The following is a 144179-nucleotide window of genomic DNA, read 5'->3' as shown; positions in this document are numbered from 1 at the left end:
AAAGGGTACAATTGAGAAAACATGACTGAAATGTCTAGATAGCTTTATAAGTATTTACGGTGTTACAGCACTTTCCTCTTCTTTTATCGTACAGCCCTTAATTAAAATAGTCTATCAGAAATGGTAGCTTGTGATATAGCCTTTGCCTTAACAGACATAACATCTCATTTATCAATCAGTAATAACTAAAGGTATCCTCCACAAATTTCATACAAGAAAATGCAGTGAACTGCACATCACTCTTATCTGCAGATTACCCTTTCAATCAAATGCTTTCCAGAAATAAAGTCACAATGACAGGTCTTTGTTCCAAATCCTCAACTCTGATTGAGGTTTTACATGCGTGACTTTAATTTGAAAGGAAAAGCAAACAAAAACTCTAACAATTCTCTGAAGCTACAATAAAGTGTCAATATTTGGCAGAAATAAACACATAATATTATTAGGAATAGAGAGAGCTTATTCAGTAAAATCCAAGTATGTAATTAAATCACTGCCTCCAAATTAGATGTGTTGTATTTAAGCATTGAACCAAAGCACAGACATATATAACTTTCTACTTTACATGATGCCAGTAATTCCATGGAAGCCGTAATGCATCTGCTACTAACTGCTGTTAGAAAGGTAACCCAGATGTTCCGTAGTGTGAACGTTTTGGGAAGCTAAACAGCAGAAATGTTTGGCAAGACTGAAGATTAACCACTCACAATGTTATGCCACTGAAACACAATGTACTATTTTATGGAGTAAACTTTCAGGGGGAAAGCAGATGTTGAAAACATGTTGATGTGTTACATTTTATCATGTGTTCAAGTAGATTTTTGTAAAAATAGAAAGTTCCTGTCTTAAATCCTACAACTACATTGAATTTTTTATTTGCATAGATAAACCAATTCTGGTTTGCTGAAGTCAGGCTGCTTCTACCAAATGCCATAGCTGAAAGCCTTTAAATAGATTTGATAGGCTTTAACAAGCCCTGCAGGCCTCACAGCTCAGTCAATAAGGATGGGATCTATGATGATATATAGCGAGTTACAGAGCCTAGGCTAGGAAAATTACATTTTGAAATCAGATCTTGCCAGAAGATTTCTACAATTGATTATTGTTTAACTTTGTTATCTTCCTATATATAAAAATGATACCTTACTGGCTACACTCAGGAGTTAATATTACTTTCAGAAGTGCAATTTCAAAGGTGGTTTGAGTGTTCTTTGGAAGATGTGGAGTTTTCACTGTCAAAGCATTTTTGAAACATTCAGCACTGAAGAGATTCCAAGACCTAGTCTGGGGGAATTCACTAAGTGCTATTTAATGCCCTTATAACTGCAATCTGCATGGGATTGAAAGAGATAGAGTAGGAAAAATAGGAATACCAGCTCTGCACTGGTCTATTTGTGAATGGAAACCAAACAGTTGATTGGAACATCAGTGCTCATCTTCTTGCTGCAGGATCTTACGTGAATACCACAGAGAGTCTGGGCAGCTATTATTTCTCTCTGCATTGCAGTCTCACATCTGGCAAGTGAATTTCAAGGCGCGAAGCATAAAGCCACTCACTTGTACAGCCCAAAGCAACCCCTCTTTACTCAGCTGCTCTAGGTTTTCTAAGATCTCTTTCATGGAATATAACAAACAATAGGTACATCACATACAAAATAGCTTAGGAACTTATCTCCTGACTTTCAAGTATCAAACTCTGTGGGTTTTTTGTTTGTTTGTTTTTTTCTTGAATTCATACAGATTTAGCACATTCTGAAGCACATTTCTTAACGTTCAGAATTCAAAAGATAAAATTTTCTTTTAGGATTATTCATTCTTATTGACCTTGTTCTTCATTCAAAGTGAGCCAGCCCATTCCTTCTCCTGATCTATCTCCCATCCTGATATTGAGAAGATCTGAACGTTCAAGACAAAACAACCGTAACATGGTACACGTTTATAAATGAATTGCAAAATTTAGAAGTAAATCACAATTTCAATGTCTGGCAACTATCATTTGCTACATCCACCCTTCCGTGTGAACTGTTAAAACAAACATATGGCTTTGTTAATCCACTGGAGTAGCTCCTCTGCAGAGAGTAGCTCTCTCATCAGTGATACTAAGGTACTTTTCAAACTTCTGCAGGATTACTAAGTACATAATAGCTACTGCCCTTAAATCTCTCCACTATCACTTTAGGATACTTTAAATACAAATACACTGAATAAAACAGGATACTTGAAATTTAAGATCCCTCAAAGAAAGGAACTATATGAATGCAAAGCACTGTTATTAAACAGTAACAGCTGAGTTGCAGACCATTAACCTAGTCAGTCACTAATCCTGGAGAAATCCCCTGTGCTGAACTTCTCATTTCAAGTACAATACTAAAGCAAAGGATAAATCCTGTAGCTATATTGACTTTTTAGTGGATGATAATACTGATGTTATATTGGATACAATGATTACAGTGTACATTAGTTAGTCCATCTCACTGTAATACTAGTAACAGACTAAAGGAGGGGGAGAAACATCTCGTAAGTGTTAAATCCAAACATGACAAACATTTTTAGCCCCCATGCTCAAAGAGAAGCTACTTGAAACAAGACTCTCTTCCCAAGAGATACTTCATCTGGAAAGCTATTCCCTATTAGGAAAGAAATGGCCTCAAAGGAGGTCTTGGAACGTTAGCAAAATCTTACAATTTTGTTGCCAGAAAAGGATGAAGGAAGAACTTTTCACCTGCTAATTCCCACTTGCATAAAAAGGAGCTCAATTCAAAACCATTCTGTGCATTAGTGACAGCAAGAGCTTTTAAATTAGTTCAGCCTTTTAATAAATGTTTTGACAGGACCTCTTCTAGAGTTTCTCATTGACAGCAGGGAATTTTTTTTCCTGGCCATGTGCTTGACCTAAATACAGTTCAACTGAGAAATTGTATGTTTTTTTTCCAATAAGAGTCCCCTTACATGCACTTTTTTTTTTTTAAAGTTTAGCACTCACAAAGGCTCAGGGAGCTTTACGGAAGAGTTCACACAGGGAGTTGGTCACTGTACTTACTGCATACATGCACAGGGTAACTTCCCAAGTAAAATGCAGAAAGAGATGCCTATTGAAAAGGCAATAAAATCCAGAAGTTACTCAGCCGCATGCATTGAAGTATATAATTTGTATTAGTAAAACCTTGTTTCCAGCTAAAGTAGATGAGGCAAACATAGTAATTTGTATTGCAACTTAAAAATATTTCAGCAGAGGCAGTTTTATGAAGAAACATCACATCCAGGGAAAATCTTGGTACCATTGTATTGAGCAGTTTCAAGGATTACTTTTAGTGTAACTAAGTAAGTGTGTAATTTGTGTTAGGTATCAAAGAATAGCCACATTAATCCCAGTAAACTTTATTACTTTTCAAGTTTGACTGACAAATGAAGCTTTCATTATTTAAAGTCAACACAAAATTCAATAGCATAGATTATAGAATATGATACTTCATTATGAGCTTGTTGACTATAATAATTGCTGCATTTTCTGCTGAGATTTATGTTTTTTCAAGATCATTCTTGGGAGTCCCATTGATAACGTTTTGAGGCCAGCGGTGTCAACAGTGATGGGACACAGTAAGTTTCAATTTAATGTATTCCTTTTGTTAACTCCCTTGATACTTTACGCTTGAGCAGATATGACAGATCTTCTGGCAACATTTATGTGAATAGAAGATATATTAAATAATACGTAACATTTCAAACCTCCTTGGGTCAGTTTCCATGGAGACCAAAGGAATCTACCAGAAATTAAAATACAGAGATCTGAATTTACGGGATGAAAATATTTGATACAGTATTTTGAAGTCTTGTTTCAGGAGTTAGGAATTCATCTGCTTGGTTAATTAGGGCAACATGCATGCCATATACACATCTTTATGAAGAATTAAGTAAATAAAATAAACACTTTTTTAAAGGAATAATATATTTTTTAAGCTATTTGCTAGAAAGATTAAATTCCCTGAACAATGACCAAATAATTAGGCTTAATGTAGGGACTCCTGTAGGAAACCAGAAGGGATGAGATCCAGTTTTCACAGGCAGCTTAGCTGGTACGGTACAGGAGCACCACTGCATAGCTGCACAGACTACAGCTGAGGCATTAGTAATGGCAGCTCTCCATTAGTGGGCCTTAGCTGCTGAATATATTTAGATGTATAAAGTCCATCTCCTGGTCCTTCATTTGTTCTGGACACTTTGCACCTATCATAGGGCAATATCTTCTGTTATGGCAGGACAACTCTGTTCCACTTATATACTGCAGCAATTTAAGGCACGATCCCCTGAAAGCCCAGGCACGATGCCATAAAAATGAAATGAGAGGAAAAAAAGGCACTGCCTGACACTCATGAAACAGTGGTATTAACTACTGAGACGAATACGCTTTTACACCCAGTGTTCTTTGTTTAGAATTGATGAATGCATGATTAGACTGCTGTGCAGGGAATTGCCTAGAGTGGGAAATAGTTCCCATGAGTAGATTCCCAATTTGTTGGCCAGCTTCTGAAAATACAAATATCCAGCATAAACTCTGATATTAAGTCTGTGTTTGTATTACTTTAAGTCATATGTAGCTGTCAGAAATTGCACATCACCAGCAGCAGAGCTGCTTATATCAATATTTAAACACTTCTAAACCATTTTAAGTAATAAATACAGGATTGCCCAAAAGATATGCAAGGAAAATAACAACAAAAAAAAGAAGCAATAAAAATGAAATGTTTCTTCTGCCATGAATTAATAGTTTACTTTGGGGGCAAAATGTACCTTCTACTTTCTTATCATGATTAATAGATATAATAGCTGGTCCACAGCGTAGTCATCAGCATTTGGAATTATGGTAAAGAGATTAAATAAAGGCAAACTGATAACACTAATTACAGCCATTTGTTTCATTTTTGAGAGATTCCAGCAAAAAAAAAGAAAAAGCTAGTTAACTATAAAAACAGATGGCAAAAAGACCTTTGTAAAGGTTAACATTATAAAAATCTTAGCTCTGACTTATCTAAGTAGATCAGAGACATGTACTTTATCTGAGAGAATTAAAAAATATAAATAAAAGCACTTGATATTCAGAACAAGATAATGAACAACGCTGCTAAAAGGAAGCAAACTGTACTAATAGCTGGAGATGAGAGATCACTCAGCTTAGCCTCTAATTAAATTCCAGGCCAATTAAAAAAGTGGATATGTGTATAGGAACCATTTTATGGCAATATAACATTGATATAATCTGCATTTGATTTACTAGGAATAAATTATATTTGACTCTTCCACCTTCTGCAAGTTGCTTTTTAGATTATAAAAGCTTGGGCTCAGTTGAAGAGTTCTAGATCAAAGCAGCTAGCATTTGGTCTCCTCCAGCCAGAATTCAGTTCCTTCTTCAGTCTACACAGACCATCATGTATCTTCTTCGCATATCTTTTTAGAAATTATGTGCTTTCTTCTGAACAGAATTTTAAAAATCATGAATTTAGGTGGGTTTTGGATTATCTACCACCCCTAATGCATTAAATAATTTTACGTCAGTGTCAGGAAAAAAAGAAAAACTGGCACTGCTATAGTGTACTCAACTAAAATATTTTATTGAAAATCACATGCGGTAAGTTGAAATCTTTAGTGAGTCAAAAAATATCTTCTGAGGTGTATCCAAAAGAAGAAAAATAAATACTGATTTCTGAGTGCAATCTTGAGATTTTAAAAAATTCATAGAGCCTTCATGTTACGTTTATATATTTTCAAGCTCTTCTCTGCTATTGAGACTGGAAACTCATACCTCTTCAGCTTGATTTTATTTAAAGAAATGACAGTTGACTTATCTGATCTTTTGTCTGAAAATGCCACCAGAGGCCATGAGGAAAAAGGAAGCGAATATTGGAAAAGTTTTGACAAGTATTGTTAGCGATGTTACCTAAGTCTTTTTCAGTGAAGCCAAAATGCACTATGAGAAACTTCAACAGGCTGCATGCAAGTCCAGCTAATTGCTATTTTTCCTTTCTTAAGATTGTTTTCTTCCCTGTTCATTAGAATATTAAAACATAGTCAACATGTAAGTATCAACAAGTATGTTTCATTGCAGCCTGAAGATTAAGCATCATCTTGCTCCTTTGTAATGGTGAGGAATTCTTGTAGTAAATGTTACTTTTCTTCATAAAGCTATGGGCTTTCTCCACCAAGAAAGTTCTCTTGTCCAGGAAATGATCCTAGAATTTTGAAGAAATGGTTAGCTATGGAGCTGTTTGCCTGATAATGTAAAAAAATTCCAGATGGGTCTGATTTTCTGATATTCCAGATGTTAGAGAAATTACAGGAGGGGCAGCTCAAGGATAATCTGATGCTTTTATAGTTAGAATGGAGTTTCCATTTTTTTATTTCTTCATAGAAAAACACTGTGTAGCTTTCTAGTATCTAACATGAAAGCTTATTTTAAACTGTTTTTAATTATAAGGCATGCTTAAAACAGACTATATTTCTATTTAGTAGGTGCATGGGCAGCAGGGAAAAAAATGATCAAATATCAAAAGGAGAACTTGTTCTAGTCTAGCAAAACATTTGGTAAGTTCAGAGCCCTTGTCTGCCTTACACAAAACAACCGCTCCCCCACTGAAAAGCGTCTGGTTCCAGATGACATTAAAGATAGTTTGTTTTTAATTGAACAGTTCTCCATCAAGAAGTGCTGCTTTGTTGCAGTTGAAGGATGCCACAGAAATATGTTTTTGTAAATGTGATACAGAAATAAAGTACATTAGTTTCAAGTGTACTGAGCTTGAAATATCTTGCAGTGTTTAAACCACTGTTCCCTAGTCATCTTGTGAAGGAAATTTCTATTGCATAAAACAGTTTCTCCTTGTCTGGGGACAAAATTTATGTTAAAACGTCAGTCTTTTCTACAAGTATTAATCTGATAGTCAACTCTTTCCAAAATGAAATTCAAACCAGTTCCATTTGCACTGGCAAAGTCTCTGATCTTGCTTTCATTGCTTTATGCATAGGAGACTTGAAGCTCTATGCTTTTCTTTGTACTAATAACAAAGCTGTTCTTATCCTTACCCTTCCCCATCAACTGGGAATGATATTACTGGATATTAACCCACTGCATATGCTTTCCAGAAAGGGAACTAATAGATGACCCTGAGCCAGTAGATATCTATGATTTTATCACACCCTCAAAAGAGGGCAAATTGCTGATTCAGGCTGCTAAAGCTCTTCCATTCCATAACTACACGTGCCATCCTTAAGATAATAACATATTTCCTTTGTTTTGAGAGACAGAGAGATCTTCCTAGATGAGTGATATGAAACTAATATGAACATCATTCTTCCTCAAAACCTTCATAAACATCTCACTTTTGATGATGAATATATCATTAACATGCCTTTCACCATAAAAAAAACAGCAAATGAAATGAACCTGAGAGTACAATACAATAGTGAGTAAAGATGGCAGCACCTGAATACCCAGATAACAAAAGCAGGAGATAGAGTTGAGCTGTGTATAAGATCACTGGACAATCTGTGATGCCACCTCACGTGGTCATTTGTTTTTCATTTTTATGTTGGTTTTATGTCTGCATTGGGAAGATAGGAGTCTTTAGAAGACACTGACAAAGAGTAATATTGTCTGGATTTTTGTTTTGTCATATGCTAAAGGATTCACATGGAAAATGAGGACAAATTTTGTGTTTGGTAGTGTCAAAAAGGCGGCAATAATGGAGAGTCTGAAGGAGAAAATCATACTGTACAAGAGACAAGCTAAGCAGCTTGTCTTGTCAGAACCCTTTTAAAATGCTCTTCAAAAAGAGTTGAGAGGCATCAAGACCAGGATCAAATTATGGACAAAAAAATATATACACATATTCTGATATTTATGAGTTGGGATCATGTGTTCATATGTCTTAGTGAGAGACTGGAAGTTGGAGAATTAAATCATGCTGTCTCTTTGCAACAGGCAACTGAAGTTTCGGACAAGTAGCAACACAGCACATAGACATTTTTCTGTATCTGTCCCATACCTCTTTTAAATCCCATTTGTCTCTTTTAGTTTCATTTCATGTTCCTCCTCTTTGAAATACACCATTTCCATAGTAACCAATGTCATCAGTTCAGGCAACAATAGGCTACCCTGTGACAAGAGTACTAAGAAGCCAGCTTGTTGAATGGATTTTAAGTACATGAAGTGTCTTGCGAATTTAGCATGAAGCTAACATGTGAAGCATTTTTAATATTAAAATGCTTCACTAATGTGAGAAGCATCATTAAAGAGTACCTTAATGTAAAAACTCAATATAATACTGTGCTCTGTAGAAGAAGGTTTTGGAAACTATGAACATCCTGCAAAGGTTTTTAAATAAACCAAGAATCAAAGCAAAGGATCAAGGATGTAAGTGTAATTCTTAATGAAGACAAACACTGAAGAAAAATTGTCAACTTTTGTTAGTTTATCAATAATTGGTCCTTCCTCTTCAAAAGTTCTGAATCCGCTCTACGTTTGTCTATTTCTAAAAAGCATACATAGCAAACAAATAATCCAGCTACTTTTTAATTGTCACGGTGTTATCCAAGGATCTGCATCCGTGACAAAGGGGACAGGCCCGAAAAAAGAGGAAAAAGAAGGGAAAAAAATTGTCGGCAGGTAGGGGCTGGCCCCGAGCGGTCCAGCAGCTAAAGCAGCAGGAAAGCCACAGACCCACACCCCGGGGAAAAGAAAGGGAAGAGGGGAAAGGCAGGGAACTCGTAGGCAGATCTAAAACAAAACAGCTGCACCAATCTGAGGAGGAACAGCTAGTTTTACTAAATATATTGAAAATGAGGCCAGTAAAATCAGAACAGAGAGTTTACAAGCTGAGAGTCTTACACAGTAAACTGCAGGAAGACCACGTGCTTCTCCGCCGGGCAGGGAGGAACAGACCCTGTGTCTCCCAGGCAGCTTCACCACCCTCTCTAACCCAAAGACCCCTGGGGAGTGCACCTCCTCCCCTCCCCCTTGGAGGACCACACACCAAAAAAGGCAGTTTGCAGTAACCAGGGAATTAACTCTTTAACCGCCAGTGCTTTACATGATGTTATGATGTGGAATACCGACAACAACAAAAAAATCACAAAACCATGACATTAATCCACTTAAATACAAAGGATTTTGCCATTTATTTTTACCATTTATTATGATGAGCCCTGGTATCTCTTGGGCTAATATTCTATATGACTTAAATATTATAAATTTGTTAGTAAAAACTGCAAAGAATATTTAGTTGGATAATGCAATGTATTTATTATTCCTCTGTAGCTATTAAAATACTTTCTAAAAGTAACAGCGAGCTAGTTCTACATGTGCATAAGAATCCTGAAATAACTAGATTCAGCATATGTTGCATTGTACTGTGTAGCTACAGTACACAAAATTCTTTCTTGGCACTCATCTTTCATTACCACTAGAAATTACAGGCACTGATTCATCTATAGGGCTGACGGAGCTTCAGTATCTAACAACACACTGACATGCACTACACCACATGGTGAGAGAAAATGTTTCAGCACCGTGGTTTTCTAGTGAACAGCCAGCAAAAGGTTCCTGTTACGCACATGATTTTATTTTGCTTCCATCCCAACTGTTTTCTCCTTTCCACCCACTCCCATCTGCACCTGAATTTAAAATGCTGTAGTTCTGTCTGTTCTAGTGGTTAATATTTAGATATGATCAGCTAAATCTGAAGGGAAAAGCATCCCAATGTATTCTGTCACCGCTACTACTGGTACTGGTGTCTGAGAATAGTTTCTGGAAATGCCAAGTACTAATAGGGATGCTAAAGGAACTATGAGATCCTCTTCTTTTATACATGCATTTAGGTATACTTGCAAAGATTTTATAGGTCTTAGAATACTTCTGTGGCATAGGGAATAATATTCCAGTACAGTTTTACGCATGAAGAACCCGAAGTACAATCATAGCTAATGATGCTCCAGATCATTCTGCAACTAAGGGACAGAACAGGGAATTGTTACCATGAAAGCAGATTGTTTGCTATGAATGTTCTACCGTCACTGATGGAATAACAAACTTCTTACAGTAAATGCCATAATAAGATGCTAAAGACTGGATGCCTTTTTTTACAAAGCGATTCATAAGTCTGCACTAGCATTCTCAGCATGAGTGTTTTAAAGACTCTGATTCACGTACTAACAGTAGTGTAGTGAAAACTACACCGAGTTTAGAGAGCTTAGAGTGATTTCACATCAACTACTGAGACATCATTGTATGCTATGAGTACTTGGTGATTATAATTACATGCATCTGAGTTACAAGTTTAAATCTGCACTGGTATGTCTCTCAAAATTGAAAATCCCTTTAAGTGTACAAACTTCTCTTCAGGGTCTCTGGACATGGAAAGTTTTATTAAGAATTTAAATGTATTAATCTAATTAAGTTCTATCATCTTCACCCTTCAACTTCTAATTAACTTTCCAGACATTAAAATACATATTTGTCTCCTGCACCACCTAAAACACAAGTTTTAGTCCTCCAAACTGCAAGACAGTTTGGAATGCCAAGACTTCATGGGAAGTTAATCAGGCCTTCTGAAATTTTGCTCTGGGTAGCCTGAATATTTGATCACACTAAAACCAGAATTGTGCCAGTCACTAGTCTTGGCAGAACCAACAGTTTACATCTTTCTTACCTTAGTCACACAAGGCAACTAAATCTGTGGACTTGCTCAGAGCGTGAGTTATGGACAAGCTTGTGCAAAATGCAAGGAGATAGAGAAAATACTGTCTTGCTTAGTACCTTGAGTATTCACTTATGATTAGAAGAGCTGTATTCTAGTTCCTCCTCAAGTATTTATTTCAGTAAAAATAAAGCTTCTGTAAGTGTCTAAATTCAGGAAATCAAACTGCAACATTAATCTAAGAAACCATAGGCAATAAAAGGTTAAGTGGTGCTTATAAAGTTTAACCCAATGTATTTAGCAGCATTAATCAATTTAGTCTTCAGACAGGCAATATTGGTAAGTCTGATTTGCATATGTGGCAGGGTGGTGGGTCTCTAATTACGGAGAAGTCCTAACACTACAAAGCCAGTAGAATTCTTTGGATCGTTTGTGTTAGTCTTAACATAGCTGCCCTACTAACAAAGAAGCAAAATCACTTCTGACAGGTTATTGGCAATAGCAGACAAAATATTTGCAGGTAGACTGATAGTCACATGCAGAAGGAAAAGTTGAACTCACCCACATGGTGAAGAGACTCTCTGGCTATACAGCACACCCTCCCAAGAAACACTCCAGATCCAAGAGACGCTTATTCTACCAGCTGGCCCTTATATGAGCCCAGGGGGAACTCGACCCTGGGTCCACCCCTTCTGGTCACATGGGGAACACAGGTGCAAACAATTTGCCTCTGCTCCCTGGGCCAGACGTGCCACTTCACCAGGTGCTCAATCAGCAGTTCAAACCCTGACCTAACAGTTCCCCTGCAACAGCCCAGCTACTTCTACTCAAACAGGATTATTAAAAGTGTTTTGGAAGAGGACATCTAAATTCAATTACCTGTGGAACAATTAGATTTCCTAAAAACTCATTGTGTCTCCTCTTTTGTATCTCTGTTGATTGTATGTCAAGCCACAAGTAAGCTAAGATAATGATGCTATCATATCTGAATTAAATAGAGGAGTTATTTATGTCTGGGTACTATTAATATATTTGGATGAGAAAATGAAAGCTGCATTTGCCAGATCAATGATGGCTTTTGTTTCAGTGAGGATTTCTGGTTTAATTGTATGTACTGAGACCCTGTATTCACTAAGAATACCTAGCACCGCAAACATAGAAATTATCTGGAAAGCAATAGGCTCTCCTGAAACTGAATTACTTGCATGTAATAATGAAGAAATTGGCTCACTATACAATGACTGCGGTGTTTCCAAAAATCAAACCTACGAATGAGTATATTCGGTATCCCTCTGTAGAATTTTCATACAAATTCCAGTGCTTTAACATGGAAAGATACTTTTGGTTACCAGGGCAGTAGTGGGAATACTTCAGAGTTGAGTCCACAGCTGTTTCCGTGTTTTCGAATTCACACCACAAGTAATGAATATTATACAACACTCTTCTTGCCATTCATTTATGATGGAAGTTAATTATATTGCTTAATTCACAAGTAAGAAAAGCTTAGATAATCTGGTAATAACAGCATGGTACAAAACAATTCAGTACAGCGTGATATTAATATTTTAATACTATGGTCTTCATTATGCAGTGGGGGTTTTGATAGCTAACTCATGATCAGACTTGTTTTCCACCTTTTTGACAATCACAACTGGAAAGTGCTCTGTGGCACTACTGTCATTTGGGAAGACGTTGTACGTATCTCTGCAGCATCTCCTCAGTTAGGGTACTGACCTATCAGTTGTGCTCCAAGGAACTGCTGTAATATAAACAGTCCACAGTTTGTTCAGTCTGAGAAAAGACCTGTCCAAATGCTCATCTACAGTTGGCTGTTGAATTTAAGCAGGACTGCAGTGCTTTGAGCTGGCAATCCAAATGTCTTCATTGAGAAAGAAAACACTACATGGTGTAATCAACAAACCACAGTAATCCACAGTAATTTTCTTCACTGCAGTATCATTAAAGAAGTACTGTAGTATAAGGAGGAGACTAAAATACATTGTTTGGCAAATGAGAATTCTAACTGCCTTCTGCAGTTGATGCTATTTTTAGTTATTTTGCTACTGCAGTGTCTGAATTCCTCACAGTCTTATACATTCTCTTAACACATCCATGTCTGACTTTACATTTTGAGCAGGATCTGAGTTACAGAGATTCAAGTCTGAAGAATCAACCATCTCAGAGAGGTTTACTGTCTTATCACTGTCTCAAAGCACTGCCTAACTGTCCAGCAGCACACGAGTCTCGTGAGAGGCTGGAAACCGAGCCTGGCAATTCTGATTGAGTTCAGAAAGCCAGCGGATTGCAATCCCTGCTGTGGGGTGTCTTTTTGCTCTGTGGCTCTATTTTACTTCTCCTCATGCTGAGATTCAGACAGGAACTAATGACAAAGTGTAAAGTAGATAGACTATGTAGCAGATACCTTTAATTTAGGCTTAAACTTTGAAGAAATATCATTCGGTAATTAATTATTATTAGTGCTCCTTACTTGGGACTTCTTCCTTTAAAGAAAAATCTGAAAGGTGGAAGGAGGTGAAACAATTCTTTTTGTGACTTGTTGCTATTCAATATGTTAAACAAGCTGAGGATGTAATAGTCCTTAAAAGTTCATGCTCAGGATTCCGAATATATATAATTTTGTCTTTGTCTTGTATGAAATGCTAACAAAACAACACAGAAGAGTCTCAGGAGATATGTCCTTTGTAGATTGGTTGATACAAACCAGCACAACCAACACTGAAATTATTTGGCAAAAGATGCTGTTTTATATGTATAGATGAGTCCAAAGGTTCTTTGTTCTTTTCTTTTTTCAGCAATACTGTAAATCAGCTGTAGTCATGAGTGGTTCTTTTTTTTTTAACACTTTAAGCCAATGTACAAAAAAAAGTGCACAAAACTGATGTATGGTATTAATATGCCTTTGAACTAAGCTGTTCCCTACTGAGACAGGAATACAGTAATGCTAGAAGAGAAGAAAACAGAATGGTATTTCTACTTTGGGAAACCCAGCTGAGATTCTGTTAAACAGAAGGCAAAGAAAAGTGTTTTTGAGAGAATTCCATGCTTGTGAATAGCCTGACAGCTAAATTATTAGGTCAGTTCTATCAACCTGCCCATTACAATTCTAATTTATATTTCCTGCAGGACACAGTACAGACAAAGAGAAAACAATCAGTTATTCTCACTGGTGCTAGACTGTGCTGGCCTTTTCATTAATTGTTTTTCAAGACTGGGCATGTCACTGCTGCAGTTAGGGCCAAACAGAAAAATAAGCACAGAATTGAGATGGAAAACCCTTTTTATTTGTTTTCTGTTCATTTAGTTTTGGCATCTTTAGTGAGATGAAAGCAGCTAAAAAGAACAAACATGCGTAACTGACAGCCTATGAGTGAATGCTGCAAGACAAGTTGAAAATAACTTTGATGCAATGGTGTGTTTATTAGTGAAGCTCTGTAGCACTTTCTTGCTTAAAAGTATGTGGGTCATTCCAAAAGTAATGCCTCCTACTTATTTCCATGGAAAATACAACAGATACAACAGATACAAAGAGCACAATAACACTGTTTGATAGAGCAAATTCTCAGAACAAAACACTGTTTTTCAGCTCAGTCAGCACCATCAGCTGTGCATGTTCACCAGCAATGAAAAGGAGCCGGCATGCCACGCTCATACAACTCTGCACCAGCGGAGGTGACCACTGCTGCTGTCACCACTGCTGAAACGCAGCACCCACCGCCTCACTGTGCTCACATCCACTGTCTGGTCTCCAAAAATGTTCAGCAAGAGCATCAGTGGGTGCATGGAGGAATTCAATTCTACACCTTTGCTTCATACACACTTCCCTTTGATAACTGAAAGGCCACTCTCAGGTCTCCCTGGAGCCTTCTCTTCCCCAGGCTGCACAGCCCCAGCTCTCAGCCTGTCCTCGCAGGGGAGGTGTTCCAGCCCTTGGAGCAGGGGGAAACATATGTATAGGTTTTAATCCTCAAAATGCTACTGAAATGTTTGCAATGAAAAATCCAAGCTCATTATATGAACCAGAATTGGGAAAGAGTGAAGAAACAAGGCAGATTTGTTGCCAGTGTTTTGGGTTTGTATTTTATTTTTTTTTCCCCGGGGAATGAAAAGGGAGCAGAGATTATTCTGAATGCTTTAGTCACTGAATTTGAATTTGAAATTTGAATGATTTTTGTAAATGAATAGTATTGGAAGTCACTAGTTCCCCGTTCATATCAAGCACTCAGAAAATAATGACTGACAAAGAAAATATAAATCAAGCATTTCCTATATGCGATATGTATAATGAGATATTAAAAATAACCTGTGAATATTTGAAATGACAAAACAATGTGCATTCAGCAAATAGAAAGGGAATTTGCTTTTGCATTCCAGATACTGATGAAAGAAAGAAAGAAATGCAGTGATATATTAGGAAGAAATGTAGTTCATATCATGTATTTTTAAGGCTACAATTAGGCTGTAGTTGTGAGACTTCACAGACATCTCACAAGAGCTGTGAAATTAATTTTCATGGGAATAAGTGACTGTGTGACGTTGAACCACTATTACCTTTGTCTCTGAATCTAAGCTGATGGTTTGTGTTTCTTTGGCTGATCCCTGAGAATACACCAGCAGCGTGGGAGGGCCAAAGATACCAAGAAATTGAAGTTCTCTCTCTGGGATTGCAGTCACACCAAAAAATTGAATGTGTATTATTTTTACTTTTATACAAATCCTGAACAAATATGACCTGAATTTTACAGCAATGTATACCCATTCTAAAACCAGCAGGAGGCTTTTGAAGCCCATTTGTTCAAAATGTATTTTGTAGCGTGCCAAGGGAGAAGAACAGGGAGGAAAACAGGTGGGGAGAATTTTTCTGCTCCTCCTGTCAGTTTGGTGAATCTATTCTGCTTTTCTAACTTGCAAAACATTCTTCCCCATAACGGCTCTGTGTTCTCTCTTCTTGAAAACATAAAATTTGTCTCTGCTTTATTGATTTATCTTAAGATATCAGGTGTGAATTTATAATAAATTCATTATGTAAAACCAATACCAAATAAATATCACTAATGTATTTCTGAAGATATTTTCCATGATGTATTTCCTTCTAACAAAATAACATCCCTTTCATTTCATTTTGTGCGGAGCTAGGATTAGGACTCAGTGATCCCTGTGGGTCTCTTCCATCTTGGGTACTCTACGATCTAATGAAATGTTCCTTTGCAATTATTTACTGATACACACTCAGAATGTGGGCATTCAAACTCGATTCTCAAAGCTTTGCTTATGGGTCAGCTTTGCACTGAAATGAGAAACAGATACAGAATGTCAGAGTAAAGTTATTATTATAAAACTATTTCTTCAAGGTTTAGTACAGATATGAAAACTCTGAGAATGTATTCTCAATGATAAAACATCTCCCTGTAATTTGAGAGAGACTTGAAATTAGATATAAAATTTAATTCTGAGATAACATGGGGCAAGTTGCTAAACTGAGGTCTCCTCTTCAGCCATCAAGGAAACTGAAGGGAAGGGAAAATGTTGGGACAAATATTTTTAACTACAGAAAATATTTTCAAGACAATGTCTGTATTACTTTGTGTCAAGGATGACAGTCTTAAGTAATGACCGAAAGGGCATGTAATTTTACATGCAAATGCGTTGAAATGACCATGAGCTACATTCCAATGGGCATTATTTAGGACAGATGCAGTCCTACTGTCATTCACGTTTAAATTTAAAGTATGGCCCATGATCTTCCACTTTTGTATTTGGAACTGCTCTCAGATTCCTTCGTTTTGAAGACAAAAGGATTACGGAGTTCCCAAACTGCACACCTGTAACCAATTAAGTTTTGTATGCCTATCCCTTACAATAGTCAGAAGTAAAAATTACCATTTCAGTGACTAGTCCTGCATAATCCCTGGGTAAAAGAGCTCGGGTTCGTTTTTCTCTTCTCACTCCCTTTTGGAAGAAAGGAGGAAGAGAGAGTCTAGAGACAGAAATGATCCTGGATTAAGGCCTCCAGAGTGGCTCTGCTAAACAAAAGCGGTGACAAGGTTGGTTTGTTCCGGGAAGGCATGCCAGCAAGAGGTACCTGAAGGAAATTCTTCCTTGCCTCCTGACAACGACAGCCTACAAAATTCATATGGATCTTAATATGAAAGGAAGCATGGCTATGAGTAAAAAAATTCTTGTTTGAATGAAACTCAGCAATTCACTAATGATGTGGCATCCCCAGAATGGAAAGCAGTAAAAGCTGTATAGGAAAAATTTAGGCTGTGCTAGAGAAGAGACATAAAATATGGTGACCAGTACACAATCCTCATTCGCAGCTATGTTTCGACAAGAAACAAAGCAGACTGATGAAACAGCTGCTCTCAGACACAAAAACTAAGATCTCCTCCTTACAAATAAAACACTGAGAAATTACTGAATTATTTAATCTATACTTTTCCCCCTTTATTTTGGTATTCTGGACAAATTTAAATGTGGCTCACTGGAGAGCCATGGAAGAGTATGATGCTCACTCACATTGCAGATGTTACATATGCTAGAAATCAGTGAGGTTATTCCATTTATTACAAATATATTTCATTTCTTCTTGGACAGATTTTGCTTACGTGCAGACCCTGAATTATACCAATATAAGAACTTCAGATGCGCACTGAATTTTCTAAATTTTGAGGGCCTTCTGTATGGGGGATTTTAGTCTATTCCATTAAGGGTGCATGTCCTAAACCTACAAGCCTTTAAGTAGATGTATTTGCTTGCTTAAGCAGAATATATAAAATTCCAGTAAATGAAAATAGCTGTTGGCCAGAACTTATTCACTCCCCTTAGTATTTTCTGGTGCTCAAACTCCACATAATACATATTTGGCTATATATTTGTGTACGTTTATTGCTTTACCAAACTGGGAAGCACTGAAACTGAGCCGTCTGGTGTTTTGCTTTGTTTTTGTTTACAGTGGGAAGGAGAAGGAAGCAAGGTAGGAATAAAGACGGAATCCATATGCTGCAGGAGCAGGATACTTGCCAAACCACCAGTTCTTAAAAGAAAATAAATGACATATTTCTGCAAGGGGTGAAAATATCTTCTTTTTTCTAATACTCAGAACTGAATTCTCTTTTCAAAAATACAGAGAAATTATCTTTGTAGTACAGTTGATGACAAAAATCCTATTCCAGTTTCTAAAACACTAGATAAGAAAATACACTAGATGAGAATTAGAGTGCAGCACTGCTTAGGAGTACCAAATCCATAAGAGCTGAAACCTGTTTCTCACCCAGAGATGTTTCATTCTTTCATTTCAAAAAACTCTCTCTTTCATGCAAGTACCTAAATTGGTTATGGGGTGGGAAAAACAAACAAATAAATAAACAAGCAAGGCAGTGGTAAAAGTTCTGTTATTTGTTAGTTAGTGCCAGAGTGGTTAAGCTAGAGATGATCAGGAGTTATGAGGAAGAACTGAATGGAAATTCACTTCCTGATCGTTTTAAAATACAGACATGCAGAAAAGCTAGGAGTGGGTTGGGTGGGTAAGAAAACTATGGCTTTCTTCGTTAATAATGGCCAATATATATGGTCTCTTTTTCCATAATTATATCTCTTCTCTCCAAATTCTTTCTGTATCTATCCATCAGAATGGTTTAACTAACAAATTTAAGTCACTGTAACTATTGTAAGTAAATCCTAGTAAATAAAATGGATATTTTTCCACTGAATTGTCTATTTTAAGTGCATATAAGTTTGAAATGGAAATAATTCCTGGCCTGTTTTCTACTTGCTAGCCATTCAGTACAAGTGGGATATACATCAAATGGTCTGAGTTCAACCAGGTTAAACACTGGTATTCTGTTGCATTAATTGATATACATAACTCAGAATAATTTAGCTTTCTGGCACTGTCTGTTACATGTTTTTAATCTCTAGGATCTGTTTAAAATTACTCCTTCTGCTGGCCTTGCCTGTGCACAGTAACGTCACTTCAGGCTTTGATGGCAGGTGGAATATGACGACATGAAGAATTGGCTGAGGGTAGGAAAATCTAGGTGAATCACTTCTCTAACTGATGCTCTGCCATTGCAGATGTTATAGTCAGTGCATTTTTTCAGATGATACTGCCCTGTGTACCTCACATTAAACTAAAATTATTTCTCAGAATTGTGGAATCTCTCTCGAGTCTGACATCTCATTGATGGGAGCTGGAAGGAGTAGGTGAAGTTAGTGGAAAGACTGAAGATTTCCTCAGCCAACAAAAAATCAGAGAGAATAATTGTGTCTTTTTCCATTAGCCTTGATAAGAAAGTTCATCTGTAGTTTTACTGCTGCAGTGTGGCTGAAGTTGGGATGCTTTCCTGCTGGCTCTGTCTTCATTAGTACAATTATGTCTGTATATTTCCTTTCTCCTTTCACAATTTGCCACTGCATGTATTTGTGTAACATTATCTTTCTTCCACTGCTTCATCTCTAAATTTATGTTTCATTCTTTTTATGGGCATTTATTGACCTCTACTATTGCATACTGTCCTCCTTTGCTTCCAGAATTAAGTCTTTTCCAATCATGAACTAAAAATAGGAAGCTAAATATGAAAAACTATTCAGATACCACAGCTGTCCAGTATTTCTGGCAATATTTTCATCCAGGATAATGCTATTCTAATGTAAGAGGTTAAAGCTACAGCGCTAGAATATCAAAACTTCTGCTCCCTCTGAAATACTGTCAAAATTGAAATACATTTTCTGAATGAAAAAAAATGCAGCCTATACTAGATTGAGTTTGCCCTGCAGAGAGCACTGTATACAGGAAGAAGCAAACCTAAGACAACTGCGGGTGCAGTTTCTAATAGTGCAGATGTTTTGTAGTAGCTCCTAATTTCTCAGTTTTCCAGTAACATATAAATTAGATATTTAAACATGATTAGGACAATTTGCTGCCCAATTTGTTTTCAATTTTCAAATACTGCAAAATTATGATGAAGTAGTTCCACATGAAAAAGTATAGAATCCAACACAATCTTTCATGTGGAAAATATTTCCATACCATTTGTTTGCTATCCAAACTGATATTTTGAACTTTTTATCTTAAGTACAGCAACTTAAGAAGTGACTCACAATTCTATTCCTTCATGTTTAAACAGCAGCTTATTATACCTGTTATAATTTTAGGATCCCTATAGCATGTACAGTTGCCATAAAGATCAAGATATACATGCGCCCTTACCTGAAAACTGACAGGCTCTCCGATGTGTATGTCTCAGTGAAGTTGCATTCAAGGTCAAGAAGTATCTCGAGAAGTAAAGCTTTGGCCATGTTCCACGGAGGAAACTTGAGTCCATATTCAACCATTCAAGTTCCTAAGCAACACCCATCTTCCCCTGAGATTTCTTAATGCATTTATTGTTTGCTGTGTCTGGAGAGGTGTTCTCACTAAGCAGCTGCTGCAGGCTGTCTCCCACTCTACTCTAGTTTTTAAAATCAGTGTCTTCTCTCAGAACGTTTTCTGCTCTCCTTAAATAAGATGCTTTAGAAAAAGTAAGTGCAGACTCCAACAGTTAATATATATTTTGTAACTCTAAAAAAATGTCTGTGGATGCATACTTCCATAGGGAATACTTCCTAACTTCTTTTACATCAGAAATGCTTCAGATTTACATTTAAAATATAGACATGATTTGAGAGAAGCCAGATTGCCTCATTCAGGCCTACTTGATCAAGGAATTCATCACAGAATCGTAGAACCATTAGGATTGGAAAAGACCACTAAGATCATTCAATCCAACCATCAATCCATCCCCACCATGCCCTTTGTCTCTCAGTGCCACACTTTTCTGTTTCCTGAAAACCTCCCTGTCTTTACATGCAACAGCAGAGGGATTACACCAACGTCCTATTCCAAATCTCAAGATCAATTTCTTGCATTTCATTTTCTTTTGCAGATATGCATGATGTAAACAGAATTTAATCTCTTGTTTAGTAATTATGACCAACTGGAAGACACGGGCCATCATCAAACTTCTGAAAAAACACCAGGTAACCTATGAGGGTTGCAGTCTTGAATTTCACTCAGTGTGTTGCATAAGCCATTTCCTAGTGAAATCAACAGAAATAAGCTCAGATTTCTGGTGCAACCAAGAGTGTGTCTTCCCATGCATTTCAGTGGAAGTCAGATTAATGACAACAGATGTGGCTGCAAAGCATGATGCTGTCTTACAGTCATATGCTTCTAGCAGTTCACTGAATCACCCTATTAAATTGCATAAATGGTCATGTTGTGATTATTTCTTCATTATTTCTATAATTGCATTTGGGGTGTTAAAAAAGCTATTTTTAGCCTTATTAATAAACAATATGTGGCATTTAGGAGTAATGACCATATTATTTATGCTAAAAACACATGAAATGTTCTTCACGTAAGGAATTGATGTTCCTGAGGGGTATCAGCACAACTTTCAGTTATGTAAATGAATGAGCAACTTCAAAACAAAATGAGTCACTTAAGTCTAAAAAAGGGACAGTAGATATATATAATGCATACAGACACAAAGAATGATGAAAATGTGACTTTTATCTTAAAACGTTTATTAGTACCTGACCTACCTCATTTTGCATAGGGGTAGCATAAAGTCTTAGCCATGTAGAAATATATAATCATAACATATTTTCATATATACATACATTTTATATGTGTATTCATGCACACATCTTATATAGATTGTGTGAATGTGCATCTGTGTAACACAGATGCGTGTGTAATGTTTTTCTAACTGAAAGAAATGAACTATGAAAAATTTTTTTCTAAACTGAAAGTTCCAGTCCCATTTTTTTTAATATAAGTAAACACAGATTTTGCTAAATTATGTGCTTATCTCTCACTGAAAATAATAGAGATTTAAGCATCTAACGTATTTTGAAAAGTTGTCTGGATTCTTATGTTTTCATGTGCTGTTAATTGCTGGCTGCTTAAAATGACCTCTCCTCATACCTTAGGGTATATGAAGTAGTACATATTTTATATGGAACATTTCAATTGCAAGTAAGTGCTGTTTATTGCTTGGCAGTGCTGTTACACTTGGCCTGTTTCATAAGTGAGTGGTGTCCATTGATCTAACAAGTCACACTGAATTTTAACCAGCTTAAGACAAATGGCAAAAAGCTTTCACTTACAGCATAAAAATGCTGGCTTAAAATGCATTGTTATTGAGTTGGGAGGTCATGAAGGAAACTTATGCCTAATCTGATGTTACCCAGTGACCACTTTAACTGAGTTTGACTTGCTAGTGCTGCTGGTCAGTTGTTCTGTCTTCTTCCGTGGCACCCACCTAAGGTTCTCTCCTCTTTCTGCTGCCTGAGCGTGCACATTTCAGTGTGATATATCTTCTGTCATGACCAATCATGACTTCAGTCTTCGCTTACACAGACTTCACACAAGAATAAATGCATGTAGCTCATTAGTAGTTCTTGAGTGAAACCAGAGAGGACAATACTCAAATGATTTTGGATAACTGAAGATATGGAGTGCTTTATCTTCAAGATCTGCCAAGAGATGCTGTAATACTTATCCAGAAGTACTTTGGTACTGAGTAAGTTTGTGCATCAGCTACTAATAAAAGGAACTACCAAACGATACCCTGACAAAGTGCAACTGATTAACCAGACTTAGCAGCTAAGCAAAAATGATGACAACAAAACAGTGCAGAGAACATGATTTGGTCAGCAGCTCCAAAACGCTGAAAACACAGGCAAGAACAAGTAAAAATCTGGAAACTGCAACATCCAGTCTACTATGTGTGGGGAAGGGCTATGCTTATACCGAATACCCAATGCTCAGACAAAAGTATTTAAACTAAAAATAATAACAAATTATTTAAAGTGCAAGAAAAAAACTCCAAAAGGAGATGTTATTCCTCTGGCTTTCTAGCCTATTATCTTTGTGAAAAACTGTCACTGAAGACTCTGGAGACTGTCTTAAAAAAATAAGAGCAAATGTCTAGTCATTAATTAGCTGCCTAGTTTCAAACCGAACTAAGCAGTGTTCTAATGTGCATTATAGGTTTCTGGTTTTAATTGAAAGCCAAAATGGGTAAACAATGAAACCACATGTTTATCAAGTGCCTATTTCCTAGTAATCAAGAAATATGGTAATTGTAGCAGCAAAAGGGCTGTTTATCAAGATGTTCCACTGAGAAGTGTTTTCCCCTAGTCCTTGTTTCCGTAAAACACCAGCAGCACTGGCAACAGTGGGGAAAATGTCCCTCCTGGGACCCACAAGTCAGTGTTTCACAAAGTCTTACTGAATGAGAGGTGATTGAAAAAACACAGTAGACTGTCTCGGGGAAATGGTTTGAGGAACTGAGAAAGAAAAACCGTAGTGGAACCAAAGTAGCATTTGATATATGTTAATAAATAAATAAATAATTTGAATAAATGAGTAATAAATTTGATATGTGTTAATACTTCTTAATAAGCAAAGGGCATTTAAAACCCCTCTGAGCTTACTGCAGTTCAAGAAGCTTCTGGACAATGTTGTCAGACATACGGTCTGATTTTTAGGTGGTCCTATGTGAAGCCAGGAGCTGGACTTTGTGATCCATGTGGGTTCCCTCCAACTTGAGATATTCTATGACCCAACTATTCTGTGTTGGAATTTTGACAAAATCCTGTTTCTTCAAGAACAAGGCCCTGCATTAATTTTTCAAGTAATTTGCCAATAGCAGAACAACATCTGTACCTCTTGTTTCGTCTTCAGTCTCAGGAAAAGTATTTTGTTTGCAGCTATCTGGAAAGGTAGAAAATGGATTTGCATTTTAAATTTCTTAACCATTCCTACCTTATTGTTTTTCATTTTGTCATATAACCGTTTAGATCATGCATTCAGCTGATGTATTATTCCATTCTTCTTCCATGTGTCTTCATTGTTTTGTATCCAGTGAATTGAGTGTTTTTTATCCCTGCTGTTCTGGAAGAACAAAAGCCAATCTAATTTTGTTTGTAAACATGCTTGAGTATGCAGCAGCAGTACTGATGATATTAGCAGAATCAAGCACCTTGGGAATAGCAGTTTTTACTTAATTACAGCAGTATGATCATCTGGGAAAACTCTGTTTTTAATATACTTCTAGAAGACCAATGCATGTAACAAATGCTTAGGTATTTGGTAACATACAGAGTGCAAACTGATTATACAGTGTGGAGGAACAAGTATACAAACACCAAAGCATACAGAAAAAAGGTGTAAAACAGCCCACCAGAATAAACACTATGACAGCAAGGCAGTGGAGTACTCCATATTTTGTATCAAAATCAATTAATTAATTGAACCTGAGACTGACAACTTCACAGAATAAAGCAAAATAATCCCCTAAAATAAGTAACAGCCAAGAATCAATGAATGATCACTTTTGTTAGGATTTGTACAACTTTTTTTAAACTGCCTTATAAAATATTTTTCCTTAAAAATGATTTTTTTTTTACCTGAAGCACATTTACTTACCCGGGGCAGATCAACTGTATGTGGAGCACGTTGAGTTCATCTAGAAATCTCAGGAATACTACGTACAGTGACAGATTTTCAAGAGGGCTAAACATCCAGAAACTTGCCAAAGGTATCCATCTCATCTAGCAGAAGCTCTTCCAAAGCTGGGGTTGCATATCCAGATACGTGGATATCCTATAGGATAACCTATAGGCTCCTCAAAAATAGAAATCACCTTTAAACCAAACCTCTGAGTTTCTTGTTTCTGTGGCCATGTTGCATGAGCTGAAGTGGTCAGGCAGTAGGACTGGACGATCTTTGAAGATCCCTCTCCAGCTATTCTATTCTACTCAAATCCCAGTCTTCAAAGAGCTGAATCAGCAGCTTGCTGTAACTGTCATAAGAAAAACGAAGCCATTACTCACTTTCTTACATTCTCTACCAAATTTTTTGAAATATTTTCATGATCAAGACTGAAGAAATTCAAAAGTAATCTTCCTTCTATGAGATGAACCATGATCTCGCCCTTCCTTTAAAGCACTTGTCGATGTACCTGGGCCATGCTGCAGTTCCCACAGAAAGTAGTTCCTCATCTCAGGGGTTCCTCATGTATCCTGGCTGGATAGAGTAAGTAAAGGAAATAAAAATCCTTACTGTAAGATCTAAAGAAAGAATCACAAGTTGTCCTTCGATAAAAAAAATGCTGCTTTCTTTAAACATATATTTTAATAACTTTCCAGACCTTGGCATTGCAGAGTATTTGTTTTATGAACAAAACCTGACCACTTATGAAAATCCCACTCTGGAAAAGAACTTCTTCAGAATGTGACTCTATGTGCACCTCTGACATATAATTCTACTTTGTCTCATCCTATCTTGGAAAATATTTTATTACATACACATATAATTATTAAAATATTTATACAACTGAAAAAACACACAAGTAGCATTCATTAATACTATTGCCTACATTTGCATTGTCTTTCCTTGATAGCAAAAGAGTTTATTTAGGCTGTTTTTATCATCTTTATTTTGTGTAGCTTTTCTGCTGAGCTAAAGGCTGGCAGTATGTTTGATGCATGTGGTGTGGCTTCAGGATATATAAAGCAATGGGCATATGTAGTGCAGTGTTACCAGAATGAAATTAAAGTTAAAGCCATGTGGAAGCTGCTTGCTTAGTTAGTGGGAAAAAAAAAAAAAAAGAGTTTTTAAATAAACAACTATATATGTACATGTATATGTGTGTGCATGAGTGTATGTATGCATACACACAAGTTACCAAGGCCTAATTAAAATCCGGTACAAAAGGATGGAAATGGGGGATTAGGTTCCTTGGGATAGTAGCCAGCATGTGAGATGCTGAGCACTCTGATCATACTGGTGATAAAACCAATCTCTCAAAGAGATTACAGTCAAAACATCTTAGTGCTTTGATAGTTTTCCTAGGTTGCTCTGCAGTTGGCAGGATTCATAACAAGCCATTGTCTGGATATGGCAGCAAGTCAAGGGAGAGAAGAATCCTGTAATATCATGATTTGTGTTACAGGAATGCCTAGAGACTGTGATTGGGAATAGTGTCCTTTATGCTAGCAGCTATGCATACCTACACTAACCAACTGAGCTTATGGTATGAGTCAACGCCTAACAAAATAAAAAGAAGGGTAAGTAAAAATTGAAAGGGTTAGGAACTGGGAAGAAATAAAAATATGTTCCTATATAGAATCTCTATTCAGTTGCAGAATTTTTTGGTTTTGTTTTTTTCCATAAAAACTGCTATTGTAACAAAGCAAAATGCTGTGGAAAAAAAAAAATGTTCTTAACCAGTATGCTTGGATGGAAGAAATAATCTAATTCTTGATTCTGCTACAGCTTCCCTATCTTCCTGTTAGATTTTGCATGACGGAGAATTTGAATTAGTGTTGGAAGGAAATGTAGCTAAATATCGTGTGAGAAGTAAAAATGACATTCAGAATGTCATATTCTTCCAGAGTCAGATAGTAAAGAATTATGGATACTTTGAAGTAGTTGCATATGAGTGATAAGTCTGTTTAATCATTCTTCAATGGATGAATCAAAATATGTGGTGCATGATATTATTAGCAAAACTGGATTTGAAAATGGAATGCTACATGCTGTGGGAGAAAAGTTTTAGGCAAAGAAAGAAATGAAAAATAACAATGACCAGAAGACTGATAATGTAACCTTAATTATAAGTGTGGTGACTGCAAATTAGTTGTATTTAATGCAATTTTTTTTAGTTGCTTCCATTCTCATTTAAGAAAAGTTTCATAACTCCAGAAATGATGTTTTCTCCAGACTGACAGATACTAGAGTTCTAAAAGGTGAAGGGATTCAGCAATTGTCCCCTTGAGACCAAAGGAGAAGGGAACTAGTCATTTATAGAAGAGAGATTATATAGTTTACAGTGAAAATCTGGTAAAGTCAATAGGAATCTTTCATTTCAAGGCATACATTTATAATTTGTTTCCACATAGCAAAGATACAATTCAGAAATATTATGCAAGTTAAGCTGATAACAATAACTGTTGGGAATAGTTGTCAAGCAGACAAACAATTCTGCTGAAGAGGACACAAGTATTGCCCCGCAACATTCTCTACTGAGAGGAACAATAAGGTACTAAAGTATGCCATAAGATAGAAAATCACAGCGTTCTCGTCACAGAAAGTTTACCCTCATTTCAGGGATTCCCAAGGAGTTCCAAGGAGAAATATAACTTTGGAAACTCTTGAGTAATGTCAGAAAAACAAGAAGTTGTTCTTGTTTTGTGTTCTTTGTGTTGTGTAGAATAGAATCAAATACACGATCCTTAGCATAGTTATGCAGGTACCTTTGGGAATTTGTCATTTCTACCTTTGACTTAACAACAAAGCCATTTTGGAACAATGTTAAGTGGTTTGTCCAGTCTCTGCAAGATAAACTGAGACTCCAGATACCTAAAGTTTACAATTCCTTAATAGTCAGAATTGTTGCAGTTATGGACAATCATCTGATTTTGAAAATCAAACTTCAAACTTCTTCAAAATGGCAATTACAATCCTAAATCACCTAGATCTTATTACTAGAGTAAAGGGATGTATCAAAGAGGAAGCAAATGATTTTTAAGTCAAATAAGGTGATTTGAAGTTCATTTCACAACACCTGGTAGTGAGATTTTATCTTCAACTGCTACCCCAAATCGGAACTTAATTTATCATTGATTTACTGTTTAGTTTAGCCAACGTGAAGTAAGAAACATGGTGAAACAATCATGCCTTGAACATGTTTGCTTCTTGCCCTTTTTGATAGTGAAGCAATATTCTTAGCCTTAATCAAGGGATGCTACAGGTATTTCACAAACCAATCATAGCACTAAGAGGCCATTTAGAGAGACTCCCTTCCTTGTTCCTTCTTCACCACCTAAGAGCTGATAACCAGTTATGGAGTAGCACTGAATATTGGTGGATGCTTATTACAGATTCCTTCTCTGTGTCCTTCAAAGAGTATCATCAGCTCCTGGGATACTTCAGAACGGGTTCAATTTATAAACTCATTGCTGCAAGCTCAAGTATTCAGTTTAGCTTTGAGTAGTAAAAATTCAATGAGTTCACCTAAAAATCATCTGTTGTCATAGCAGTGCATTGGGAAATGTGTCTTGCTGTAAAGGATTTCCCATCTGAACTTTCATTACATTGTGGAGTTGTGATGCACCTGCTTACCTTGAGGGATCAGGAAGCAACTATTAAATTCTGTTGGACAGAGCTGGGGAGGAAATTAGTGTCCAGTCAAATGATGCACTGCTAACTGACACAATACTTTATTGTGTGCTATCTTCCCAAACCAAGAAAGCCTTTGGATGCTATCCTGATCCTAATTCAATAACTTCAGAGATTAATTTCTTCCACCACTGTAACTGGTGACCAACTGAGTCTCCCTTTAATGATGTCAGACGTTACACTCCTTGCTTTTTGGCACACAGATGTCATAGATGATGGCTTCACTGAATTAATACCTTTATTAAGGTTCTTGCTCTTTAAATCAATTTAGTGTTTACTCTGATCTCGGAATGCGTTTCTCTCTGTGAGGTGAAACACCCTCTGCTCATTTCACCAAATGTGTCTGACACCATCACAGAAAGTGATGTTCTCATATTCATATGACTTGTCTCTTCAATGTGGAGATGGGTTCTTTTGCCTCCTCTGGCTAGATGATGTTAACACATTTTCCAAACATTGCCATCTCACCCTGAAGGTGCTTTGAGTAGTTACTGTGAATAGGCAACAGAGCATCATATTGGAGTGCCTTGGCTAAAACTGAAAACTCATGGCTGTTTCCTAGTGTATTTATCCCCTTTCATTTCAGTATAAGGATTGTTTGCTTTTGCCACTTCCTACAAATGTGCACATAGATAGTTTGCATTGCTTATCCAATGCATGGTGCAGAAACTTGGTATGCGTCTTACCCACAGCAGCAGCAGTAATTCTGATGGCATCCCATCACAGTTACTCTGCTGTAAATAAATGTCAGTAACAACCATTATGGTGAGATCTGTGTTCCCTAATTTTACAGCAGAAAGCAGTGATTTTTGTGCGGTGGTTCTTTCCTTATGGGAATATTGCAAATGGAAGGGGGAATTATGTCAATTTCTTTTGTACTCGAAGTGAGTAATGAGAAATGTACACAGAAATGGACTGTAACAGAGCCCAGAGAAATGAAACCATGATGATATAACAGACCATTATCTAAACCACATAATAAAGGGTAAGGAAGCTATGATCTTCCACTCCAACTATAACCTTCTACATCTCCAGCTAAATGAATAACCATTTGATTCTAAAGCCATTGGATTAGCCATGGAGATTTTCATTGCACTGAATGAAAACTTCAGGCATTTAGACATATCTAGTAAGAGACATTGGAACTACTTGAAGTTCTAAATTGTGGACTTACTATATATAATTAATATCATTTATATTTATAACATTTCCCTTTTAGAAGGATATTACATTGATTTATTGGTTCTATAACTTTATTCCAGGCATCAGAAATAAGAATGACCCATTAGGTCATCTAAGTCTACTGTTCTGCTGGTGCAGGTTTTATATGAGAATCACTTCTCACATCACTGAACTGCAGCCACTTTGGTTGTCATTAGGCAATTAATCTGCCATACATCTGCCCATCATATCACTACTCTTTAAAAGGGCAAATTAAAGTAAGGGAAAATTGGTATGTCCTTGGAAATTACCTCTACCTTTGACAGTCTGATAGTCAGATAACCTGCTGAGCAAAGTCACTTTATAATTGCTTTCATGCACTCTATATGAGCTGAGAATCTGGCCAAGAAAATTTAGGGTGTTATAGGATAATCAGATGTAATACATACAAGAAGAAAACAAAAGTAAATTCCTTTCTACAACAAAAGTGTTCCCTTGTTCCCTTTTACACTAACACATTCACTTCCGATTCCAAAAAGGAATTACTAAAATTGATACAAGCTGTTTAATGAATGAATGTTGAAGTTATTAATCCTTGAATTATCTCTGTGAATTCACAATATGTAACAGCAAAAAAAATTTCTATCACATTTACATTTATTCTGAAATACTATGGGAAACAATGGGATGTTCTGCAAAAAAACCTACTTTTATGAAATGCTATCATAGGTAATACAATGAATACTTTTCATATGGAGGTGGATTGAAAATTGGCTGAAGGGGCTAGTGGGAGTCCAATCCTAATTAACATCTTCATTAATGATCTGAATGATGGGGCAGAACCCTCAGCAAGGTTGCAGATGACACAAAACTGGGAGAAGAGGCTAATATGCCAGAGGGTGAGGGTGCTGCTGCCATCTAGAGGGACCTTGACAGGCTGCAGAAATGGGCTGAGCGGAACCCCTCGCAGTCAGCTCAACAAGGCCACTCAGCTGGAAAACATCTTGGCAGAATCTAAGGGATAGTAGTGGACACTAAGTTAAATATGAGCCAGCAGTATGCCCTGGCTGCAAAGGAGGCTAACAGTATCCATTGTGAGAAGTATTGGCAGCAAGTTGAAGGAGCTGATCCTTCCCCTCTACTCAGCATATGCGAGGCCACACCTGGCTCCCCAGTATAAGAGAGCCATGGTCATGCTGGAGATAGTCCAACAAAGGGCCACAAGAGGATTTCCTCTCCAACTAGGAAAGGCTGAGAGAGCTGGACTGTTCAGCTTAGGGGAAGAGGCTGTGTGTATTATTAATGTGAGTATATACCTGAAGAGAGGGTGCCAAGAAGATGGAGCCAGACTTTTCAGTGGTGCCCTCTGACAAGATAAGAGACAACAGGCACAAACTGAAAGACCTGGTCTAGTATTAGATATGGAGGTTGGCAGCCCTGCCTGCTGCAGGAGGGTTGGAGCTTGATGATCCTTGAGGTCTCTTCCAACCCAAACCATTCTCTGATTCTATGAAACACAAGAAGCTTTATCTGAACATGAAGAAATACTTATTTACTGTGAGAGTGATCAAGCACTGGCAGTGGATTTGGATGAGATGATCTCCAGAGGTCCTTTCCTACCTCAACCATTCTGTGATTCTGCAAACTCCAAAGGCTTGTTAAAGAGAATTAAAGAAACTAGGCAGAACACCACTGCAGATGATAATGAAGAACAACCTTTCTTGAGAGTCACTTAGAAAACTGATTTGCCTACACAAAGTGCCTATGATCCCTAAGTATGAACCATACACAAATACGTTTGCATTTCAAAAATTCAAGAAACTGTATTCTCTGATACAGCTTGGCACTAGATCTTGTTCAGCCTCTCTACCTGTTCTTTTTTCCTCTCCTCACTGCTGAAATAAGAGGAAAAAGAGGTACTTCTTGTGCTTACCAGAAAGCCTTTCACTGCAGTGAAAGAAGGGTGCTGCATCTTTCTACTCCTGCTTAGTTGTAGCACAAAAATATTCAGCTTGCTAATGCTTCTGTGTAAATTTCAGCATATTGTTTTCACATCTGCAGAACCTTTTTCTGTGATTTTCTTTCTCAGACATAGATCTTGCTTCTTTTAAAACCTGACTAAGGAAAAGATAAGTAGAAACCATACCATTGCATGGAATATAACAATAATGCTTCTCAGAATTAAAAATACACTCTTGTATTTTTATATATAACTTTATTTTACTGCCAAGCTCTTAAAAAATGGTTCCTGAAATGTATCGTGTTTTTTCCTATTTAACAGACCATAAGTTTGATGTTATTTTTTTGTTATAGCAACAGAATATTAAAGGTCTACGTATGGTACAACATTGTATAGAACTCACATAGGAACATTTTTAATTCACGCAACATGCTTTTGATCTGCACATGATCATTGGCCATTTGTCTGGGATTTCTGGACATCTGCAGTCCTCTCAGAATTAGTTACTGCTCTGAGTATTTTATGAATTATTCAGGAATCCTGGACAAATGACCAAAGACCTCTAATCCTGCCTGGCAGCATTTCTAGATGGAAGAACAGGGCATTTTAGAAGCCCGTCTATACCGTAGCCCCAGCAGTCCTAAATGAAGTTGAGCAGAAGCCGAAGAAAATGTTTTCCAAGATTATTAGTCCCTGTGCCTTTAAAAGTGGGCCTTCTGTCAGGCCTTACAAATAGCACATGATACATATCTAATGATGACCTAATGATACAAAGGAAAGCAGAACATGGGTTATTGTCTATCTAATTTGAACTTGCATCTTACTAATAAAATGTGAATACTGGTAGGGAATTAAGAGTTTGTTTTCTTAAAGCATTATCACTTCAGAATTCTGATATAAGAATTTCTCTAATATTCAGTAATAGAAACCATAATCTCCCTGTCATTATTTATTGATATTTCTTGTTCATTTTAGAACCAAGGATAATTTTTTTCTAATTTTGATGTTATTAAATGATAAGTGCCAAGAACTCTGGAAAAAATGCGATGAAAGGTTTCATGAGGAAGATATTGTGTGGAAAAAATATTGTTTTGTTCCATGTATGTTAAGGGTGACATAACTTCATTTTTTTTTCCCTGACATTTTTAACAATGCTGCTGATTTTGTCAAATAATATACAAATCTATCTGGACTGTTGCTCTAAAACAACCAAATCAACTTTTTCATCCAATTTGTCTAAGGATATAATGAAGTCTGTCATGAAACAATATTCTTTGATAGATATGAGCAGAGGTAGAAGAACTCTAGTGGATATTACTGGTAGTATCTTTCCAATGCTCATGACCCACTGCAGAAAAATAATTACAAATCATTGCCTCAGGTTCCTCCTTTCTCACTCCTCCCTTACATTTACCTATAGCAACAAATTTTTAAATGTTTAATTGACAACAATCCTATCTAATTAACATGTGTATTTATCTGGAGATCAAGTTCTCATCCTCAAATACTGTGAAAGGAGTTTTGACAGGAGGTTTTCTTTCCTATAGATGGTAATAACGTTCTCACACAGTTGCCTTTTCAGGCCTCAGTGGGAACCATTAGTTAATAAATCTCATTTTTAGATTGATGAATTCATATTGTGAGGAACAGCTTCAAGGGACACAGGTAATAAGATTATCTGAACAGAAAAACTTCTGGAAACAATCTGAAAATGTGTTTTGTAATCAGACCTAGAAGAAATACTTAAACCTGTCACATGATTTCACATGCCAGGCTTTATGGAAAAAGCCTAATTCTGTATACCATGAAAACATTGATAGCAGTGTCATGTAAAAAAAGTTGCCTGAAGTAGAACAGACATTTCATGAAGGATTATCAGAATTCAAGAGCAAGTCACAACAAGGTATTTTGCAGCTGTAGATGTAAAAGTGTTCTGGGTAAATTGCTGAGCTTTGATTCCTACTTGTAAGGTATGTCAATACTTTGTGACTCTTCATTTTCTATTACAATCACATTTCAGGGAGAAGTTTGTTGGTTCTCCCAGAGCTACACATTACTTTTAAAGATCACATCACCTTTAGGTTAAATGGATTGTATTTCTCCATGCTTTTGACAACATATTCTTCTCACACCCAGAAGTACAAGCTGACACAGTTAATCTAGACACGATGTAATACTTTCATTTCATAAAGCTGGAACATTATTAGAAGACAGTACCAAGGTGATACCTCATGGCATTGCGGTCAAGAGGGGAAATTGAGAAAAACAGCTCTGTGCAGCTTTGGGCCTTTGACTGATCAAGGCAGACCATGTAAAACGTACGGTTTGCCTTGAGCTTATAGCACTCCTGCTCTTCCATCAAGACTGGAAAGTAGACTGTGTGCCATACTGCTGCATGGAGCAAGTTGGCTCTGAACCTAAATGGGAGGTAGAAAGACTTATGTATGAAATGGAAGACTTCGTGATTTAGAAACTTGTATCAGACTAATAGAGTGCTGAGAGAAAAACAGCACTAAAACCTGTTTTATGCTAAACTCTTCTAATTTTTTTGTTACAAATATGGCAAAACAGCTTCCAGGATGTTTTGTGGAAATAGGTACATTGCACTGGCAACAGAATGATCCAAATAGATCTACTAGCTGTCACACAAGAAACTAAACAAGTTTCTTACACTAGTGATTAGGAAACTGCCTGCACCTTCGCCTAACAATGATAATATTTTTAACTGAAAAAGATTAAAACAAAAACATGTGTTTTTCAATAGTAGATGAATAACAACATGAAGAAAATATGACGTCTTTGAGCAATCACTGAACCCTTTACAATTTAGACAAATCCTTTAACAAAGTAAAAAAAAATACAGAATGTTGACCTTCCATTTTTTCTGATTTGACAGTGCTGAGAATTGCTCTCAGTTGCTCTCAATAATTCTTGATTTACACATAAGAGAGCAATTAAAACTTGTGATCCTATACATTCTTCCAAATAATGTTACCTTATCTGATGTTACGTAGGTCTCTGCAAAAGTAATTCTATTTATTCCCATGGAAATTAAAACAGATACAAAGAACAAAATAACGCTGTTTGATAAAGCAAATTCTCAGCACAAAACACTCCTTTTCAACACAGCCACCACCATTTTCATCAGCGATGAACAAGAGCCTTCATGCCACACTCATAAAAACCTGCACCAGCTGTTCACAGTCATCTAGAACATGGCTTGTCTTTCATGTCACTGTCATCTCTGCTGAAACACACCACCCACCACATCTCCATGCTTACATCCACTCTTTGGTCTCCATAAACATTCAGCAAACATTGATGAAAATCAATGGGCACAATTTTTTCAACATGCAGGAATTCAATTCCACCCCTTTGCTTCATACACACTTCCATATCAGACACCATTTTGTCAGGCTGCCCCTCTGCTGCCATCTGTCACATGGCAACAAAATGAAACAGAATATTGGTGGGAAGGTTCACCCTTCCCATCCACCAAAATCCACCTTTGATGTCACTGGCCAATATAATAAAATAGGAGGCATTACTTTTGGAGCAGCTCTCACATAAAGAAGTTGTCTTTTTATACAGCCAGCTTGTTATCCGAGCATACATCTATCTACCTGCTTATGTGGGCCTTACTACTGAAACATCCAACTACAATTACCAATGAGTTATATTCTCCAGGCACTTACACAGGTCACAGACCTATCATACACTATAAGGGTAAGATCAGCAGAATGCGTGCTTTTCCAAAGCTTAAGGTTTGCAGCAAATGAAAGTAAGGAATAAAAACGTCCATGTTAAGTCTCATCCTTTAAATACTAGACAGTCTTACTTTAAATAATTGTGTGCTTTCCTTGTTGCAAAGTACCACTGTATCTCCTGAAGATTTACGAGATTCTTCAAAGAGCACTCACACGGTGATCAGAGAGCAGTAACTCTAAACATATTAAAACTGGCTTTTAAGGACATTAGGCTCATAATGAATGTCTTTCTTCTATTTCAATAAGCTACAAATACAGTGCATTAAAGTATTTGCTTTCCGGTGATTTGAGATGATCTTGTTTGTGTACACAGAATTTAGTGATGCCATCTCATTCAAACTAGAATATGAGGTAAAAAGGATATGACGTCAGTATCTACACAGAGATGTGGATGACAACAAAGAATCTTTGGTAGAAAAACTTTCTGAAGAGTGAATACTAAATGTATGGAAAGCCAACAAATTATGTTAATAAACTGCTGAGGAGCATCGTGACATAAGAAACCCTACAGAGAAATACTGCTTCCCATGTAACACACTGGAATCTGATACCGTATGACACAAAAAAGTAGCCTTGAAGGAATACTGCATTCTAAATATATTCCTGACACCAATGCACAACCACTTCAGTCTGTAAATTTAGTTACTTCTTTTTTTCTGTGCTAGAGGACATTGTTGTGCTTGAATGAGAATTGAAGTCACTTCTGATGTTTCAATTCATGTATACAATTTTTCAGTACTACAATCTAGTAATACGCTTTTATCTTTTTTATCTTTTATGTTTTATTGTTTATAGTAGCTTCGTATTTGCATTTTGTACTTTCACTTGGAACAATCAAAACCAGTAAGAAAAATCTTGTATCTGAATTTCATTTCCTCTTCTCACCTATTAATATTCATGTTTCATGCCATGCACAACCACTAAAGATAAAATCCTCTTGGCTATGTGCAGTGAGACCCAGAGAAAGATTGAGGAAGATTCCCTTCATGGGATTTTGCTTGGGTCATACAGAAGGGCAAAGTTAAGGATGCAGCAGCATAGCTTTTTGGCAGGAATTCTATTTTAAATCATGTCAAATGAAATTCAAACACAAAATGTCTCGATATTGCTATTGCTAATTAAAGAAAGGTTGGTTGCTGACAATCATGCTGATGAAGGGGAAAGACAAACAGGACTGGAAGGAGTAAAGGAGCTATTTAGGGAGCTCTGTGCTTAGGGAAATAATGCTGGCTCTTAGGTAATGCAGGAGCCAGCGCCTCAGCAAAGGAGGAGGGGAGGAAGCCACAGGGGGTGGAAAGGACAGCCAAAGGGAACGGCCACTGTGCTCAGCTCAGAGCTGCAGCCGCTGAGTGGGCTGAAACATCTGCATCACGCAGATGTGCAGGCAGAAGAAGGATTTTATATCACTCTTTCCTGCTTTATTCTGTCCCCCCTGATAACTATGTTGTCCATTTAAAAATTGAATTTTTCAGATGTGTAGTCAAATAAATCTTTGGCACGTTCAGGTTGGTTTTTTGTTGTTTAGTTTTTTTTTTTTTTGGTTGGTTGGTTGGTTGGTTTTTTTGGTTTGGTTTGGTTTGTTTTTTTGCTTTGCTTTGTTTTTGTTTTTAACACAGTAGTTCTTAGGCCTCTGGAGAGTTAGTAGATCTAGACTTGCAGGTGAAGTCTGCACAGGTCCACTGCAAAGGTTACAGAGTCATAGAATCATTTAGGCTGGAAAAGACTCTTCAGGTCATCAAGTCCAACCATCAGCCTAACACTGCCAACTCCACCACAAAACTGTGTCCCTAAGCACCACATCCACACGGCTCTTAAATACCTCCACAGATCAGGGCCTGTACTATTTTGACAGAAATATGCTCATTTTATACAGGATTTTCTGATAAGTGATACAAAATGACTGCCTCTTTTTTCTTGATTATCGCCATTCCGGTGTGCCCACAGGCTTCCTTAATTTATGCTCTGTGTGTGTATGTTAAGCAATGCAGAAAACAGGGCTCCCTTGAAGTACCAAAGGAGAACTTTCATATACGGAAATCTGAACAGCTTGGAGAATCAGGACAAATCTTTAGTCAGTTTTTTAGATTAATAGCAGGTTATCTCTTAACATACACACATAAAGGTCCACAATAAAGGACTGTATTTCACATTCTGGACTTCTAATTAGCTTGGTAAAACCAGTGTTTTGCCTGCAGCTTTTCTGATTGTATTTAAACGGTGTGAGAGGAGGCATTTCTTATTTTCTATTGCCCCCTACAGAAAAACGCGAAGATGACAGTAAATTATGTGAAGAAGAAAAAGTGTGTCTGTACTGCAGACCATCACAAGTCCCGTTTTTACTGATTTAAAAGTTTCTGAGCCTGAAAACCATGTCACCTGTTTTAATGGAGTTTTAGCTTAATTATTTTTAAATTCAGTCGTGATCATATAAAAAGCAGCAAGAAAAAACAAAGAAAAACAACTAAAGCAACACAACAAATCATACCGATTTTCGGTCTAGCAGTGGCAAGAAATCTTGAATGCTGTCATTTTTCTTCAAGTCTTTTCCTCCACTGCAAATAGAAAATATTAAATCATCTTTTCAGCTTCTCACGAGATCTATGCAAACCAATATCCATCAGCATTTTATTCAAACATAAAGGAGAGTTAAACCTAACTTGCTTGACAGGAAAAAATATTGAGCAGAGGGAAGCTTATTTATCAGAGACACCTTTAAAAACTGATCTTCTAAATTCATATTGTATGGATTTAGGAGAATGAATTAAGCATGAGAATAAAGGCACTCACACACAACCACTTACACAGAAAAAAAGTTTTCTCCTGCAGTTAGAAAGGAAACCTGCACAACTACTACAGAAAATAATGATCTCCTAATGGAATAAGTGTGTGTCAATAATCTTAAGTTAATTTTTCAGTGTGAAATGCCATATACGGGAGAAAACTTCAGCAAGTGAAGATTAATTGTGACCTGCTTTTTAAATGGGTAGGGTGGCAAGTGTGGCTCTACACAATGATTGGAATGTTTATTAAAATGTGAGTGCTCATTCTATGTCAGTTTGCATGAATGGCTCTGCAATTAGGTAAGAGACACCTTACGGTTCTGGAAGTTTTGTCTGCCTTTCAGAGAACTGTGTCATGGCTGTGGACTTGCACTGCACTCTGTGGTGTGAGATAAATTTCTCAAACTGGAGACAGCTTTAGTCCCATGTGAAATGTGCAAAAATGTGCTAAAATTACCTATGTCAATCAGCCCACACTCAGCAACCAGCTGCAGCTATGAAGATACGTCCTTCTGAACCAAGAATCCAGGATGAGCATGTGGTCTAATAAGCAAGAAGAGATTTCCTGTGTTGTTGTTTGACATGTCTAATGCAGAATATCTCAGAACAGTCTCCAAAGCAGATCACTGCCAGGACAGCTCAGGAAGCCACCTATCTGCTTCTGGACTGCAGATCACTTCGTCATCACATGATGCTTTACTACAGCAGCAAAGACCTCACGTTATCAAAGGCTTACTAGTGATATTTTGCATAACAGACATTTTTTTTTCCAGTATTTCCAGGGTATAGTTATTATAATAACAAATTCTTATCACAACGGTTAGTATAGCTGGTTAGGATTTCTTTGCTGTTACTCCAGTTATTGCAATAAACATAATTTTGCCAAAGCAGTCACTTTTTAACAGAAATGTACTGGCTTAAACAACATTTTCACAGATAATTCTTAGATTAAAGGTACCATGTTCACGTCTAAGAAGAAGGGCTTACTCTGCCCAGGTGTTTTCCTGTTTGAGCAACTGCACAGGACATGAGAGATCCAAATTCATATCCCTGCCCTGATATGAGCACCTTTGGTCAACCACCTATGAACCAACTGATCAAATTTCTCTCCTGGGGAAGAAAAGAGATGAAGACAGTAGAAAACATGTTGCTCGGGTCTTTCTGTATCCAAGATAAATTTACTCGTTAGAGTTTTGCCTCAGAAATGACATTTTCTGGATTGAGGAAATAAGGAAATCAGTCAAACTCACAGGACTACATCAGACAGTTCCACTTAAATCTTCAAAAAGCTTTTATAAATGCTTTTGAGGAAGCAGACTTGCTTTGCAAAGGAAAACCACTGTGGTCTGGGCACTACTAACATCCAGACAACATTTCACAAGCATTGCTCTAACTTCTCAAAATGCTTCTGACTCAATTAAACTTCCTCTTCGGAGGTACTCTTCTTTCAATATTTTGTTTTTTTGGTTGGACATCTGTTAGGAAACTGTACCATTAGATCTGTTGCCTTCAAAGTGAGCCCCATCTCAAGCTACTTCTTTTCTTTCTGTGACACCAATGTGAGTTTTTTCTCATTATAATAAAAATAAGTGCTTAGATATATATACATATACCTTTATACATAAACATGTACACAGTACATGTACACATGCACATACATACAAAGTGTGTCTGTTTTATATAAAAGCATGTATAAAATCTACATTTAGAGACATAAAATCTCACTACTTGACATAGTAAAAGGCCAAATTTGTGGAAATTATTAGTGCACTTCTTATCAGCTGATATTATTGCATTTCACTTCCCTAGGTAAGTGTGGGTTTTGTTATCGAAAAGACTGGAAATTAAGAACCGTATGTTGGGTGTTGATCAGTATTCACCCAATATTATTAGCAAATACTCTGAAATAGATGGGAGGTGGTGATGAGAGTTCCATCAGCCCAAAACTCTTTTCATGGTTATCAGAAGAGTAATAATGAACTCAAATATAGTTAGAACTCTAAAAATACTCAGCTGATGGAAACTGGCTATTCCTAAAAAGCCATCAGTTTGAACTTTCTACTTAGAAAGCAGAAATCATTCAAGTTATGTATGTTTTATTTAGAGATTCTTTTTCTTCGCAGAGGACATGGGCAGGATTTTATGTACTCACTCCACAAGTTACGTTAGTGTAAATAATCATCATAATCAAAAATATGTAGTTCTGTGCAGTTATTAAGGCTTAACTGGGTTGTACAGCGTAGGCAGAGATGGGGATAGTGTAAAAATGCATAAGGTAGAGCTTGTGCACTACTCAGCGAAAGATAGAAAACAATTTTGTCACCCTTAGTTTAAAAGAGCACATACATACAATAAGTTATGTTGTCGAGGCAATGGAATGGATAGAACAGCTCACAGAAGCATACTTGGCTCCTCTGAATGTGCTTAGATTTTCAAGTATTTTTTTTTTCAGTTGTTTATACAATTTGACCAGCTGTTCAGGAAAAAGAATCATAGGTAGAAGCAGAGATGAGCACCAGAATAACTCACAACCAGATTATTCTTTTGAATCACCCCAAGTAATTTACTCATTCCTAGTACTGGCTGTGACTGTGCACAGTCTATGTTGCTGTGGTACAATTTATGTTCCTTCGAAATTAACAGAAGTGTTACTGTGTGCTCTATCTGTATTCTATCTGCACTCTATGCAGTGCTCTGTTCAGACTCAAAGAAATTATCTTATTTCCTACATGCCAAAAGTTTGATGAAACAATATCAAAGAATTGTTCGTCTCTTTCTTGTTTCCACATTATTATGTAGAAATAGACAATAAACCATTTGTTTATAAACATTCAGATCACAGTGGAGTATAACAATAGCTCCTACTTACCTATCCAAATGCTCGTGACATAATTTATCATCTCCATTTTAATTCTATCTAAATGTTGAATACCAACTGCAAGTTTTACTTATGCCACTGTCACCTTCAGGTACTATTGAATCACAGAACTTGTTCTCCTTAAGGGGAGAGAACAGGTCCCCTTTGAAAGCATACAGCAGTCTGGAGGATGATGACCCAGAGCATGCATGTGAAACACCTACAAATATTAAGTGTTTCTACCATAGTGCAAGGGCTGCTCAAATAGGAAAAAATTACTGTCAGGTCTCAGGTGAGACTGTAAAGAATCACTTCAAAAATTTACTACTTGTTTATAAGGAAGGAGAGTGAATAGCTGCCCTTGAAAATCCCACCCTTGAACCAATCCAAAATCAAAAGAATTTTGTCCACATTGGAGCCCTATTTATACACTACATGATTTCCTGCCTGGAATATGTTGGAATGACTCTATTGTTAGCAAATGACAAACACGGATTGCTGAAATGTTATAAGGGGGAGTTAAAGAAACATTTGACAGAATACAACAAGTGAATTAATTCCTCTATTTTATGTTCCCCACAATTTGTTGCTCACTTAGAAATAATCAGTAAGTTAAAATCTGGTACCTCATTACTAAAAACTATTTAAAAGTCACGTATCTCCTCTGAAAACCACGGAAGGCATTTCACATCACATTAGAAAACAAATATTTAAATTTAGTATATGCAACATCTATCCCTCAAACAGAGCATATGATCACAGGAAAGATTAGCCAGCTTCACTTAGTCTGTACTGCGTGAAGGAGGTAAGATTAATTCCATTGGGACTTGCTTCTCTCTGGAAGAATGCATTTTCAGTACTTCTGTTAGCATGTATAAGAGAACGGGTATGTGAGGAAACCTTGCAAGCAGGAGGCAGGGAATACTACCCTTACTGCCTGCAATGGAGGCAGAAGATTGCTTCTGAGGCTCTGTCCTCTGGGACTGTCAGCAGTGACTGCTAAAATAATCACTTTGCTCCTATTCAGTTTGTTCTGGAATTTATGGGAGGTTTTAGAAACAATAAACTGAGTTGCAATGCTGTAACAAAAGAGGTCAACTGGGTCTTAAAGGACACAATCTGTGCGTTCACTAGCCACTGCTGGCCTTTGCTAGACTTGCCTAACCAGAGCAGCCCCAGTGCTCCCCTCCAGCTCGGTGCCGTTGTGCCGTTTCTCGCATCTGGCTCGCTGAGACTAAGCCAAAGTCTAAAGCAGCTGCCAGTGCCACACGAAGTCGCTAGGTGCTATTACGTTCGGCAGTTAATTGGCTCCGGAGGGTTTTCACATATTCCTGCAGTGTTTTCGCGTGTTCCTGCAAGGATTTAACCACTTCATCACCAGCTGGTTCAGTCCGCACTAGTTTGTGTAGTCGAGCTCTGTCACTAGAGGGAGCACGGAGACCGGCTGTGAGAGCCGGGCCCGCTCGGATGCGGAAGCCCGGCACGGAGGAGGAGGAGCTGGGCCGGCCTTCCTTCCTTCCTTCCTCCCTGCCTTCCTTCCCACCAGGGTCTGGGGATGCTCCTGGCCAAGGCGCTCCAGGCCCCAACTCGAGGGCGGCAGTGCTGCCAGGCCATCTCCATGGGCCAGGAACAGGGGGGCAGGTGGCCTCCTAGTACCTTGTGCAAGTTTCCAGTTGGCCCGGGCCGTGGAGTCCCTGTCTTTGTGCTGTCTAGACGGAAAAAGCCTCTCTGACGCACTGCCAGGGCACAGCAAGGGCTGGCTGCTCCTCTGGGCCAGGCTTGGAGGCAGATGCACAGCTACAGCCCCATCCCACAGCCCCCGGGCAGAGTAAGCAGGCAGAGCCAGAGCTGTTCACTAGATCTACGTAACTGCAAGTTCAGATTGTCAGGCAAACTCATAATCTGCTCTTCTCACTCCATGGAAACTCAGCCGCCTGCCGAGCATCACAGAAACAGCCTTTCCCAGACCTGCATCTCTGAAGGAAAAGGGACTCGGGGTAGTTTGGTCAGCACCACCACCTGCTACATCTCCTCCTACCGCACAGCTCGACGCCACGTTTGGCTACCACCATGAAAGCAGAACCTCAAAACATACAAGCACCCTTCCCTACACCACAAGACGCCTTCCTTTCACACAGAGACCTTCATGGATGTAGTCCTGTGCAGCAGGAAGACAAAGGAAGCAGCACACAAGAGCTGCCCACATGCCTTCTGCATTGTTCCTGGGTTTCAGTTCCTAGTGTGAAAGCAGGAGCAGAGACAGCTGTGTTGAAGGAGAACTAGGAAAGTAGGATGTGGAGGTGGGGCACAGGAAGCACGGCTGGCCCACATGGACGGCTGATGCTCCAAGACCTCAGCTGGGTGGTGCATGGCTGAGCTCAGGCTGTCCTATTTTTTTTCTTTTCTTTTTATGCTGTGCTTTGCCAGGATGTTGCAAAACGCAGATGATAAGTCTAAACAACCCAGAGCTTCCTTTTATTCTCTGCAGCCCAGAAGTAGCGAGGCATAGCATCCCAGTGTCTCAGTTCAGGGGAGACAGCAGCCATCCTAAGGTGGGGACTCTTTCCTCGAGGTGCAAAGACAGATCCTAGAGCTGAATCAAGGAGAGCTATGTTGTGCGAGAAGAGAAGCTAAGCTGAGCTGAGCTAACCCAGCCCCTGGCAGTTTGCAGGGAGCTACACACACACAGCTCTCCATCACAACTTCTAGAAATTGAGGTTTCTAATAAACTGGCCAGAACAGGCAAGGTGCACCCAGTGATGTCCAGAAGGATGTTTCTACTAAAATACTGCTAGGCTGTGAGTACACCCTGCCCCGTGAGCTGCTTTGACAAGGGGAAGGGGCCTCACACAGCTCTGTGGGTAGTGGATGTGGGTAGTGAGCCTCCTCTCTAGGAGCTCAGTAGTTCTGAGGATAAGGAGGGAGGAAGGCTGAAAAAGCCCTGAGCCAGCAGGAAACCTGCGGTGGGAAGCTCTGAGTCAGTTCCAACCACTGAAATTTGTCCCCCCTGCAGTCTCCATATGGTTTGCATGTGTCTCCAGACTCCCTAGAACACAACAGAGGGTTTGTGTGCCTTGCAGAGAAAGCACACACTGCGCATGTCTCTGTGTGTGTGTGTGCTGGAAAGAGGAGCACAGAGGTCTTGGGATTTTGCTCTCTCCGAGGTCAGTCTGATGCTGACCCAGGTGGATTTAGGACAAAACTGAAAAGCAAGTCTCCATTTAGACGAATTGCCAGAACTGTGGTATGTACACCACCACACTCTTTTCAACATAAGCAACAAAGGGCGTTGTATTCACCATGAAACAACCCTTCCGCAGGCCTCACTGACAGCATCAGCAGTGTGTGATCTGAACAACTAGGCACAGCTCTCCTGCATGCCCTCTAGGACCACTTCCGAGATGGACTTGCATTGTTCTGCTTGCCCCATTGCTCCCTCCCCAGGAGCTGAGACTCCCTTTCCAGAAGGACATTTGGGATATGGCTGAGGAAGAGTTTCTCTGCATGTCTCTCATAAACACAGATCCCTCCATCATGAAAACTTTTGGGGTTGGCTGGGGAGATTTTCTCCTGGTTCAACAGTGGTCTCAGGCAGATTGGGACTGCCAATCCCAGAGAGGGACTGGGTGCAGAGAGACTGCTGCATCACCACTTTGGCATTGTCAGCCAGCATTTCTGGGTTGCTGAGTCATGTGGTTTGGGTGCTGAGTCATGTCTGATTGAGTTGCCCCTTCCTGAGCCTGCTGGCACAGGGAACCTCTGTACAGCCCCATGGTGCATGTGCCTCCCTTGGTGCCTGCAGCTGTCAGAGGCTGCATAGCCAGGCCAACCAAACCATGTGCTCCCAACACTCACTCTCAAGCCTCCCTGGGGAGGGCAAAGGGCACCATCAGCCCCAGGCCAAAATACTTCAGTCCCTTCTGTTCTGAATTGAAGCTTTATTTTTTCCAAGAGCATCTGCTGCATTGGCCGCTTACCCTGAGCTTTCCTCTGCAATGTCCCTGTGACCCCCAAAACCCCCAGCACACACCCTGCCTGTGGGCTGTGTGCCTGCTCCTTGTGAGCCCACAGCCACATCACCAAGGGATAAACCCCAAAGTATCCTTCCTACCACCTCCCCTCCTCCTGTTTGTCTGTCTCTAAGGAACAGGTGAAATTTGAGTTAAATGTGCTGTAAAATCTCTGGTATTCTGGGTGGAGGAGATAAGAGGCCTGGCTTTAATCATCCCTCTTTGTTCAGGCAGCAGCAGGACTGCCACAGCCATCTCCAGCTCTTTTCTGCCCATGCCCGATGGAGGGATGGAGATTTTCTGCTTGAAAACATGAAAAGAAAAAACAGCACTTCTTGAAAAGCCTGACACTGGCTGCAGGAGCAGGACCAGCATCCCAGTACTCTTGGCATTTCCCTGCTGACGTCTCTTCCCTTGCACTGTTTCTATATAATGAGCACCCTGAGTGCCCTCTTGCTATTTGCGTGTTTTCTCAGGGCCTCTAATCTGCATCCAAATCAGCCTTCCCTCCCTCTGTCTGAACACACTCAGTCAGGGTACGTCCCTGCACCATCACATAGCATGAACATACATCAGAGCATTGCCCAAGCTAAATGTCTTCCTGCCAAGGATCTCAAGCACATGGGCAATCACTCAGGTCCTCTGAAAGCTTATGCCAGGCAGAGGGAAAATGAGGCACAGAAAGGCCTAGGCACATTGCTGCCAGTCCACTGTTTCCCAGGTTCCTACTACAAGGTAAAATATCCTGCTGCCCCAAGGATAAGGTGAAGCACTGCATCTTTTCTGGGCTGGTCCCTGCCATCCCAGCAGAGGTGCTTCCTGAGGGCAGAACTGAGCCCGGCACAGATGTGGGTTCTCTACGTAGCTGAGGCAGACTGGTCAGGAAGATGAGCTGACCCGGTGCATCAGCTGGAAGCACCAAGCTTCCTATTGAGCCTTGGGAGTATGATGTGGTGCAGAAGAGGATTTTTTGCATAAGGCTTGGCAGAGGAATTGATCAGTTCAAATCGAAAGACAAATGTTTGAGGGAGCATACCAGAAAGGTTAGCAAAGACCTTTCTGAGCTGCTTGTGCTGCTTTCGCATCCCGGGGGGGCTGCTGTTTCCTGACTAAAGATCATGTAGCCAACACATGTTAGAAATCAAGCCAGTGAGGCCAAGGCTGTGGCTTGCCTTAAAGGAGCAGCCTCACAAAACTGAGAACTGGATCTGGATCTCTGCTCCAGAAAGTGCGAACCGGAGAGGAATGAATACCCTGGCTAACCCAGCTCAAGAGGGATCCAATCTTGCCTGAACCAGTGGATCCTGAGCATACTATCACCTCCATAAAACCTGAGATAATCACATCACTAAATCGCACATTCAGCCCTCATGCCTGGAGCAAAGCCAAGAGAATCTATGTAGCAGACTGCAAAACTCACAGCTCACATCCCTATGTAGTCAGTATCTGCCTAGTTTCCCCTATCCCAGCACTTTGCTGATACAAGGCCCCAGCAAAACACCCTCTCCCACTTTCCTGCACTGGTTCTGCATCACTGAGTGCTGAGGAAACAAACTTCAAGGCTCAGCTGGCCCAATTCTCCTCATGCGTGGACCAGGAAATATTAGAAGTGAAAAACAACTCCCCAGCCAGCCTCAGGAGGCATTTTTCATCTGGCTCCCACCCAGTTTTCTTTTTGCAGTCCAAGTGCTGGTCCTGCCCTCGCTCAGGCTTGGCTGCTTTGCAAACCTCCTATCTCCACGGAACAGAGAGCAGCTCCGAGCTGCCGAGCGCTTGCAGCTCCAGGTGTCCTGCTGTTCACCAGCAGAGCCCAGGTGGGCCCTTGCTCCACTCTATGGAGCAGCAGGTGGACAAGGACCACAGCACAAGGATGAGTGCTACCCAAGCTACTTCTGCACATGCATCCATGTTCCAAATTTCAAATGTATTTGGCTCCTTTAGCCCATCTCCACCACCAGTTACTGCTGCATTTGGCACTCCACTTCATTTGTCTTCCACTTCCAGACAACTGCCAGGGCAGGACAGTGCCACACCAGTGCCTGAGCAGAGCCACAGCCTCTCAAGGGCTGCAGGCACCGTGTCCTGCATGGAGCAGGGGAAAACCACTCCCTGACTTGAGAGATGCTTTTGGCTGGAAGATCCCCCGATCTCAGTAGCATTTTTCCTGATATAACTTGGAAGGGACAGCACTTTCTCCCCAGGTCCTTACAAGACAGATCACCAGGAATTCAGCAGCCACTTCCCACAGGAAGAGTGGATGCTAGGAAAGGGTGGTAGAGATCTTTGCACAGAAAGTGAGTGATTAGATCGGCGATCTGAAGACAGTTGTACAGAGCTTGCATTATTCAAGGCTTAGCAAAGGCTTTTATAAAAGCAATAAAAGCAGATAAGGTGACTAGTTACCCACTTCTCTGTGTCTGGGAAGCCATAACTACAAGTCATGTGGCTGCTCAGCATGCAGTACATATCAGCAGCATGGAGAAGCCTGACGTACCTGGCCACTGCTGCAGGGATTACAGCAAATGTGTGCACACTTAGGGCTTGGGGCTATGAAAGCACTGAGATTATGAACCCACCATCACCTCGTGGCAAACCAAGCACAGGTGGGAGGAGACCTGCAGAGGAAACCCTCTCAAAACTGCTCCTGGGGTATGTGCCCTGCAACCCAGTCCAGAGAGCAAGGATCAGGAGGGATGATGAGGGACCTTCCAAACGTGGCCAGGAGCTCCAGTGCTCCACAAACAACAAGGCTATTTGTACATGGAAAGAAGAATGCACGAGCAAAGCGGGACTTCAAGGATGCTTGAGAGGTTCTAGTTCAAGCTCCTGCCCTGGCATCTGAGGGAAAGCACAACTCCTGTACCCCCCTAGCTGATCCCAAGGCAATTATGGAGCTGCCACTTCACCCCCAGACACAAAGGAACCAGAGCAGCCGCGATGAGTCGTAAAAAGAGACAATGGAACTGCTCCTTTGTTTTAAATAGGTGGTACCTGTGAGTAGTTCCTCCTCCTGCATCCCAACCAGCAGCTCCCTGGGGGAAATCTGTCTGCAGAAAGTCAGAGCTTTCGGGATTCAGTGGAAGAGACAGTGCCATTTCTGGCAGGCAGGATGTAAAGTGGGACAAGTTCCTTTCCTGAACGAAAAAACCCACCATTCATGGTGTAAGAGCACTGAAGAAGCGAGGCACTGGTTTGCTGGCTCTTCCCAGCAGCTCTCCCCACTCCAGAGGTGGGGGCTCCCCTGCCGTGACTGCAGCACTGCCTGCGTCCCTGCCTCCATCAGGGGCCGCACCAGGGGCTGGCCTCTCCTGCTCACAGTCAGCTCCCCATTTCGCTATAAATCACACAGTTTATCCCAGGGTACCACTTGGGGTTACTGGAGCTGTCTGTGGGTTTGGCCCGGGGCCAGCCCACAGTTTTCCCACGTCCCATCCTTAGAGAACAGACAGCGGCTCTGGGAGAACAATAGTGTTCGTGCACGAAGATCTCACTTCCATTGCAGAGTTAAAAACACTGCAGACCGCGGTCACCTGAGTACAAAGCAGCGACTACAGTCATCGGGCAGCAGCCCTTCTCCAGGTTTTCCGTTTACTTTCCAAACAACTCAGCATTCCCACTTCAAGGCAATCCTCGCAGCGCACGAACGCCCACCGCCCGTCTCCATCAGCACGGGGGGACACAGACCCCGCCCTCGAGGCCACGCTCGACCCCAGCCCGGGGACCACCCCCGCTCCCACCCGGGGCCGCCCCCGCCCGTGTCCCCGCCCCTCCCCGCCCCGGTCCGTCCCGCCGGAGCTGCGGGCACTTCGGAGCGCGGGGAGCGGCGGCCGGGCCATGGCCCCGCAGCAGCCCAGCGCCGGGCAGTACCTGCGCTCCGACAGCGGCGGCTCGGCCACCCGCATGCTGGGGGACGGTCCCGCCGCTGATCCCGGGGAGCTGCGGGGGCGGCGGCGGCGGTGCGGGCCGCTCTGGGGCAGCGTGGCCGTCATGGCCATCCTCGCCCTGCAGATCGCCTCCACCACCGGACTCTTTGTCTATTTCACCATGGCCATCTCCAAGGTGAGCGCGGCGCGGGGCCCCGAGGGCGGCTGGGCGAGGGCTGCACCCCGGGAGCGCCCCGAACCGCGGCTCCGCTCCCGGCGTGGGACGGCGCTCGCCGCCGGGGAACGGGGCTCCTCCGCGGATCGCGTCGCGCTGAGGGCGAGCCCTTGTCCTGAGCTCCATCCGGAGCTGCGGGTCCCGGCGGGGCTGCTCCCTGCCCGGGGGTAACCTGAGGCTGTGGGGCCGGGCTGGGGCCGGGGATCGGGCTGCACGGGCGCCCTTTGGTCCCCGTGCCCTGCCCTTCTCATCCCGCGCACTCTCCAGGACTGCTGCAGCCTTCCTCCCCTCTTTGTGAGGCTTTGGGGACCCCGCACCGGGAGCTCTCGGGCTCTTGGTCCTACTGAATGGCACCAAACAGCTGCGCTGGGGTGCAGCCTTTCCCGCATGTGCTTAGCATCGCTCCTGCCAAGCCGTTCTGGAGCTCAGCTCTCACGGACCAGGTGCTGCAGTCGAGTGCTGCCATTGACAGCTGCACCACTGCTGCCCGATGGTCATCAGCAGCCAGAGAGCTTCAAGGTCCCCTGACTGCCCTCACACAGGCACTGCCCTTGCAACAATGAACTGCACGGGACAGCCCTGGTCCTGTTAACAAGCCCCACACACTCACACTGCTGCCCCTGCTAAGGCAGATCCACAGCAGTCCCCCAGGGTCAAACACCAAACAGGAGAGGTGGAGAACCGAAGGACTGCCAAGCAGCTCTCTGGGCACTTCTACCCTTGGTAACAATCAGCTCTGATGAGGGAGTAGAAGGGCACCAGAATGCCAAGCTTTGCACAAAACCACAACAGAGGGGGGAGACTGGAACCAAAGCCCTGTCCCTGGGTGCAGGAGGAACAGTCTGTCTGCTGGCCATTTCAGCATCCTTCAGAGCAGGCTCCAGCCTCCAGGTTTTCTTTCCTTCCCTGGGTCTTCTGTGGCACCCATTACAAGGGATTTACATGAGAGGCATCGGCAGGAGAACGGAAATGTGGGCAGACAGAGCCTCAGGGAAGGGCTGAAGGAAGAAGGCTGTTTACACTGATTTACATCTTCGGGATGACTTTTGGAGTCTCTCACCGGATCCCAACATGGGAACAGTGCTGAGGATAGCGCTCAGAACTCAGCATCCCGAGGGCACCAAATCACTTGCCTTGGCAAGCCTCCTTCACCCAGAACACATACACACACAGTCTGCCCTCCAGTTTTACAGAAGTTTCTCCCACTTCTCGTTTAATGTAAGTGTCCTGCTCTGTGGCAGCTTCCCAGGAGGGGAGACAGACAAGGCAGGGACTGCAATTATCTCGTACAGAGAGAGGTGCTGGTGGCACATGCAGCCTACCACAGCAAGCCTTAATCAAGGCAATTAGCAGAGCCAGGCAGTTGGTAGTGGCCAGAGGGGTATAGTTGCAGTGCTCATTGTTACGCTGGGACTGTGCCGGCCACATTACCGGGGCTGACCCTGATTATAGATGCCTACACCACAGTTAGTGCTGCTGGCAGCGCACAGGAGCTGGCTGCACTCACTGGTTCTGCCCAAGCATGCATTGTGTCGGAGAATTTCATGCGAGCAGCCCCATCACTTGGGGATTTACAGCAGGCTCTGTGCTGCCACCCACTCAGACAAGCGTGCCTTTGCAAGGCTGTGGCCCTGCTGCCTAAACCCACCCCAGGTGAAACCCTGCGAGGGCTGTGCTCACCTTCTCCAGTCCTGCCAGCACCACAGCACTTCTCTGAGATCAGCCCTGCAACCCATCTCCCACCCACAGTGCTGCTGGTAAACCCAGCCCAATAGCACACACACACAAAAAAAAAAGAGAGAGAAAAAGCAGACATTTTATCTTACCTCATATAGTCTTTGTGCTGATTCCAGAATCCCCACTGATGCTGGTCAGGAGGCAGGCAGACGTCTGGTGGGAGCTGCAGGCTGCAGCTCAGAGCAAGCTGCCTCGGGGAAGCACAGGATGCTGGTGAGACTGACAGAGCTGCCACGGGCTGCTGGGTTGGCTCCCGTGATCGGGGAATGACCCAGGTGGTGACGGTGGGCTGGTCCAGGTGCCTGTGCTGGTTCCCGGCTCCTGAGCACTGGTTTCAGGGCAGCCATCCCATCTGGGCCTTGGTTTTCCCACAGCAGCAGCGACCCCGCAGCCAGCTGTGCCCATCATCCAGGCAGCAGCTGTGCAGAATTGGGCCAGGTCAGCCTGGGGACATGCCAGCAAAGCATAGTTCACTACTCAGCAGCCCACATCACATGGAAGGAAGGTTTCCTGCCCCAGCCACAATCCAGCGCAGATTACAAAGTGTTCGAGCTCTGTCTGGGCTGGTGCAGTACTTGGGGTCTGGTCTCCAGCCAGTATTGCTTGGCCCTGGGAGGGAAGAGATGTGTGAGAGCTTGGCTTACAACAACCTCAACAGCAGTAAATTACAGAGCCTCATCACCATAGAGCAGCCATGGACCAGGCTGCTGCATGCTTCCAGCCTGGAGCTGCAGCTCTTACCTCTGTGCACATCCCCTGAATGGGCCGAGGGCACGCGAAGCCAAGCACTGCAGGGCAACCCCTTCCCCAGGGTCTGTGAATGCCTTCACAGCTAAGGCTGGGTTATGCTTGCTTCCCCAAAGCAGGAGCAGAAGAGCTGAAGGAGATGGAGAAAGGGAAGTTTCGGTGCTCTCTGAAACACTCTCTCTCTATCTCTCTGGCGCTCTGCAGCTTGCAAGAGTCTGTGTCCTCCCCTCATGCTCGGCACTGAGACTCAGTGTAAGAGGCTGTCACATTTCCATAACCGCTGGGATGAGCAAGCTTTTGCCAGCCATGGGGGTCATAGGAGGACAAGATGAACTTTAATACATTCAGTTCACAGAGCAGGTTGTGGACAGAGCTTGGGACCCACAGCCTCCTGCCAACTGATTCCTTCCCAGCAGAGCAGTTTCAGTCAGCGTTTCTGTCCCGGTCGTACCAACCCATCCCACCACCAGCTTTGTGCCCAGAGAAGTGCTGGGTTACGCTCCGCTCCACGATGTGTCTGTGGGCACCCTGACATGGGAGGAGCTAGGCCAAAGGCAGCTCACCTGGGCACGCACCCTGCAGGGATCCCCCCTGCACCCAGCCGAGCCATGCGTGCTGCCTTGCCCTGCTCTGTGCAGTCTGTGGACATCCAGGTGTTTCCATTCCAGCTCAAAGCTCAGTCGCAGGGCAGCTCGGAGGAACTGAGGTGTCTGCAGCTTATCAATCAGCAGCAGGAGGGCTCCAACTTGGAAGAGCTGATCAGCAACCAGTCCTGCCTCAAGCTGGCCAACACCATCAAAGCCTACGTGGCCACGGTGAGCCTGGGCCTGCTGGCTGCGGGGCTGGGGAGGGTGGGACACGTAAAAGGAGAGCTCCCATTTGCTTGCCTGCCTCAATTTCCCCATCTGCTTCACCAGTGGGTGGCAGAGGCTCAATTTAATCAGGACTACAGGAGGGGCCGCATGCCAAGCCCTCTGCACAGAGGAGCTGGTAGAGTCCAGAGACGTGGCATGAAAGAACATGTCAGTGAAAGCTGGGAAAGATGAGAGGAGCTGGGCGCAGGGATCAGCCTTTGCATCTTTAAACCGTGGGGTTGTTTTTCTTCTCTAATGGTTCAGGTGACGGAGAACGTTATCAGCAGGAGCGTGGTGAACGGTGAGTCCATGCCGCTGAGCGCTGGGGGCAGGAGCTGGGGCTCTGCTCACGGGGAACCTCTGCTGCACAGCGTCACGGGTCAGTGAGCTGTGACACGGGCTGAGCCACATCCACGTGCACAGGGCTCAGCGTGGGGCTGGGGGTGCCAGCAGGTCAAGGGTGCTCGGCGCTCCCAGGGCAAACTCCAGCCTGCGCAGCACTGTGAGCTGGGGCAGGAGTGCAGACTGCCCTGCTGGGTGGGTGCAGGGCGTATGTGCCCCGCACGGGTTGGAGGGACGCTACATCTGCCTGATTGGAGACCGGGGAACCTGTCTACCCGGGGGGCAGCACGGAACTGTTAGATAATAATTGACCAGACATTTTCACCCCAAGCAAACTCCCCCTGTGTAGGGTCAGTGGGGCGTTCTCCCGCCTCCTTCTCTCTGGTTGCTAAGGACGTGCCGGTATGGGTCTGGGGGTCCCTGCGCACTCTGCCCCCTAAAGCCATGTGTCCCTTTCCTTGCAGAGGCCCAGAGGAGCTACTTCAACACCTCGGAGGGACAGGTTCCTACCAAAACACTCGGCAAACCCTCAGCACATCTCACCCTCCGCCCACAGAACCCAGCCCAGGACGGTGAGCCAGGAGAGGCCAGCGGGGCACTGGGGGGCTTCTGGGGCGGGGATGGGGAAAAGATCATAGAATCATAAATCTCCTCCTGAGAGCTGAGCGTGGGAGGTTGCATTTCCCGGCACATGGGCAGATGTTCGTCCTCTCCAGTCCAAGACCAGCCTCCCCTCCCCACCTCCGAGTGGGATGGCTGTAGCAGCATGATAGGGCCACCCCCGCCTTTCTCCTGGCCCTGAACAGTGCCCCTCAGCACGGTGCACTCCCTTAGTGAACCCTACCTTCTCCTCAGGAAGCTCCAGGCGCTTTGGGAACCTCTCGCAGTCCTGCCGCCATGCCATCACTCGCTGGGAGGACAGCACCATTCACTCGCACCTGCAGAACATCACGTACCGGGACGGCCGGCTGCGCGTCAACCAGGCAGGCAAGTACTACGTCTACTCCCAGATCTACTTCCGCTACTCCCGCGACGGGGCCGGCACCCGTGTCTCAGTGCCACAGCTCGTGCAGTGCATCAACTGGAAGACCTCCTACAGCCAGCCCATCCTCCTGCTCAAAGGGGTGGGCACCAAGTGCTGGGCACCCGAGGCAGACTACGGCCTCCACGCTCTCTACCAGGGGGGACTGTTTGAGCTCAAGGCTGGCGATGAGCTCTTTGTCTCCGTCTCCTCGCTGGCCATCGACTACAACGACGCAGCAGCCAGCTATTTTGGGGCCTTCCGGCTCGACCTGTGACAGTCTCCTCTCATCCTCACACCTTCCCTCTGCTCTTGCTGGATTGACTCTTCTGTGTGGCCTAGGGCAGCAGCAATTTGAGCTGCCGCTGCGTGCAGCTCCTCTTGTTGTGCCATTGCCTTCCCCTGTGTGGGACAGCAGCCGAATGCCCAGAGGTCCAGCTGGGCCTGGCGCAGTGTCATTCCTTGTGCCTCGTGGGTGTCTGCTGGAGCTGGGCGAGATGGTGCAGGGAACACAGAGCAGGACACGCTTCCACCAACAGCCACGCTGCCAGGGTGCCTTGCATCCTCTTGGTGTGCATCCGTGTACCTCACACACCAACAAAGGAAGAGGCACAGGGGCCACATCCACAATTTCAGACCAATCCTCCTCATGGCAGGACCATCCCCTGCAAGTCTGAATCCAGATTTGGCACACGCAAACTGCAGCCAGCCGTGCCGCCAGGCTCACAGACCCTGAGCTGGAGGTGCTGGGGCAGAAGTCAAGGTTAGCAGAGAGCAGTGGTAGGGGCAGCAGAGCTGCAGGGCTGCCCACCACCCCATGGCCAAGCAGCCTGCAGGCACAAGACAGATCCGATACCAGCTTCCAGGAAATAAACAAGGAGTTTCAGTTCAGACCTGCTAGAAACCTAGGTCTGTGCCAGCAGTCAGCTTCTGGGGAGGCAAAGAGCAGGGTCATAACGCTGCAATAATTACCGGCACAAGCAGCTGCACCCAGGCACGTGGCAGAGATGCATTCCTTGCCCGGGTTAGACACTGCATCAACAGAGCCCAGCGTGTGGCACATCCAGAGCAGCATCTTCTCCCTGTCCCCAAGGAGCCAATGAGAATGACACCACTGTCAGAGGCTGGGGAAGGTGCTGAGTGCAGGAGTGAGCTGGGGAGCTGCAGACCTGCAAGACTGGCACCCTGGGCTGCTCCTTAGCACAAGGACAGCATAAGGATAAGGACAACACTTAGGACGGCACAAGCAGCAGTACATACAGCTCTCCAGGTGCTTCTCTGCGGCCCACACACATCCCTGACAGTGAGGAAGGGACACTGAACTATGGCATCGGCTGCGCGCAGGGTGCAGTCAGGCCCTCAGCAGCTCTCCGTGAGCCTCAAGTGACAGCAGTGACATGCAGAAAAGGGCTGCCCTAGCCCCTTGGTGCTGAGCAGGGCCAGCGTCTGCATGCTGGGGGCAAGCTGGTCCATCCTGTGCGGCAGCTCACGTGTGTGGGACCACCAAGAAGAAGAGCTTGACATCTCTCCTCCCTTTGCTTCTGACCTGGCATCCCTTTCCTTGGGGTTTTGTTTCTCCGAGCGCTGTTGGGCAGCACAGCTGCTCTTTGCTCACATCGGTTGTCACCCTCCAGGATTGCTGCCCAGGCCAGGACCCAGGACAAAACCAAAGCCCTGTCTGTTGCTAACAGACACAAAAGACAGGTTCAAGCAGAGCAGAGAGTGATAAAACTGTCTTGGCCCACAGACACTGTATGGACATAGACCACTTTTGTAATTACTTGTATACTCTGTATCATATTAAGAATGTTGACAGAGACAGGCCAGCAGCACACACTGCCACAAAGGACACAAGTACCCCTCCTACCAGCACAGTTCTGGGGGGGTCTCAGTGCTCCTTTCAATAAATCCTGTACCCCAGCCCTGGTTTCGCACCTCCGTGCAGCAGCCTCACCCTGGGTATTTAGCCCTGTACCACGGAGCAGTAATGCTGCTGGCCCCACCAGACAGTGTGATGTCCGGGCCAGCTCACCCCTCTGCTCTCTGCTAGCACACTGCAAAGGACTTGAGTGCTGTGCAGCCCCTCACTGCAGATCAGCCCTATCTGCTCTCCTACTGGGTTCCTTGCCGTAGCACATAGCCCAGCACAGAGACTGTCTGCAGGCAGAGCACGGCCCAGGCTGGGCACACAGGGTTGGTTTGCCTGCTGCAGCCTGCAGAGTTGTGTTCCCAGCCCTTCTCCCAGCACGGTGCCTGCAGCAAGGCACCGGCAGCAGTGGAGCAGCTCAGTGCTGAGCAAGAGCTGCGAGTGCCAAGGCCGCCTGGGGGAACAGGCATGTGTGATTCCCAGCAGCTCCAGCCCTGAGACTTGCAGACAGCGAAGGCTGCAGGCAGTAGCGGGGTCTTGTCTCATCTTGCATCACTAGTGGCTCTGCAGCCCAGGCTAAGGTCATGCCAAGGCAGCTGCGCCCTCTCCCCGTGAATGCCCCAGGCTTTCCCAGCAAGAGGCACCTCTGTTTCCAAGCCCGCTGCTTTTCTCTGCGAGGCCCAGGCGCAGCTCCTGCTGCAGCCCCACACAATGGCTGAGCCCCAGCGAGCGTTCAGCCCCCACCCCCTGGAGCCCCAGGCCCAGCAGCTCTTCCTCCCCACAGTGCTGGGAAAGGGAAGGGCTCAGACATGCGGTGCGGGAAGCACACTGCTCCCATCAGCAACTGTGCAGAAGAAGTGGGAGCCAGGGCCTTGGGAGGCTAGCTGCATCCCTCCCAGCTGACACGGGAGTTCTTGTGCTGCTCCTCTTTGCTTTTGGGTTGCTGACCTAGCCCAAGGCCGCTGGGGCCTGCAACGGCTCAGTCCCACCCAGTCCAAGCCCCAGGGTGCTGAGATGGGCTTGTTCCCCTTCACGCCAAGGCTGGGCAGGAGCTGCTCCTTGCTGCTACTGTCCATCCCCACCTCCCCTTCCCTCCTCCCCCAGGCTTCCCAGGCCTAAGCTTTCTCTGTGTCTCATGAGCTGGGGCTGGGATCCAGTACAGAATGAGCCAGGGCACTCCGTGCCTCCCTGCACCAGGAACGTGATCTCTTCCCGAGCACAGAAGATGTTTACCTCCCTCTCCCTATCCCGCCAGGCCCAGGAAGAGGCAGGCTCTTACTGCAGCTCCTGCTCCAGGGAGGCTGATAATAAAATCTCCCCAGCAGCGTGCTGTGGTCTGGTAACCCGCGCCTCCCTCCTCCACCCAGCTCTGCGTCACCTGGCCCCTAACGCCCTGCTCCCTGCCTGACAGCTCCGCTCTGCACCCAGCACCCTCTGCACCCAGCACGTCCGTCCCCTCCCCTCTGCAACCCCTGTCCCTGACCCCCCGTCCAGGCTGCACCGAGGGGTGCAGCCCTGCTCCAGCCCCTGCCTCCCCTCCCTGGCGCTGTGCAGGAGGCGAGGCTTGGCGCTGCTGCATCTTAGTCATGTTTTGCTCTTGCCCAACACAAACAAAACACTGAAGCCTGCAGTCCAGCTGGGTTACGCATAAGACTGTTATGCGAAGATCCCCAAACACAGCAGCCCTCGTTGCATCATCCAGTCTAGTTGGCTTCTGGTGCTAGTTAAAAACCCCTTCCTTCAAAAAGTACCTTATTCTTGCAGTTCCCATCTTTGCACCTCCTTGGTGAGCAGTAGTAATCAGCCTTCCAGGGCTCTGCCAGGAAGCAGAGGAGGTGGTTCAAAGGTTGTCTCTGAAACATAGCTGAGCTTTCCCCCCAGCACGGAGGGGCAGCTAGAGCTAGATTGCTGTTTCTCACGCAGCACCCAGGAGCTGACAGCACTCCAGGTGCACCATCCTGCTGCATGACCTGGGAGAGCCCAGTGCCAAGCTAGGCAATGGGCTGCTCCAGTGTCCTGCAGGGGAGATGCTTTTGTAGAAGATGAACTGCACAGCCAGCTGGCAGCTTCACCAGAGCAGTTAGAGCCAGGCAGCACTGGGCAATGAGAGAAACAACAGCCTGGAGGAAACAGGTAACTGGCACAATGGGGTGTAGCTTGGCTCCAGCCTGGGACCGTCAAGATCTCAGCTCCGCAACATCTGTGGCTCTGCAGCTTTTCCAGTTCTTGTGTGTGCACTCCACAGGGCTCAGCCAAGGGGAGAGGGCTGGAGGCATCCTCCAGAGATAGACCTGCTGCCAATAGCACCACTGAAGCTGTTGGGTAGACCAGGCCTGCAGCCACACCGCAGGACACCGGGCTCTGATGGAGTAAGTCCCTGCGCTGCTTCACCCCTTCAGCTCCGCGGGGCTCTGGGCTGTCTCACTGCCTTTGCCAGCACCGGACAGCCCCGAGCTCAGGGAGCAGGAACATGGGCCAGCTGTTCTTGCCATCTCTGAAAATGCAACAGTAATATTGCACAGGTGCTCCAGTCTTCCCTTCACACATTACAGCCATGGAAAGCTGCAACAGCCACTAGCGGCAAACCTCCTCTGCCTCTCAGTCCACCAGTCCAAAGTGGTGTTACCAGCAAGCATGGCTTCCCAAATCTCATCTGCTTCGGGGTCTATTCCTGGTGTCACCTTCAACACCAGCCAAAGACCTTGATTGACCCCGTGTCACGGATTTTACACCAAAAATCCTATATGTGCCTGTATGCATGTGGGTGTGTGCACGTAGATAAACATACATGCAGCTCACCTGCCACTCAGCAGCACACAACTAATACCATCTGTGCCATTACTCATCCGTTTCCCCGTGGCAGTGTTACTTTGCCCAGCAGTGATTTCCCCCTGCAGGGTGCAGGCAGACCAGGGGCAGTGCGGGGCAGGTGCCGGCTGCGTGCCTGCCTGCGCCTCTGGGGAAAACCGCGGCTTCTGGGAAAAGGATCGCAGCTAAACCTCGGTGCCAGCAGCCTGCTTACAAAACTACTTCAGAAATGGAAAAGTAGTTTCCCTTTCACATTCCAAAGGCAGAAGGACTAGCACAGACACTCTTCACGAGTGCCACTCCGGGTTTCTACCATCACAGCGCAGAAAAACCCACTGCACCTCAGACTGAAGCACTCCTTGAAAACACTCCAGAAACGAGCACAGAGCAAACCCATCACAACACCAGCACAAACCCCTTCCCCCACCACGACCCCTGCTGCCCAGCCCCGGGGCGAGCCATCTGCCAGGTGGCATTTCAGAAGCCTTCCTGCCCTTTTGTGATGCTTTAAGAAATACCGGGGGGGGGGGGGCAGGGGGACAGAATGACAGCTCTAATAACATTTTCAGGTTGACCTTAATTCTCATGGCTTCATTGTATTTATTTGATCTGGACACATACTCCTTCCTTGTAGTTGCTGCCAAAGTAAGCTCTTATCTTCGCCGTCTCAAAGCTCTGCTCCCAGCTCATTGTGTGGCTTGCACAGACAGCCCAGACAAACTTGCCAGACAGCCCAGCACCTTTACAAAGCTAACTTTGTTGCCTTTTGTCTCAAAATAAATTCTGGGGCTGAAATTGCTATTCTTTCTTTTCTGTTGTTACTGACCAGCTCATCGCTACATCCAAGCCCTTTGTGCCCCTCCCAACCAGATCTGCTTTTACTTTCAAGACCCAAGCCCAGAACGAGTTCTCAGAGGGAAGGAGGAAACCAACGCTGAAAAACACGGCAACACCCCAGGAAATCATTTCTTGGAACACTGTAAATAAAGCGCACAAAGAGAAAGCACATGCAGGAGGTTACAGCCCTGCTATCGCACAGCCCAGCCACAGGGATCCCCAGGGCTCCTCCCACACTCCGTGCCCACCTCCCCGTGCATCCCACGGCACGGTTCTGTTCTTGCAAAGAGGGGCTCATTGCTGAGAATCTGTTAAGCCTCGCAAGAGGCAAAGGAAGCACAGCAAACCTATTTCCTCCAGCAAGGCAGATTCAAGTGGCCGGAGGAAGCAGGGGGCTCTTTAAACCAGCCGTATTTACAGGAACACAGCATTGCTGGGGCACAGCGAGCAGCGTTTCTTGCTTAGCTGCGGAGCTCACAGGCTTGGTTTCATTTATCAAGGGCATGGATTTAGAAAACCACTTATAAATCCCTCCCTGAACTGCCTGCAGCTATGACTTGAATAATGAGCTGTTTCCTGGAAAGAAACTCTAGGGCTCCTCCTGGAGTCTCTCTGAAAGGAAAACAACGCAACAGCGAGAACTGCACAGGGCAAAACCCTTCCAGCACCTACAACTTCCTCGAGCAGGGAAACCCATTTCCAAGCCAGCATGATCATCATCAACATAGAAAATGCTTGACCTCGGTAAAGCTGAGCACAGCGTCTGCCCTGCACAGAATTTCTGACAGAAGTTTAACTCATTCTGGTAAGAATTAAAGTGATGAGACACTCCCTTAAATAAAAGCTGGCCCCAAACAGCTAGGAGCCTCTGTAACGGCTCTTTCTCTTTCACTGAAAGAGAAGGCATCAGCCCCAGTAGGGAGTTATCTACCCATCCCAGCAGACCCCCCCCCCGAGCGCTGTGTTCTGGCATCGCCGCTGAGCTTCATGGAATAATGCTGACTGTGCAGTTTTGCTGCAAGTTTCCTTGTAGAAAACCACACCTCAGAAAGAGGTCTGGAGCTCGAATGAGTTATTTCCATTACGTGGACACAAATTCCACTGGTCTTTATGTGGTCAGTATGTTTGCACTGAGGGAAGCTACAAAATCGATCTGAACTTCTATTTTCACCTGGCTCCCACGCACCAGACACCTGTTCTTTAAACTGTGTATTCACAGGAAAGATGAACGAGTGGAAAAGTATGCTCAGGCGAGGGGCAGCTTCTCCGTTCTCCGAAGCTAGCAAAACAAGGCCTCTTGCCATTGCAAAACCTTATTTGCCCACCTTATTTGGTTTGGCATCGCAAGTACTCGGCTTCTCCAAAACCCAGCTCTTCCAGGCTTTCCCACTGATTCAGCGTGTTTTCCCTCCCTCTCACCTTCCTGCGCACGATTTTCTCAGGTCAGCCTCCCCAGGACTGCTCCCCATGCCAGGAAGCCATGTGACAGGCACCCTGATGGCTCTTTGTCCCCACTCCACCCACAACATCACCTTTAGAAACCCCGGAACGAATTCCTTCTGCAGCTTCTCAGGCAATCCTGTCCTCCCCAGGCTCAGCTGGCAGCTCAGAGGAACTACCACTACCTGCACACAGGAGAGCACACAGTGCTGGAGCACCAGCATCCAGGAGACGCACGGCTCAGCCCTGGCCAGCGGCACGGTCTCTCGTAGAGCTGGCTCTTATCTAATATGGGGCAGCTCCTGCTCTGCTTGCAGTGGCCTCCCCACCACCAAAACCTTACCACAAGCCCAACACAGTGGTCCGATGCCAGTGTGAGGTCTGCATTTCTAGTGCTCCCAGCTTTGCAGGACAGCCGGGTTGTGCAGTCAGCTCTTGACAGCTTGCGCTCCCTGCCCTGCCAGCTTCCACAAGAGCTTGTCCACTGGGGATTAAGGCACCAGGCAGCCACGACACTCCAGCTCGCAACTGGGATCTCCTCCCAGCACCTCCTCTGGCCGCCTGGCACACATGGGTAGGGCTACTGCAGCCTTCCCACAAGCAGTTCCTCCATTCCCCTCCCCGATAAGGGGGCTCAGCACAGTGACCGGGTCCAGCATCACATGCTAACGGCTGTTAGAGAAATGGGCTGGCTTCTATTCCAAGTACAGATGAGGACTTTGTTCATATCTAAGCTAGTTTAAGGCTGAGAGTGTTGCCAGCCACCTCTAGCCAGGAGCCCCACCTGCCACCGAACAGCGTTACCCTGTGCAGCAGCAGCGGCCTCACGATGACAACCCGTCACCTCCTGCCATCGCACCTCAGCCTCACCTTGCAGCCCCAGCTCTCAGCAGCTGGCACCAGGGCCTCCAGGGCTGAGGCTGTGCAAAGCACAGCACCTGCTTACATTTGTCCATCAGGAAGCACAGTCAGATTCCTCACAGCCCTTAACCCCTGACCAGCACCGAACAGCTCAGCTCCCGCCAGCTGCACTGACAGCAGTGAGCTCTGTTTTCACTAAAAAGCCTCAGCCAGAGAGCAAAATGAAATCTGCTATAGACAGAAGCCATTATGAATAACACTGACCTTCAAAGGCATTTATATACTTTCAAAATTGCAGTAAACTGTCGCCACTTTATTAACAGAAAATTAATTTGAACAGGGATTTGAGGAGCACAGACTTGGAATAGAGCAACTCAGGAACAAGTTACGTTGCTGATAGTGGTCAGGAAAGGTTTTTATTGCATAGTTGTTGGTAAAATGAGACACTGAGCGGTGAACATACATAAAGTGGCAGTGTTCTCCATCCTAGAGCCAGGATCCAAGCCTGAGTTTGGTGCGGGGCTGAGGAGAGGAGCAGGGAACAGAAAATGCATCCATGTAAACATCCCAGGCCCAGGAGTCTCCATTAAGACATCCTCAGCAACATAAGACACTGCTGATTAAGGAAGAGGTCAATTGTGCAACATCTAATACCATCAAAGTTTACTTGGAAGTGCAGTAAAGCCAGGGCTTTAGGATTCACTCTTTGCAATTTTAATTACATGCTCAAGAGAAATCAAGAAGAAAACCTTACGCATATATCAAAATAGAGATGATGACAAGAATACAACTACTAACTCCTCCCACCGCCTCCTCCTCTGGATTCTCCTAGCAAGCCAGCATCGGAGAATAATTCAATACATTCACAGAAGATTAATCAAAATAAACTTCTTCCCAATCAGAAACTGAACCCAATTTCAAGACTGGTCACCTGGGGATTTGTTTTTTTTTTTTGTTTTTTGTTTTTTTCTCCTTCTTCCAGTGAAACATCAGCTAGCCAATACGGATCATTGTGGAGTTGAGCTCTTGTATGGGGTTAGTTGCAGAGCTACCTGGTAATTTTCTAAGGGTGTTTTTTAGCACTTTTTGTTTGGGTGGTTTTCTTTTTCCTTTTATTTTACCAGGTTCTTATTTTCACAAAGTAACCAATTAGGAATACACTGCCCCTGAGTTACAACTGTATCGTTCTGCCACCACCTGAATACTGTGTGCAAAATCATCCTCCTTCAAAGTCTCTGAAGGTGTAGACCTTGTCTTCCCCTACCCACATTAGTAACAAGAGTTCAAATAAAATAATAAGAAGAGATATAATTCTGTAGCATTTTGCTTTTACTCCTTCATGGAATCTTTCCAATGCAACTTCACAAAAGCAATGTAAATAGTCTTTTTTTCTTCTAAAAAGAAGATTATTTTTCCACAGACTACGTAGTGCAATTGGTTATCATGTAGAAAAAAAAAATAAATCTTCAGCTCCATGGAAGGAAATGCTGAAAACAGTTCCAAGGTCTCAATAAAAATAGGAAAGAATATCCAGAATCTTCTATAAAGTTTCTTTTGTGTTTAACACACAATACCTACTAGTCAGCCTTTAATTGAAGAGTATAGAATCTGGGTCCTGGTTAGCCAGCTGTGCAATGTGCTTTAGTACATCCTTCTTGGTAATGATCCCAAGCAGTTTCCTAAAAAAAAAAAAAAAAACACCTCATTTTTAGTGCATCATCACCTAAGGAATGTATCCTTGCCCTTGCATAACTTCTCCTGTGGTAACTGTAGCGCGTTGCAGTAGCTGAAGTGCTTATATGGATCACAATACTGAAACTCTATGCAAAATATGGTACTCCCAAGCCCCAGCAGATCCTCTACCAAGATATAATAATGACTTCTATTAACACCCACCTGCCTTCTCCAAAAAGATGGACCTGAACATCTAGGACTGCATTTTAAGTGTTGGTTCTCTCAGCAGCTCTAGTTTCCAAAGCATAGCTGTTCAGAACAGTCATGATAGGAACTAAGACAACTTCTGCTGGGAAGTGTTGCTTAACAATGCTATTTTCTGTCTGAAAAGACAGAAACTGAAAACATCAACTGGTTCCACTGCACCACAGTGAGGAACAGGGAGAAAACTCCCCTTTAGTTTGGTTCTTCAAGGAGCAGATCGTTTGTTTTAATTCTTTGCTCTCATTCCTTCCCGCTTCGCCACACTGCTTCTGAATTGATACCACAGTGACTCCAAGTGGTGACATGATACACGTGACCACATTTGTGAAAGAAGGCTGAGAGCTTTTCATCAATTTTAGGGATATCAAACCCACTGCCACTGGGAGCCGTGCTTGACCACTTCACTAGCTCACAGAAATTATGTTACTGTTTCAACTGAAAGAGGTTCAAGGGTTCACAATTGTTTTTTTCAGATTACATTTGCTCTAATGGATACTCAGCTTTACCTATCAGAGGCCTTTGATGTCTTGAGGAAGATTTTCTGATTCAGATCTGAAAGTTTTATCACTAAATGGTTTGAGCTGGAAGGGACCTTTAAAGATCATCTAGTTCCAAACCCAATGAACTCTCACGCTCCTGCATGGAGTTCTCCTGCCATAGTTGAGCTGAACAGCTCAATGACAGAACCAATCCAGCATGATCCATTGGGACCTCAGGCCCAGGGCTGCTTTCTTACCCATTGTGAGTAACTAGGCACTGGCGCAATCCAAGCTTGCGAAATATATCCACAACGATTTCCATAGGTGTTTGGTCTGTCACCGTGAAAGGACTGAGGTCCAGGATGCTCCTGAGTTTCAGCATAGAGGGGGAGCTTGGAGGCAGTGGAGGAGAGTGGTCAGTGAAATAAATAATTGAAGTGCTAACAATTCCATCCTGCTTCTTCCGGGCATTTTCTGGAAGAAGAAATATTTCATTAAATATCATCCCTCCTCTCCTTTTCTAAACTGAAGAGCATACTCTTTTCTCTCTGCCGCATTGGGATGGCCATAGAGGTGCATTTATTTAGTTACATGTCTTTAGAAACATAATGACCCAAGTGGTGACATGATTCCATCCTTTCTAATCCCTAAGGACTTCAAAGCTTCATCATAAGGATGAGCTCAGCACACCACGTTACAGTGCTTTGCTTCATGTCGAGCCTGTGTGTTTCAGCATTTTGCTCTAGCCAAAAAGACATGAACTTTTAGAGACATTTTCACCTCCTGAAATAATAACTGCTACACGTGTTTTCCATTCAGAGGACATGCAGGGTGGTAAGTGTCATGTAAATGCAAGTTCTGGAGATCTTCAACTCACCAGGTTAGGAGCAGGCAGATAAAATGATTTGTCCTTTTACCAGTCACTGATGTGGATCCCAACAGGGTAGCTAAAGAAGTATTTTTAAGTGCATAACCTAATGGCTCAGGCTCCACACTCCCTAACTATAGGTCAAGAATAGAAAAAAAAAAATCAACATGGTGTTAAGAACCTGATATCACTCAGACTAGTGCATTGCTGCCTACTGCTGCTACTCAGATAGTTTGGATGTCTGTTGTATTGCTGTTTCAATTTGATATTTACATTCCAAGACTCGCTGGGCAGGGAATGACTTGGCATCCAAAACACCAGACTCCATATTCAAAGCAGGCTGTCAAAAGCTAAATCCCATTTTCTGTGCATCCTGGGGAAAATATTATTCTTAAAGGAGTCCCAAGAGATTCGGAACAACACAAACCCAAGAATTCATAGTCATACCACAAAACAGCCTGACAAAAGAAAGGAAATGTCCATAATTATATGTTACTGCACTTTTTCTGTATTTTATTCCACTTTGTCATAAGCATTTGGCCACATATGTATCAGAAGAGCAATACTTGCACACTCCAAAAGAATGTATTGTATGTCCTAAAACTGAGATTGAAAGCTTACCTTAAAAGAACACACAGGGTGATTCATAGCTGCAGGCAACTTATAATAAGTAGTACTCTATCTCTGCCATAGTACAAAGCCAGCTCAGGTCCAAAACTTCTCACCATCCATACAGAAAGGCAGCAAGCCTGTGTTACAGCAGTGCACTAAACCACACACTGGAGAACACACCACAGAGCTCAAGAAGCCTCATGCTTCACAAGGTTTATAAATTCAGCACAGCCATACTAATTGCACTGGTCAAGCCACACTGTCCTTCATGCTCAATGTATGCAAACCTCACACTGCTGGGGATGGAGATGCAGGCTTCCATAAGCATAGCCACCATCACTACTGAGCAATTCAATTTGTGAAGTAAATTAAGAGTTGGTGCTACTTAAAGGCCTCTAACTGCACCATTTATCTGCAGAGTAACTCGCTTCCTTACACATACCAATTGAAATGATGAGGTCTCTTCTGAGGACAAATCCAACAAGCCTTTGGGACTCCCGTGACACCACCACTGGATAGCCACTGTATGTGGTTTCATTGATTATGGTCTCAATGTCTTCCACTGTCATGCTGTCCTGAGTGATGACTGTCAGAGGAGGATCATTCCTCCGCGGCCTCATTACATCCATTGCAAGTGTCTTGTGTGAGAACTCTTCCTTGGCTTCCAAGAAAGGGTAGCCATTGAGGCGTATATGGGCATCGTAGATGCCCTCCCGCCCAATAGCATCTGCCACCCACTTGCTGGTCATGGCTGCTGCCATCAGAGGAACTATGTATTCCAGTCCACCCGTGAGCTCAAACATAATGACCACCAGTGACACAGTCATTCGGGTCACTCCCCCTACAAAAAGAACACAGAAAGACAAAAGACATTAACATAGTTTTAGAGATTTCCAGCCAGGAGAGCTGCCCTGACATTTGCTACAGCTGTCCTCCAAAGATTCATTTAATTTCAATTCAGGCAATAGGACATACCCCAGTGTCACACACCCTGTGACAGCACATCATCTGAACTACAGAGCTCTATGAACAATCTGGTTCATCTGTTCTGAACTTACTTCTTAAGACTATAAATCAACAAAACACTTCCTAGTGCCAGTATGCTGCAAAGGTCATTCTGTTACTTAACATGAAATTTAGCTAGCTGCAAAATAGTCTGGTCAGGACATAAGATGGCCTTACAAATAACAACCATAAAGAGACTCATGAAATGATCTCTATGACAGGCTATACACAAAGGTCAAGTGGCATCCTGACATCCTCTGGTTGCTATCATTAATTTTCCTAACAGCAAGGCTTCCCCATATGGAAATCTCAAGTCCCTGGCCAGTCTCGCTTGTTCTAACTACACATTCAGGGGATTCCCCACTGAAATTTATCACGTCCAATGATAGATTGATGCTAGTAAAAGAATAAAAACAGGATGAGAAACACATGAAGTTCCCTGTTCTTGAGATCAAGCCAGTTTTTTGTTTTTGTTTTTAAAAACACAGAATACAGGAATCACAGAATCATAGAATGTCAGGGATTGGAAGGGACCCATCTAGTCCAATCCCCTGCTGGAGCAGGAACAAGAATATCAGCAGCATTTCACTACTACACATTTACAAAGGCAACCAAGACTCAAACTTGCACTAGGACTTAAAAGACATCTCTTGCTTACCTAGACATGCTGCAGCCCCAACCATTGCATACAGCCCAGGAGTGATACAGTCAGCTCCTTGGCTGCACCAGCCACTGAAGATGATCCAGTCGTGGTGGTAAAATGCCAGCTGCTCCATTGCTACCCCTAGCAACCTGCCTGCTATAGCACCGACTGCCATGCTTGGGATGAAGAGACCTGAAGGGACCTATGAAAAAACACATCAGGAAACATGGCATTTCTCAGGGAAGCAGTGTTCAAAGACTAGTGACAGTCAGAAGTTTAAATCAAGACTGATTTAGAGGTTACACTAGAGTTAAAACTGGCATGGATGCCATGCTCCACCACCTCTGCCCGACCAGCACCAAAAAAGTGGTGGGAGAACGCCTCCTTGTGTCCTTGAACTGAACAAGCAACAGCACTGAGAGTGTCAAATGCTACCCTTACTGAAACAACACATGCTCTAAGACTGGTAACAGAATGTGAATGTACATCTGAGCAGAAAAAACAGCCACACAACAGCTTAGCATGAAACAGAGTAGGCTAAAACACCACCAACACTCCCTTATGCCTTTCCAACTACATGAATACTTGTGTACTTATTTATGGAATTCACAGGATTTTCCCACTCTGCTGGCTTTGTGTCACTTTGCAATTAGGAAAGGGAGGAATATAGGGAAAGTAGCAAAAAGACTTAAGGAAAGACAGCTTAGAGGTATTCAATGTGGAACATGGGTCATGAATCCCTGACCCAGCAGCTTGGTCTGATGGTCACACACAGGATGAGAGGTTTCTACTGCCCTCAGTTACTAACAAGAGAACAAATAATTGCAATCTATCCCCCCTCAAAAAGCATAGGTTTTTCCCCCCCCGTCTACACAGGGCTTGGGGAAAAAAAGTCAATTTATTGGGTAAGTAAAAAAACTCAAAGGTGCAGAGTTTCTGCACAGGATGAGAAGAACATCTTTTACAGGTAACTCACCTTCATGCCAAAGGTGAAGATTGTGATGAAGACTTTCATTATAAGGGCCAAAGCCAGCTGCCACATGGCTGTGTAAACTCCTGGGCCAGCAGCTCGGTCTGGCAGGTCATCCCCTTTGGTGCTGTTGAAATCATTCACGTACTCGCAGAGCTTGGAAGAGTCCAAAATCCCACAGTCATTGAAGAGTTCAGAGATCAGCTCACTGGTGCTCATTCTGGTGTACTCATTCGGGAAGGCCAGGATGGCCGTGATGGCAGTCACTACAAACACCTCGAGCACAGGGTATTTACCGAGCTTGGTCGTCTTGCGTCGCCTGCACCAGGCAATGTTGCTGCGAATGAAGAAAGCTCCCCAAAGCCCACCAAAAATTCCCAAAAGGATGAATGGCACAAGCTCTAGAAGATGCCATGGCATATGGAACTCCACGTAGAAGAGAACCAGGCGGCTGTTCCCAAAAGGATTGATGGAGCGCAGAGTAAACGCAGCTACCAGAGCAGCAAAGAAGGAGCGCCACAGTGTCTTGAGAGGAAAATAGTAACTGACCTGAAAAGAAAAAACAAAGCAGATTCAATCACTTGACACTACACGGATTGCTGCCCAGTAATAAAATCGCTACTGCATGAACTACAAGCAAGAGTTGAGACTGGTGTTCACTGGATACACACTCTCTCCATCAGCTGAGCATCCCAGATGTGATTCTGAGCTCTCCTCTATACAGATTACAACAACCAGGATGTAGCCTGGTCTGCACACGTTTTCAGTGTAGCAACTGCTCTCTATGTTCCCTTAAGCAGAGACAACTTACTCAGATAAGTTACTACAAATCAGCTATAGGCTGAATTCGGAGGAGTATTTGTCTTGCATGCTCACAAGGTCCAGAAGCGCCAAATGATTGTGTTTGCCATAGCAGCTACCACAACTATTGCTCAGCTGAGCAAAGCCATCACATTCTTTCTTTGAGTTAAGCCCTGAAGATAGAAGTGGTGATCCATTTCATGTCTGAATCAAAAGAACGTGAATCAAAACTTCATTGGTAAGAAAAGGAGTTTGATGAGCAAGGCGAGTTTGTTGTGAGGCAGCCTGTGACAGAGCTGACAACAGAATACGGACATACAGAAAACATGACAGAGGCTGTAGCTGTGAGCAGTGCTGGTGAGCATGGACAGACTGGGGAAATTTAGCAGGTTTACTGCAAAGCTAGAGAAATACATAATCCAAAATAAGTTCTCCAGCACCCATAAGAATTACCTGAATCCCCAGTAAAGTTTAGGTTGCTTGGAAGACTTTTTAAATATACCACAAGTCAGTATTCAACAGGGTTTCCTTTCCACACCCAAGTAGTTATGAGTGGACCGTATTTTCAAACCAGCAGGGTCAGTTCTTGCAATAAAACAGCTCGTGAAGAGCTAATAGAAAATGCTGATGTTACCTCTTCCAGACTAAAGAGCACTCCTCCAATCGGTGCACCAAAAGCTACAGACACTCCAGCAGCTGCAGCTGCTGATAAAACCTGTGAGAGAAACTCAAGTCAGTCACACATTTTCAATTTCCCCCTCAAAAACTTTCCACTTTTTTGTTAGATGTCTTTGTTCTTTTTTTTTTTTAAAAAAAAAAGGATCACTACAGAATAAGCTCGTCTGATCTGTTTTAAAGACAACAGGGAAAAGATGGAGTGAGCTAACTCCTGTAATCCATAAGAAGCTAAAATAAAACCGGAAACAATTAGTATTTAAACAGTTCAACTCTTAAATCAGTAGAACCAAAATCAATTGCAATTACCATATTCTATTTCATCTGATTTCACTGTGCTTTCACCTCACATAAAGCTTTAGTTAAACAGAACTATCTTTAATAGTTTTAAGTCCTCCTTATATCTTTGAGAGAGTCAACAGTTCTTCCCAATTTAGTGTTGTACACAGACTTTCTTAGTGTATTCTCGTGTCCTGCACCCATGTCATTGATGAAAACACTGAAGAGCCTTGGCCTGCAGAGCCCCACTAATGACTGGCCACCAGCCCGCTCTAACACCATTAACTATGAGCCCATCAGCCTGACTCCTCAGTTAATTGTTCACCCACTGCATTATGTTTTTGTTGAGCTGTATGCTGCACATTTAGTCCAGAAGGACACTCTGAGAAACAGTATCAAAAGCTTTGCTGAAACCCAGAAGCATGACATCAGTTGGCTTCCCTTGGTCAGCTAGGTGGGTAACCTTGCCATAAAAGGAGAATAAGTTTGTTAACCAGTGACCAACGACTGTGTTATCTTTTAGTTTTATTCATTAACTCACAGAACAATCTTCTCCATAATTTTGCCAGACACCAAAGTGACTGACAGACCTTCAATTACCAGTGTCATCTTTGTCGCCCTCCTTGAAAACTGGGACAACATTTGCCAGCTTCAGTCAGCTGACACTTATCCACATTCCCAAGACAACTGAAAAGTAACTGAGAGGTCTTGCAGTGATATCAACCAGCATTTTGAGTACCCTAGCATGAAACTCATCAGGCCCCGTAGACTTATTTGCATCGAGCTGCAGCAGCAAATCTCACATGAGCTCAAGGCTGGCTGGAATTTATCATTACTGCAGTTACAGTCCTCTAACTCAGGGCTCCAGAGGTCCCAAAGCCCATCATCGGCACTGAAGGCAGAGGTAAAGAAAGCATTAAACATTTCTGCTTTGTCTACACCCCTATTACAACCTCACCATCTTGATAAAATATCACAGCATCATTTTACCTCTCTGCGCTTCGCTTCGTTCTTCCTGTATTTGGTGAAGAGATGGCACAGGATGTTTCCACAGCAGCAGGCAACGTGCACCAGGGGGCCCTCTTTTCCCAGGCTCAGGCCAGAGGACACCGCCAACACTAAGGTAATGGTTTTGATGATCAGCGTCCACTTGCCCAGGTAGCCTCTAATGATGAAACCACTTAAGATAGTTTTGATCTGGAAGTCAAGCACACAGAGCTCTACAGGCTTTCATTCAAGCCCTGGTCAGAGCTCCCAGTTTACTAGGCAGTGCCAGTCCTGCCTTCACTTTCCACTATAGTTTTCAGAGTCCCTCCCTCCCCAGCTATCGAAGTTAACATACAGTAAAAAACATCTCTACAAGCAAGGACAGAAAAAGCCCTTTTAGTCCTTCCTTCAGGGATGATTTTCCTACCGAAAAAATAATCTGACGCTGCTTTTTTGGCCCATCTTCCACAAATAGTGCACTTTTGTTTGTACCCCCTGCAGTAAATTTTGGCATTTACTTTCAGTAAATTTATTTTAGTTTTTAAAGAGATTATATGGAGACTTAAGTACTAGGCATGTTTCAGTAACAAAGTCTGAACAAAACATATATTAAGCCACCATCTCTCTCTAGCGTGTAAGTACTGTTCCACAGCAGGCGAATGTAATCTTCTAATGGTGGATCCCCACCCCACTTTAAAAACAAACAAATAAAAACTCAAGACATCAGAAACAAATAAACATACACATACACACACAAAAAAAACCACTTTCGTTCTCACTCACCTCTGGGATTCCTGAGCCACAGGCATAAGGAGCAAAGCCCTTCACAAGTAACACAGCAAGAAGGGAGAACAACAAAGCCCAGATAACATACATGAAGTAGTTGAGAATATACGCAAAAGCCCCCTGAAATGTAGAGAAAGTTAACCAATTTCAATCATTTCCAGTAAGCTTACATCAACACATTGCACTGAAGCAAGCACACAGAAATAGCAGCTAGCTTCAAATACAGTTATCATTAGACCAAAAGGACAGGAATTGCAGTAAGTCTGCAGTTCCAAGGACAAGTTCCATACACTGAGTTAAAGGACTGTGAGTCAACCATATTTCCAGAAGCCATTATATAAAATGGCAAATAAGGTACACAAACACTGTCCCAGTCAAGCTGGCCACTCTACTGGACAAAGCTGCTAGAAACACAAGAGCTGAGCTTGTCTGGCAGTCCTTTAAAACAGTCGTGGGAAAAACATCCTCCAAGCAGCAAGTTTCAAACACAACTAAAGCACTGCACTTGTGAATGTGTCAATGTTTCGATATCCCACTGAGGACAACACGTAACTTGTTTACTGAAAAACCCTAGCATTCAAAGTTAAACCACTGAAATGCTTAATTTGCACTTCTAGCACATACATACAAGATCATATCAAGACAATGCAGGCTGGGCACATGGAATATTCAGCAGCAAAAGTACTTCTAGGCACACATTACCTCTCCATGGCCAATAATAAGCTGTGACCAGCTCATCCATTCAGGACACTTGTCTCTGTCTGTAAAGGTTGTGTTGGATTTCCAGCAGCAGTGCTCGTGGTTAAACCAGAAGCCTGCTAAACACACTCCTTCTTTCAAATCTGTCATCCAGTGTGCAGAAATGTCTATCAGACCTGCTAAGGAACCTAGTTTAGAAAAAATGAAAATTTAATAATAAGCATCTGATGCAGATTCAGGTATCTGAAAGTCTCTACTTTGTTTTACTCTCTCTCTACTTTGATTTACCTACCAGTAAATAGAGCAGCACTGTTACTTTTGCCTACAATTATCTTTTATTCTTTACAGAGCTAAAGGGAGGATTTGCTTAAGTATATATTGTAATGAAGGTCACAAAACAAACCATGGCTAACAATATTTCCAAGGTTAACCATAGGAAACTGCACTAAAAATCACTTTAAGTCACTAAAAATTAATTCTTCTCAATTACATGGAATTAAATATTGCACGGAAATTAGTTGGATGCAGTGAAGGATTTGATTTATCACGTTTATGGAGAACATAAAACGTGTCACTGGTCACCAGCATAAGAGCTGGGATCCACAAGTTACAATAACAATGCTAAGACAGGGCAAGGAATTACCCTGAATTTGAAGAGAACATTTCCAATCCCAATTAAAAACAAAAAAGCAGAGACTGAGTAAGGAAAGTTATTTTCATTTTATAAGAGGAAGCTTCAAGTAATTTTATATTTTTCTATTATGAATAACTCCTATAGCATCCCCCAAGACAAACAGTGTAATCATCTTAGTTCTCAGGTAGAATGCCACATCAGCACAGAGGCCAGGAATACAGACCTCTGATCTGTAGCTGTAAACCCTAGTATGAGCTCCAGAGGTAACATTTAGCATATCTTCCAGTTAATGAAAAACTCGCTAGCAGCTTTTATATGTAAATATTAACAGAAGATTTAATATCATCCCTCATGTTGAAGGTTTAGCTGCCTTCTACCAACACCTGCATCTAGCTGACCTATTTCTTTTGCATTTGGGTCCAAAGTTTGCTACTGAAGTAATTTAAAAGGGCTCAGCCAGTCAACTGCTGAAAGAAGCCTGACTTCCCAAGAAACACCTCTCACCTTTTATTCTCAAGAAGAGCGAGAAGATAAAAAAGAATCTTGCTAGCATTCCTTGGCATCAGCCTCCCCAGTGTCAACAAAGAGTATTCAAAAATTTACATCACAACACTTCCCTCTGATCCAGTGTATTTCAGAGCTACATACCAGCATCAGATGAAGAACCGTGCCCAGGACAGCTTTCAGTCCGAGTTTTATCTTGGCACTTACACAAATAGGGCCTCAGAGCATTTAGAAATAATTCTCCTTAAACTGCAAAGCAGCGGCAGAGTGACAAGCATCAGTGCAGTCCCACAGCCCTTGTTTCTGGGACAAAAATTCCTGTTCTAATGATATATCAGAGTTGACACAAGGAATCAATGTTTTAAATTAAGGTTTGTTCTTACCTGCCAGCAACCCAATGAACAGCATCAACAACCAGCCAGAAAAGGCATCGCTCACGCTGTGTATCAGGGCCCATGTTGATTCTTTACTTCTGCTGGTAATCTAGAAGAAAAAGTTTTTAAAGAAGAACAATCTGTTGAAACGCTGATCTATTTTGGTGTTGAGTGCTTTGAGATACACATGGCGACACTTAGTGAAAGCACCCCTACCATCCAAAACAAAAGCTATCACAGTATATTCTGTTTCAAGGGGAGAGGGAAAAATATCAGTGTCGCTGCATTTATAGCTGGCACAGGGCAATGCAGCTCTGATTAGGACACAAACAAGAACAGATGAAAGATACTTCCACTTATCCCAGTGTGAATACAAATATTCACATTACACCTTCCTCTTAAATGTCCTCTGCATAATAAGCAAACAAAATTCATCTCTTAGCCCTTAAAAGCTATTACTTCTTAGTAATATCAAGTTACTAGTAGCTTGATGCCACAAGCAAGTCTGAACGCTTACAGGGCCCTCCGAGCACTTCGCCCCCAGCAACTTATCTGCTGCCTCGTGGGTACTGATAACACACCAACTGGAAAGCAAACTGAAGTTGTCACCAACTTCTTTGTGGTTTTCAGCTGCTCCCTCAACATCTGGAGTAGCAGCATTACCTATTAGCAGGTTGAAAACCAACAGAGTTTGGAAATGACTTATGAGGTCTAGAAGTAATGCATGCTGAGTGCACTTGAAAGCGAGACTCTGAGCTGTCCTCAGACCCCAGATGCCTCAGGACAGCGAGTTCCTCGCAGGCTCTGGCCGGGTCTGCCTGCAACAGACAGGGATGGCTGCAGCCTGCCAGCCCTGTCAGTCTGACTGTGCCTGACAGCAGCACAAAGAGGCAAGCAACAGCTACTGTGTGCCCACTGCCCTGGCTCCTTTCACAACGCAAGCATTCCAGTACACCATCATTATTCCCAGATGAAAAGGCACATTGAAGAAAACAACTAATCCTCACTAAATGAGGAAGAATCCCTTCTTCCTCTATGATTCTCCTCATTTTTTTCCTCTAGATTTTGTCTGCCAAATGATGCACTGTTCATCAGCATCACAACCACCAAATGAAAATGAGGGTTCAGGGAGTGGACAAAACTACTGCCCTGATAATGGTTTTTATTTGATCAATGTACACCTCTTTGGCCAGCAGTAATTTCTAGCTTTACCCAATTTCCATTTCTTGAAATTTCCTTATCTACATGTCTTTCTGTAAATAGGAAATAGATTGTCCTGTTCCAAACTCACAGACATCATTTTTGTATATGTCTGCATGTGTGGGTGTACACGTGAGAAGATTTTGGGGTTTGTACTCATAATGCAGAGATAGGAACATTTAGGGGGGTGAGCAGCAAGTACTGGGCATCGAGGCTCATAGTTGGGTGTGTACTTGCACAAGTGATGGCATTACATTGTATTCCCACACACAGAGCAGAAGGATTGAGTTCAGCTTGTGTACTATTATTATTTAAATCATAAGTTGCTTTGTAAGGCTCAAAAATAAAACATTACAGAATATTCTGGCAAATAAATAGACAAGTTCAGTTCAGTCACCACTCTCCAAGAACTCCACCAGCAAGGGCTTCTCATAAACAAGCACACTGGGGACATCACTACTTTATTTAAAACATCCCTTGCTTTCTAAGCAGATTCCTTTAATTGCTGACAGCAGTGAGGTCCCAGAAGCAAAATTTGCTCCAGCTTTTTCAACCATGCAGCATAAATTTCAGTAGGAAAAGCATCATTCAGAAGAGTATCCCGCTTCTTTATCAATAAGCACTGTGTATAACAGGATCACGGGTGCTTATGTTCTTCCATATAATCCACAGAATAGGAATATAATTCTTCCAAATAATGCGTACATCTTCCAGGAGTAGGACTATAAGTTTTGCTATGCTTCAGAATTGAACAGATTTGATATGGTCTAAGGAAATCCTCCACCCTAGATATTTCTCTTGTAAATGGCTCCCTAGAAACATCATCAGAACTAAGACTTGTTCTAAGCAAGTTAATTCTTCTGCCTTAAGTTCTAGCAAGGAGTAGTAAAAAAACATGTTACCTCTCTGTGCCTGTCCCGGTCCCTGGACTTCTCTCGCACCCAATCTATAGTGTTAAAATCTTCATAGGTCCCCACACCAGGAAGTGGTTCCTCCAGGAAATCCATCATTTTGCTTGTGCCATTCATCCCTCCTCCATTATATGAGGTAAAGCCTGGTGGGAAAGTAAAGGGGAAAAACTGAGCATTTCTTAGTTTTCCCTCTTTTTACAAAAAAAACTAAAAAAATAGAAAAAAATTTCATCAAAATACCAACTTAAGTCAAACAACAGAAATGTTGGGGAATTAATCAGTTTATCAGATATTTCTTCAGCTACGTGCTCCAATTAAAAATCCCAGGGATAACTGCCCAGCATCTGTACACACCTCCCCAGCTCCAGCACTTCATATGGAGAAGGGCTCTTTCCTGGAAGATCTGTTGAGGAAGCACCAAAGTAAACTAGCATCTAGATTTAACTTTTCCCTAAATCCAGGGTATATCATGGCTGTATTTTGTCACTTGAGGAAAGTAAGAGGAGAAACTGAGTATTTAAAACCTCCAGCAGAACTGAAGGGAGCCCTGGGTGATCCAGAGCAAGACTACAGCAGGAACCAAACCAGGACTATGAACGGGAACAGGGAGAAGCAAATGACTGTCTGTCTCCCAGACATTACTTAAGTAGTGCACACAAAGCAGAGAGAAAGCAGACAAGGCTTGAGAAGAGCCATGCCTTCCTTCCCCTGCTATCCAAAGAGTTTGCAGTCTCCCTTCAAGTCCAACAAACCCTGTCAATGACAAATCACTTGTCCTCCTGTCTACTCTGCTCCAGCCCACAGAAGTTGACACTGAATATGGATGTTCCCAAACTTTTGGTCCCAAGGCAGTCTCTTCACAGCTAGGAGTGCAGATCAAGAGGATGGGGAGGGCAATGTAAGTGTAATGTGGAAAACTAAGCACTTGTGGTGTGACAAGGGTTTGCCTAGCTCTTCTGAAGGCATACACAAGCTGTGCAGAGTAAATCACTGCTTCAAAGCAAAACCTCCTAAGCATCATTCCCCCAGTTCCAACATCCTCTGCCAAGGAAAAAAATATTAGTCCTGGACTCCATCACAAAAAGGAGGCTCAACCCAGTGGACTAGTGTTGCCTTTGTATCCAGATGCCAGGCCCCTGCCTCCTTTCCAGTCCATCACTCTGCTGTGTGCTTGCTCCTCCCTAAAGCATTATGTCCATGGGCCCGATGACCACCTGCACGACAGACCTCCAGGTGCTCTCCTCTCACGCACAGCAGCTAGAAGCAAGTGTCAGCAAGCTGAGCAGCTTGCTAGAAGCTGCAAGGATACACCAGCACACTTGATCAATGCAAGACAGGCCTGCAGCAAGGAGGAGGAGAATTGCCCTAGAGCACAGGGGTCAGGGAGTAAGGAGAGAAGAAATCCTGCCCGGCACTGCCCTTCTCACTGCCCTGTCAAGGAAAAACGCCGCTGAACAGAAAAGCAGCAGAACAGAGCTGCCCTTAGAGCTTCCCAGCATAAACCCTGGACCCCAGTGGGTTTCTCTGCACTGGAAAATGCAGTTAAAATTCTTCCACCTGGAAAACATTCACACATCTATTCGGGCTTTCGCTAGCTCCTAAAACAAAATATTGACATCCACCTAAAGAAACTTTAGAAACGCTATTAACATAACACTTACTGCTTGCTCCTTTAAAACTGCATTTCTTAAAGCCCCATTCAAGCAGTTTGAAGGTGTTGAAATGCATGGGCAGGCGGGGAAACTAAACAAAAGCCTTTCAAGCTTTATCTAAGGAAATCAAGGAGTCTTCTCAACAGATTAACTGATATGGAACAAGTCCTCCTATGCAATTCAGCCCTAGCTTCATTCCTTTGCTTGGGCAAGTACTGAGGCCTCTGCTCCAAGTCAATAACTACAAAATCCTTCAGTAATTTTACTCCGTATGCTTTCCTTACTGACCCACCAGATACAGAAAGGGCAAAAATTCCCCAGGTTACTGCAAGAAACGCTGGAGATGAAAAGTGTTCTGCAGTATATTTTCCACTGTACAAAACTGTTTTCAGAAGACACAAACAATCCTACTCTACAAACTGAACACTAATTTTGACACTCCCTTAAGAAGCCTTTCATGCTCCTTCCATTCCCAAATTCCCTCTGTATGGCCCTAGCAGCCAGAGACCTCCTAAGCTTTACTGCAGCCTGCTGTGGTGCCATTTGCTTTTTCATTTTTAAAAACTAAAACCACAGTAAAAGAAAATCACCATTTCAAAAGTACGCAAACCAGAAAGGGCAGCTTAGAACTGAGAGCTGACAACTCCCTTCTTTGCAGGACTTCAGCTCTTCTGAGCAGCAGCCTTCACTCATGGATAGTTACGATCCAAACCAAGCTCAAGTGAAGAGTGCCATTTTTGTTACAAGAAAATTGAAGACAGAGCAGTAAATTCTTTACACTGAGCCCAGATGATAGTGAACACACATTCTGGAGATATCTGTTACCCACCAAGTTGCAGAGGCATCTTTGGCATGGTTGGTCACCACTCTTTTCTTTGATATCTTTACAAAAGTAAGCCAGCAGAAACCCCCCCCACTAGCTGCTATTCACAACCTTGTCCAGAGGAAAGCCTGTCCCATTCAGTTTAAGACACGGCAGAAGAAAAGATGCACCAGCTGAATGGGAACCAGGGCAGAATGCATCTGACAACTTCTCCTTTTGCACCTGTGACCCACCTCTGTCATCTGTGCACAAGACAGCACACCTGTGACACCCACCCACTGCACTCCATCCCTGTGGAGGGACACGGAGCTACGTGCCATGCACAAACCAACTCCCCGTCACCTCAGCTCTGAAACCTTTTTAAAATAGGCTTGTACAACACGCTGCTGTTCAGGAAATAAGAGAAGGTTGCTGCCAGCCAGACAACGTGCACGATGAGCAATCTCAGTAAGCAGTTGCCAGCCAGCAGCAAACCAAAGGCGGTACTGATAAGCTATGAGAAGGCAGCAACACACTGAGGTCCTCAATAGCCCATTTCTCATCTGAGCTGGAAACCCCTGCCTTAAATAATAACAAATCATTCACTTGGCAGTCCAGAGCATACCAAATGCCACTTAAGCCCTCTGTGTTCTGCAGAGCAAACAGTGGCTCACGTAGTCCTGGTAATGCAGTCAGGCATGCTCTAGTCCACAGTGCATGCTCCTCCTCTTCCAATACACTGCTACAAAATGAGCTTCCAAGGGCATACACATGCAGACCTTGGGTAGGGAAGCTGGTTTTCCAGACTCGGGTAGGTGAGCAAATCTAGGTGTAGTTCTGTAAGGCACTAAGGGTTCACAGTTCAGAGGAAAATAATAATTTAAAAAGCCAAATTCAAAACTGGGTCAAAATTTAAAGGCAGTGGAGAATAACCGTTAAAAGTCCAATATAAAAGGACAATGCTTAGTATTTCATTCACCATATTTAGGTTACAGATATCACCACGGCAAAGATGTCATTGGGTGGGGAAAACTTGAAATGACTGCTCTCTGCCCTGTCATCTAAAAGCAAGAGAGCTGAAAAACAGACTATGATGCCTTTCCAAGCCTGCTTCCCAGATTTGCATAGCAGCCTCTTAACAGAGAAAAAGCCTCAGGAAAAGATCAGTCACGTAGCATACTTGAAAAGTGCCACAAAATAACCTACTTCAGAAAGAACAGATTAAAAAAAGCCTTCCTACCTCATTTGGGACAAATATATATGTACATACGCATACATATACACATATATATATACATATGCATGTATACACGTATAAGTGTGTATATATATGCATATGTATATATAAAGTGAAGTTCTCCAGAGATCTTCCCAACCAGTGGAGTTCACAGACCGTGAATTCAACCCATCAACTTGCACTGTAAAGAAAATAGGACATATGCCAAATGCCTTGGGGAAGTACTATGTCTTCAGCAACACTTTTGCACTCAACTGGGCATCTTGGAAATACACAAACTGGTGTCAGTGCTGTCAAAGACTTCCTCAGTATGCCCACTGGAGATTCAAAGTACTATTCGACTACAGACCAAAACCTCCTCAACCACCCACAAAAGGAGCACATTAAAACAATCTTCTGAATCTTTTGAACTCAAATCCTCTGAATCTTCTGAACAGCAGACAACCAGGTTCACCGTGTCCTGTAAACAGATAACTGCAACTCATCCCATGGGCCTATTTACCTGCACAAACCCATATAGGTGAGTGCTTCTACAGGGCATCAACACAGTCAGCAACAGCTCAGTTAAATTACACTTCATAGAAAAATTAAGATTGGAAAAGACCACTCGGATGATCTAGTCCAACCATCGACCCATCAACACCATGCCCACTAACCATGTCCCTAAATCAAAGCGATGACCGTGGCTGCAGCAGAATGGCAGTGAGGGTAAGGCAGGGTTTGGTCCAACACATCAGCTCAGTGCTAACAGCCAACACTTCAAAGACCACTCCACATCTACATGGGCCACTCTGTGGTGTATTCTCCCTGTCCTCACTACCTTGCTCACCTTCCTCCAGCTCCCACTTATTGGATCACCTTTTACATTACAGCAGACTTTAAACATTAGCTCTATGACAACAGCTACTTATCTGGAAAAATGAACTACTACAGTAGTTTCAAACTGATGGCAACTGGCACTACTCTGAGAAGCATTTTCTGCAAAAAGATGACACTGGTGTCAAACCTTGCTCACTCTTCTGAAATAACCGTGCAGACCAATGACTTTTAGCTGTGCTGGGAACATCCTCCCAGCTCAGAGCTACCACAGAGCAACACGGACAAGACCTCAAAGGCACAAAGTCAGTACACAGCGCTGCCCAGCAAGCGAAAGGGGCTGCAGTAACAAAATCTTCAGGTCTACCTGTTATTCTGGACCAGAAGACTCACAGGTATCAGCATATGTAGTTCCATCAATACCACATTCGACAACTGCACCGAGAATCTCTGAAGAGGGTTTCATACTACAAAAACAGAACCCCGAAGTCTTCGAGCAATACTTGGCGATTTCACAGCTGTGCAAGCAGGTAAGCTGCCCATTTGACAAAAGATAATGAGAAAAATGTCCTTATATTTTTCCCAAGAATAATACTGAACTATAAAATGGCTGACAGCCATAAATATTTATCAAGATCATATTTCCTGCCTCAGCTCACTGCAAATGAAGAATCCTAGGAAATCCATATAGGAATAAAGGACGGAAATGTGCTCAGTAATGCCTCGTCAAAACAAAATGAAGATGATCCTGTAGGTCTCCACAATTCTGAATGCATCTCTAAATCAGTATTTAATATCCACAGACAGTAAGTTAAAATGCAACCCCGTTATTTTTCTCAAACACTTTTTTATTTTTTGATCACCTCTTCTCTCCCAAATGGGTTAGTGTTCCATTTTAGATATTCTTCCTGGCTTAAAAAAAGAAGAAAAGAAAAAGGCGGTGCTTGTTAAAGTTATAGGCATCTGTCATTTGCAGTACAGGAACCCCAAAGGGTTTAGTAATCGACCTGCCAGCACAGCAAGGCAGCAGCACCAGCACCTGGGAGAGGGGACTGGCTCCCTCCACACTGCTTCCTCTGCCACAGCAAATCTGGAAAAAGAGGATTTTACAGACAAAAGGAAGAACTGCAGTAAGCAATCATCACACAGCAGAAAGCCCACAGACCACCCTGGCTGCTCACCCTCTGCAACCAGCTCTTCATCCAAGGAAAAGAAATGAAAGCAGCCCCAGAGCCGCGACCAGCAGCCTGCTGCTTGCTGCCTGACCGCCTGCAATGTGCATCCACAGACAGACACGTCCCCCCGCTCCGGCTCCCTGGAAGCAGTCTCCTCACCCTCACTCAGGCGCTTCTTTTCCTGCAGAAGCTCCTTCGCGAGCCCATCGCACAGCAGCGGGAATCGAAGGAAAACGGGTGCTGCTCCTTCTAGGGCAGCGCTCGCTGCGTGTCCTTCCCCTTTGGATTCAGGTGAAGACCAACCCTGGGCGCGCTGGGCTCTCCTGCACTCTGAGCATGTCGTCAGCAGCGACAGTCACATGAGCCCTCCACCTCCTGCAAGGGGCAGGAGCAGAGCGGCACAGGGAAGCAAGGGCAAAGGGAGCTGGCTGCCTGCACCGAGCGCAGCTCCTGACCTGCAGCACCAGGGCCCTCAGGCCGGAGCAGGCAGAGCTCCCCAGGCAGCGCTCAGGACGTTTTTCTGGCAGAGCGCATTCCCCAGCGCTGAAATGCGCCCGGTTGCTGTGCTGCAGACGCAGCATGCAGATGGCTGAAGCTGACTGCGCAAGGGCTTTAAGATGGAGAATAACTTGTTTCTAACGCTACGTGCTCTCAGAAGCACTGGAAGTTAGGTTTAAAGCTGTATAATGAGAACTTCGGGATCTCCTTCACACATTTAGCAACAGAGATTCCTGACAGTGGTGAGTCAGCCACAGACTGACTGCAAAAGCCTTTCTTTTCCCACTTAGGTACATCTCGCTCGCTGACTGGCTAGTGGCAATGTTTTTTGCTTACTGCCCTCCAGCAGGCAGGCAATGAATTTATCTGTTGCCCTCGAGTAGTATGCCAGCATGCTTTCTACAACCCCTCCAGGGCCTCATTAGCACCCTTTATCTTGCCATTCTATGTACATAAGAGCTCAAAGGGGCTACTGATTAAGTTCTTCTGGCTCCAGCTTACCAGGGGTAGCTTGTCATTTATACCTTATCTCACAAGTCTGAAACACTACACCCTAGCAAAGGTTGACTGGCCTTGTCCTTGTGCTGGCTGGCAGCTCATCAGGGCATTCTGCTGCTCTGGGAACTGTACCTGACGTGGAGGTCAAGGATGGATGCAGCTGAAGAAAGTGCGCCTAAGTGACAAAAACACTGCCAGCTGAGGCAACACCAACAGCAACATGAGGACTTGCAGGTCTGAATGGTTGATGATATCACCTACACCAAATGTACTCAAGATCATGGTTTCCAGCTGTTCTTCTCACAGACCTGTGTACAAGCTTATCATCCTGCAGCACCTTAGTTAGGATGCTGTTTGCTGCAATTCTAATTCTCAATTTTTCCCTTTAGAGCACAAAAGAAAAAAAAGCCTTTTTAAATCCTACACAAAATAAAATGTTTAAAAGGCTGGAAGGTCTTTTAAGTTTTTCTTCAAAAGAAGTGGGGAACACAGTCCTGCTTTTGTCATACTACAACTTAAAGTACATTCAGAAGCAACTGTGATATCCAAGCATTACACCTGGTTCTTGCACACCCAGGGGCTGCCTTCCCCACAGCTGAAGAAGAGGCATTTAAGAAAAGCACAAAATAAGTTGGCATCATTGCCAAACTTACACTCCCAACCAGAACTGCTATTCAGACAAAATCATTTGTATCTTTAATAGTTTTGAAAAGGAATACCAAGTGCAACTTACCTTGATAACAAACAACAGAAGCAATACCTGAACAAGGAGACAAATTATTTGCTAAGACATCTGTTCCAGTAGAGCTTCTGTTAGAGGAATCTGGCTTTTTAAATCTTGTATTTCTTCCAAAAAGGAAGAGGACCACAAACATAATAATCTAACTGACAGTGTGTTTGGGGATCCATGAAGCTTTTTACAGAATCTTCTTTAGAGGGTCTTAAATTAAGCTCTCTGGGAATAACAGGGAAAGCTCTCTCACAGAAGAGCAACTGGCTGAAGACACAGTATGTTAAAGACTAAACTCACTGGTTTTCCAAACAGAAGGAAAGCAACAGTGGAATCCCACTCATTTCTGTTTGTATTGGGAGTATGCAACAGATTTGTAAGTGGTCCAAGAAAACAGCAGTAACCAGCACCTCTTCTGTCGGCTTTGAAGTACTACGGCTAGATTACAAGAGCAAAAGAAACCCACTGTCGATAAAGCAAAGCATGGGATGGAGGGATACAAGACGACAACTGTAAGCAATGTGAAGCTCCAAGTCAGTACGCGCCACAAGAATTCAAGCGTCTGTGGATTATTCCCTGCCTCAATACTCAAGAACAACTAATCAACAGGGAAATAGCTTTTAATGAATTCCTCAAAAGGAGGAAAAGATTTTCTGCTGTACAACTACATCTTGAATACCCTGGGTAGCCCTGGTTACCTTAACTGTGGCACAGAAAGGAAGGGATGTCAGTAAGACAGAACTTCTGGAAAGCACACCTTAAAAAGTTTGTGTCGCCCATATTCATCTTTTGGCCAAGAACAAAATCTACACTTTCTGCCAGATTGCTAAGAATGCTCAGGAATGAACGTAAGACTATGGCAGTATGAGAAAGAAGTCTGTGGGTTTTGATATATAATATCTTCTAATTTAGCAGGACTGCTGAGGTGCTAACAACTTTGACAAACCACAGCTAGCATTCACTTGCAGCCTGGCAGAAGAAATACTATCACTTTAGTATCAAGAACATAGAGAAAATCAGAGAAACATTCATGTATTTTATAGAATACGCCAAGTTCGATTCTCAAACACGGTGTGTAAAAGCAAGGGAAGTCTCATCTGTTACCATTTATTGACAAAGTGTTGAAGTCTAAATGGGAAAAAACAAGAGTATGAATGTGCTACTCGTAGCGAGTTTTCATCAACGCAAACAAAACAGTTCCAGGCATAAAAAGTAATGACACTATTTTAAATCCTTTTGACTGAACCAAGCCTGAAGCACCCAGAATATTTACATCTATATCAAGCTCTCATCAAGCCCTTAGGAAGAATGTGCATTCATGCAAATACCAGTTCAGAAAAAAGTCTATCTTCACTCATACTGAGTACAACTCCTCTACACAAGCATCCTGTGTTCCATCTGCACTGCAAGAGAGTCCTGTTGCTCATCAATCAAGTGATACCTGACTAATATATACCATCCAGATATACAGGTCTATCACAAAGCTGGCAGTTCTTCTTTATGACATTTCACAGGATCGAAAAGCTCCAGTTGCAATCATTTTCTCTACTTGTGATGCTACAACTAATTTGCAGGTGAGTTTCTGGGACACTGTCAGTGGTGGTGAAGACGGCAGAAGCGAGCAGGATTCTGGTTTTAAACAGCATCACTAAAAAAAACCTCCAACCACACATCAGATAGCAAATGTAGCACACCAGAAACACGAGCCCCAGCTAGAGGTGTGCAGAACACTCTACCACAAGACTAGCTTCAATTAGCACGTATCCGGCTGCTCTAGAGCTTGTGCCACTGCTCCACCCGCATGACAGCCTGCACACCTGAGACTCACATTGTTGTCAGCAAACATGCTCTGAATTCAGTAGGGGAAATTCCATAGAGAGAACTGAAACCAATGTTTAGGGAAAACTATTTCCCCTATTAAATTTCCTCTTTTCCTTCAGTGTCAAAACCCACAAAGAGTTATGCTTCCTGCAAACAGAAAGAGCCCCTTTTGCTGAAACTGCTTCTCTCTATAATCAAGCTTACTAAAGCGACAAGGAGCAGACAAACAGCTACTCTGCTACCATGCTGCAGTCTCCTTCAGCACTGTCCTCACCACATTTATTCCTGCTTGCACATTTTAGTGGGGCAGATCTCACCACTGCAAGGACTAAAGACAGCCGTGCTAAAACAGACATCCTCCTCACTGATTGCTGTCACCAAGGGTTCCCCCCCTCCCCCCCCCAGAAGCAGTGACAGCCTTCAAACGCGTTGAGCAGAGATGGAAAAATCCTATTTAAACAATAGAGTACTGCTGTGGGAAAGCAGCAAAACATTTACATTAACTATGTTATCTACCACTGCTTTGAAAGTAAGAATAGAATAATAATTTCCTTGCAAGAAGTTAGAGAAAGAATTTAGCACATTCCCTCTAAAGATTAAACATGAATTCCTTTAACTTCAGACAGCTGATATCTAAACAGCTAAGGAAAAAGCAGTTTGAAAGAGCAGGTAAAAAAACATGAACTTACAATGCCATTAATAACATGTACAAAGCAATTATTTCCTATGTATCTAATTTTGCATATAACTAACACGTTCAGAAGAAACTTCAGCACAAGTTATTGTTATGAGCTTTAGATGAGGAGTTTTAAAGTCAACTCCCAAGGATGTTCATTTATAAAACTGATGTCCACCACTATGTCAGGTTGGAACAAGTACACTGCCTAATATCTGCTCATCTGTCAGGACTAACCATTGTCCTTCCCATTAGCTGGAGTCAGCATAACTCACAAAATAGCATATGTCTTCTACACATTCCCTTCACACACAAAGAAGCTCTTATCGCTCACAGCTGATGCAAGCACAACAATAATGCCCTAATTGTTCCCATGCTTGAGCCTCAAAATGATAAAAGGGAGCAATCACAAACTCCTTACAGCATCTTCAGCAGAAGAGTGGATTCAGCTGGCAGATGACAAGCATTTGAGAAGTCAGTCTTCATTTGCACTACCTCAAGGCAGATCACACAGTCAAGGAGTAAAACAGGATTACTTTTTAATTTTTGCCCTATGATAAATAGGAATGGGAGCAGAAGATAAAGGTTTATGGGAAGTCACGGAGACTTGCAGTCCGCTGTTTGAAATCCATACTTTTGCTTTTAAACAAACTTATCAGAAAAATTTGACTGACTTTGCCTTCTGTGAGTTATTTAGTGCCAAAGCTGAGTGATACAATGCAGATTAATCTCTCCCCTACTAATTTCACAAATCCAGACTCTCCTTCAATAGGAGTAAGTAGCAACAGACTTTTCTTTTACAGACAAGTGGTAGCAAAGGAAGACAAGTTGTTCATGCTGCTCAGTATCAAATCCCTTTCCTCTGTTAAACTTTTCCTTTCCACAGCAGCAAGGCCAAGAACAACCTTTAAAGTCGTAGGTAAGGAAGAAGGGAAGTGGAAAGGGCAGTCTCTGTCCATACCACTCCTAGGAGTCTCTCAGTGCTGTCATCTCGACCTTTCACATCTACAATAAAGATACTTCCCCCATAGCATGGCCAGCTCTTCCCTACAGCAGCTACTTCTGGAAATTCTAGAAAGGACTATTCAGAAACATTAAAAGTGAAGTGGTAAGACAGGATATGCTACATTTAATAGGAAGATGATCATGCAGATGGCTAATAGAGCAGTTTTCCTCCCTGCCACTTTATTGGATGCCAGTACTGAAGCAGCTCAGATGCTGGAGAATAAACAAGCAGCGCCTCTCCACTACACTGAAGTCATTCACATGCTTCTTGCAATTGCCATTTACTTTAAGGTTATTTTTTTACTTTGTAGACAACACAATTCCCACCAACCACTGTTAAAAAAGCAACACTGGAAGCCAAGTGTAGCACATGAACAATTGTTTGGCCGTTCTGCAAAAGACTATTCACTGTTATAATGCAATGCAGAATACTGTAAACTGTGTTGGTACCATGAAACACTCGTCTTCCACACTACGCAGAGGTCAGCAAGATCCACAGAAAAAATATTAACAAGGAATCCCACCAAAAGACAATATAAAAAACAAAGTGGAGGGATGCACTCCCAATACTATTACCTCCCATCTCTCTGTCAAGTGGGGGATCATCATCTGCCATAGAGAAGTCCAGAGATGCTCCTGCTATTTCTAGCATATCTTCATCACTAGTGCTGCTCTGGAAACTCCCTCGTCGATAGCCTTTCTGATCCATGGCCAGAGCTTCCAAACCTGGGAGCAAATGGAAAGGTTTAAGAGTAGAAATGTTTTTAGAGTAGAAACGTGAAGACATTTTATAAACAAACTGGGCGAATGTCCGCTGGACATTTTGTCCCAAAAAACAGGAGGCAGCATTGCTCGTCCCATCTGAAGGGAAGACACACAGCAGTATTGGGACACCAGGACACCCGTGGTCTTAAAAGGTAACAGGTTTAGAAAACTTTACACACCCATTTGCATACTCTCTGTAGCAGAGCACGGTGGCCCTTGTGCTGGGACCACGCTTGCCTCCCAGACAGCCTGTGCAAGCACATCAACCCTCTGGCTTCGAAGGAGGGCAGCACACATGACCCAACACACAGGAGGAAAGGATCCAAAACACAGAGCCACTGCCTGCTGCTGGGCAATGTGACCTGCACAGCAAACCTCACTAAAGCACTGCAGCCTCGGAGCACAGCATCAAGGCTTTTGTAGGTTGTAAGCCCCTCAACTTTACAGACAGCAGGATTATAAACCTTCTTCAGCAACCCAAATGCCTCTAATAATGCTTTTTTCTACAGAGAGACAAATATATTTCTACAGATATTGGTCTAAAAAAGACACTGAGGTTGCTTCCTTTTTCTCCAAATATTTATATTTCTCACAAAGATTACAAACCTATTTATCTTTGCTGATTAATACCAGGCACAGCAATTAAAAACTCACTCCAGCAGCAGGTAAAGAACGACTCCGGTCAACCCTATGCTAGACAAGGCACGTGACACAGAATCATAGAATGGCCTGGGTTGAAAAGGACCTCAAAGATCACCTAGTTTCAACCCCCCTGCTGTGGGCAGGATCACCAACCACTAGACCAGGCTGCCAAGAGCCAAATCCAGCCTGGCCTTGAATGCCTCCAGGGATGGGGCCTCCACAGCATCTCTGGGCAACCATCTACTGATGTATTTTCTAAATAATCTCTGCATGTGCTTCCAGCAAGTTTACAGTGACTTTTTTTTCTTTGACTATTTCACTTTCCACAATGCCCTTGTATTTATTGCTAAACTGATGTGCAAAATCCCCAGCAGAGGAAGGAACCTCACTAACACAGCTGTGTGACACTGTGCAGAAATGAAAAGCTCACTTGCCTCCTGCAGTCACTTCTCTCTCCTTTTCTGAGGTGTACATAAATTATCAAAACAATCCAAGTAGCTAAAAATCTTTATTTACCTGAATACGAAACTTCAAAATTCCATTCACTAATGGAAGTGTGCTACTAAACTTCATAAATAATCTTAATCATGTGTCCCTAACCTGCTGCCTGACCTAGCCATCTTGAGGAGATGCCTGCAGCAGGCCACGACACAAGACCTGTCTCACTTCATCTTCTGCCCAGAGAAGTGTGGGTACCTCATTCCTGGAGGTGCTGAAGGCCAGGATGGATATGGACCCAGGCAGCCTGAGCTGCTGCCTGATTTAGTGGCTGGAACCCTTCCCACAGAAGGGGGTTGGAACTAGATGACCTTTGAGGTCCCTTCCAAAACAAGCCATTCTGTGATTCTGTGACTGCCTAGGATGGCAGGGAAACCATGAGAGCACAAGAAGATCTGAACACTTAATAGTAGCCTAGGTTGGAAAAAATAATAATAATCAGGTCTCAGCCTCAAAAATAGGCCATGCAACATGAAAATAGAAAGCTTTTCATCCCAGTGAGAAGATAGGCCATGTTCACTTTTCTCTTGTATACGTACAAGAGAATTAGAGAGGAACCAAATATGCAGCTCAGCCTTATTTCAGGAAGGGAAGAAGGCAGCATGTGCAAACAGTCTGAATTACAGAGTCTGCAAAAAGCACTTCCTATTCACAAAAAAGCACCACTCAAAAAAAAAACGTTGGCACTGCACAGCGAAGTGACACACTGGGCTCTTTACCGAGCTTTACTCTGTCGAAAACAGTGTTGCTTAACTTTTCAGCCCTGTTTACTCTCTAAACTGGTGCAGAACACACCAGTAAAAGTGCTGAGCACTTGCTGCTGGGAACTCGGTGTCCAGGAAGGCACATGAGCTGCTGGACTCTGCTCTGCCAGAAATGATGCTTTTAACACATTCCAAAAGCACAAAGGCAAACCAGGTTAAACCTCAATCAGCATGCACACACCGCTAACGGCTCTTTTTTTTTTATTATTTTTATTTATTTTAGGAGCTCAAAGCTATTATCTGCCAGCTAACAATAACATCAGGTTTCATTGAAGTGCTGTGCTGTCCCTCAGCTAATCTGCTCCCAGGAAGCCCAGCTGACTGCAGCAGAGGGGGCAGGGCCAGCAAGACTCATCCCAGCAGAGAACTAAGAAACAGTGCTTCTGCATCACAGGGCTCATGCACACAGAACAGTCTAATAGGTATCTTCCAGTAAGACTGCGTGTATGCTTACGTGTGAAAGGAGGGTTAAAAGAAGTCTGTATTCATATTTCCTCTCTGCACTAAAAGTATGAATTCCCAGCCCTGCTAAAGCTGCCTCCCTTAGCAGACTAGAGGCACACGGCTGCCAGCACGCACTGCCTGTTGCAAAGGGAGGAAATTGGAGCAGTGTCAGCATCTGCTCCCCCCTCTTTATCCCCAACTTTGCTCTCACTCACAACTGAAAAAAAAAACAAAACCAAAAAGCAAATCACTCTCCAGTGCTAGCAGATACTTGGTAAACATCTAGCATCTATGCAGCAGGAAAAGGACACAGAAGATAACTCAATGACCCACTTCTTTCACAAGTCCTAAATCAGTCTTGAAAGATAAAGCTTTAAACCACTTTTTTTTTTTAAACAATAATATTCCTTCTATGAGCAAGCAATACTTTTCCAGGCTAAATCACGCACACAAAAACACAGTGACTGTTCTCATGGTTATCTCATGGTTAATGTATCATGATACTTAGACAGCTGCTGCTTCTTTCCTACCAGACCACGCAGCAAGGTGCTGGCATGTTTTGCACACTCTCTAGGACTCTCCCGTGGCAAGCATACATACCAAAGGGCTGTGGGCGCTCCCAGCGCTCCAGTGAGTACCAAGCCATCCTTCTGGAGATGCTCCTGTTAACCTCTTCTACTTTTTTCAGCCTGATGTTTTTTTCCCCATCTCAGTCGGGCAAAGGGAAGCAACAAAACAGAACCTGAAGAAGCCAGCCCTGTGATGCCTGGACGTGACTCAGCGACAGCAACCAGGAAGCCCACAGTACCCCACTGCCATTCTGGCTGAAAAAACCCGCCCCTAGTCTCTGTTACGACGCTGGTTCCATCGCTTGCAACACTTAAATCAGCACCAGATATTGCAGGCTTTTCTCCCCGTTTCATGCACCGACACAATCTCCTGTATCCTGCAGACCTGTCCCCCTCCTTGTTGAGCCTGTCTTGGTGCTCTCTTGACACTGAAACTATTTTCTCTTCCCTTCCCACACACACCAACCTAGAGATACAGAAGGGCTGCTAAGCTAAGCAGGGGACCTGGAGCAGCTCTTCAGGAATGCAAACCTGAGGCTTTCAGAAGTTGGAACATGCTGAAAGTTTCCAAAACACTTTTTCCTCCTCATCTGATACGGGGCTTGGCTCCAGCTCCACCACCAGCACAAAGACATTATGCTCTTTAGAAAGAGGATGGAGTAATTCTGATCAGCTGCTTCCATGAGTCATTCTTCCTGTGGGGAAGGAGCAAGTTCACCACCTAGCGGCTACTTTAATTTGAGAAACTAAAGGCCAGACCACAAGGCTACTCTTTTTCAGAGATTAGCAAATCAAAGCTGAGCTTTGAAGTTCACAGCACTTCTTCCCCTCTCTCACTCGTGTTCCATCCCAAGCCTCGTATTCTCCCTGCAGCATCTCTGCACATAGACGCACACACCCCTCTGCACATCAACAAGACCCACAACTAAAAAACCACAGCAGAAGGCAAGGGAATCAGGAGCTTCAGAGCAGAGGAGCCTACACCACGAGAGAGAAACACCAGTGCACTGGTAGACTCAGTAAATTGTTCTGGACTTCCTCATCTCACAGTCCATGAAATGTAAACCCAGGAGACCCAGGTTCCCGCATGCAAGCTGCAAGTTACAGGAGGAAGCAAGCACAGCTTGCAGGGAGCGCTGCTGGGTCACCCACAGAGGCCAGGCAGCAGCAACCCAGCCCTCCCAGCCGAGCTCACCCCCTCTGGGATGGAACTGTGGCACATGCACTGACTGCATGCTTTTCAGAGAGAGGAAAGGGGTGGTAGTGTTTTTTTTTTTCCTTCAATTTTAACAAAAGATCAAAAGAAAAATTTTTGATCTTAACAAACTAATTGTAACTTCTTTAAAAGCTAAACATCAAAAGAGCACTCATACAGAGGACCTCCATGTGCGCCTCTCATCCAGTTACTTGGGGTCCAGCTGCTAAGAAAAGACAATGCCAGGTGAGAGCTGCAGCACAACAGATTGCTCCTATAACACAGCCTCAGAGGTTCATAGGGAGATTTGAACTAAGCAGCTTTGTGGCCTGCTGCAATAGCAAAGCAAATCCCGCAGGGAAAGGGCACAGAACAGTGTCACAGGCACCCCAATAAAAAAGCAGAACATTTCTGTTACAGCAGAGTGCTGCCACAGCAGGCTTCTTGCTGTGAAACCCTCCAGCTCCCAGAACTCATGGGGGGGATATTACCACCACGGTATAAAGCCCAAACATCACAAATGCAACAGGAGCTCTTCCCCTTTGGAATTTTTCCTGGCAGAAGCAGCATTCCTCGAGTCCTAAAAAGTCTGCCCTCATCTGAAAACAAATGATCAGTTCCGATACCAGCGCAACCCTTGAAAGTATCATTCTGATGCTTTATAGAAGAGATCACATTATTTTTCTAAGTCATTCCTCCAATTCTTTGTGCTGTCTGAAGTGACTGCTATTAGTTCCCCCTTCTGCAGACATGAAGCAACCAGTCAGTGAGCTGATAACTGACAGGAGTTTTAAAGCCATGTCCCAGATCCCCCCAGGTGCAGCACACGGCACAGAAAGATCTTCAGGGAAAAATGAAATGCTATTTCAATACATAAAACACTTTATTAGCAATGCCACGGTTTCAGAAGCAGCACATAACTCATTTAACAGAAGGGTTTAACGGCTCAATGAAGATTATCAACATGCCTTTCGTCATTGTAAAGGTAAGCATAGGGTTGTAAAATTATTTATTTACCTATATTGAGTTCTCGCTGTCTGGCTGCCTGCTTCTAATCTGAAGAGCAGCCAGCTGCTTCTTCCTTGAGCATTTGCCCACCTTTCTTCAAGTGAGGTGGAGAAGGGGCCGTGGGGGCTGTTCTGGGAGCTACAGCTCGAAGAAACACTGCACACCCTCTGCAATCCAGGTCAGTTGCTGCCCTCGCTGCTGTTTGAGCAAAGGCAAACAATGGGCAAACTGTTGTACAGTGAAACCGGCCTGAAACAATAGCTTGCTTTAAAGAAACTGGGAAATGGACCAACACAACCCAAACACAAATGCTTAGAGTTGAATTGATTTAGCATTTATATGTGGTCCTTCGGTTTGTTTTTAAGCATACTCACACAAGCCCTAGGGAGAGGAGCAGTAAGCCACAACAGGATATTCTGTGCTATGATCTGACATTGTTAGAGCAAGATAAGGCTCTTGTCATGCTTCATCAGGTAATGCTAGATAGAAAGCGACATACAAATCCTGCAACATTTCAGGTTTCCCCAACACTGTTGTAAATTGGGCTAATACATGCACTGTCTTAACAGCTTAACTGCCACCCAGGCATGCTTATTTACTGACAAACACACAGAGACTAACAGCTGATGTCTTTAAGTCTGCATTTGTCTCATCTCTTCTTGAATAATTCATTGTTCCACTTAAGCCACTCAGCCCACTACAGTGGAAAAATCAACTGGAGGCAAATCTCAATCCAACTCATGAGTTACTGTACTTCTTTTCTGAATAAAACTCTTGTTTCTGCAACTGTTAAGAAGCACATGTAATTGCCAGGAAAGCTATCTTTAAAAGCAAGATGTTTCAACATTTCATTGACTACATCAAAAATCCCCCCCCCCCCCGCCACCCATTACTGCAGTAGATGCCTTACATAAAAGGGATTTTCTAGAAAAGTAAAATGAATTTAATTCCTCCTGCTTTACCAGGAATTTCCACAGCTCATGTGAGAGGTGCACAGAGCTAGTCAGAAGGATTTGGGGAAACAAAGCATGTTGTGAGGTGCACTGCAGGAAAGCCTCTTGGGTTTGTTCAAGAGAGCAGATCAGGGCTGGATTTCTTTTGTGTCAGTTTTTTCTGGAGGAGAACAAGCAGCTGAAGGCCTGTCCTGGTGTTTTTCACACAGTAACCACAAAAACACTTAACACCTACAATGCAAGAAGTTTTAACAACTTATAGTGAAGAAACCACTATCATATCTAAAGGATGAAGTGAGAACACAGTGGTGTCTTGTGACAATGAAGACTTCATTATTCAGACCTCAATCAAGAAATTGCAGAGATGTTCCACAACTCAACTTCTACACTAAATTACAGATAGTTTTTTCCCCCATCAGTACCTGGAAAGCATATACCTTGATGAAGACATTGAACAACTTTATAAAATTGATATTTTAAGGTTTTTTACAATTTTCATAGGCATAAACATTGTGCATGCTGCTCCTTCTTGAATACGAGCACATTTAAACAACAACAACAAAAAAATCAAGTGGGAATGTGCTTACCAAGTGCCCTAGACTACCATTTCCAGAAGCTGTGTTCACATTCCTCATTCTAAGAAAGCAGCTCTGGGAGCTTTTATAATACCACCTGTGCTAATCCCAGGCAAGATTCAAAGCAGGTGACAACCAAGAGCTTCCAAGCACGCAGATGAAACCAGAGACTCCGATCCAACTCAAGACTGGTGTCAGTCCTCCAAAAGTGATTTGCAAAAAAGAAAGGTTGTTTCCTATAAATTCAGCTCAACCTCACTGATAACAGTAGTAACACATTATTAGAAACATTTTCTTCAATACTTCCTCCCAGATATCTGTTGCATCAATTGGCCAGGAAACCTCATTCTCCCTCCCTCTTCCAGTGCACGCTTGAGTTCTTTGAAATATTACTCACACTGGGTAGATTTTTAAGGAATTGTGCTAAAACAATTCCAAGTCATGTTTAACAGTCATAGAATCATAGAATCACAGAATCTCCTGGATTGAAAAGGACCTCAAGGATCATCGAGTCTCAACCCCCCTGCTGAGTGCAGGGTCACCAACCACTAGACCAGGCTGCCCAGAGCCACATCCAGTCTGGCCCTGAATGCCTCCAGGGATGGGGCATCCACAACCTCCTTGGGCAACCTGTTCCCATGTGTCACCACTCTCTGTGTGAAAAGCTTCCTTCTAATATCTAACCTAAATCTCCCCTTGTCCTATCGCTACCTACCCTCACAATCATTCCCCCTCCTGTTTATACGCTCCCTTCAAGTATTGGAAGGCCACAATGAGGTCTCCCCGGAGCCTTCTCTTCTCCAAACTAAACAAGCCCAGTTCCCTCAACCTTTCCTCATAGGAGAGGTGCTCCAGCCCTCTGATCATCTTGGTGGCCCTCCTCTGAACTCTTTCCAAGAGCTCTTTGTCTTTCTTGTGCTGGGGCCCCAGGCCTGGACGCAGTACTGCAGATGGGGCCTCACAAGAGCCGAGTAGAGGGGGACCACCACCTCCCTCTCCCTGCTGACCACTCCTCTTTTAATGCAGCCCAGAACACAGTTGGCCCTGCGGGCCACCAGCGCACACTGCTGGCTCATGTCCAGCTTCTCGTCCACCAGGACCCCCAAGTCCCTCTCCACAGGGCTGCTCTCGAGTTCTTCCCCCAGGTTGTATAAATACCTGGGATTGCCCTGGCCCAAGTGCAGTACCCTGCATTTGGCCTTGTTGAACCTCATTAGGTTCTCATGGGCCCACCTGTCCAGGTCCCTCTGGATGGCTTCCCTTCCTTCCAATGTATCAACTGCACCACTCAGCTTGGTGTCATCTGCAAACTTGCTGAGGGTGCACCCGATTGCATCGTCTATGTCACTGATAAAGATATTGAAGAGCACTGGTCCCAGGACTGAGCCTTGGGGGGACACCACTCGTGACCGGCCTCCACCCTGACATAGAACCATTAATCACAACCCTTTGGCCACAACCAGCCAACCAGTTCTTAACCCACCGAACAGTCCATCCTTCAAATCCATACCTCTCCAACTTGGAGAGAAGGATGTGATGAGGGACCCTGTCAAAGGCTTTGGAGAAGTCCAGGTAGATGACATCCATCGCCCTCCTCCCATCCATTGATGCCGTCACTTCATCGTAGAAGGCCACCAGATTGGTCAGGCAAGATCTACCCTTGGTGAAGCCATGCTGGCTGTCTTGGATTACCTCCTTGTCATGTACGTGCCTTAACATGTCTTCTACGAGGACCTGCTCCATGATCTTCCCAGGCACAGAGGTGAGGCTCACCAGCCTGTAGTTCTCCGGGTCACCCTTTCTCCCTTTCTTAAAAATGGGAGTAATGTTTCCCTTTCTCCAGTCACCGGGGACTTCACCGGACAGCCATGATTTTTCAAATATGATGGAGAGCGTCAACGATCTTACTGGAATTGCTAGTTATTAGGTTGCTAAACCAAGCCCTGTTTTGGACTGGTGGCAAATTCATGTTGAAAACTTCTAAAGTGATGCAAGACAACAATTGGGCAAGTTCTTGTGCAGAGAGTTCTCATCAAAACGAAAGCGCACGGAAGTGATGAACATACCACAGGAAGAACAAAGGAGGAGTTCTCATCAAAACGAGAGCGCACGGAAGTGAGAAACATACCACAGGAAGAACAAATGCTGGCCACTGATCTGTAAAAAAATATTCAAGTTTCCTACAAATGCTGCAGGAAGCAGGTTTCTAAACAGACACCGACAGAGCTAAGTTAGCTCCCCACCTCATACAGAGCCTCTCCTACATTCAGGGCTTCCCCACCTGCAGGGAATTCAGAAGCAGGAGTTCTTCAAGTGTTCACTGGTTGAAAGCAGATAGTATTTCCAACAGATAGCACATTCCCAGCACTGGCACAGGTTATGTCACCTTGCACCACTTAACAAAAGCTGGGAAACATTTATTCCCAGTAATTATTAATAAGTAAACACAGCTCTCAAGCCTCTCATCAATAAAGCTGTAAACTACAATTTAAACGTTTTTCTTGATGCTGTCATTTATTCTACAGTTAACTGTACCTAGGAACTGGGTTCCCCTATGGTTAAGGCTGCTATAAGCACCAACAAATGCAGACAGCTGTGTGGAAGGACAGAAAAAGGACAAGAGGCAAAGGGCACAAACAGGAACACAGGACATTCCCTCTGACCATCAGGAAACACTTTTTCTCTGTGTGGGTGACAGAGCATAGGCACAGGCTGCCCTGAGAGGTGGTGGAGTCCCCTCCCTGGAGATGCTCAAGATCCGCCTGGACATGGTGCTGGGCACCCTGCTCTGGGTGCCCCTGCTGGAGCAGGGGTTGGGCCCAGCGGCTGCCAGAGGACCCTTCCCACCTCAACCAGTGAAGGATTCTGTGGAAAGACAAATATGCTGCTGTACTGGAGATGCAAAGCAAGGCCTGCCCCACGTGCAGATACCTGAGAAAGACTGTGACAAGATGAACGCAACTGGACAGACCCCAACTTCACTCAGAACAGACATGCTCTGTTCTCAGAACATTTGACTTCTTCCTGTTTCAACAGGAAGAAACATTTATGACAGCTTAAATAGCCTGTCTACTTAGAGATACAGACCGCACCTTGAATTTCCCAATAGCTACTCCTGTTTCCAGACTTATGCATGCCGCTTCCAAACCCCTGACACACCTCTGCACTGCAGTCCATCCAGCTTCCATGGCAGGAAGTGATTCAGGGCAGAGAATCCATGGCAGAGTAAGCCTAGGCCCTGCACAACTCCCATTCATGTTTCCAAAAGTCATTTTAATTGGCATCTGTCTCATGACGCTAACCATGGGCCCGTGACAGCTCCTGGGCCCAGGCTCTCTTCCTGTTCAGGCACCCACCCTTTCCCTAATCAGTTTGTTTTTTTTTCCTCTTGAGTATTAACCACTTGAGTGTGGCTTCTCTTCCTTATACTCCTTACAGGAAGGCAGAAGTGCCCACCAACTCCAAGGGCAATAATTTTTCAGATATCATTGTCCAGAAATAGCACCTTCAGGGTTAATTTCATATTTCTCAGCTGTCCAGTCAAAGTACAACACAGGTCATCACGACAGCATGGGTCCAGACCAAAGCAGCCCGACCAGCGCATTTACGGTGATCACAGCACTGTGAGCACAGACAGTGCTCTTCTTCAGGAGCTCTTATTTTTGTAGGATGCCTACCACAGAAAGGAACCTGAATGTGTACTTATGGAAAGAGGTTCCTTAAGTGAGCAAACGGAAGAAAAAACGTCTGGTTTCCAAGAAAATACGTAAAAGTTTCTCACAGTTTTTCTCATCTTTCTGCCCTTCAACCGAATTAGGAGGGACCTAAAACAAGTCCTCTTTATGTGTACAGGTCAGCCCAGCCTTAGCTCTGACAGTGCTGCCCTGGTCCTGCAGCACAGCCTCTACACACGTTTCCACATGCTTCTTTATAAGCACTTCCAGTTCAATTTTCTAGTAAACGTTTTGACAAAAAGTAGCCTAACATGAACTGAAAAATAGGCCATCCCTAGGCTAGTAAGCCTTCGAGAACACTCAGATTTCCCTAATGTAGCCTTCCCAAGGCAAATCAGAAGTGTGTGATTCACACAGGACCCCCAGCAAAACAGTCAGACTAAGTGCAGGTGTTTTGCATCACAAAGGTGGCCTCAGCTATAGGAACAGATCAGATGTGGTTTTCATCCTGAAAACATCAAAATCTTGGATGACGGCTCTGCAGACCTTCCTGCCAAAACCTCCAGCGAAGCTGGATCACAAACAAAGCTGTCCCCTCAGCCAAGTCCTTTACCAGGAGAGCTCTGGGAAGCAGAACAGCCCCAAAGGCTCCTTCTCATTAATGAGGTAGGCTTCTTCCCCCTTCCCTGGCAACTGGCTCCAACCTCAAATTGTCACGGGACTGTGTTGAAGTAGCTACAGCCAAAGTTCACACTAAGGAAAAGCAGAGGGGAGTGAAGGGGTGCAAGGCACAGGGCAGCACTCATATGTCTGAAGGCCACAGGCATCCCCCCACCTCTCCCCACAGCAATGAACTTGGGCAACAGCTCTGGGCTCTATGCTGCACCCACGGTGCCAAGGCTCAGGGCACCTGTACGGGCCCTGTCAGGTACCAAGGCAGTCACTCAGCTTTAGTCTGCGCCAGACTGCTACAGCCATCAGCCACAGCACGGCCACGTCACAGCTCGCTGCCTTACACCTTCACTTCTCTCTTCTGTTAGATATAACAGTGCACAGCACTCCGTTACTTTGATCTGCGTATCCAGATCAAACTAAGCACAATGCAGCCAGCACTAAATCAAGTGAAAAGTGACTTGGATGTGAGATAAGATCTTAACAGATCTAAAAATGCAAGATAGCATGAAAAACAGCAGGACTAGCCAAATACAGTTTTTATAAAGTGTTCTTTTCCCATTTTATGGTATGAAAACACACAGAGGATAAATGTCAGTCTTGTTTAAACCTAAGCAAGTTCAAAGGCTCCATAACGCTTCTGAAATGAGATTCCCCATATTACATTGGACAGATTCCACCAACTGCTCTAGCAAGAGGCCGTATCGTCTCTCTCATTGCCAAAGCATATCATTGTTTTGCCCCCTAGACTACGTAGTCTTGCTGCCTAGACTGTTGACCCTGATAGGGCAAACAAGAGCATAAGTCATCAAAGATGCAGATCCTTTTCTATTGGATCTTTACTTCCTGAGTGAAGTTACTGTGGCCACAGAGCTAATGCTCTGTAAATTCACTTTTTAGGTTGAGCACGTATCTCCTTATAGTCCCACACTATTCAGACCATAACCTCTAGTTGTGCAGCTAGCACAACTACAAGGGATCTTTACTTTTGATGACATTAATTACAACAATGTAATCATCCCACTATTTTTCTATGTGTTGCATTTATTCCAGTTATTCTAATGGAATTCTAAAAGGATGAGAATTCAAAATCATGGAGCTGAAGTCCTCCAGATGTAATGGAAACAGCTGATACTCAAAACTTTGTCAGACAAAAAAAAGACAAATAACTACAGATAAAATGTTAGTACACCCTTACATTCAAACAGAATAAAGGGCTGTCAGGTAAGAAACACTCTTAGGAGACTGCACTTCTTGCTTGGCAATACAGAAAAAACTCAGATTACCGAACTATAAGCTACAAAGGACTTAGGCAATTTTCAGAGGCACAAAGAAACCATAAAACACCCAGTTTGCACAAAACTCTCAGTGAGGAGAAAATACTTAACTTCCCCTTCCAATTATAAGGGAGCCATAGGAGGAGAAGCAGAACACTGGCAAGATCTACTGCTACAGCTCCCTGGGGAGGTTGAGGTTAATGATTCGAGAAGATGTTGCAATGAAAATTGCAACTGGCACATGCTGAATGCTATTCAGGAGCAAAGCCCTGAGTGCTGTATGCACCAGTTACCTTTCAAACATTTCCACCTCCATGAAATCCACCTGAACTTCTCAGTGCATGTGATGCAATGGATTTTATACATTTTTCTCAAAACAGTCAATCTCATTCTGCAGGTAAACACTTTGCTCCGACTGACTGGCTATTTGATCCCAACTATAAAAACTTCATTGCATAGTCACTAGATGTTAAAAAAAGAAACTTCCTGTAGAGGGAGGACAAAATTGCTATTTTGGAAGCAGCGAAATGCAATCTGACAATTTTTAAACCCATTTGACTGAACCAGAACAGGCTGGCACACAAACACCAAGGTAGCCAAGGGCTAACTCACTGAATGGAACACACAAGCAGGACTCGCTAGATTCCTACAGATGTTTCAGTCCCCCCACTAAACAAGCATGCACATTCAATAGTTCACCTTTCACCCTCCAGCAACAGAGCACAGCTGTCAGGTCACACAAGGAGTAGCAACATTTCAGCGTGCAAACGTTCTGCAGCTACACAGAACTTCAGCTCCCTCAACATACAAAGACATTTCCATATCATCCCAAAGTTAAATTCCTTTAAAGAGTAAAGTAACTAATATTGAAGGAAGCTGCCCAACCCTCTACCTGATCTCCAGCAAGTTTCTCAGGAAGCACATTTAGCAGCCTGATGGTTTCCAGCACCAGTCTAGTGGTGGAATACTGACATTAACCACTACAGATAGCACAGCCAACACATGGGTTTCAAATCCTATTTTAACACTTGCTGGATACCTTCCATGCTGTTTGCCGTAAAATGTTCAGGAACATCTAAATGCACATACATTCCACCAGGAACCTTTCAATTTATTGTTATGCAGCATTTCAGAGATCACGGACATGATACAAACACACAAAGGACTTTCCCCTTATGGACACGGTTCTTACAGTCTCAAAGAACAGCATAAATGGATTGCCACTTGCCACAGCAGCACACCTTCTTTTTAAATAAAACATTTTACAAATCACTATTGTAGCAGATGTTATTAAAAAAAAAAAGGCAACTTTACATACCCTCTGTAGATATCACAGATTAAATTTCTTGAGAATTTTTTGCTGAAATCAAAAATGCATGAAGAAGCAAAAGGACTACTAACGTGAAAGTCAGGGGTGTCCTCATCTCCCCTGTTTTACCCAAGCATGCCTACGCTGTTCCTTCTTCTGAATAAAAGAGAAGTATATCCACTACACAAGCACACAAAAAGTTCAATTGATTGCCTGCTGAATTTCACTTGAAAGGGAGCTACACAGAGACAGAAGCAGCTTCCATGGCAGACTGCTCCGTGCTGGAGAACTACAGATTTTGCCCTACAGAACACCCACTTCTTTCTTCTCAGGTAAGAACAGAGTGCTGTAAAAGCCACCTTCCCTGCAGGCAGTCTCATCAACTCCTCAACAAGACGAACTCATCACTGTCGAGGAAATCCTTGATGGCTTCACTCTAAGCATGCAGGGACAGGCATCAAATACACCACCTTGCAAGACACAGCTATACAGAAAAGCAACAACTACAGAATAATGCCAGTGTCACCACAACGAGACCTGCAATAAGCTTTTTTCATACCACTTCACAGTATCCAAGCATTTGCCTCAAAAGGCAAGGACTAAAACGTTGGTAGCCTAACCGTAATGGGCATACAACACTGCAGAAGACTAAATCATCTGCCTTATTGCTGCTCGTATTAACAATCCATCTATCTATCCACAGTTACATTAACTGTTGTGTCCAGACTGCATCATGCAGTAGGCACTCCAGAGCCCCGGGGAAGCTCTCTCACCTGCTTTGCCTATGAATGCTGTCCAAACTATGTTTAGGAAGCGGATGGTCTCCATGTACTTCCATTCTCAAGGGACTCATTCAGAAAATGACCTTCCTAAATCATGGCTTGCTGTGCTTCAGAAACAAGTGAATGTGAAGCTATGCTGCATAATCAAAAAGCTAAGTTATTTCAGCATGAATAATTAAGAAACACAATGGGAAATGCATATAAATACTCGAACTCATGCATCCAATGTCAAATTCTGCACTCAGGCACTACGACCTGAATTCCAGGCCCTGAACAAACCAGCTGGATCAGTTTAGGAACAGCATGATGGCAGTATCAGCCAGCCTCAGTTCTTTGCTCCTTACGCACTCAGTGTGGAATGCAGCCCTCAAGCACAGCCTAAGTGGCAGGCAGCTCCTTTCCAGGGGCACCTCGCGCTGTCAGATTTCATCCACTTCAGTTCTTGCAGATCATCTAAACGAAGCTGCCCGCAAAGGACAGGAAAGAGAAGGTTAGGAACACTGAGCATTCATCATACCCTATGGATTCACTATATCCCCACATAAACGTGTTAAAGATTATCAGTGCTGGAGGGTAGAAGGTTTGCAGTCTTTCACCAGTAGAACCCACTGAGGACGCTGCTGGCGTTGCCTTCCATACAACTCTTGTACCATGGATGGAGAAAAGAAATTGTGCAATACAGCAGGAGGAAGGAAATAATACAGGTGCTGTGGAGGCACACAGGGTGAAGCAGTTGTAGGGCAAAAGTGCAGAAAAAACAGATGAGCCTTGAGAACCCACAAAGCTGATGAAAGTCCTCAGACCAGAGAGGAAAATGCAACCATCATTTCTGATTGTACACCATAACAGAACAATAGCACAACCAGCTTTCTACCTTGCCAACAGACCTAAAGCTAAAGGAATAATATGTCACTAACATCATTGTTCCACAGCCAGAATATTTCCCAAAATACTGGGTGTTGCTGCTATATTTCTTACTTGATGACTGGTTTTGTGGCATGTTTTTCAAACAACCCCCTCCTTCCCAGGCAGGAGAACTGGATCAAATCTCAAAGAGACAAGCAGTGCTTGAGAACTATTGAAGGAAAATATTTAGATGAAAAGAAAATCTTGTCTCACAGCTCTAGCCAGTATTTGCACAGCCCTCGTTCTGAAATGCAATCAAGCCAACAAAATCATATGGCAACAAAAACAATAAGTTCTATTGTAAAAGGGGAGAAACATGAGAAAATAAAAGCATGTCTGCGTAGTACAACTTTCCAATAACTTCCTAAAAACATAAGAGGAGGAAAGAGAAATGAGTTTTGATATTTTAGGGCCTACGGTGATTTTCTAACTTCTGCAGGTTGCTGGTAGCTTAAGAACATGACTTAAGATCCACAAAAAGACTGAATGAAATTGACTATTATGTTTTCAACCATGTACGGTATGTGAAGGGTTGAGAAGGCGCAATCTAATAATTCTGGTGAGGTGTTCCTCCCAGTCCATTTCAGCTTTTGGAGAACAGCAGCTCACCACAAAATCCCAGACATATAAAAAAAACCACCAAGAAATCCACACAACAACAAACCACCACATCAAAAACAAGCAATAATTCCAAAAGAGACAATTCCAAAACTCAGCCATTTTAGAGCAATTAATTGCAAGGTCTTATATCAAAAAACTGTACCTATCATCATGGCAGAGGGCAGAAAACTACCTCAGAAAGGGACAGTTCAGCAAAGCTCAAGTTCTGGCAGGCAAGATATTGATTATGCTGTTGCATTCCAACTAAAAATAATCCTCTATTTTACAGAACTATTGCTTAAACAGTATTTTAAAAGCAAACAAAAAAAAATTCCTGTACTACTTCAAGTTCTTCTGGGAACAAATGGAGTCAGAAGTACAGTGAACTACTCCAGCCACACATCTCCGCTGCCTTCCGCGCACCAGTACCAGCAGCCCAGTCCCATAGCTACCCTGTCTGCCAGGTCAGGAGATCCATTCGGCTAAGAGTACAACTCAACAAGAAGCATCTTGAAAATAAGGAAATTCTGCTGACAATTAGCATTTTGCAAACACCTGCTTTGCACAAGTATGGAAATAAAGAAATACTTCATTTCACTCTGCTTGCAAAGAAAATTGAGGAATACGTTTCAAAATTAATGAAGGCTTTAAAACTTGGACAAATTAAAGCTAACAACACCCAGAAGCTGGTTATACTTATTGTATTATAAGATTGCAAAATTCTGGCTGACAGATTTCTCACCTGTCTATTCCCGGAGGCTTCCTCAGACTGGATTTTTCTTTGAGCACCCAAACAAATTGAGATGGACACCACACGTGCTCATTTGCACTTCCAGCAGAATCAGAAGCTAAAAGAGGCTGTTCTTCTCTAGCGCCAAGCAGCACTCTGTTCTTGGACTACTGATCACCTTCCTCTGTAAATATCTGCTGGAAAGTCCACATCACAGCAAGCTGTTTGATCCAACAGTTACTCCAAGTTTTCTGTTCTGAGCAACAGCATTCATCCACAGGAGAGACCCACTGAAACTAAGAGAAGAACACTTATTCAGCAAACAGCTTCAGTATCTTCTCCCAGGGCTCAGTTACTCCTTGCTTCGCTCTGACACTTCTTGGAACTGTAAGCTGGAAAAGAAAAAACAACTTGCTCAGGCAAGTAAACACAGATGAGACACATGCACTTTAGCAGATGATAAACTGTCAGCAGTTTATCTGTCATCTAATCAGACTATAGTCCTGTAACTCTATCTTTCAAGAGTTACACAGTAGTAATACAGAAGGCCTTTTTAAGGCACTGAACTAATGTCAAGTTTCATCAAGAACACCACTGCATGTTTAGAGAGAATTGAGGAAACTTCCCATTTTGTGTCTCTCTTGAACTTCCATGTGGCCAGTTTTAGGAAGAGTTCCTGGTTCTCACCCCCAGTTCCAAAACTGACACAGTATGAACTAAAGAAGACCAATTTATTGTTAGCTGATGTAGGCATTAAGCCTGTACTAGAAAGAGAGGTAACATGATGTGGCAAGAAAATCACCAGACTTAAAAAATAAAAACACAAATCGGCTTTTAGATTGTAATTGTATTTTAAAAACTTCGTGTTTTTTGACCTAGAACACAATGTGATAACAAAAGAGCCAATTTTCATTTCCTGGTGTACTCTAGAATGTTTATAGTTCAGGACACAACACTGTTTTCCCAGGGAGCAAAGACTTCACTCACAAAACTGGCTCCTTACAAACTGATGAGATTCACATATCTCCTGAGAAGAAACTAACCATGACAGCAGTAGACCTGATACGCAACCTGACCTAGCAGATGGCCAAAACACAATGAGGGACATCAATCTGCCATTATTTTGGTTTAAACTTGCCTCTCTATTCACTGTGTCCTCTCAGAGAGTGGAGCAGGATCCTCCCGCTGCTGAGGTCCAGGTGCAAGGCGCTCCGCTCATGTATGCGGCTCTCTGCCCGAGAGACAGCTGCCAGCTTCTCTCCTACACTTCAGGTCACTGAGAAAAGCAAAGGCCTGAAGGATTCCTGCTTCATCAGCACCACTAAGAGCAGCACTTCGAATAACACACAGCCTTCTGAGCTTCCCTTGAATGGTTTTACTTCCTAGCAGACAAAATAGCAAAAAAAAAATAATAAGTAGCAATTCACCTCCTCCTTCCTTTCCTCCCCACATGCAATAGAAATTCAGTCACACAGCTCCACGAGAACTACTACCAACACGCCCAGCTAATGACCATGAGCGCATCCTCATTATTTATAAGCTGTTTACTCGCGTTGTCAGTGATGGGACTGGTAATCCTCCCTACCACACGAACCACTTCACCTTGTCAAAACAAACGGCAAGAAGACAGAGCGTGTGGCTGCACGCCTGGCTCTAAGCTAGCCCCGCCGAGCCCCGGCACGGCAATGGCACGGCAATGGCACGGCAATGGCACGGCAATGGCACGGCAATGGCACGGCAATGGCACGGCAATGGCACGGCAATGGCACGGCAATGGCACGGCAATGGCACGGCAATGGCACGGGCGCCGGAGAGGCTCAGCCCGCAGCAGCGGCTCCCGCGTTGCCCGAGGGAAGCACAGCTGCTCCCACCCACAGCCTGCCGCTTCCAAACGCACTGCTGTGAGGAACGCAGACGCAGCAAAGCACAGCCCCGAGCCGTCAGGCGGCAGGACGTTGGGAAGCCACCTCAACCACTATAACCGACACAAACGCCAGGGCTGCACCGGTTCCAGAGGCCTCCTCCAGGCTTCCAACTCTCGTTCCAACCGCTCCGCTGACAACCAGCTGCCTCAAGAGCCAGCTGGAAGCCTTAAGAGCAGCCTCCACGGATTACTACTTTAAAAGCCGCAGCTCAGCTATCCTCTATCGGCGCGGCTCCCAGCCCGGGGCTGCCCAGGCCCTCAGCACCGCCCCAACACCCACCTCCCCCGCCGCTCCGCGCACTCGCGCGACGTGAGGCTCCACCCGCGGCGCCGTCGTGTGACGCCACGATCGCCCACCCCCTTCCGGACCGCCCACTCCGCCATGTGCAGCCGGAACGGGCGGTGCGGGGGGCGGGCGCTCTTAGGGCGGGGGCGTCTGGGAGGCGCCATTTTGGGTGTGGGCGGCTGTGTGGGGAAGCAGTGGAAGCACTTTCCCTTTCGATCTATTAAATGTTTATAAAAGATGTTAGCCCTTTCTGTGCCCAGAGGATCCCCAGGGTCGTGTCTTGGCTCTTTCAGCCAGCAGTTCGAGGTAGTGGCTCATGGCTGAGACTGGAATGTCAGATGTTGGGTTGTCTGCCGTGGTGGAATGGTCCCTATCTGTCACAAGTGCTCTTGCACAGGATGCCCTACGCCCAGCAACCCTCATCTCTTCTGGGCATGGAACGGGCTCCCCTGTGCAGTGGTCATAGTGCTGAGCTGCCAGAGCTCAGGGAGTGTCTGGACAATGCTCTCAGAGGTATGGTCTGATTTTTGTGTGGTCCTGTGTGGAGCCAGGAGTCAGATTTGCTGATCCTTGTGGACCCCTCCAGCTCGTGATATTCTGCAATTCTCTCCCCACCATGGCCCTGTTAGGTCAGGCCACCTCAGGGCTCTGGGCGCAAAAACCCAGATTCCTTTCAACCTGGAGCTCCTAGGGCATGGCTGACCTGCTGGTTTCTGCATGGAAACATCACCCAGCATGGCTCTGCAGCCAGCAGGCAGGGTCATGGGAGTGGAGCATGCCCCCAGATCCACAGGCTGCCTTGGTGCCATGACAATGGCAGGTCGCTGCCTCTCCTGACATGTTCTGGGGCTGTGCCTTCTTCACGTTCTTCTTTCCTGTCTCTGAAGGCTGAGTGCTGTGATGTAGTGGCACTTTCTGACTCGCTGGCGGCTGCTGTGGAGAATCTGCAGCACCAGGCTTTACTGGGATTTTCCTACCAACCCCTCACCCTCAGCATATTAGCATCCTTACCACCACTAAGCCCTTTGGAGCAGCAGCTTGGAGGAGTTAGGTATCATGCGTCCAGCATACAGTACAAGCCATTCCCAAGCAGAGTCCCCGGATTCTTGTGTGACAGATTTCCAGCAGCCTCCCCTGTTGCAACAAGCTACCAGGGCCCACACGCCAGACCCACACCAGTCACGCCAGTCTGGCCGGGAAGAAGCAGCAGCACAGATGCTGGCAGCACTAGAGGGCAGCAGTGGTGCAGCCAGGAGCAGCCAGCGGTGTGAACGGAGCCAAAACTGTTCTCAGCTGGAGACTTGAGTCCTGCAGTAGACAGCTCTGTGGGCCCCTGCTGGCACGAGGACATGGGGGCAGGATCAGAACTAGGGGCTTTCCCTTGTCCTGGGAGCAGAAGTCCATGTGGCTGGAGAGTCTCTTAAGTTATTTGGGGTGAGCCCAGCTCCTTCTTGGGATATAGAATAGCTCTTGTCCTGTGCAGATGTGTTTATTTCCCCAAGGAACATCTGCTCAGTTGCTTCTTTGATGGCATGAGGAAAACCCCATGTCCCTTAATCGAAAATCCTGGTACCTTCAGGCTGCTCATCTCACACCAGGGGGTGTCACAAGGAGGGTGAACATCACAATGGGACTGGCAACATTCCCATTTTAGGGATATGGGAGAAGATACACTGGTTTTAGCATGACAGCTGTCACACAAGATGGCATTAGCATCATGCCATGGAAGTGAAAACCCTTCAAAAGAGGAAGCCTCAGCCACAAGTCCTGAAGAAGCAAACCCTTGATTTATCTGATCTTTACACAGCCCAGCCAGATTCCCCCAGTGATTAGTGGCAAGAAATGAGCACGAGCTCCTCTGTTCTCAACTCCAGGCTCTGCTGCTGGACACAGCTGGCCACACCACACCCTTCTGCTATCCGGCTTCGCAAACAGTACCCCTAGTGTTTCCCTCCTTAGATGTGCACTGGGCTGGGGCACACTCTCAGCTGCCCCTGATTAGTGTCTTCTACCCATGCTCAGAATATTTCCAGGTGGGAGAAGAGATTTTCTCGTCAAACGAACTTATGAATTTATTTTCGTGTTTGCATAATATGTAAAAGGCCTGGGACAACCAGAGACCAATGGGACAGAGAGATGAAGCTTGGTAATGTCAGCAGAAAATAGAGTTTCTGAACAGCAGTGGTGTCTGGGAGAGAGAAGCAGAGGTGTGGAACCGGGGAAGAATGGAAAGGTGAGAGGTCTGCACCACCGTGCCACTGTTGTGCTTTTCTGGATAAAGAAGCACTTCCCTTGTGACTCTCTTGGCAGCTCTATGGAGAAACTTCAGTATCAGAAACTCAGACCTGGTGGTACTTGCAGACAAATGCAGACACGCACAAACAATACACACAACAAGGGGCCAGGGAAGGGGAGGGCAGGCAACTTCTCCCCGTTTTCCTGTCCATTGTTTTCTATGCTACTTGCCCAAGAGCTTCACCAGAAGAAGAATGTCAGACCCATCACATGAAGGCAGTGACAGCGTTACAGTTGCGTGTTTAATCCCCAGCGTGCTGGGAAGTTGCTTGTTTTAGGGAAACAGGAAGACCTGAAATAGCAGAAGCTGGAAACACGTGGCTGGCTGGGTCAGACAAGGAGGCAAGGAGCAGAGCCAGGAGCATCCAGCCTCCTGCTGCTCCCTGTGCATGGCACAATTTACCCCTTGGCATCATCTCGTAATGAGCCCTTTTCTTTAAATTCTAAACATATCCTACAGTGGTAGTACATGCAGAACAAGAAAACTCACATGATACTGCAGCAAAAAGGAGCATGTGGCTGGTCACCATACTAACAAAAATGAAGAATTACAAGAATTACAGAAGAAAAGATATTTCAAGTCCAAAGATCATTGCAAATAATATGAATAGACTGCTTGCCTCTGAGCACAGAAAATCTGAGGTGATTGTGTTGAGAAGGGTTTTGGAGAATTTGCAGGCTTAGCTCCCTACTTGAATGCAGACTTGGTGCCAGAAGGATGGTGATACAGGACTTCACTCTTCTGGTATTTGTTTCATTAGTTTAATTATGAGGTTAATGCCAGCTAAGCCAGCAAGGAGCCTGAATATGGATTAGCTTTGTTCCTCTGTTCTCCATCAGTCTTGCCCCAACCTGGGCCAGTCTTAGCAACATCAGACAAAGGGGTTTTGGCCAGAAAGGAGATCAGGCTCCTGCTACTGGTCCAGGGCTGGCTGATACTGCTGTTGTTGGGGAGTGCAGGAAAGCATCTCATAAAGAAGTGGGGGGAAAGGTGGCAGGAGAAAGCCAAGAGAGATTGGATAACCTTTCCCTACTGTTGTTCAATGCTGTAGGTGAGTTCTGCCATTGAATGAGATTCCACTGGCTTAGAGGCATGCAACACTCATCTGTTCCTCATCCCCAGGGATGGCCAGCAGCCAGCTCTTGTCCTTAACAGAGTAGAACAATCCAGGGAAGTGACCTACTGAGGCAAGGGGACAGGATGCTGTGCTGGCTGCCACTGCCTGCATTGTGTTTTTGGATACCTTGGGGATGAAGTCAGATCTCAGCTTGCTACAGATATCACTCACTACTCTGCCGTCTGTATAGACAGACACTGCAGGCAGTAGTGCACTGTTTACTCTGGGAATTCAGTTGATCACCGATGGAGTTCACGTTGGGAAAGTCCTTCAGGCTCTGGTTGGAGCAGGGATGCAGTTCATGGACGCTAGAGAATCCTAAAAGATGGTCCAGGTGAGACTTCGTGTTCATGGCGAACGTCCTGTTGAGAGCTGGTGCAGCTGAGGACTCCTCTGTGGGCTGTAATGGATGCTGAGGGGTCACTAAGAAGCACCCTCAGCCTGGTTCTCTGAACACCCTGTGCTTGATGGAGACCTCCATCCCCCTCAGCTGCCCATTTCAGCTTTGATAACTTCATCCTTGCACTTTTCTTCTTCCTTGCAAGTAGGCTGAGTGCACCATGGCTGTTACAGCCTTTAACCTCATGCGTCACCCATAAGGAGCATGTTGCTGTGTTCTGTAGCCATGTTCCTTTCACTTGTGGTCAAAATCTGAGCTGTTCAGCCTGAACTACAGCTCTTCTTGCAGCTCCACTTCTTCCTGCCTTTCCCTCCAGCAGCTGTAGAACTCCCTGAGAAACGATGACCTGCAAAGTTGCAAGTCTCGTATTTCCCCACCAGATCCCTCTGTGGTTTCACATCCCTCTTTGACATCACTACTAGAATCTGCTGTCCTTATGGTGGGAGTTATGGCCAAGGACAGTGGAGGGATGATGGGACTAGCATTTCTGGGCTGCGTCACTCCTTTCGGTTCTGGGAAGAAAGTTTGTTTCTGAGGAATAGTTTCAACAGATAGAAACAGCCAAAGCTTACTCTCACTTTCCTCCTTGCTGAGTTGCACGTTCCTCTTGGAGGAGTTCAAGCCACTCCATTTAACACCGGCATGTTTCCTGCTGAGAGAGCCAAGCAGCTATAGCATGGCTGCAGGCTGATTCAGATAAACCCAAGATATGAGGAAGAAATGGCTGAGGAGGACTTGGAGCCTGAGTCACACCACACTCACAGCCCACAGACACTCAGCACAGCAACGTGGACTCTCACAGCCTGGCCAGCAGCAAAGATTAATGCACATTATCAAGCCAGCACAGGATGAGCTGGGTTCTGAGGAGGTGCAGAGTTATGATCTGTGCGTTTGGAGGGGAAGTATGTAAACTACAGAGGGATCTACTTCCCATCAGCTAAAAAGCTTGCTGGAAAATACAGTTTTAAATCAGGACCTGAAAGTGCCCTGTATCTCCCATTTCTGTAAATGTGGAACAATTCCCCAAAATGTGCCAGAGGGCTTGTCAGAAAAGAGAAGTAGCAGGTGCTATCCCTGGGGTTAGGTTATGCTGTGAGTATTTTGAGAGATCTTACATCATCGTGGCTGTCTAGAGGGCTAAATACTACCCCTCCCTCTAGAGGATGTGGTTACTCTGGTAAATGCAGCAGGGCACGCGACTCCCCAAATCAGCAAGCGCACCCAGCCCTGAGCAGTGAGAGCTTAGCCCAGCAGGAGCTACTCAAAGCAGGAACATATGCAATTCAGAATTGGAAGGCTATGGTTACACATGCACGAGGGAGAAGTTTTGCTGGAATACTGAGTTCGGTAACCTCCTTACAGTTCAATAATGAGGTTCTGTCACTACTTGGCTTAAGGACAAGAAGACTAATAGCTCCTTACCTTGGTGTTTTTGTTTAGATTTGTGTAGAAATACCTCAGTGTATGTCCTCTTCCCAGGACTGACCTAATCTAGTTCAATACAAAGAAGAAAAATCAGCCCCTTACCCTATAATTTCTTCTGAAGAATACTAGTGACTCTTCTTAACACACACACGTCCTTCCAGAGGCTGGGGAGATCCCTCCAGGACAAAACAGCTTCATGAAGGAACATCAAGCCTGAGGTAGGCTGAGGAAGTGTCCAGCTCCACCAGCCTCCATGAAGGCCCCTCCAGAAGGCCTGACATCTGCGCGCCTGCCCTCCTCCCTGTGGGCCTCTTGGAAGGCCACCATACAACAAATCGTTCCATGGATTGTTGGGGAAAAGCAGGAGGGCTTGTGAAAACAGGGAGGCACAGGGAACGTCTGCTCAGAGGAGACCCTGTGAAAAGAGCATATGAGACCCACTGCTAAAGCAGTAGCTACTCTCTTGTAAACGGACACTGCATTCTCCAGAAAGACTGAGTTTGCAGCTGGGCTTGTGGGAAAGAGTGGTCAGGCACTGGAATGGGCTGCCCAGGGAGGTGGTTGAGTCACTGTCCCTGGAGGTGTTCAAGAAACATTTAGATATAGTGTTGAGAGACATGGTTTAGTGGGGTTATTGGTGGTAGGTGGATGGTTGGACTGGATGATCTTGCAGGTCTTTTCCAGCCTAGCTAATTCTATGATTCTATTCTATTAAATAGCACAGCTAGGAGGCTACAGTTGCCTTAATTTTGGCTAGCCACTTCCCATCCTCCAACAGCCCCATGTATGCTCTTCTTGCTTCTAAGAAAACAGGAAAGTGGTTACCAGGCAGCAGTCTGCACTGCAGTGAACACATAGCTGGAAATAGTGCTGTCAACGTGGGGTCTCCCCACTCCCGAGCAGCACGGGCCAGTACCTCCCTGCTCATGCCATCAGCTCCAGCCTCCCCATGGCATGAGTTACATCAGTGTGGCCCGCCCAGCTTGAGGGATTGGGCCAAGAAGTCTGAGGTGGCAACATGGCCCCTCTCCTAGCAGCACCCACAACAAACACACCCCTGCTGCAAAAGAACATTGATGCACACCACAGGGGTTATCAGGTCCAGCAAATTTAGGGTTTTAAAGTATTTATATATATAGTTGCTTAGCAACATTTGCAGCCATGTTGTGGCTTACATGCTGCTGATGTAAGCCAGCAAGCAGCATCTGAGGGCTGTGGTAGCTCAGGGTTCCACAAGCAAGCACTCAGCATCACGGCTGCCCAGCCAAAGGCCATGATGCCAGCCAGGCCAGGGGCAAGTTTTCAAAAAATACTCTTCCCCACGTGTGGGTAGCATGCAAGCAATAGAGAGAGAACAGGACCGTGGGTGGAATAAATATCAGACTCAAAGTTAGACTACAAGGGTGAAACTCCTGCACAGAATGAGTCAGAGGGGAAAAAATGTCCCAAGTGACATTACAGTCACTGACATTACCCTTCACCCCCTACATACACATGGACAGCCCCAGCAGTTCCTGCTGCTCTGCCCCTTTTGATGTGGGATGAGTCTCCCCGGAGTGGGGTGCTCCAGCCCTGCCCCATGCTAGCATCACAGGAACTTTGAGCATCATCTCTGCCCCCAGTTCCACCACACCATTGTCACCCTCTCTCTTTTTGGTTGTCCTTTGAGGGCATAGGGCCCATGTAGCAGCTCAGCAGACACATCTCACAGCGTGGAGTGAGTGATGACACACTGTCCCCATGCACAGCCTGCCTTTTGCTAGGCTCTGCTAAGACAGCTCTGAAGACCCAGCCATGCTCCTACCTTTCCCCAAGTGCTCAGTTTGCAGGATTAGCATTTGTTCATAATTCTGAGACAGAGTTAGACCTCAAACTCATTGACTACATGACCAGTAGCAACCTCAGACTTACTGACTACATGATGAGTAGCCCCACTGACAGCATATCCTGCAAACCAAGGGGAGAGGGAAGCTGTCATGTTTCCAGTTCAGACAATTGCAACAGAGCTGCACGTGGTCCTGGTGAATGAGCATGTCACAGGGGAAGAAGGGCAGCGTCATCAGCTGAGGCAAGCAGGGCCTCTTCACCATCTCCCCACATCCCTCCTAGTCATTGTGCTGACCAGCGGGTAACTTCTATGGAGGGGAAAACCAAAGGAAACATCACCAGGGCCTGTCCTCCAGCAAGAAGGAACTTCTAGAGCAGTGTCTGTACAACATTATCCATAGACACCCCCACCTTTGCAAACATATTGGGGATAAACCCACAGCTGCAAGCCTAGCTTCACAGCAAGGAATCTTGTTTACCTCAATTCTTTAGGGCAGTCAAGAAATACTCCCCGTAATGTACCATTAGGTTAAAGTAAGCCACTCATCCCCTCTAACGCATGGAGGTGGAACAGAGTGTTCCCTGCTTCAGGCTCTTTCCTCCTATTCAACAACCCCCCCCCAACCACCCCCACCCCGAAGTCCACTTGAGGGGATGTCCAAGCAGCTGTAATGGTAATTTACATGCCCTGCTCCTTCATATAGCTGCTGATGAGCGCTCCAGCTGCTGATGCCCCACCCTTCTCTTCCACCTCCCCAGCAAGGCCAGTGCAGCTGGGTGGATCCACCCCGCTACAGCAGCCAGGCTCTCTGCCAGCTCCTGAAATTTCTCCAAGGAGCTCCATTCTCAGGGACTGGATTTTGTCCCTGTCCCAGCAGGGCAGGGCACTTCCCCAGCAGAACACAAAGCAGCAAGAGGGTTTGAGTCCTCAGGACACAGAGGGCAGAGCATCACAGCAGGGGCTCTGCTAAAGCCTCTCCACCAGACGCTGGCTCCCTCCTTCAATCTGTCCCTCTACCACTGCTGGCCCTAGAAAGAGTACAGCAGAGGCCAACAAAGATGATAAAGGGCCTGGAGCATCTCCCACACAAAGAAAAGCTGTGAGACCTGGATCTGTTTAGCCTACAGAAGACAGAGAGGGGATCTAGATATTTATAAACATTGCTCCAAGTGCAGGAAGCAATTGGATAAGGCCAGACTCTTTTCAGTAGTGTGTAGTGATAGGACAAGGAGCAATGGCCAAAAACTAGAACACAGGAAGTTGTACACAAATATGCAGAACATCTTTAAGATGAGGGTGATAGAGCACTGAACAGGCTGCCCAGAGAGGTTGTGGAGTCTCCTTCTTTGGAGATATTCAAGACCTGTCTGGACACCTACCCATGCAACCAACGTTGCAGGGAACCTGCTTTAACAGAAGTTGGACTCTGGCTGTAGAGGTCCTTCACAACCCCTGCAGTTCTGCGATTCTGGCAGGAACAGCTCAGCACAGACCGGACCCACAGACAGCAGAAGTGCAGGGACAAATCCAACAGCAACTGAGCCTACCGCATGCTCTGATCATTCAAGTGCCTGAGCCCAGGCAAGGACATAAATGACCAGGGTATCCACTGGAGTCTCCCACCTGCCTCCAGCCAGAGGAAGGCTGCTTAACTCATTCTGAGCATCCCCAACCCCTCCTAGCCCATGGGGTGGGAGAAGTGTCTGCTTCCACCCCTGCAGGCAGCTCCAGAGAAGTAAGCACGCACACAGGAACAGGACAAAAAACACAGAGACAGAGACTTAAAATCCCATTCATAAAAATACATTAACTGTACAGTGTACAACATCGTTACAGTATTGACAGCAGAAGTCAGGGCAGAGGCACTCAGGGTCCAGGCAGGGGCCTTAATTGCAGATGCCCATGAGAAGCAACAGGCCAGCAATGGCTACCACTGCCTGAAATACTGCTGCAGGAACAGGCTTCCTGAACCAGGAGAGGACACTAAGGTGTCAATGAAGGACTGCATGTTGATCTTCACCCATATCACCATCATACCACTGTTGAATCCAGCAGATAAACTCTCCAAATCCACTTGGTCAGCAGCCGCCAGCCCCCATTTCAGGTCACAGCCTGATGCCCTCACCAAGACGGTTTCATATCTTAGTGCCAGCAGAGTCCTGTCCCGCACATGGGAGCAGATTAAAGCCCAACAACAATTAAAGCAGAGCTGACCATGCTATTGCTCACAGCAGCCAGCAGACCTCAGCAGATCTTGTGGCAGGCCCAAGGCAAGAATGAAAGTGCTGTTGTGGACAGAGCCATGGAACAATGTGGAGGACCACCCTTAGGCTCCCACTGCCCTTCTGTCAGCCTGCCCAGCCCACATCCCAGGGCCTGGGGAGCCCTCTCCTGCTCCTTGGCTGAGGGGGCTACAAGCCATGAATGTGCAGAGCTGAACATACAGGCCTAAGCTTGCCAGTGCCATGAGACTGGCACAAGCGCAGCTGTCCCAGCACCCCAACCCAGCCGCACCAGAAACACATCCCAGTTCTCTTGCTGCTGGAGCAAGAAGCAGCTGTCAAGGCAGGATCAGTCCATGTTTGTGGCTGGGATTCTTCTTCCCTGGCACGAAGTAGCATGTCATGGCAAAGAGGAGCTGTTACCCACTCAGCTGGAGGATGGCAGGGACACAGAAGCACTGGGTACATCAGGGAGGCACTAGGTGTATCTGCTGTGGATCCTCCTCCAAACTTTCTGCCAGAACCACATCTCACATCTCTGCAGGACAAGCAACGAGATAGAAAAGAAAAAGTAGTGAGAACATGCACAGTACACTGGATATAACCACCCCTGCTCCCAAAATCACGTGCAGAAGCGTTAGAGCAGAAATCTGCAGTCAGGGCTACGGCTCCTTTCCCTCATTACTAACTCCAAGTATGACTCAGGACCAGCAGAAGCTACGCTTTCCTCCTCTCCCTTCTGCATATCCAAAATGAGTTGACTGATGGTAACAGATACTGGGAACTGGGACCTGTGATGCCTACTGGGGAGGGCAAGGATAGAAAAGATGACCCCCATGCCTCAGTTACCCCAGCTAAGGCCAACTTCACAATACTGTAATGCTGTCCAAGAAAGCCAGCCAGAGAGACCCAGCATGACACTACCAGCCTCTCCAGGGACACCTGCAACCAAGCACCATGCCAGTAAGGGAGCATCTGCAGAGTGATATCACAACCCAGCTGTGCTTTCTAACAGCTGGAATTCCCCATTCTACCACTGCACACAACATCCAAAGTGGTTTCTGTTCTGCAGATGCCAGCTTCCTACTCTGATAGACTTGCTCACTGTCAGTGTCCCAGTGGGCATTTCCCCAGGCAGGCGCTAGGTGTTACTTATCAGTCTGAACCCTCACATTCCTCATGGGACATTTCCATGAGGCACATGTCACTAGGGCTCTCCAGCAGGGCAGTACTGCCTCCTCCACTTCAATAGCTGGGGAAACTGAGGTACCAGAGAGACACTCAAGCAGAATAATTTCTTCCACACCTGAAAGAGCTTGAAGGCATGTGGTAATGATCTCCAGATAAGCAAAAAAAAAAAAAAAAAAAAAGAACTGCCCCAACTCCACACCAGTGTCAGAGCACAGCCAGCTCTGGAGAAACCACACTGATAATGTCACAGGCTGTCCCATATCCGTGGGTTTCCCACACCTTGTGGACAGAGCCATGTACGTACCCTCTAATACTTTGTCCAGATCCGCAATGAACTCCTCCAGTTCCTGTGTGTCTCCAAGCTTAGCTAGTGGATAGAAAGACACCATCAGCCCTCTTTCGTTCTCCCCCTCTTGCCCCCCAGTCTGGGTGAAGATCCTTGCTCCAGTACACAGATCAGAGCAGGCAGAGCTCCAGGGAAGAGGTTTCACAACAACAACAGTACCCAGGGGCAACATGGAAAGGAAAACCCCTGGGCTAACTGACTACAGACACACACATCTCCATGTCCCAGAACTAGTTGTCTCCTCACAGCCCACCAACCCCATCCTCTCTGCTCCCAGTTTTTCAGACCCAGGCTCTGGGAGCACAACTGTGGCAGCAGGCACCATACAAAGCAGCATCCTATAACTCAGCCAGCGGTAACTCCGGCTCAGCATCAGGGAAAACAGAGACGGAGCCAGATCCTCCCATGCACACAAGAGTCATCAGGGCAGGTGAGTGCTTGGTGCCACTGAGGCATGAAGGGGTGATCTAGGTTCTAGGCATGGGACTTCCTTCACTGCTTACAATACCTCCCCTATGCAGGGAGGAGGAAACCCTGGCAAACAGTCCTTCAGACAGACCTTCCCACCTTACCTTTAGAGGAGTTAGGACCAGTGTGGGTATTGAGATCCTCCTCACTGGAGTTCAGGCTGCTTGCTGGGGACGTGCTGGTACCTGCAGGTGCAAAGCATCAGTCACTGCCCAAGGCCAGAGGCACCCAGTGAACAGGCTGCAGAACCAGGGACCAAGCCCATGCACACAACAGGACCCCAGTCTACTGTCACACTCGTTCAGTCAACCCGCTCTACCCTGGCGGGAAGAAAAGCTTGGAGGTTGCTGGGCACGATCTTCCCTGTTTCCTCAAGCAGCTCTGCAGAAGCAGTACTAGCAGATGTTGGCAGACCCTAGACCAAGACCCAGCCATAACCACAGCCCTCCCAGACACCGCATTACTCACTCTGCCCGCATGAGATGGGTCAGACAGACAGCCCAGGGGCTAGACCAGCAGGAAGCTTCGTGTTTTACCACGGAAGAGCCCCACCGCTCTCAAAGCGATTCCATGCTCAGGAACACCACCCTCCCCAGCAGCCCCACACTCACTCTCCAGCTCATCGATGCCGCTGTCGTACACGCTGTGCCCCGCTTTCCTCTTCAGTTCCTCCAGGTGCCGCTCATACTGACTGGCGGGGCCTCTGTCGAAGCCCTCGACCACCTCATCGAACTCCCGCAGCAGGTCGCTGAGCTCGTCCGACATGGCTGCAGGGAAGCATTGGGCAGTGAGGGGCTGCGGACGCGCACCAGGCAAAGCCTGAGCCACTGCAGGAGCGGTCCCGGGCTGGCGGCCACCAGACCGCGCGGCCACCATACCGCGCGGCCCAGAGCAACACCCCGCGACGAGACCCGAACCCCCCGACCGGAGGGGAGCGGGATCCCAGCGGCTCGCAGCACTTACCGTCCCGGTCCTCTCCGTTAGGGCAGTGGCGGTCGCGGCGCGTTTTGTATCAGCGCCACCGCCCCGCGGGCCGCTGCGCACCAATCGGCGGCACCGGGCGGGGCCGGGGCAGCTCTGGGCGCGAGGCGCGGCTGTCGTGGTTCCGTTCTGGGTCTCCCCGGGTCTCCTTCCAGCCCAGCCCAGCCCAGCCCAGCCCAGCCTCCTCCTCGGCCCTGTTTCCCGGTGCGCTGGTCCGAGCGCGGTCGGCCCTAGGCTGGAGGCCGGCTGTGTGCTTGCGGTCCTCAGCATCTCCTGCTCAAGCGCCAGCTGCCCGTGCTAGTCATTAGTCCAGCTCTTCAGAAAGAGAGCTGTTAACCTCCAGGATGCTGCTGTCTGTGATTGTCACAGTGTGGCGATGGTGCACTTAAGTTTTGCCTTGGCCAAAAAAAACCTGACCTACAGCAAGGGTGAGCGGCTGAGCCCAGAGGGTGATCAGTAGCACAAAGCCTAATTGGGGGCAGTAGCAGACAGAGTGCCCCAGGGGTCCATTCTGTGTGCGTTGCTGTTCTACATCTTCATGGACAGGACGATGGGGCAGAGTGCACCCTCAGCCAGGCTGCAGACAAACAGCCTGGGAGGAGTGTCAGGCACACCAGAGGGCTGAGCTGCCATCCAGAGGGACCTCAAAGCTGCTTTTAGGATGGTCATCAGCGGGTTCTGTCTGTAGTTTCAATCCACATCACCTTGGTGGACTCAGGGGTCAATGGAGAGCTGTGATTGCTTTCTGCCATCCCTAAATCAAAGTGAGGATCCTTTGGGTGAGTGAGCAGGTCACAGGGGGAAACTACAGTCTTTAGAGGAAAAAAAAAAGGCACGTCTGTGTTTTCTAACTGTGCTAATTTGGAGTTTTCTTTAGCTCTTACTCCTGTACAGACCATCAGCTAAAGCTGACACTTTCTGGATGTAAGCCTGCATGGGCAAGTTTCTGTCCTTCAGTTTCACTTGTGAGCATTCAGGCTGAGAGGCCTGTGTCTAGACAACACTCTTCATCACATTCCCATGAGTGATGGGTTCAGCCAATGCCACTATTCAGCTCAGAGCCAAATAATTTCAGCATCAACAATTGCCAAATAGAGGAGCTCCTCAGCCACCACACTGTCTCACTGCTTGATGAAGTGACAGGAACAAATATTGGGATGTCATCCAGAGAAATGAGCTTGGCCACTGTGGACTTTGCTGGGAACCACCTGATGTTTTAGCACTTTTCCGGTTAAATGCACATGATGGAGCAGAGGAAGGCATTCCCTGCCCCTTGCTGCTGGACTGTGGATACAAGCAGGACTCTGTCATCCTGATTCTGTTTTAAAAAGAAAAAAAAACTTTTTTTTTTTTTAATCATTTTAGCTAACCACACCAATAAGATGACAATATCAGCAGCATTTTCCAGTGTCCCTGTATTCTTTTCAGTGCAGGGTGGCACAGAATATGATCCCAGCCCTCGTGCAGAACCTGTATTTAGAAGAAATTGCATGTTGGCCGTTGAGAAGCAAGCAGTCATTAGAGCAGTGTCCCACACTGCAGTGGGACTGGCCAGGCTCCGATTTGCCATACCCTGCTCTGGGGTTTTCACTGTAAATGACACAGTATGGGGAAGGCTGGAAACCCCAGGCAATTCCCCTCCTACTGAGTCACAAGGGTGTTGGCCCACTGCCAGCTTCGGGCTGGTTCTGCTGCAGACCTCTTGCTTTTCTTCTAAGGGCATGCAAAGTCCAGCCAGTCAGCTTGTGTCCCACACTGCCAGCACAATGCTGCCCTTAATGCCTCTGTGACAGCTCTTTTCAGCTGGAGTGTACTGCCACTTATTTTCTAGGTCAAACATAATCAGGTATCGATCCCTTGGTCCCCAGCCTGCCACAGGAGCGTGACCCCTTTCCTCTCAGCATTTAAACCCCCAGGTAGTTTCTCTGATCTCAGAAATAAAGATGAAACAATGTTTTGCTTGAAATGAAGGAGCTTATTTTGAGTCATTTAAATGCTATTAGTTTACTATGAAGCTTACACTGATAAAGTGTTACGTGGTGCCATACACAAGTGCGTATGTACATGTGCATCCTTTGTTTCTTTGCTGCTGGCTATGAAACACACTTCCTCATGATTTTGAATCACTGATCCTAATATTGCAAGATACTACCAGCTCTACCCTTTCTTAAGACCCCTAAAGCTGATTCCAGCTGTAAAACCCCTCCTGTGCTGTTTGGCCTGAACTGTTTCCTGCAGCGTGAGTAGGCAGACCACAGCCACCCCCAGCAGCGTCACCCTGCCCGGGCACATGGGGGCTGCAAGCATCCAGACAAACTTTCCGACTGTTTTAAAACATGCTTTTAGGGAGGTTTGCAGATTCAGGTGGGAAGAAGGGTAAAAGATACTGAGTATAACTGAAGCTGAAGCATAGCAAAAGCCAAGCAGATTTGCCAGGACCCAGCTTTACTTCTATCCTTCAACCTTGTGTCCGCGTCTCTTCTAAGGAGCAGGCCTACTGGGTCAGCATCTGAGCAAGGGTAGGGCAGCGCTGGTGCTTCAGGAATGACAGTGCTCTGCAACTGATTCATGAAGCCTTGATTGTTTGGAGAAGCTGAAATAAAACAAATCATATGCAAACACACGTGCCGCTGTGCTTCTGAAAGAACGCTGCGTGCTGCTGAGAGGAAGCAGCACACTTGCAGAGAGAAGTGGTGTCAGCTGCCCTCATGTGGAGCTTTCAGCAACATCCCGGTGTTCATTCCATACCAGGGAAGTTTCAAGCTTTGTATGCACGGAAGGACCTTACAATGACAGTGATTTTTCATGCAGTAAAAAAATAATAATTCATCATCTTTGAAAAGTGTGTTTCTCTGAAGCGGCTGTGGAAGACAGCGTGCTTCTCAATGAACCCTCAGTGCCGTCTGTTGTCCTCTGATCCAGTGCTTGGCAAGCAAACTTTAAAAGGAATTTTCTTGCAAAGCAAAGCATGTAGTGTTTCATCATAGCCATCACCTTCACATTAACATACACAAGAACAGTAATTCAGTGCCCTGCATAGTGGCACTTTCGAAAATGCACTTCTTCCCATGGCCCATGGGGAGCAGCACGTGAAATACAGAGCGAGCGTGTGCACGTTTAAAGCGAACCTGAGGGCAGGTTCTGTGTCAACAGATACAGGATTATATCTGGTGCAAAAGCAGACCCTCTGGGGAACCTTTCAATTTCTTCCTAAAAGCCAGCCTGTCTGCTGGGATGCCTCTACAGGGCACAGAGGCGACTGTGAAACTTTTCATTGCCTTTAAGTCCTTGTGTGGTTTCCAAAGGAGTGAAGCACATCGATTGCTCGATGCTAGTCTGGTGTAAGCTGCTGGCCAAACACCTGCAGCCTGCGTGTCACCCACATCTTCAAACCTAGTGTGGCTCTGCAGTGTATTTCCCAAAAGCATGTTTCACCATTCGGTGTTTTTCTGGCATCTTCAAATATCAGATTGCCACTATTGCACACTTGAGCCTTTCCTTTGCCTCTTTTGTAACCTCCTCCATCAGTGACATCAGTCACCGAGGAGTCCCATATATGACGCTCCTTTAGGACAGCCCTTCCCAGGATATCCCATCAGTCTCCTGCACTAAGCAAGACTTACCTATCTATTCCCCTCACATCCAACACTTCATATTTCAACATGATGACAAAAATATGATTTGCAGTCCAGGTTTCGCATTGGCATAATGATTTGAGTGTCCTTATGTCCATTTAAAGACATAGAGTTCATCTGCTTTTTTCTTAAATTCAGAATCATTGGTGAACGTTTGTAACCACTCCTCCTAAGCTGAGGATCTATTTCCTTCCCAGTGCTCCCCCTCAGGGGTTTCACGGAAAAGGTGTCCAAGTGCTGTAAAGCCCCTTCCCTGAGCCACCAAGGGCACTGGTTACTAGAAGACCTTATCCTCATTAGTGCTGCTAACGGACTCAAGCTGCTGTGGCTGACACGAGATAAGGTGTCACTCACACCCCGTGGGGACAGCGAGACCACTGCTGGCTGAGGAGCAGAGTCTCACTGATGTGCCCGAGGCTTTTAGGAAGAAATTGAAAGGTCCCCCAGAGGGTCTGCTTTTGCACCAGATATAATCCTGCATCTGTTGGCACAGACCAGCTGCTGCCTTCTTGGATATGGTCCTGGTTGCACAGCTGGCCGTTGGCTGCCTGAGCATTCTGGTGGCCCCGGGAGCATTCAGCAGACTCATGGTGTCCTGTGTTTATCTGTTCCTGCAGAGTCAACAGCACTGCTAATCTCTGGATTCGTGGGAGGCTTTCACCAGCTATCTCTCAGCACACTCTTCCCTCTTTAGCCTGCTATTTTCCGGGTAATGCTTCTCCTTCCATTCTGAGCATACCCATCCACAGGAAAAGGACCTTTTCAAAACAAAAATTCAATCCCAAGCAGAGCAGCTGCGAAGATGCGGTACCCTGACAGGTATCCTTCTGCTGGCGAGTGGAGTAACCACCGTGTGGAGCACCCAAGAGGATCTGGGCTGTGAGAACCCCACATGACTAATGTTCTCGCTGCAGAAGTGCTCACATCCTATGCTTGATCCCCAGAGCCATCCTTTGGCATAGCTATGGGCCTGCCCACCATTTGTTTTCACAACCTGCATCTCATGCCAGTCTCCTGATCCGCATCCCCTCGTGCTCCCCTTTGCTATCCCCTGTACTGAGCTGGGCCCTGGCCCCAGCCAGCACCCACCACAGCCCTACGCACAGCCACCCTGCACAGGTGCGTCCTTCTGCCCAAAGCTTCCCAGGGATGCTGGCCCCATCTGTGATTCCCCATTCCACCTCACATCCTAGGACAGAGTCCTGATAGGGAACATAGGAAAACTCGGACAGAACAAATCACTGCTTGGACCTTTGTCTTCCTTTGGCAATTCATCTCCAGTCCAAACGTGCTACCTCTCCTTGTCATCCCCAAGGCACAGTTCTGTCAGCCACTCCGACCTGGTTCCTTTTCAAAAGTACTCTTTTATTTTTCAGCCATTTTGGGGAGGGGAAGGGGTGTTAAGTACATCAGCTTCTACTCAGCTTGGCAGTGTAAGAAACATTTAAACCACAGCAACAAACAGGCAAAAAAGAAACTATTTCCATACATCAGTGGATGGCAGTGGTGATGAGGAGCTCACAGGGAGTGCTTCTGATGGGAGTTTCTGTACAGATAAATTTTAATCAGTTCCCTGCAAAGACTGCATTTGGAGGAGTTTCAAATCATATATGAACTCAGGCAGCTAAAGATAAAATCCATTACTAACCAGAAGTTTCTATCACCTAGGAAAAACTCAGTGCTGCCTAAATGTAACATAAAATGTCAGGTAGGTGAAGACCTATAGGTCAAGAAAAAGTAGCAAAAGGAGCCAGGCAATCTGTGCCGTGAGTTATAAATCCAGTCAATTTTGCCACAATTCATAGAAAATAAGTGTTAGTACATATCTCATGGTTTCTCTAGAAGTAATAGATTTGCAGTTGATTTCAGGTAGTCCAAAAGAACAGAGTTATGACACCAGATCCATCTTTCCCCAACACCAAAAAAATGCTGTCATCTCTCATATCCTGCCTCCTTTCTGTCCTGCAGCCTTACCCATCTTTCTTCCCTACCTGTCTGTCCTAGTTCTCCACATCACTATTCCTTTGGGCATCTATTGTCCCACCACATCTCTTAACTTCCTATATGCTTGCCCTCTTCTTGGCACTCTGCATTTTCTTGGAAGCAAAATCTCAACTGTGAACATGACAATTGACATTTCAGGCCAAGAGAATATAAAATTCATAAGAAATGCTCTATGCACAATTTACAGCGTTGTCGTCTCCTCGTCTGTGACCTCCCTTGCCACATATGCCATCTTTGCACCGTCAGGAAGACAGCCTTCAGAAGAGGTCAGGATCTGCCAGGAGCACAAATATAAATGCCTTCATCATGTCACAGCGTGACACATTAAACCTCTGAAATGTTTCTGATACCCAAAACTGTATCACTTCCAGAGCATAAACGTTTACCTGGAGACAAAACAGAACTTCTAGATGAGACAGATTCATTAAAAGAACCTGCAAATCTAAAGCCACCCCCCATCCCATGCTTCTTTACTTCAGCCTTGTCTTCTGATCCAGCAACTAGAAAGCAAACGCATCTTCTAGATCTGTATCTACATCATTCTTCTCTACAGTCTCAAATTCTGCCTTGATACCTACTCCCTGCTCACTGGAGGGCTTCCTGTCCTGTGCCTGCTGAAGGTTTCACCTTCCACATGCGATCAGCTGATCTCAGAAGAGGAGCTTCTCCTCCTCCAGATACCCACTGTGCAAATAAGGCAAGAACAAGCCGGGGAACGTCACAAGCAGCTTTAGCCTGTGTTATGCTGGCTGTAGATCAGTGTGCTTCAGGCCCACCTGAAGGCCTAGGGAAGGCTTTCCATAGCATCTCTCCTTTTGCTGCTGTTTCACCTGGGGACAGCCCAACCCAGGGGGCCTACTGGGGAAGCGGATGCCAGGCCATATCTAGCAGAGGAAATGTAAAGAAAACTGCAGAAAGTATTTGCCGATAATTTTCATTCTATCCTACCAGCTAAAAACATACATTTGCATGTAACTTGCAGTGTCTTCCAATGCCTCAGCTGTAGGAAAAAAAACCAAACCAGGTATTTCTCAGCCAGAGATCATGAGAAGACTGTGAGAATTTCTGTAATACATTATGTAACACATTACATAACACATTAGATGGTCTGTCTACTGACTATTACTCAAATAATAAAGATGTCCACAATTCTCAGAGTATACTTTTCCCTTGTACTACACTACCTATATATTTTGTGGTCAATACTGTGTTTTCTGTCTATAAAATGAGCAGTTGGAAACCTGAATTCGGAATGTAGAAGTGTACAAATATCCATGATTCATCCTGAACATGGCATGCTGTGGATCTTTGCAATAACTGTGCTGTTGCATTATGGTCATTTATTTAGCTCTAAGATCTCTCTCTGCACAAAGCAGCAATAGGACAACACATAGCGAGTGGGATACCAAAGTACAGACTGCATGAAGTTGAACTGCATTTTTCCATCCATACTACCCTGCTAGCAATCTCTACTCACTTGTGTTTCAGGCCAGTGATGCCCCAAGCTACTTCTCTCCCACCCCTGTCCCTGTGAGCTGACAGGCAACAAAGTCATACCTGGAAACCCATTCTGCTGCAGATCTGACTACACCAGAACCATTTGGCATGCCTACTGTTAACACATATACTTCCACATACACTCATGCATCCTTCCCTTCTCCACTCCTCCAAAGTGGGACAGAGAACATATTTTTGTAGTGGAAATGTTGCCCAGTTTTGTCCATGGGATGCAGTGCTGAGGGCTGGCTAAATACCAACATTCAAGTTCAGGAATGAGATGTTGCTGTACAACTCTGAGAGTGAGTTACTTTCCAGGGTCTGATCAGGCATCGGGATTGGAGTATGCACCTCTGCTGAACCCTCACTTTCCGTGCTCCTACGAAAGGAAGAAAGAAACAGAAGAGATGTTGCTTGACCCTGAATGTTTGTCATCTTTGAACAGCACCAACAGGAACGTGAAGTAAGACAAGGAGCAGTAGCAGAGATGACTTGTAAGATCTATACTCGGGGAAACCATTTCACACAGGACATTCTGCATTTATTGAAGGAGTGCTTGGATCTGTACAGAGACTGAAGGCTGGTGAGCAAGTCCTGCTTCAGATCACAGAGGAACAAAGTACCTCCTGTGCTACATGTCATGAGAAAGGCCCAGCCTGTGAGACACAAGGTCCTTTCACACCATCTTTCTTAATCACAGGGAAGAGCACGAGCTCAAGTTCTGGGCTTCTATGGGACTACCCTATCTTGCAGTCAAGGAGCGTATGTACAGACATAGCTGGCAGTCACATAAACAGATACATGCATGTGCCTATTTACATGCATGCAGGAGGGGGCAAAAACAAGCAGAAGTACAGACCATACCAAGGATGAAGGAAATTTGGAGGTGGGTAGTGATGAAGGTGAAAATGTAGCATGCACCAGCATGGAGCAGTGGGGGGGACTGGGAGTGTGGCAGGACAAGAGATGCGCGGATACACACACAACAAACACATGCAATGGAGGAATTCTGAGGCAGGGCAGACTTCATTAAAGGAGAGAGCATAACACAGACTGGGGAGAAATAGCACTGGAAGCTCCAAGGGACAGAGAGAAGCCACAATGTTTCAGCTCCTAGAAGGTGTTAGTGGCAGATGGAACAGGAAAAAGGGGTGATGAAGCGTGTGAAGGATCAGCAGGATTCGTGTTCATTTGCCAGCAGTGCAATGCTGTTGCTATACAGTGCAGCAGAGTGCCCTCCAGCTGTACCTTAAGTGAGACTTACAGCACAGCATTGAATTTCCTGCGCAAGAGGTAGTCAATGACATCGGGGTCTGTCTGAAACAGTCTCCTTAGGATGTCGTGCTGCATTTCTGGAGAGACCTAGGAGAGACAGACATGCTTACTCATGGCACCCCACTTTTTCTTCCTTCCCATCATCTGCCTGAGGTTATAATATCTGAACCTCCCACCATCACCTTCTAGCTCCTTTCTTCTAGGAGCTAGAATCTTTTTTTTCCTCCTTCACTGGGACTGTTGGGGGAGAAACCGTACTGAGGTGTCACTCCTGCAGTTTTTGGCTAGTTGTTTCCTGTCCCAAAGGAGTTCTGCCAAATATTGTGAGGATGGAAAGTGACAGAAAAGATGGGACCTGTTTGTGATATGCCCCTCAGCTCAGTCTTTGAGACCAGAAACAAGCCATCCCAAATTAATATTTACATGTGTCATGGGGTACGAATCACATTTCTGCAAGTCAACTTGAGTCACGTGCTGCTAAGTGGGGCTGTGAATATATCCTTGTTTGTATAATCATTAGGAAAGAGTTCAGAGGAGAAGAAAAGATCTAGAGAAGATGCCTTGAGAAAGTTTCACCTACCATGAACAAGGTCTGATAGTGCTCAATCAACCTTTGAACCACCAGTATGATGGCTGAGCTATCTTCAAAGTTCATGGTTCCAGGATCTTTTTCTCCAGGCTTCTCCTTCTGAAGGATGTTGGGACCAAAGATAGTGGCCAAGTTTGAAACTGTCATTTTATTCCCAGGAATCTAGTAAGCAAGAACAAAGGGAAATTGCAGATGCACCAGCATGCGATGTCCCAGGATAGCCTTACCCATCCCAGGACAGGAACATGAGCTATTGAGTGACAAGAGAAAGTTGATCTGGATCCAGCTCAGTCCTCTCTGAATGCAGGGCTAGCTTCAAGGCTGGGTGGTGCTGGAGTATATGCTTGCCCCTTCTTTGCATCAGGTTCTCCATTCCTACCCAACTCACTTTGACAAACTGTGCAAGAAGATGACATCATGTTACAGTTTGGGTCAAAACCAATCTGTTTGCATCATGAGGAGATTTAGAGCTCAAATTGTCCAGAGAAACCAAAATCAACCTCAATGAATCATGATAAGTTCCTCATGACAGTTGGAGTTGGAAAAACCTGGGGTTACTGTGAACCAGAAAAAGTGAACTGAAAGCAAATTAGACTCACTGTAGAGAAGGAAATTAATTGAAAAAAAAAATTTAAAATCTTTTCCTGGTTTTTCTTCCTCTGCTCTAAAACATTGCCTGCCCTAGTTTCTGCAAAAACAAAACCCACTCCAGAACCTTATCTGTACCACAGAGTAACATCAGGTGTGCAGTACAGGGCAGCCTGGATTATCACCTTTAATTCATCTGATTAGAACAGTGGCTAAAACTGCACAAAACTCCTCAGTCTTTGGCTGGCTCAACAGTATCTACACGTGAGAACCATTGCCGGCCCAAGATGTCAAAGGATTAACCCAAGCTGGAATTAGCTTTGCTGGGCCTTCCTCAACAAAGTTTAAACAATCCTTTGCCATACAGCCGACCCCTGTGGGTGAGCCTTACCTCCTGGCCATCGGGGCCCCAGGAGTTCTCAGCGTGCCGTGCCACCTTGCTGAGGAACTGCAGGAGACGGTGCAGCGTGTCACTGTGGCAGGGGGGCAGCAGGAAGAGCAGCAGCTGCAGCACAGCCAGCTGTGGTGGGCCCTCCATGGCTTGACAAAGAGAAGCCCATTGATTAGTGCAGTTCCCAGTCTGCTGGACACATATCTCCAGCTGGACAGCTCTACTTTAAATTCACAGGAACAAGTTCTGGAGGGAGTCAGACTGGTGTCCTACCCTTTACAGTAAATCAGTAAAGCCAGTATTTCATCCTGCCTATGCAGGGATGAAACTCTAGTAGATCCTATTAAGTCTGTGATGTAATTGCAATTAATACTGTACAGCCCGTGGCCAAAATCTATCCTATGCCAGAGAGACTATAACCTTGTTATTGATGTGGAAGCAGAGAATCCAGGATTTGAATTATCAAATATGAGAAGAGAAGGATGGAAAGGAGGGAGAAGCAAGGCAAAGAGATGGTGAACAAGACCAAGAAAGTCTGAGGACAGTAGCAGTGGAGACAGTCTAAAAATGCAGTCACGCTAAGTGTGGAGGGCAGGTGGACCTGAGCAGAACATTTGCAAAGACACCCTTAGAAGTGCAAACTGCTGGGCTGAGATACTGCACAGCATACTGAACTGTGCTGGGGCCGGGTGACTACACAAGAAGAAAATTCCTCTTTTTCCTTACAAAACCAGAAGTAATGGGTGGACTGTGCAGAGAGAGAGCAGTGCATCCTGGGTGCTTACAGGCTGTGCTGAGGAAGGCTGCGTAGAGCTCTCTAGGAATCAGTGAATCTGGCATGTCACGAAGAAACTCTTTGAGCAGAGCAGCAACATCATGAACACTTTGATGCTCATCCAAGAATACATCCAGTCCATGGTCAAACTCTTCTCTCAGCTTAAAGATGGAAATGAGAAGAATAAAAGCAACAGTCATGCTGTCAGTAAATGTTCCTTCTACAGAGTTGCTACAAGAAGGCATGCCAGAACCCAAGAGCAGTTTGCTACTGACAAGAGGGAGCTCTGAAGTACCACCAGGTAAATGAGGCTCAACTGCTAAAGGCAGCTTGGAGAGATGAAGCTTGCTCTCCTTGGCTGGGAAAAGGACTCAACAGGTTACAGACTGTTTGTTCTCCACTATATTCTTGTGATATTTCGGACTTCAGCATGCCAATGTCTGCTTCATTCATTTACCTCCCATACAAGAATTTGTACCTTGGATATGAGAATGCAGGGGGGATGCAGTAAGTGCCTCACTTTACCTGCTGAACTCTTTTCTTGGAACTCCCAACCCGGAAGATGCCCACCGTTTGGAGACCTGGGAGACAGACAGGTTAGTGCTCTGCATTCCCACAACACCTCAAAGCACCAGGGCATGTTAGCATCATGGAAACAGTTATCTTGCCCTGCTCTTGAGGCAGTGTGTTTTTCTTCTTATCCCCTCTGCCAAGAACAGAGAAAAGTTTGGGAGCAGTAAGATTTGCAGGGGTTGATTGTCTGTGGGTTAGGGAGGAGATCTAACCTTAAAGTCACTCTGAGCTGTAAATTGGATTTACAGGGGAGGTTAAGGCCAGCTCACGAGGAATGGGTCACTGACATACATGGGTGACATTCACCTCTCAATCCAGTGGCTACACCCAGCTTGGATGACTCTCCCCAAGTGATTGCTCAGCAGTGCATCCTGCCCCAGAAATCTGCTGCCTCCTTTTGTCTCTGAGAACTGCCAGGCCAAACTGCCTTGGCCCAGCACTTACAATGGCTTTTACCATCCTACTTTGGGGCAGGTCATCTGGCTGGAGGGAAATCCTTATTTACCGTATGTTTCAATGTGTTTGCAACATCTGTCCACAATCCGTGGGACCTGCCAGATGATGGGGTTGAGGCTTAACATCTTTTTCTTGCCCAGATTCCTCCGTGGATCCAGCTCATGGGGATGTGACAACTGCAGTGCCTCCAGCAGCTTGGAACTGTTGTCACTCAGTTCAGTGATGGAGTCCACAGACATGGCCCCCTGAGATGAAGTAGAGGTGATTCACAGGCTGGCAGGAACTGCCCCACAGGACCCCAGTACACCACTATGGCAGTTACCACAGAAGTTAGTGGGAAAGGGAAGCATTGTCTCTGAATGAATGCAGAGATCTACAAAGAGCCTATCTTAGGTTCTAAAAGAATCACAGAGGCACATTTCAACTGTCGTGCCTTCATTTATTTGCACTGCTCCTCATGTGAGGAGTTTCTAAGAACAGCCTTCCTACTGGGACAGAGCCTATACTGCATGCAGACATGGGGAAAGAAGAAACATCCTCAGATCTGCAGTCTTTGTGCAATGTACTGGATTTAGTTACCTACACTGGAGTCGCTCTACACCAGGGCTTACAGGGATGTGACAGGGGTCATGCATGGGTCTCTATTCCAAAGAAATGAAGCAAACCTAACCCAAATTACTACCTACCTCTCCTCACAGGAAACAGAACTAAAGCCAAGGAAGTGGCCAAGGCTGAGCAGTCGCACCATCTTCCTTGCCCTTTGGTACCAAGACAGTCAATACTGCAAGCAGACCAGCTTGGCACTGATGCCCCCCAACAGTGAGAAGAGTCTCACCCTGCTCTGCGGCCAGGGAGCCAGCACAACCCACCATCAACAATCACAATTTCTGGTGGGAGTTTGGAAAATGTGAGGTCCTGTCTCTAACTGCTACATTGCCAAAAATCTGACATGACAGATGTCGTATCTGTTCATGGTACTGCTCACTAAGACATGATGCAATGGAGCGCCTGAAAAATCTGGATTACTGGTGATGAATCTACCCCTATTCCTATCTGCTGGAATAGGAATCTGGCCATGTCCTTCTAGTGACCTTGGCTTTCCTCAGCTCAGAGGCTCCGTAAGAGCTGAACTAGTATAGACTGGCCCACTCCTCACAGTCCATCACTTTGGTAGAATTAGTCCCCAGGTGTGCGAACAGAAGCCATCTCATTTTTCCTGAGTCTCTCCCAGCCTGCAATGCTACCACAATGAGTCTACGACAGAGGTTAGCCCATTTTTGCAATCATACCCTTCGCTGACTCCAGGAAGAGTTATTGTCAGGAAAAGCTGGGAAAAGGGGCTCTTCAGGGAACGCTTCATAAGGTACCAGCAAACAGCTCCTGCCCAGTGGGGATCTCTTCTGCATCTGAGCGCGGAAGTTTGCCACTGTTTCTTCCACCTCCACACACAGCCGGCGGCTGCTCTTCACTGTTTCTTGCAGTTGTCTGTTTGCACGGTCATTGGCAATGACTTGGCACAGTGGGATCCCGAAGGTCTGAGGACAGCAGTCTAAGCAAAAAACATGGGAGATGTGGAAAAGTATTGTTAGCAGTGAAAAACAAGTAGGGCAGCACAGGCCAGCTGCCAAGGACGCATGTGCATGTTTGGGTAAAATAATTAACCCACAGAAGAGAATACCAGGATACTGTAAAGGTAACAACCAGCACGAGCATAAGCAGGACTGCACGTAAAACTGATTCAATACATGAAAAGGAGACCTGTAGCTTGAGTCCAGGATGGCAGACCTGTAACTATCAGTCTCTGCTCTCAGTTTCTCCTCCATTTCCCCGGGAGCCTATTGTGGACAGGAGGAATATCCTGAGTGAGCCAGAGCAAAACCAAGGGGAGTTGCTGTCCTTGGAAAGCACTGGGGCATTGCTGTGGTGGGACCCAAAGTTCTGGGCTGTACAGGAGCCAAGTGGGGAGAACTCATTGTGAAAGGTAGCATGCTGAAGAAAGAGGAAGGAGATGCAGGGAAGATGGCAACAAAACTAGTCTGCATCAACATGCTTGTTGCATCCTGTCTCAGTTTTTCTGAATTTCCCTTCCTTTTATTGGTTGCAGCCCTAAGAAGATAACATACCATCTGTGAAGTAGAGATTTTAAGTCACCAGAAATATTTGATACAAAAGATTATAATGATGTTATAACCCCCAGTTTCCTACAGGGTTTGCATCAGCTATATCTATTTATAGGTGACAGTCTTAGTACCAATGACAGTGCTGGGCAGAAAAGGACCCATGGGTACTGGTCAATAGCCAGGTGAACATGAGCCAGCAGTGTGCCCAGGTGGCCAAGAAGGCCAATGGCATCCTGGCTTGTATCAGAAATAGTGTTGCTAGCAAGAGCAGGAGGTGATCATCCCTCTGTGCTTGGCACTGGTGAGGCCGCACCTTGAGTGCTGTGTTCAGTTTTGGCCCCTCACTGCAAGAAAGACATTGAGGCCTTGGAGCATGTTCAGAGAAGGGCAACAGAGCTGTGAAGGTTCTGGAGTACAAGTCTTATGAGGAGTAGCTCAGGGAACTGGGGTCATTTAGCCTAGAGGAGAGGAGACTACAGGGAGACCTTATCACTCTCTACAACTACCTGAAAGGAAGTTGTATCAAGCTAGAGGATCAGTCTTTTTTCCCAAGCAAAAAGTGATAGGACAAGAGCAAATGTCTTTGAGTTGCACCAGGGGAGGTTTAGGTTGGATATTTGGAAAAATTTCTTCACTGAAGGTGTTGTGAAGTATTGGAACACGCCGCCCAGGGAAGTAGTTGTGTTCCCATCCCTAGCAGTGTTTAAAAGACGTGTACATGTGGTGCTTAGGGACATGGTTTAGTGGTAAATGTGGCAGTGCTACGTTAGTGGTTGGAGCTGATGATCTTAGAGGTCTTTTCCAATCTAAACGATTCTGTGATTCTGTGACATTTTTCCACAAATAATTTTCCCCACTCCATAACTCCTGGGACAAAGTGTTTTGCAGCGGAGCATGAGTCACAAATTTGTTTTGTAAATTATCATACTGATGCTCAAAGTTTTCCTTGAGTAGCCTTTGTGCTTTGGTGAAGAAATTAGTAAGGGCTCATTTCCAGTGGGTTGTGCACTATAGTTCTGTTGTTCCTAGATTTTTGGCTTATATCCTTCAAGAGACAATAAAACCAGAACTCAAACAGCAAGACTGGGGGTAGAATGTGCAGCTAGATAAGCACACACCTTTACACACATACACATTCATGCGCACACATACATACACCCTTCTACAGTCTCTCATGATTATGTATGCATCATTACACAACACTCTGGAGAAAACCAAAGCAACATGGGCAAATCACCTTGCTAACTTCAGACCCACAGCTCAGCCCCATTAAAAATCATCCATTCTGTTCGAGAGTAGTAACCAAAACCCAGGTAAGGAGGCTGCTCACCTTTCTTCTCCTTTGAAAAGCTCTCCAGTTTCTGGCGGATAGATTTATTGCCTTTAGGTCCAACTGTGGGGAGAAAAGCAAAGTCTCTACATCATTAGTCTGCTTCGGCACAGTCCCACCTCGAAGCTGTTTCTTCTTCTGCACCCTTGCAGGTAGAGCATCTCCCTCAGGCAGGGGGATGCTGTGGACTTAGCATAGTGGTTTCACAGGTCATGTAGGACAACACACTGGCATCAGCTGCCTGGGGGAACAAACCAAGAGAGGGACTACTGTCCTCCTGAAGTGGAGGAAGGGAACTCTCTGAAGCCTGAACACCTGGACTGTGGGATCCCATGGCACTAAACTGTGGACTAAAAACAGCTTGAGTGTGGGACTCACCCCATCTGGCTAACAGCAACAGGCATCTGCAAAGTGTGACCTGTTCCAGTATTTTGCTGTCAATCCTCCTGAACATAGGTGGAGTGCCTCCTCCTGCCCACGCACGAGGCTGTGCACAGGAAGACCTTCACTGCTGTACAGCACATCATGGAGGATTACTGCCCATGCATGACAGTGGGGAGCAGTAATCCTCTGTGGGGCCTGTTTCCCACATACTTCTGCACTGAGGTCAGACCTTTGAGCCCTATGTGTGACATGACTGACCAGGATAACGTGCTCCCACCCACTGCTTGCATCCCATCCTCCATGCATTTCCACTGTGCCCACAGCAACTGCTCCAGCCTTCTGCCTGGTTCAAGGCAGCACCACACCTTACTGCACCTCCCCAGCTACCAGGCCAGACACATAATCCAGCAATGCATGACAACTACAAGCTAGTGTTTATGAAAGCAGGAAGTAAATTAATAGGCATTACAAAACAGAATGAACCACAGCTGATCTTTCTGGTGGCATCCCAGCTTCCTGTGTCCCACTCCTGATGCTGCAGTAGCTACAGAGTGCATGGGATATGCTGAGGACAGTAGCCAGCAAATAGGTTCTTGTACATGAAAGGCCAATTAGAGAAGCCTTTGCTGCCCAAAAGCTGTAGATTAAAAGTGTTCTGGCCACTTTTAAATTCTGTCATGTCCTACATGATCCTGAATTAATAGTGATGTTCTAATCATCACCTAAAAACTGGGAAAGCCACCTTAATTCAGCCTCAGAGGTCTGGTCTTGACACTGGAAAAAGGAATACAGCCCTAGGACTGCTTCTGAATGTTTTACACAATAGAAAAAAATAAAATTAGACAAGGCACATCATCCAGAAATCCCATCTTGGTCCTAGACAGCCAAGCCCTACACTTGAGTAACCTCAGAGACGTGCATCCAGGAACAGCAGTCACCATTTTTTGGTTACATCAATTAATGGAAAACTCATCCATTAACTGCTCTAAATCTTCCCAGAACACATCACCCTACTCTTGCCTTTGCCATTTATTAAGAATTCTATTCTTAGACACAGCTTGTATAAATGTTTGGGTTATTTTGTGAGATTTAGAAGGAAGCTATGTTGATATGAACAGTATGCACATGGAAAAAACAGTGCACATTAATCATCATACAGCACCATATGTTTTGTTTCATTAAAATGAACAGCAAGAGTTGAAGAACAATCTGGAGCCAAAAAACACTACCCAGATATGGAAGAAAAATGCCAGCAAAACTCCACTGTTTAAACATACAATCTAACTCTCCACTCCTGGAGCCATCCAAACATTCCTAACAGGAACAAAACAGGTGGCAACAGATAGTAAAGAGACCACATGGATCCCCCTCTCCAGAAGGCATGAGCTGCTGTCTCCGTGGCAGAGTAATACATACGACCTACTTCAAACCTGGGAGACAAGGACAACCTCTTTTCACTGGTAGCTGTACCTCCTTCAGAGATTTCATCTTCTCGTCATCTCCTGCTTGAACAACAGACTTGTTCTTGCAGAATTGGCCAAAATGAGATCGCAGTGCCCATAAACGTTTCTTCTGCAGTTCAGAAGGGTCATCCTGGAAGTGGGTATTTACTCAGAGGTCTGAGATGCTGCAGAAGTTTGTTGGGACTGAATGAGGTAAGGACAGGTGGAAGGAAGAGAGCAGCCCAGAGAATGTCAAAGCTGACAGCTGTCCCAAAGGGTGGATCACAAGGGGATGCACACGCTGTGTTCCTCACAGTGTATGCCCTCCCTGGAGATGTGAGGATTTAGAAAAGAGATTAACACATTTTCATTGAGGGAAATAACAACCATACAGTGGCTTTTTATTAGAGGGCTATTTATTAAAGAAATTTCACGTAGGCAGTTTTTGGGGAACAAGTGCACACAGGTGAATGTACTCAAATGGAGACAATGCAGACCAAATTCCGGCATTTCCAAACATTATGAACCTCCCTTTAAGACATCAACACAGGAGAATGGTGTTGCAAGTGCAATATTCTCATAGCTAATTCTCATCTGGTCTTTTACATTGATTCCCAGCCAATCAACTGAAAAAAAAAAAGAAAAAAAGCAAGAGCAGGCAGAAAGCTGAGGGATTCAAAGACAGACCTAAGGAGAAAGGAATTCACTGGGTAGCACTTGCTTTCTTCAGAAACCAGGTGAACATAAGATACAAAATACACACAAGGATGAGACCAAGACTTTACAGTCCCTGTGCTTATCCTGCAGGGAGAGAGGAACCTGACTGACAAAACGCAGCACAGGGAAAGAAATTGTTGCTTTGCTTTTCGCCCGTTCTGTGGAGAAGCTCCTTCCGCATGATATCACTGAGAATGGATCACAACAGCTCAAAAAAAAAAAAGAACCCAAAAATGGGGAGAACAGGATGTTTGTGAACAGAGTCCCCAAGGGACTAAAAGAAACTGCAGTGGCTGGTGCTGCAGCCCTGGGGTGACTGGACATCCTGGGAATGAGAAGGGAACTTTCCTCCCTTTCACTCTTCTTGAAAACATTTCATGCAATGAAATGTTCCAAACATTCCAAGTATTAATAAAACAAGAAATAAAACTTGAATGTCACCCAGAATAAATAGATGCAGTTACATTCTGGCACCTGCTTGCTGTCGAGTACAAGTTTGAGGAAGGGTGATAGAAAATACTCCTTCTCTGTAGCAGCACCCCAGAGACGGGGGGGGGGTCCACTCTTCAGGGGGGGGCCCCAGTCCCAGAATCCCATGTAGGTGGTGGCAACAGCTGTGCTGTGAGCGAGCAGTGGGGCTGGAGATCCCAGTCACCCTTTGCAACTGCTCTGCTGGTACTGTGTGTTCGTACAGCTGGTAATAAGCATCTTCTGCCCTACTGGGATGCCAAAATACGGCCCAGAGTATGGAGAAGGCATTTGTGTCTGGTCTTCCACTGTTAAATTACAAGTACAATTTGAGAAGGAGTCAACTGATTCTCAGCTCATTGTGCCTACTTGGATGGATGTGAAGATGTCAGGGGACATAGGCAGTTATGGGAACCCAGATAATGCCTGCATTTCTTTGTAGGCCAGGACAGAGGACCATAGTCCCTGTGGAACTTCTATATTTATCTGCCCATTAATTTCAGTAGCATATCCTCTAGCCTTGCATAAGCCCCATCTCAGCATCAGAGCTTTGTGCTGAACATTAATCCACAAAACAAAGCTTACCCCATCCCAGTGGAACTGCCCCGCTGGAAGCCCTTGCTAAATCATGTTGCATCTGTTTTGGATTAGGAGGACCAAAGGCAGGGTCATATTCTCACACTCCTACGGACACAAAAACCCTCCCCGAAGGTTGCTTCAGCCACCAATGCTCAGACCAAAGCCAGAAACAAACAAAACAAATGAAAAAAGTGGACCAAAACTCTTAAGTGGAAGTGTCACAAATACTAATCCATACATATCATCCCACATTATGAAGTGCGGGATGAGTAGAACTAATGGCTCAGACCTCAGTCCTCCCACGGCAGATGCCATCCTCTCCCATCCTCTACCTTTTGCCAGGCTGAGATCTCCAACAAGCAGCTTTTCTTGCAGCTGGTAGAGGGCTAGCTCTCGCAAACTGGCTCTTTCCAGCTCCGAAAGGCTGTGCAGGGACACAGGTCGCATTTTGGCTCTTTGTTGTGGCAGAAGAGCTGAGATAAAAGTCCTCTGAAAAACATATATGTAAAAATAAGAGTCAGGAGCATTTTGCAGACACACCTGATTAGGAAGACCTGAAAATGCTACACAGGGTCTTTCTAAGCACAGCAAACACCCCACTTCCACCTCTCCAAGGAGCATGCTGGTCTGTAGGTGACCTGGTCACACTGCCCCATTCTACCCTTCCAAACAAAGGCCTTTGGAGACACCAGGGATCTCAGCCCTGGCTCTTGAGGCCCCACAGGATCCCTGAGGCACCTCACTGCTTGGCAGAGATCTTCCTGGCTAGTTCTGACTGCCCTCTGTTTTCACATGAAGCCCAACATCATCAGGCTCACATACACAAGACAGGGCATATCCTGGCCAGTAAGGGTAGGAACTGGAGTCCCAGTGCCAGCAACTGGCAGTTCTTCACTGTGTAGACAGTCTCTGCCCAGTGACAGCTCTGAGACCACACTCTGTGAGCAAAGTCAGGATGGAGGTATGCTTGACCAAATCCAGATAACAGAGATAAAATGGCTCCAAAGCTCAGAAAAACTCATGAGCAGGAAACAAAGGTAAGCAGCACTTAGCCTTACTTAGTCTAGCACCTTATCTCACAAGATTCTCTTCCCCTCCCTCCCACATGAAAGTTGCTCAGCAAACAAATACATGAAGCCAGGGGCACTTCTTTCATCTCATCATGTCCTCCAGCTGTACCCACAGACCTTAACCCTCAGCTGCAAGTAATTGCAACTACACTGGGACCAACTCCAGATTTGATCAGACTCAGACTTAACTCCATCCTCTCTCTCCCTGATAAGCAACACCTGACAAAATCCTCCTGGAAGCCTGAGCATTTGTCAGCTCCCCCCAGACACCTTCCTCTTGTGTCACCCCTGCTCTCCAACAAACCTCACCAAAAGTCAGGAAACCCAAACCTTTTGGCATAATGCTAACACGTACCAGTAGTCAACTTCATAGACATTTGAAGAGTGTTGCTCCCAGACCTGACTGCAGCTCAGCACAAGCAAAACCCTGGCATCTAAGTGGAAAGGGTTTGTGATGAGACACTAGCCTTGTACCAGTCTTTGCAGGATACCATGCACATTATTCCTCACATTCACCCAGATCTGTGGCTCCTATCGTGTGCTGGATGCATGGGATGAGTAACTAAGAACAGGTGATTTCCTGAGAATAGCCTTAAGTAGCTCAGTCTGGTTTACAGTGACTGTGGGGACACTGGGGCTACAAGCAAACTGTTACTCCCTCTCTCCTCCTGTATGCCAAAAGAAGGTGATGTCAGTGCCTTCTAGTAGGATACAGACCCTATGGAGCAATAGCAGGTTAAAAAAAAAAATAATAATTTTGCTCACCCTTTTCAATAACCAGTAGCAGTCCAAGAAGAGAGCAACCACTATCCAAAGAGATACAGCTTCCTCCTCTGCTAACCCTTAAATGAGAGTGAGAAGGGGTGGATCCAGGCTCCACCCCTTCATTACTCAGGTGCATTGCCTGCACCTGAGCTCCCTGGGATAGCCACACCTTCTCACCTGGTGCTCAACCATTGATTCAGGCTGCAATCTGGCAATTCCACTGCACCTCCTATGGTGTGCTCCACCAGGGCAATCCCTTCCTTCACCCAGTGGCAGTGCTGGGCCTGATACACCATAGCGTATGGTTGGCCCTTTGGGCTGCCAGGGCACATCACTGACTCGGATTCAACTTACTGTCACCAGAAGCCCCAGATCCCTTTCTGTGGGACTGCTCTCCAGCCTCTTGTACCCCAGTCTGCACAAAGCCAGGGTTGCCCCATCCCAGCTGTAGAATCTGGCACTTGCTCTTCTCAAACTTCACATGGTTGGTAATTGCCCACCCCACATTAATCAAGATCTCTCTTCAAGGACTCTCTGCCTTTCAGGGAATTAAGAGTTCCTCCCAGCTTAGTACTGTCTTCAAAATTCTGTAATCTTAAAATCAGCACACACCCCACTAAATGAGACCTACAGCCCCATTTTATTCAAAGCTGTTTTTCTGTGCAGCAGTAACTGAGAGAAAGGAACAGTGTTAGCAGCATGTACACAGAAATGACATAGTCAAAGTACAGCTATGAAAGAGCTTTCCCTAGGAGGGCTTTAAAGCAACAACCAAAAATAAATGTCTGGATATCTCCCAGAGCCAGTAACGAGGGTGAAAACACCCAGGTGTGTCTGCACAGGCTCTTGTGGTAGCCTCGGCACGTTACTGACTGCGCACCTCCATCGCCTGTGCCTGGGGATGAATGCTGTCTGGGGCAGTGTTTGCATTGGCCAGGTTTTCAGCTTCTAAACAGATTTAGAAAGTTACATAATTTTTTTTTAAAAGTTGTTATGATCTCCCCTGAAGGGTAAACCATAAATGGGAATTTAGCTAAAGGCAAAGATATTCTTGCTACGTTTGAAGTTTATTACAAAAACTATGTGCTTCTGCAGGGATGTACAAAAATGAGATGCAACACAGCTAAATTGTCTGGTAGTGCTCAGCACCTCTGTACAATTAAACACCTGCCACTGGGGGTACTCAGATGCCCATGGCTGTCCAGTGCACTGGATCAGGCTAAAGCTTCCAGTAAGACCTAGTGCAGTGCTGTTTACATTGCAGATAACCCTGCAGCTAGCCAGACTTAGCACTGAGCCCCATCCAACGTTTGCAGCTCAGGGATGCATTAACAAGGAAACCAGAGAGATGCAATATCTGATGGAGGCATTTGTGTCTTGCCTGAAAAAAAAATATTTTGATTACTCCAGTATTAAAAAACAACAGGTTCTGCAGCTTTTTTTGACTTCCTCTTAGCTGATCTGATCTACCCCTCCATGCAAACCCTCCCAAGCTGGGCTCAAGGGAGACCCACCATTTATAACTCAGTACATTGCTTTTTATAACTTTCATACTGAAAAAAAAAAGTGGAAGGAAAATATATTTTATTCATGGTCTCAAAGGGATTGCATCTAAACAGTCACCTAAACTAGAGTAACTAACTGGCCTTAGCAAGTTTGACAAGCAGAGCTCCTGGGCTATGAGCTCCCCTAGGAGAGTCTGGTGGGAGAGGGGGGCATAGATAAAGGGACCTGGACAAGCTTAAGAAGTGGGCTCACATAAACCTAATGAGGTTCAACAAGGCCAAGTGCAAGGTGTTGCAGCAATCCCAGATCTGTGTGCAAAGTGGGAGATGAATTCTTTGAGAGCAGCCTTGAGGAGAAGGGCTGTTCTGGTGAACAAAGTGCTCAACACAAGCCAGCAGTGTGTGCTTGCAGCCCTTCTGGGGCTGCAACTGTATCCTGGGCTACACCAAAAGAGGGGATTGTCCCTCTCTGCTCTGCCCTCATGAGGCCCTACCTGCAGTGCTGCATCTAGGCTTGGGGACCCCAGCACAGGAAAGGATGCTGGGCTCTTGGAGTGGGTCCAGAGGACGCCATTGAAGGAGATCCAAGGGCTGGAGCACCTCTCCTATGAAGACAGGCTGAGGGATTTGGGCATGTTCAGTCTGGAGAAGAGAAGGCTGCGGGGAGATCTCATTGCAGCCTTCCAGAACTTGAAGGGAGCTTAAAGGCAGAAGGGAGATTGACTTTTTATGCAGTCAGAGAGTGATAGGAGAAGGGGGAATGGTTTCAAACTGAAAGAGGGGAGATTTCGGTTAGATGTTAGAAGGGAGTTTTTTACTCAGTGGGTGGTAAGGCACTGGCACTGCTGCCCAGAGAGCTGTGGGAGCCCCATCCTTGCAGGTATTCAGGGCCAGGTGGGATGGGACTTTGGCAGGCTGATCTGGTGGGGAACAGCCAGCCCATGACAGGGGTTGGGATTGGATGGGCTTTAAGGTCCCTTCCAACTCAAGCCATTCTATGACTCTGTGATTCTATGAGATTAAAATGTTGACTTTGACAGGCAAATACATCTCTATTCGCCAGCAATAGCTTGTGTGTTTCTTCCATGCCAGGAGTCCGGGATAGGCAGAAGTGGTGCCTGGCCAGGAGCTGCCCAGCAGCACACACACAGCTCTGCTAGCAGCAAATGCTGCAGATGGAGAGACAAGCCCTGAGAGTCAAACTGAAGGAAATTACCTTTGCATAGGTGAAGCTCACAGCTCCAGGCAGAGACCACGTTCACGGATCCTGCCTGAGCTGAAAAGATGGTCAGAGCATCACTGAGGATGCAGCTACCTTGGGGAAATGAGGAGGAAGCCTGATTAGGATAGAGAGAAGAAGAGAGAGTAAGCAGGAAGGAGAAGTCAGGGCTTATCTGGCCCTATTCCACAATCTACAAGAACAGCCTTATAAAATACCACCATCACTAGTTTTACAATAAACTTTTTGTTCAGTGGTTAACTCTCAAAATCCTGGCCCTCTTGCAGTAACTGTCTATTGATGCTCCTAGGTGCAAGCTAGATTGAGAACAACACCAGCAACTTCCAACTCTCCCTGATCACAGCACACAAACTCGTGGATCCCATGGGTGTCCCAAAACAAGCGAAGCCCTGCAGAGTGCTGTACGATAGCAGAGTAATAGCCAGAAAGGAGGAAAATGCTGCTACACAGTCAGGGGAAAAGCCTGAAAATAATGCAAAACCCCCTTCAAAAGTGGATATCATAAAAACAACTGCATTAACTCTAAAACAGAAATTAAAAGTCTTTCATAGGTAATGTTAACATTGTGTTTCCCCTCTGCAACTACTTTCTTTGCTTGTTTTCAGGACTAGGTCCTTTTTAAATAGTTTCATGCGAAAACCTCAGCACGTGTGCCCCTTCTAGTTCCAGAGAGCTGCATTTACACCCCATTTTTCAGCAATAAAGTCACCCTCCTTCAGCTGGGATGGAGGACATGCATTTACCTTCCTCGTTTCCTTCTCACAGCATCACCAGTGACAGCCTGAGTTCACTTCTTTTCCTTCGGGATGATGAATTTTAAAGCAGTGTTTCCACCATGTCCATGTGCAGCCCCACGCAGAGGGTGAGGGAAAGTCTTCTGCTTGCTGGGAGGATGTGGTGAGAGAAGTGGAGAAGTGATGGGGAGGAGAAGCCACAGCTGAAAGTAGACAAGGGGAGGAGAGGAGTGATGAGGAAATGAATTTTCTGCCAAGAGAAATGAGAGCAAGAAACATCCTGTGGAGACAGAGGGCAGCACTTCCCATGCCTGATAGTGTTTATTCCTTGGCAGAAAGGCTTGTTGCTCAATCCCTCGTCCCCATGCTTTCCCTGCCCTCATCTGTCAACAGCTAGGACACTCATAAAAGCAGTAGCTTTCCTGGCAGATGAAACCTGAAAGAGAAATTTGCTGCTTGGGTGCCGGTCAGCGAAGGCGAGTGGGTGGTTTTCACCTTGGCTCTCCTCCATGCAGACCTCTAAACTGTTCCATCACATCGTATTAGAAATGAGCATGTCCCTAGTGCAGCTTGGTGTGGGCAGGATGGGCCAGGCACACAGCTCTCCTCTGTATCCATCGGGTCCTGTGCAAAGTGCTGGCATTAAAAATCTCATAGGCATGATAGGATAGATGTTCAGCTGGCATCTCATATGACATACTGTATGTGGTAGTTACAGATCCCAGGGAGCCTTACACATCTACATCAACACACAAAACGTGTGTGTTGAAACCTAAAATCAACACCCTGCACACCAACACACCTACAAGGACTTGGGGGACCACAGGCCAGGCTTATGGTCTGTGATTTTGTGACATGGGTGCAACCAGTTCCCTAAGTAGAACCAGGCTGCCTTGGCTCTGCTGGCAACTGGGCGGCTGCAGGGCCAGCTGTGCTGCCTGTCATCACCGCTGTGCACAGCTGGGAGAAGCTGAGCCCATGTGGGGACATGGTGCAGCATGATGTCCCACAGACACTGGGATGCATATCAGATCACAGCACTGGGGTGATGGGCCTCGTCTAGGATTTGTCTCACAGCTGATGACCACGCTATCAGGGCTTTCCTCTTTGCAAGGAGCTGCCCTGGTACCTCGAGGACTTGGCTGTTTCTCAATGTCTGCAGCTTCTCTCTTGCTGCCAGGAATGGCAGAGTCCTGAATGGGATGTCTCGACACGCTTGGTGTCTGCTCACTGGTGGCCATCCTGTCCTCGGTGGGATTGCCAGTGCCAACTTCCATGCAGTGATCCAAAACACAGAAAGCTCAGCTATGCTCACTGATGAGTGACTCCTGGCTCCTTCCCTCCAGGACATTTCAGTCTCTCACATAACTCTGCTAGCTCCCAGATGCCTGCATCATCACACATCCCAGCCTAGACCAACTCTCATATTTTCAGAGCACCTTTCTCCAGGAAAGTCCAGGTTATCCTCAGGCTCCTTTTTTAACTGGATGCCTCCTATTCATCTAGGATCTGGCTCTGCCACTATCTGCTGCCTGGGGGGCTCAGCATCTCGGGGTGCAGCAGGCAGAGCACCCGTTGCCACCAGCTGAACTGCTTCCTTCCCTACAGCAGCAGCTCTTTGAGAGGTCACAGCTAAGCTTGCAGCTTCCCCCTAAATAGGAAGCCATTGCATGAGAACTCTCTTTGGATGCTGCTGAACTTCTGTGGAGGCTCATCTTTGTCAGCGCTAGTGCTCTGTTGCACCAAACTTGGCACCACTGGAACACACACGGCACCCCATCAGCCCCACACACTTTTGGCTCAGATTGTTCATATGGTATCAGAAAGAAATTCCACA

At 44.9% G+C, this 144179-nt stretch overlaps 4 protein-coding genes across 9 annotated transcripts; 1 reads left to right on the top strand and 3 right to left on the bottom strand.

Moving 5' to 3' along the window:
- On the top strand, positions 48255–55190 carry LOC110402977 (tumor necrosis factor ligand superfamily member 10-like). The gene is made up of 5 exons (XM_021405656.1): positions 48255–48530; positions 51722–51868; positions 52172–52208; positions 52714–52821; positions 53105–55190. Exons 1-5 carry the CDS (start codon positions 48306–48308, stop codon positions 53545–53547), a joined length of 960 nt encoding a protein of 319 aa, XP_021261331.1. The 5' UTR covers positions 48255–48305; the 3' UTR covers positions 53548–55190.
- On the bottom strand, positions 61376–105977 carry LOC110402975 (H(+)/Cl(-) exchange transporter 5). Of its 6 annotated transcripts, XM_021405651.1 has the most exons (14): positions 105926–105976; positions 103734–104113; positions 86935–87084; positions 75440–75591; positions 73347–73446; positions 71829–72013; positions 71124–71246; positions 70344–70550; positions 69034–69114; positions 67605–68147; positions 66644–66830; positions 65423–65821; positions 63758–63974; positions 61376–62762 (listed from the first exon to the last, which is right to left on the bottom strand). In XM_021405651.1, exons 3-14 carry the CDS (start codon positions 87065–87067, stop codon positions 62672–62674), a joined length of 2418 nt encoding a protein of 805 aa, XP_021261326.1. In that variant the 5' UTR covers positions 87068–87084; positions 103734–104113; positions 105926–105976; the 3' UTR covers positions 61376–62671. The 6 variants fall into 6 exon arrangements, with proteins under 6 accessions (XP_021261326.1, XP_021261330.1, XP_021261324.1 ...); XM_021405655.1 differs by lacking the exon at positions 86935–87084 and having other exon boundaries at positions 105926–105977; XM_021405649.1 differs by lacking the exons at positions 103734–104113; positions 105926–105976 and adding an exon at positions 101477–101497.
- LOC110402978 (regulator of cell cycle RGCC-like) lies at positions 114779–118343 on the bottom strand. Its single transcript, XM_021405657.1, has 5 exons — positions 118188–118343; positions 117836–117991; positions 117329–117409; positions 116715–116777; positions 114779–115757 (listed from the first exon to the last, which is right to left on the bottom strand). Exons 2-5 carry the CDS (start codon positions 117987–117989, stop codon positions 115750–115752), a joined length of 306 nt encoding a protein of 101 aa, XP_021261332.1. The 5' UTR covers positions 117990–117991; positions 118188–118343; the 3' UTR covers positions 114779–115749.
- On the bottom strand, positions 123185–143583 carry LOC110403335 (rho GTPase-activating protein 6-like). Its single transcript, XM_021406450.1, has 12 exons — positions 143472–143583; positions 138864–138940; positions 137361–137517; positions 133439–133501; positions 131278–131537; positions 130038–130233; positions 129485–129540; positions 128970–129120; positions 128185–128333; positions 127197–127367; positions 126606–126703; positions 123185–125720 (listed from the first exon to the last, which is right to left on the bottom strand). Exons 1-12 carry the CDS (start codon positions 143581–143583, stop codon positions 125591–125593), a joined length of 1620 nt encoding a protein of 539 aa, XP_021262125.1. The 3' UTR covers positions 123185–125590.

The sequence above is a fragment of the Numida meleagris genome, chromosome 8 (assembly GCF_002078875.1).
Source record: "Numida meleagris isolate 19003 breed g44 Domestic line chromosome 8, NumMel1.0, whole genome shotgun sequence".
Taxonomy (NCBI): Eukaryota; Metazoa; Chordata; class Aves; order Galliformes; family Numididae; genus Numida; species Numida meleagris.
This window is presented reverse-complemented; position numbering and strand designations above follow the sequence as displayed.

What these genes read in the sequence shown, in the direction of transcription:
- LOC110403335 (XM_021406450.1), bottom strand. Translation starts at nt 143,583, where the DNA reads ATGGCCACCAGTGAGCAGACACCAAGCGTGTCGAGACATCCCATTCAG. An exon ending in GCTACTGGTTATTGAAAAGG is followed by an intron (nt 137,518 to 138,863) that starts GTGAGCAAAATT and finishes TATGTTTTTCAG; the next exon opens with AGGACTTTTATCTCAGCTCT. An exon ending in AGCCTTCCTCAGCACAGCCT is followed by an intron (nt 128,334 to 128,969) that starts GTAAGCACCCAG and finishes CTCTTTGTCAAG; the next exon opens with CCATGGAGGGCCCACCACAG.
- LOC110402977 (XM_021405656.1), top strand. Translation starts at nt 48,306, where the DNA reads ATGGCCCCGCAGCAGCCCAGCGCCGGGCAGTACCTGCGCTCCGACAGC. An exon ending in TCAAAGCCTACGTGGCCACG is followed by an intron (nt 51,869 to 52,171) that starts GTGAGCCTGGGC and finishes CTAATGGTTCAG; the next exon opens with GTGACGGAGAACGTTATCAG. An exon ending in ACAGAACCCAGCCCAGGACG is followed by an intron (nt 52,822 to 53,104) that starts GTGAGCCAGGAG and finishes CCTTCTCCTCAG; the next exon opens with GAAGCTCCAGGCGCTTTGGG.
- LOC110402975 (XM_021405650.1), bottom strand. Translation starts at nt 90,117, where the DNA reads ATGGCTTGGTACTCACTGGAGCGCTGGGAGCGCCCACAGCCCTTTG. An exon ending in GGAGCGCCCACAGCCCTTTG is followed by an intron (nt 87,085 to 90,071) that starts GTATGTATGCTT and finishes ATTTGCTCCCAG; the next exon opens with GTTTGGAAGCTCTGGCCATG. An exon ending in TTATTATTGGCCATGGAGAG is followed by an intron (nt 71,247 to 71,828) that starts GTAATGTGTGCC and finishes TCTACATTTCAG; the next exon opens with GGGGCTTTTGCGTATATTCT.
- LOC110402978 (XM_021405657.1), bottom strand. Translation starts at nt 117,989, where the DNA reads ATGTCGGACGAGCTCAGCGACCTGCTGCGGGAGTTCGATGAGGTGGTC. An exon ending in CGGCATCGATGAGCTGGAGA is followed by an intron (nt 117,410 to 117,835) that starts GTGAGTGTGGGG and finishes TTGCACCTGCAG; the next exon opens with GTACCAGCACGTCCCCAGCA. An exon ending in TGGTCCTAACTCCTCTAAAG is followed by an intron (nt 116,778 to 117,328) that starts GTAAGGTGGGAA and finishes TCTATCCACTAG; the next exon opens with CTAAGCTTGGAGACACACAG.